Here is a 105,000-nt window from a genome sequence, read left to right on the forward strand (position 1 = left end):
TACGCATACCTCGATGGAGGTTCACCGAAGCTTCGAAGAAAGAGAAACATGGTTGCGACAAACAGCAGCTGTGTGCACAACAAGAATCCGTCTTTATAGCGTCTGCACGTAGCGTCCGGCAAAAAATCAGACGGTATCCGTCAAATTAACGTCCGTTTTTATGGCGGACGCGAAATAGCGTCTGATTTTTGGAATTTACCGTCCGCTGGAGAGACAGACGGAATTTACCGTCCGTTTTTGAGTTTTACCGTCTGCTTTTTAGCGGATGCTAAATTTACGTCCGCTAGGCGGACGCTACAGGGGTCCTGGCGGACGCTACAATCTCGGGTATAACATTATCAAACACGACCCTTGCAAGCACATTTCGACCACATATCTACGAAACTCCAAACCCTAACCCCTCTATTCTCTCCGGCGAACAACGTCCCTTTACTCTCTCCGGTGAAACGCTGCGCCTCCATAGTCGCCGGAGGACCGCCACCGCCACTCCAATTCTTTCGCCGGTGAACCCTAACCTTAACGCCTCTATTATTTCGCACCTCTGCGCCTCTTTTCTGTCACTCGACGCCTGCCGCCTGCCGCTGCTCCTGCCGGAACTTCACTGGCGCCGTGCCGCCGCCTTGAGTCTCCCTTCTACAGAAACATAAGGTATGAACTTGTACCTTAGTTTTGTTAATTTTTAGCTTGAATTCCTTGTTGTTGATTGAGATTTTTGGTATATTTGAGTTGATGTTGTTGTTGTGAAAGATGATTGTTGTTGTTGGTGTTTTCAATTGCATTGTTGATGATGTTGTTAAGGGAATTTGTTGTTGTTGTTGGTGTTTGAATTTGTTATTGTTGTTAAGTGAACTTGTGGTTGATAATTAAATTGATATTATAGTTAGTTGCTGTTTTAATATATTTTTGTGTGACATTGTCAATGTAATATAATGGGTAGTTGAATGTTGGTGAATTGTTTGCTCATTATTTTCCATATAAGTTATGACTCATCTTAGCATTATCTTAGTTATAGCATGTTGGAAAATGCCCAATTTTGAATAACTAGTGGTCCCTATAATAATGAGTATCATCTGATGTTCTGTTTGGCTTGTGGGGTTTGTTGGTTGACACTCAATTTATTCAACTTTAATACAAAACGAAAACATTTAGTTTTGAGGACAGATGATCACTTATCATGGTTATTGAGTCAAAGAAAGTATTGGTCTTGACTTTGTTTTGTATGTTTAGAATAATAGATCTAGTATATGTTTAGTATATTATTATATATATATATATATATATATATATTATATATATATAATATATATATATATATATTAATTATAATATATAATATATATATATATATATATATATATAATATATATATATATATATATATATATATATATGAATGTATTTAGTATATACTTACTTTGCTTTATTTATTAGTCATTTAATATGTTTTTAATTATGTGATTTTCAATATTTTGTACTACGGTTTTATAATTTAATATTTTGTATTAGTCATTATTGATTATAATATGTTATTACTTTCAAGCTTTTGCAGATGTCATCAGGTAACGGATCCGGAGGTGGTCCTCGTGATGGGGGTAGTGGCAGAGAGGGGGGGTGAGCCTTAGCCTGAGCGTGATGGCGAGTTGGAGAGGGACGAGAAAAAGGAGTTGGATCCCAATGGACTTTGGTAAGTTATATTATGAGCGTAATACTTTATTACTTTTAATAGATTTTATTGGTGTTGTTCACTTGGTTTTAATTGCTTTTAATCAGGTTTGAAGACAATGGAGTCATTCGCGACATGACTAAATGCTTCAAGCAACATTTCCATCATCCATGGAGGAACTATTCGCAGGTTGACGACAATACAAAAAACCTTTGGTTCTCTATTTTCAAGGTGAAATCATATTTGTTAAGTTTATAATATGTAAAAAAATTAACTCGTTGTGATTAGTTTTCTTATATATGTAAACTAACTCTTTATATCTAAACCCTTTGTGATTGGTTTCTTATATGCATGTAGGACACATATAAATGGAGGGAGGAGCTTCAATCCCAAGTGAGGTCTACCTACGACAGGAAAACGGCCAAAAGACTGAAAGATAATCACCACTCGATAGTAAAGAAGAAGGGTGGTGTTTGTCCGACATGGTTGTCTCTGAGCATTCACGAGCAGATGATGAAGAATGCTCAAGACAAGGAGTTCAAAGCACGATCGCAGAAGGCTAGCAAGAACCGGCGAGGAGGTGACTTGACTAGCAGCGTACCTCCTTCTCATGTCCAGGGCTCTATTTCCTCAGCAGAGCGCGCCAAGAGATTGGTAAGTGTAACTTGTTTGAATACATTTAATCCAAAAACTTGATTTAATTAATGTTTTTGAACGTGTAGGCCGCACAGCGTGGAGGGGTGCTGCCTTCCGCTGTGGACTTGTTCATGGACACACACATGAGAGATGAGTCTGGAAAGAAGGTGCCGATCAACGACAAAGTCCAAAAAATCAAGGTATTTGAAATAATATAGGATCATACATTTTCATAGAAGTAGGATTATAGGAACATGAAACCCAAAAAAGGCTCGAAATGGCTTAGTTTTTCTCATTTTCATTGGCTAAATGTCTTAAACTTGCTTAGAATCATACAACCAAGTAGTAGAAAGTTTAAATGAGTATTTTAGGACTTGCATGAGGCATTAGAACTTGAAATACGCATAGAGGTAGGATTATAGGAACATGAAACCCAAAAAAAGGCCGAAATGGCTTAATTTCTCTCATTTTCATTGGCTAAGTGTATTAAACTTGCTTAGAATCATACAACCAAGTAGTAGAAAGTTTAAATGAGTATTCTAGGACTTGCATGAGCCATTAGAACTTGAAATAGGCATAGAGGTAGGATTATAGGAACATGAAACCCAAAAAAGGCTCGAAATGGCTTAGTTTCTCTCATTTTCATTGGCTAAGTGTCTTAAAATTGCTTAGAATCATACAAACAAGTAGTAAAAAGTTTAAATGAGTATTTTAGGACTTGCATGAGGCATTAGAACTTGAAATAAGCATAGAGGTAGGATTATAGGAACATGAAACCCAAAAAAGGCTCGAAATGGCTTAGTTTTTCTCATTTTCATTGGCTAAGTGTCTTAAAATTGCTTAGAATCATACAACCAAGTAGTAGAAAGTTTAAATGAGTATTTTAGGACTTGCATGAGCCGTTAGAACTTGAAATAGACATAGAGGTAGGATTATAGGAACATGAAACCCAAAAAGGTGCTCGAAATGCCTTAGTTTCTCTCATTTTTATTGGCTAAGTGTCTTAAACTTGCTTAATCCATTCTTGCAGGAAAGTTATGACAAAACTCTTGCTCAATGTGTAGCAAGAGGTGAAATCAAGGCCCCGAACCAGATTTTCTTTGAAACTGTTGGTGGCAGAAAGAAAGGGTGGGTTCCTGGTTTGGGAACGAGTGCAGACCTCTATTTTGAGAGGTCTTCGAGGGGAGGAGGTAGTTCGTTATCCAGTTGCACTCCTTCCATGTTTTCTCAGTTGTCTGCGAAGTTCGAGGAAGAGAGAGCCGAGATGCAAAGAGAACGTGAGCGGATGCAGAAGGAGAGAGAAGAGGAACGCATCGCCAGGCAAAAGGAGAGAGAGGAGGATCGCAGGGTGTATGATGAGTACCTGGCACAGATGAGGGCGACTATGGAGACATACAGCCAGATGATGAGCCAGTGTGGTGGTTCATTTCCCCCTCCCGGGCCTCGAGACCCCCCCACCGGCGGTGGTGATGCTTGTGCGACTTAGGATCCTACATTAGCTTACACTATCTATCTTGTTTATATTTCGGGACGTGAAAACATATAATTTAGTTAAAACCCTTTACTTATGTTTATGTATGTATGAATTTATATTAGTGAATGTATGAATTTATATTAGTGTATTTATGAATTTATATTTAATGCAAACAGGTCATTAGTGCAGAATTCGGCGCAATAGCGGACAACTTGAGTATATATTTTGTTGGAAAATGATACAGGTTAAGAACTATTCAAATGCAATTAGCATTATAATAATAATAAAAAAAAGGAAATTAGCGTCCGCCTACGGTGTTTACGTCCGCTAAAAGAAACTTAAACCATGCAAGAGTTCGAGAACTTAGCGTCTGCTTATAACATTTAGCGTCCGACAAGCAGACGTTAATTAGCGTCTGTTTTGTTGGCGGACGCTAATTAACGTCTGCTTTTCGGACGCTAACTAGCGTCCGGCTTCGAAAACGGACGCTGATTAGCGTTACCTTGGAATGCAGACGTTACGTTTTAAAAAGCGGTCGCTAAATTTTAGCGTCCGTCTTGCGGATGCTAAACGAGTAATTAGCGACCAGGTGTTTTGCATCAGTAATTAACGAGTAATTTATTTAGCGACCGACGCCGTGTTTTTACCGTCCGATTTGAGCGGACGCTAAAGCCTTACATTCTTGTTGTGGTGGTGGCTTGCGAGCAGCACCACACGCAGAGCTCCGACGAGTAGCAAGAACGCCGGCGAAAAATCAGGCGAATAGAGGGAAATGCGAGGATGGGGATAGAGCGAAATCACGAGGTCTGGGGTTTCTTGGGGAAGCAGAGGGAGTTCGAAGAGAGGGAAATAAGGGTTTGGGTTTTATGTAGGGGTTGCGGGGGTGGTGCGTGTGGGGAGGCGCGGCAGCGAGGGAGATTGAGGGGGAGGGGGTGGCTGGTGGGGCTGGGTTAGGGGGCTGGGGTAGGGGCTGGTGGGTAGGTGTGGGCTGGGAATGGGTTAGGGGTTTTAGGTTAGTTAGGATTTTAGGATTTTTAGGGCTTTTTAGGGATTTTTAGGATAATTAACTCTAATGACTAACGGAGTTAACCGTCGTTAGTTATTAAGGGCATTTTATGTCTTTTTTAAAAAAATTTGGGGTATCTGGTGAAATTTTTTAAAATTCAAGGGTATACGGTGAATTTTGAAAAAGGTTGGGGTATTTGGTGAATAAATTTTTTTGTCAGGGGTATTTGGTAAAAAAATCGTAAAATTTTTTATTTTAATTTTTAATTTTTCGAAGGTAGATAAAATGTATAGAAAATTGGAAAGCTTAAATTAAGTTATATTAAATATTATTAATCATATCGCACTACTTTTTTCCCGAACAAAAAAATATCATATAATAGGCTTAGAATTGCTAAGAGATAAATACATGAATTAATCTAATGTTAAAAGATAATTACAAACAAAACTAAATTATAACAATTAGATGTATGTAAAAACTAACAACTAAATATTTTTTAGGCTTAAAGAAATCGTCCTTAATGTCCTTGAGGTTCTGATGGCATGGATGTAAGGAAGGTAAACTAATTTATTGGCGTATTAGTCGGATGCATACATGCCCTAGTAATTTAGTATTTCAAGTACTAAATGTTAAGTATGGTTAGGGGTGTTCATCGGTCTAAGACCGGACCGAAACCGACTGGACCGAAATTTGGAAAAAATTTGGACCTGTAACGGTCCGGTCCGGTTTTGGACATGTTGGACCAGAATATATATTTTTGTAGAAAAACATCTTTTTTATTTGCTTTAAACATATTTATAAACTAAATACAATTAAAATTTAATAATTTTCGGTTTTTTCACCATATACCCCTGACAAATTTTTTTTTGCACCGTATACCCTTTCAACTTTTGAAATTCATCATATACCCCTCACTTTTCGAAAAATACATCAAGTTACCCTTAATGACTAACGGCGTTAAACTCCGTTAGTCATTAACCTCTAATCACCCTCTAACTCTAATTAATTAACCTAAATCTAACCCTAATACCCTAACCCTAACCCTAACTCTAATCCTAATCCTAATACTCTAACCCTAACCCTAACCTCCAGCCCCACCCCAACCCCACCCCACCCAACCCCAACCCCCACCACTGCAGTCCCCTCCCCACCACCCCCGAAACCCCCCTCCACCCTTCTGCCACCTGCACTGCCCCCCCCCCTTCCGCCACCCGCAGCACTAGAACGACGAGGATGAGGCAGGCGGCGACGACGAGAAAATCGACGGCGAGTAGAACTAGAACGACGAGCGACGAGGACGCGAAGCCAGCCATTTGACTTTGCTCGGCCGTCGCAAACCGCAAGTGGCGACTTTCTCCTCCTCGTCGCTCGTCGTTCTAATCGCCGTCGACTTTTCTCGGCCGTCGCCGCCTGCCTCATCCTCGTCGTTTGAGTGCTGCTGTGCAAGTTTAAATTGCGGCTGCAGGTGGCAGAAGGGTGGAGGGTGGTTTCGGGGATTCAAGGGTTTGCGCGAGTTTGTGCGCGGGTGTGGTGCTGCGGGTGGCGGAAGAGGAGGGGGTGCGACGCTGTAGGTGGCGGAACGATGGAGGAGGGGGTCTCGGGGCTGGTGGGGTGGTGGGGAGGGGACTGTGGTGTGGGGTGGGGAAGGGGGTGGGTGGGGTGGAGGGGATGATGTGGCAGTGGGTAAGGGGTGGGGGTGATGTGGCAGTGGTGTAAGGGGTGGGGTGATGTGGCAGTGGGGGTAATGGGTGGGGTGATGTGGCAGTGAGTGTAAGGGGTGGGGTGATGTGGCAGTGGGGGGTGATGTGGCAGTGGGTTAGTTAAAGTGTATTAGATTAGGGTTAGGATTAGGGTTTAATTTAGGTTAGTTAATTAGGGTTAGAGAGGATTAGGGGTTAATGACTAACGGAAGTCTAACACCGTTAGTCAAAAGGGTAAGTTGATGTATTTTTCGAAATGTGAGGGGTATATGATGAATTTGGAAAGTCGAAAGGGTATACGGTGCAAAAAAAAATTTGTCAGGGGTATATGGTGAAAAAACCGAATAATTTTAATAACAATATTTCTAAAGTTGTTATATAGTAGGTTTTTAACTTTGTAACTTTCTACCTTTAAAACTTTTTTTAATATATATGTTTTTACTAAAAACTCAGAAACTCCGGTCCACCGGTCCAAACTGGAACTTTCATGGTTTGGACCGGACCGAAAACCGGTAATCGGGATTTTCTCTGGACTGCGGACCACATCGAAATTTTCGGTCCGATCCAGTCCAGATTCTGATTCGACCATTGTCTTTGCACAACCCTAATATGGCGGGTCATTAGTCAGCTTGGCGATTAATGGAAAAATTTTCTCTCAAATGCTCTTGGAGCATGAGATGCATGACTAAGGCAGCAGGACAGATGTAGGGAGGGGTGGGAGACTAGTGGGAGATGATGTTTCTACGTCAGTTTTGTAGCATAAATGGGTGGGAAATGCGAGTGCGCTGATGTTGAAAGTGAGACCACGAGATAATATGCATGGGAATCCCAAATCGTAGTTTTGGATTTATTGCTAGATCATGGGGCCTGATAGTTAGCAAAGGTTTGGTATTGGGTCGAGCCAAACATGGCTCGCATTATTTTGGCTCTTCACTTCCGTGGGCAGTCATGTGTGGATAGGGACTATTGGTTGGGATCAAATTTGGGTAGTGGTGGTTATATGATCAAGGACATCATAAGAGGAATCTGTTTTTTGAAGCATTTTCGGAAGCTCGATGTTTTGCCTCACTGGAAAATGTTCACTCGAGACTCATGAATTGGGCAATATCAACTGCTTGGGGCTTGAGGACAAGAGGAATCCATGTAGAGTGTAGCTGTCGCTTTGGCTACCAAGAGGAGGAAACTCCATAGTCCAGATCATCTTTTATGAGATTGTCCGTTGGTGGCTAGGGTGTTGCAAGCGTCTTCTTTGGGCATCCAAGTGCCTCTACATCCATGTTTTTTCCTTGACCAGTGGATGCGTAGTTATTCAAAAACAGTGGTGGATCCAGGAATTGATTCATATGGGTTCAGAGTAGTTGGAATATAAGTTCCAAATCAATGAGTTACGAGTTTTCAAAGAAAAGGGAACCTTCAACAACTATATTTACCAGAGTTTTCATTCTTTATTACGTCATTACAAAAAAAATCCAATTAATTATTTGTAGTATAAAAGACTAACAATTTCTTATAATAAACTATAGAGTTATACAAACTAAGAATCGATTATCAACTATTAAGAAATTTTCATCAAATGAACTTATAATTAAGTGTTAAAAACTAAGTATTCCATAAGCAAAACGATCAACATTCAACAATGCATATACCTCTTGAAGATCATTAGGATGGAAAAACTTAGTGAGCGGGTTATTGAAGTGCTTTCTTAATTCTTATCACTTTAATTTTATTTTCTGAACTTATATTATTTAAAATTATTTTTCTGAGCGGGTTAGATTAATTTTTATTCCCATATATCTAATTGGTTATATATACTAGCTAGGGGATAATGTTTAAGGAAACATATCATATCGGAAAATTTATCCTAATCTTTACTCTCGGCCGGCACCACACGCACATCAAAGAAACTTTTTTGTTTCTTCCTCCATTGTTCTGACATCGAAGGTCCTAGATCTCGTTCTTGGTCTGGAAGCAATCAAATTAAAGCACTCTGAGAATTCACGCTTCATATGATTACTTATTGAGTCATATTAATCTATGATATAAGATCTCGAATATTAATGTTAGAAAAATAGTTTAAGCATCTACCCCTAAACCCATTCTAATTAACAAAAACACACACTTGCTAATAGATTTTTATTCTTTTTACTTTCTTCAAACTATTTTTATGAGTTCCTCTAGAAACAGATGGTACGTACATCTTCCTCAATTAACAACAATCAGGATAATATTAAGGTAAAAATAGGGAAATTTTTGGCATTTTATATTAATATAAACTTGGATGCCACAACTTTTTTAAAAAAATAAAAATAAAGAGGATTCAAATATTTTTTTCATGGCATAATCAAACAGTAAGCCCCAATAATATATGTATGGTGGGATTCCACTAAATTGATTCACATTGGAATTCTAGCACGAACGCACTAACTAGTCTCTATTCCCCTTTGCAATTTGTTCCCCTCTCAAATCTCAATATATAGCTGCAAGCATTGCAACATATTTTGATTACTTTTAAGAAACATATTATTCAACGTTGATCATCATTTAATTATTTGTTTCAAACCTAATTATGCAAGTGTTCCTAGTGGAGATATTATATATTTATATATCTAGCAGCTTCTCGATTCTCCGCATATATGTATGTACATGTAGCACTTTGTAGTATACTAGTTTTTCCATGAAAGCAAAACTGCTGATGTCATCGCAACATGAGCTACTACTAAGTGATTAGTAATAATAATGAATTAATGATACTCCATTATTGTTCAGCACTGACTTGTGAAAATTTCTTTTTTCGATAGATCAAAGAAGTGGTACATATGTATTATGTAACTACACTTTTAATACAGTACCCCGTAAAAAACATGTAACTGTATGATCTTTATATCCCTAGCTTAATAGTGGAGTCAGACTAAGAGATTTGGGGCTTCCTCTTCTTACATGCATGTAGACTTAGGGATGTACGTAATAATACCGAGTTGAGTCAAGTACTACCCTTTTATGTTCACTCATTTAATTGGATCGAGGTGAGCTCTCTATTGAGCTCAAAAATCTGTACAAGCTCAGTTCATTCACGAATTATATACTTTCTCTGTTCTGAAATAAGTGAAACAATTCTCTTTTATGTGAGAGCTTTTAAGAGAAATGTATCACTTATTTCAAAACGGAGGAAGTATTATACATGTTCAACTTCGAATTGTGTTCAACTTAACTTGTTTTATAATTTCATAAACGAGCTTTTGCTCAATTTTTTTGAGTTTATATTGCTCATTATCAGTGGTGGATCAAGTATTTCACCCATGTAGTTTTGGAGTCGATGAGTCATAAAACAAAAAAAGGATCAAATTAAATTGATTAAAAAACAAAATACATCAATTCAAGCTAAGGAATTACAAATTTACAACCGATAACCATGGGAATAACTCTGGATTACATGAAAAAAAGAACGATTCTACGAGTTTTCGTACTTTGAAAGCATTTTAAAGCATAATCGTTTCTAACTCGAGCAAAAAGATCTCTCTCAAAAAATGTAACTAAACTATATATATCATTAATTGTCGTGATTAGGACTAGCAATACTACCTGCTAACTAATATTCATTAATTCACCTAAATCCAATTAATCTCAATTCTCAATGTCAATTCATCAATAATTTCAACTTATTCGAACATTATAGTAATCCAATTTGTAACTAATATAATCCAAGAATTACTAAAAAGCTATGGAAAATGGAAATTAAAAAAATTACTTACCCTCTTAAAGAGTTTCAATCTCACAGTAGACCAGTAAAGGGAGGGGAAAACGTAAAGGAACATTGGAGATCAACCTCAAACCTACGACCTATGTCTCAAAAGACACATACTAATACTCTCACACGAATCACTGACTGAGCCAACCTTTGTCTAGTTGTGATATATCGTCCGGTCTTTTTTTAACTTATACTAGCTTTTTAAAAACGCGATGCGTGGAACGACAATTTTTTCATTGTTATATCTTTTTAATGTCGAGTACCTAGTTTTACATGCACACAATACATGCAGTGACAACTAATTATAATAGATTAAGTAGTTGACTGGTTTTTCAACAAAGGCTATGTTTTGTTCAACTTATTAGAAATTACTTTCAATAAAAATAAGTTCAGATAGGTTATTGATCTAATATTATTGTCCTTGTACATTCTTGGCTTCGTGGTCGTTCATTAACAAAATCAAAATGTACAATGACAGGCCCCCAGCTGAAAGTAACCCAATTCCTGAAGCTGATGTCAAGTGAGTAATTTGCAATCTTTGTACACTGATGTGTTGATGTTTGCTCACTAATGAAAATCAATATGTACAATTACTGTCCCATACCTCATAGTGCTCTAGGTGCCACAATTCAAAGTGATGAAATTCAATATGTTCACTGGATACGAGTCAATGTACAATATTGTTTTATTGAATATTCACTGGTTATGACTCAATGTACAATGTTGTAGCAAGATTAAATAAGGATAAATCACAATGTACACTGATGGTCATTACTTTGATCACTGAAAATCCCCAAAATGTACACTCGTATATCATTGTACACCAAACCATATGCATTTGTACATTAAAAAAATTGTTTCAGCAAATAAATGAGAGAGAAAGAGAGTGAATGAGTGAGTGATGAGAGAGAAAGAGCTGACTCACTTTCAAAAATAGTGTCAAAAGCCAGCCAAATTTTGGCTCCCCTAAAACCATCAAACGACATCGTTTTGGGCAAGGTGTAGGATGCTCATCGTTTTGCTCATCCTACACCTCGGTGCAGGGTCTAATTTGTGTTGTTGAAATGGGTGTGCCACACCATTAATTGAAGGTGTGGCCCGCCTCTTTCAAAAGTTTGTGGAAATTATAAGTTATTCTAATTGTAGTTTTTAAAAATGACAAATATTTTTGATTGATTGATTATGCATTATTATTTTAAAAATTTAAATAAAATTGATGTAATTAGAAAAGTAAAATATTATAGTCGATTAATAGGAGGACACCACGCCTCCCCCTTCACTTATATAATAGAGATTTATTTTTTTATTTTTTTCCAAAAAAATCTCCCAAAATTTTTTAGGTTCAGCTGAAATTATGCCAGCTAGAGCCGTCCCAACTTAAGCTAGAAATATAATATCAACTTCAAAGAATGAAACACACATATACAAGTTACCAAGTGTGAATATGATATAACCAATGTCAAATTTATCCATAATAACAAAAACTATCGGCACTGTCTATTGTAGTAATTAAAAAGAACCAAACTTTTTCAATTGTGGGCGTATAAAAACAATGTTTTAGCCTCACAAATTTTTAAATGTTGTGGTTCAAAGAAGAGTCAGCCTAACAAATTTCCGAAAAAAATAATAAAATCAAAAATAAAGAGATTTTAAGTTTTTGGTGAATTTTCTTACTTCAATGAGATATTTTAATTGCAATGATAAAAGCACATATTTGGATCTAATTTCATAAAAAGACAAAAATATTAAAGGTCAATTTTATATTATAACACATAGGATCTATAGTGATTACGTTATTAAAATCATTGTGATTAATAGGTAAATAGATCAATTGTCCCATTTATCTTATTAGATGTGATATGTTTAATTTGGATGTCTGATTTAGGAAAAAGTATTAATGATAAAGCAATTACAATTAAAAAGGCATAAAGCAAGCTAAAATAGTCGTATAAAATAATCAAAAAAATATACAAGATACAAATATGTACATGCACAATCTCAATTTAATGCATGATCTCAATCACTAATACAAAAGGAATTAAATTTGAATTGACTCTCATGTATTATTCCTTTGTCCCCTAGGTTTGAAAGTACAAACATTGAAGGGATCAATCTTTAGTCTTAAAGAAGTAACTTGTATAAAGATTCAAGGAAAGATAAATACTCTTGTACTTGAATGTATTTGTGAAGTGTTTTTTGGAGAGAGTTTTGATGCTTTTTGAGTGTTGAATGAATAATAAGTTGAAAAAGTCGTTGGGAAATAGTACATAGAGCAGAATTTCAAACCCGATTTATTTTGTTGAGACGGGTTTCAAGTAGCTCAAAAATAATATTTTTCTTCGAAATCTATTTGTTTGCTTTTTCTTTAAAAATTGTACCATTTAGAATTTTATATACCCCTAAAATAAATAATTTAAATATTTTTCATCGACTAATATATTATTCTAGAATCGTCCTTGCAACACCGCCTAGATTTCATGTGAATAAATTTATATATATATATATATATATATATAATCCTATCACAATAAGTTTTCTTCTTCTACCATAGCTAATTTTGGTGTCAGAAGGAAATTGTCAACAGAGCAATTAAAAGAAGCTCTTAGTAGTCTTTTTTTTAAAATCTTTGGTATATAGTTCAGATAGGGGGCTTGAGAAGGATCACAGTTTTAGGATTTAGAGAGAATAATGGAGAAAGAAGAGGATAGAGTCTCAAAAACTAGATAGGAAAGCAAAAGAAAACCTAAAATAAAGATATACAACAACAAAAGTCGGAACAGAGTTAGAATAAAAAACGTTAAATGTCTGGAAGACTTATACATACAAAAAGGTTACTAATTATGTGTATCTTAATTCAATAAGGGAAGAGTGAGAGGACATTAATAAAAACATACTTCTATAAAGCTGGCTATTTCAACAATATTATTACAATTACACCAACAGATAAAATGCAACATAATTGAACTTCAATAATAAAAAAAATATATAAAAAAGAAACAATGTATACTATCCACTATAGAACTGCAATGCACTTTCTCTCGACCGTTGCACTATCTAACATTAACACTCAAACTGTCTTCTGATTTGTTCCTCTTCTATATACTTTTGCATCAATCATATACATACAAGACTAGTATTATGTAAAGAGACTCTACGGGCACGATACACCTGATAATGGTTTCCACGCATACCATTAACGCTGTCGCAATTCGCAAAGCAAAACACCAACAAGCCAAGCAAAGCACTCTTCAGCTCTTTGCATTGCATCATCTTCCAACACGGAAACACCAATCGCGATTTCCATTTAATGATTTCGAGTCTACACTTACCCAAAAATGATCTAACAAAAATAACCAAATCAGAAGGCGAGCAATTTCCTCCCCTCACAACACTTCTTTCTCGTCATTTTTTTCTGTGCAAACTTCTTTCTTGTCATCATTTCTGATTTCACTTAGGGTGATGTTGATCTCGAGATGGTGATCTCCTTTTGTATAATATCTCGTACGTAGAATGTCAATATAATAATAATAACAATAATAATAATAATAATAATAATTACAATTACTACAATTACAATTACAATGGCACGTTAATAAATTAGGTAACATTAATATCTCTTATGATATGACATATATAGCTATACAATTAGATTTGTCTTGAAAAATTTATAAAAAAATATAATTTTCTTGTAGTTTTAACTCACATGAATTCGGGTAATTAACCGTGAAAGTTCAACATCAACTTGAATATCAATAATATCATGCATGTCTTATCTTTTGAAATAAATAGAGTATATATAACAAATAACTATATATAGTATATATTTAGAGGTTACAGAAAGCTCCCTTTCTCTGTAAATATGGGGACTAACGGCCCGTTTGGTAGTTGGTCATAAATGGTGGTAATGGGAATGAATTTGTATGTAAATTTGTGAAAAATATCATTATCCATTACCATGATAATGCTAATTTATCCTAAAGTGTCCACTTTCCTTCTTGAATTTTCATTCTCATCCAATACCACCTTGTAGGGTGGTAATGAGTGGTAATGAAAATTGCTTCCCCTTGGAGACAAAAACACAAGTTTAAGGGTGAGATTGCTTGTCCATGGAGAAAAAATGTCTCCCCATGGAGATTTTAGGGTGCTTCCCTAATAAAATTACACATAAAATTCATTCCCATTACCGCAATTTATTAACGACTACCAAACGGGCCGTAAAGGTATGTGTTGAGTATTCTTCTTCAATTTTTAGTACCATGTTTTTTTACTAAGAAAATATAAAATTATCATTAATAAATTGTTATACAACATCTACACCAATAATTATCTAAGTAAAAGATAGTTCTTAAAAGTTTTGTGAAAATTTTCTTAGTATAAACACTCAACGTCTTTATTGATTTCTCGTGCCTGATGTTGTTGTAAATTGAAATCTGATCTTCATCTCGATGTTTTCAACCAAAAAAAATGCTCTTTAATCCTGTAAACTAGAAAATAAACTATGACTCTAAATTAAAGTGACAGTAGATAAAACTTATTCCCTCCGTCTCATAATATAGTGCTCGTAGTCTTTTTTTAATATCCCCAAATGTTGTACCTATTTTCTTTTATATCAATTTATTTGGAATAAATTATCACATACTTTTCGAAATACCCCTACTTTTCTTTCAATATATGTATTCCTATTTATTTTTTTACACCATTTCAAGAAAAAATTTATTGCTTTTTCTGATTTTTTTTAAAATGAAAAAAGAAAAAAAAGACTAATTCCAAGACAAAAGTACCAAAAAATGCTTCTTCGAAGTATTTTTTGGGAAATCCTAACTCCTAATACTCTCCTAGTATACCTTTTATTTTCCTTAATTCACGTGAAAATAACAAGTGAGCACCATAATATAGTAGGGAGGGAGTATCATATTGATGGAGAATATCCTCACATATAAAATGAACTAAAAATTATAAAACTTTTTGAAAAAAACGATAAATACAATAAATATATATATATAGGGCTTCAAGCCCCTATATACCTAGTTTTATTATAAAACAACCACTTTACATCTTAATTAAAACTACAGATACTCTATTAATCTGACTAAGATAATTATAGTACACAGAGGGGTAGATGAGGGTGTGCAAGGAGCCCAACAGCACATGGCCTCCAAAATTATAAAGGTCCCATAATATATTTATTTGAAAATTTTAGTTCATATTTGAAAAAATCATCCCTTGTTTCCCACCCTTAATAAATTTGTTAATGATTTATCTTTAGATTTTCAACTTTCCATTTTTAGAACTCTAACCTTCCATCTTTACTTTCTATAAATTAGGACCCAATTTTCATGAGTTAAGCATACGTTTGCCCCCTAACGTTTGGGGTTTTTTAACGTTCGCCCACTAACGTTTAAAAGATAAACATTCACCCCTTAACGTTTGCTTAACTCAACCTTAGTTAAAAATGTATTGCTTGACAACTAATTACATTATTTATCCCTCAAAAAAAAATTACATTATTAAAAATAATAATTTTAATTGTTAATTAGTCAAGGAAGGGTTTTGCGTTTTTTCCACCCAAAATGACTGTCATCTTTTCCTCTTCCCATTTTCACACAAACTTTTACCATTAACAAACTTTTACCAAGCAAGAGGAAGAGAGCACACAAAACACACCATTTGCGGCTACAAAGTACGAACGACTACTGAACTAGAGACAAAAGGTACTATTTTTTTTTCAAAATAAATCTTGTTTTTTCTCCTTTCTAATTGACTATTATTAAGAAATCTAGGGTTTGAAAGGTATAATTTTTTTTTCGAAATAATGAAAATTCTGGTAAATTTTGTTATAGTTTGGTTGAATTATGGTTGTTGATAATTGTTGTTGTGTTCTGATTGTTCTTTTATATCGATTCATCATCTTTGATTAGGGTTTTAATTATTTTTTTGATAATGTAGTAAAACAGGTTATATTAAATTGAGGTATTTGTATTTGGCCATGATTCTTCTTAGAACTCATAGTTTATAGACTTATAATATGATTTATCTTGTGTAATTGGTACTGGACAGGGACAATGAGAAGATTTATTGGAATATGTTCATTGAATTTTGGAGTTTCTGTATATTGGAATATGTTCATTGAAGATGTCTGTTTGACTTATCATAACACATGAATCCTTGAGAACTATACCTTGGCATAGACTTAAAGTTGATTAAGTTCTTTAGTCTCTCATAGTTGTTACCTTTCTTTTTCCCTCTCTGCACTGAACTTGTGAAAATGGCATATAGGTATAGCAAGTGATTCCAATTCGGGGTCGTGAGCGGTTTAATGAACAAAGTATTTAGAATGCCATGAAATAGGTACTGCACATAGCCATTGTTTTTGAAATAGGTACTGCACATAGCCATTGAAGATCGTAATTTATAATTATTTTTTTAGGTTTGTATCATGCCTCACTTTTGTGCATAATCCAGATCTTCAATGCCTACATATATATTTTTGAAATAGGTACTGCAAATAGCCATTGAAAATGGTCATATTTTCAAATGCATTGTATATTTGCTTTAATTAATTCCTATTTGTAATTGTGTATATATCCAATGTAACCTAAAAATTGATATGGATGCTTTTATGTGGACGATGTAGATATGGAGAATGTTCCAAACTGCATAATTTTACACCATGGTGGCAAATGGGTGACCACTGAAGAATGGTCTTACGTTGGCGGAAAAATTGAAATCTGTAACGATATGCCAGTTCAATTGACACACCATGATATTGTGAGTTTGGTTTCGAGGTTGGGCTATGATGATGTAATCGGACTTCATTACAATGATCCTTCAATTACAAGGGTTTCGATCATGGATTAGGGTTTTTTGGCGCTGTGGATTGAAAGATTAAAAGCGTATAATGGTGGCTCTTGGATTTTTGATGGATTGATTGTTGTTCTGTGGAGTAGTTATTATTTTAATGGAAGGAAATGAATTTTTTATTTTATTTTTGGATGAAACAACAGTTCATGTAAAGAACTTTTGTGTGTGTGTGTTTGATTAAGGGATGAAATTGAAATGGATGGAAGTGATTTTATTTCGGATGAAATTATAAATGCTCATAAGTACAATTATATTTTATGAGTTATCAAGTATTAAAAAGTTAACTATGGTTAGCAAAATCAAACGTTAAGGGGTGAATGTTTATCTTTTAAACGTTAGTGGACAAACGTTAAAAAACCCCAAACGTTAAGGGGCAAACGTATGCTTAACTCCAATTTTCATGTTAGAACAGGGGTCCCAAAATCTTCAAAACGGCCCTGATAGTACACTTCTAAAAGGTGGTATGCCCTGTGCGATTGATATTCGGGATGATGACAAACCTCGGAACAACAATTGTGCCATATCTATAAATAATGTTTATGTTCGTGCTCGTATTTATTTCCAGGCAATTGATTGTAGGTCCAATGCTGTATGCCTGTATCTACAACTACTTGTTTCTAAACAATTAATTACAGGTTGAAATTTAATATAATAGTCATGCAAGGCATAATAATCTATACCTGAATTAAAAAGATATTGTCTGGTTAAGTTATATATAAGATCATTAAATTATTTTATTATAATAAATGTGCCTTACTAATTAAAACGTACGACACATAACACTATAGCAATAGCATATATAATTAAACGTGAGATATGATGAAGCAAAGCAGGTGAATACTTGTAAAAGATTGGGAAGTGCTTAAGTAGGTGGAATCGAGGAAACTATACACTATACACTATACACTACACTACTACAGGAGGAATTTGATATGGGAAATTAATACGGATAAGAAGGTGCATGCATTATGCAATATGCAATATGCATTGAGGGACATGCATACGTGTCATGGGGATTCACCTCCCACCAACTCTACTTTTCTCGTGTATAAGAAGGCCATTTCTTCATTGGTGCTCTTCAATTCATTCCCTGCTTGACTTGCATTCTCTTACTAATAGAAAGAGGGATATATAGAAAGAGCTAATTAGAGCGTCAAAAAAAGAGAGAAAAACTTCTTAAGCTAGGAAGAAAAGAGATATTATTGGTAGTATAATTACAATATAATGGGAATCAAGTCTATCTCTGACAGCCTAGTAAAGGCAAAAGCATACTTGGCTATAATTTCACTCCAATTTGGGTATTCTGGGATGTATATAGTAACGGCTGTTTGCTTGAAACGTGGGATGAACCATTACATCCTCTCAGTCTACCGTCATGTTTTTGCCACCCTTGCCATTGCACCTTTTGCCCTTATTTTTGAAAGGTTTCCCTCTTTTCCATTTTTCTTCCTTCTCGTCTCTACACAAGTTTATAGTATTTCTTTTTAGTGCGTATGTTGTTCATGTTCAATATCATCTCTTTGATCATACAATTTGTCGTGTATTGTGTTTTCTACAGGAAAACTAGGTCAAAGATGACCCTCTCCGTCTTTCTCAAGATAATGGTGCTCGCTTTTCTTGAGTAAGCCTTTGCACTGCACTGCATTAATTTCATACTACATTTAAAAGTGTATATAATTACTTCAAACAAATAAATAAACTAAAAAGAGATACAACGACGAAGTTTGAAATTTGAATAAAAACTTGGAATTTTTTGCCAACTGCAGCCATGCATGGTCATTTTGCTAATTGCATCTTGCCTTTTCATTTTCAATCTCTTGAATTGTAAGATCAAATAAACCAAACACTTTTATATTACAACTTAAAAAGCGTGAAGGTAGGTTGGATTTGGCCTGTAACTTAAAAATGTTTGGTTTATTCAAGGTTGTAATTGAAGAGATTGAAAGAAAATAAGGGAATATAATTAACAAAGTGGTCATTTTAAAGGGGTGCATTTGCGTCCTTGACACACAGTTCTTAGCCTAAAATCCATTACTAAAGTGTTGTTCCACCAATTAGCTGTTAGCTAAGCAGTAGCAGCGCCACATTTCTTTCCCTCCTAGATAAACCCTGAGCGAGAATATGTGAAAAGACATACCCTAGTAGTATTACATGCAACAAGAAGATGTACTAGAATCTTGCATTACAAAGATTATTATTACGTGATTTAGGGATCGATTTTGCATACAACAATAAACGTCAACCCAATTTGGCATTTAGGAATGAAAATTTTGGCCAACTTCAACAATATAAAATACTTATAACGGATCATCCAACACAGAAAAAAGAAATGTATAACTCTAGCTAGTAGAATTAAGTTTGTCCATCTTAAATTTTTCAATGAAGTTCAGACAATATAGCTTTTAACAATTTAAGGTTAGTCTAGTTAAATCAAGATGAATAAAGTTTGATTTTCAACAAAATACTCAAATCCTGGTAGTCAATATTATTTGAAATTGTAGGCCTGTGCTAGATCAAAATCTGTACTACGTGGGATTGCAGTATACATCAGCAACACTTACTTCTGCCAGTGTCAACATTCTTCCTGCAATTACCTTCATCATGGCAACAATTTTCAGGTACATGACAAACATGAGATTCAACCTACTCGCTCCTATATACAATGTCATAGAATGGAATACTAGTAGTATGTCTTAGTTAAGTACCACTACTAGTCTACTATATTGGAGATATACGATCGATCATGATATAATAATTGATATTTTTGCACTTTTTACTTAGTCCTCATGTCCTGTTCTAGCTACATATATTGTACTACATGCATATGCATATGCTTGATCGACAACTAGCTTGATCGACAACTAGCTATTCCACAAATTGAACCTTATTTCTTTTAGAACAAAAAGTAAAATTAACCACATATCAAAAATAAAGCAGTGATAGTTCATCAAATTGAATACTTCTATCTTTTCTCAAAGCTATTAAGTCAAGCCACATATCAAAAATAAAGCATTGAGATGGAGCACTATGTACTCATTCTGACGTTGATACGCTATTAAAGATATTAACAAGTTCCTTTTGGATGTAATTTTTTAAATGAAGCCCTTGTAAATTAAATCAAATAAGATTTTAATTGACTAAGTTTTGTCTTTAATATAAATAAATTAGTTTGGATTATTCTTGTCAATTTTTCCATAGGAAAAATTGACAGAAATAATCCTAACTATGACCGGTCCGCTCAAAATAATCCGAACTTTGGGTTATTCTAGAATAATCCAAACTATTTAGGGTACCTTCCCAAAATAATCCAAACTTTTATTTTTCTTGCCTTCAATGATCCCTTTTGGGTCTACTATATATAGGATAATTAAAAGTTGAAAAATTGACAAGAATAATTCAAACTATGACCGGTCCGCTCAAAATAATCCGAACTTTGGGTTATTCTAGAATAATCCAAACTATTTAGGGTACCTCCCCAAAATAATCCAAACTTTTATTTTTCTTGCCTTCAATGATCCCTTTTGGGTCTACTATATATAGGATAATTAAAAGTTTGGATTATTTTGAGAACGTACTCCTCATAGTTTAGATTATTCTAGAATAACCCATAGTTGGGATTATTTTGAGAGAAACGGTGATAGTTTGGATTATTCTTGTCAATTTTTCCATTCTTCTAGTTATTTTTTTATCATTATTTACGTCACTTATTAGTTGGTTGATGTCAGTTATTCTTTACCTTTTAAGAAAAATAAAAATTTGTTTGAGTTTAAAGATATAAATCAGTAATATTGAGGGGTGATAAAAAAAAAAGGGACAAAAGATTTATATCTGATATTAGAATATGGCGCATATCTTCGTCTTTTGCATAAAGTATACTTGATACTTGATAGTATATGTCTTTAGTGCGTGTGATGTGGCTTCAACGAAATGACCTTTAGCACCAAAAAAATTTATCAGGAAACATAAATCTCTTTCAATCTGTTTGTGCAAACAAGAAACGACAACAATAAAATAAAATTAAAAAGGCTCTTTCTTTTTCAATCATGACTAAATTATTGTTGTTTCTTTCATGAATGGAGTATACTCCATATACTGATATACCAATATAACTTTAACTTTTGATGGGAAAATAGGTTGCTGTGTTACAAAGAAATGATAAGGACGGAATTACTTGAATCCTTGTCATAGATGCTTGCCTTTTGCTTTAAAGAAAATATATTTGTTTTTGTAACTTTAATCAATTAATAATCAAGGTTTGTAAAAGAAAAGTAATAATGAATAATTTGTCTTAATTTAGTAATGGTAAGTCCAATATTAAAAAGAGAATAAGTTTAATAGTGATTAGGTTAATTTCTTTCGATGACTAGTTTAATATATTCATTGATTAGGTATACTTTATATTAAGATTAGACCGTCTCTTTTAATAATTTTTGAATAATGAATGGGTGTGATGGATGATGGTTAGGCTGGAGAAAGTAGACATAAGGAAGCTACCAAGTCAAGCAAAGATCATAGGAACCATAGTGACGGTATCAGGGGCAATGGTGATGACCATGTATAGAGGGCCAGTTGTGAATCTATTCGGAAACCATGGAGTTGGACACCATCTAGCTAACGCTGCTACTGCTACCCCTTCGACTCAACATTGGGTTGTTGGAACAATTTGCGTTCTCGGCAGTTGCTTGGGATGGGCGGCTTTCTTCATCCTCCAAGTAACTAGCCAGCTAGCTAATTAATAACTCGTTAATACTCTTTATATATTTCTGATCCCTCCCACGAATCATGATCCCCCATAATTAATTAATCTTATTTATTATTGCTCTTGGCAGTCATTTACACTTAACGAGTACCCATCACAACTATCACTCACAGCATGGATATGCTTCATGGGAACACTAGAAGGAGGGGTTGTCTCCTTAGTCATGGTTAGGGACATGAAAGCCTGGCAACTTGGCTGGGACTCCAGACTTCTTGCCTCTGTTTACACGGTACTTATATAAATTGATTAGCATCATACAAGTATATATTTATTTCATTCTCTCATAAGTAGTCATACCTAGTAATAATTACTTGATGATCACACTGACTATATATAAAAATAGGGAGTCATTTGCTCTGGAATTGCATATTATGTGCAAGGAGTAGTCAACCGGGAAAGAGGCCCTGTTTTTGTGACAGTCTTCAGCCCTCTTTGCATGATCATTACTGCTGCTTCAGGATCTCTTATCTTGCATGAGCTTCTCCACTTAGGCAGGTTGGTGAACGTGACACACTTTCCTTTTCAATTGCCTTATTTACTTTTCCGATAATTAAAGATATTAATGGTCCATTGGTAAACCTAACATGAAATTGCACGGTGCAGCATCATAGGAGCATTGATCATAGTCATAGGGTTGTACACAGTGGTATGGGGGAAAAGCAAAGATCTCCGAATTTCTGACGAGAAAGGCAAGGTGCAGGCCGAATTGCCGATCGTCCACGACAGCACCATTAACACCATCGCGGCAGCTACCACCCCTACCAAATCTACTGACATTAATACTCCTGCTTCAGATCAAGCCCGTCAATCTGGAATCTCAATGACCAAGTTCTCCTCGTCACAAGAGGTTGCATAACATTACATCATCTCATGGGGACCCAAAATATACCCCACAAAAACAAATTAAAAAAAAAAATTCCAACTAGACAAACAAAAAATATATGCAATTTGGGTTCTTACTTTATAATAGTAATCTAAATTTTGAGATGAAAGGGGCTACTCTGAGGAAAAAAAACATTTGGTTATCCAAGATGTGCTGGAACTAGAAGAATATTAATTCTTTATTGGCTGCCTGATCTCATCTTGTTGCTTCATTAGTAGATCCCTAACAAATTTGATTTTCATTCCGCAAATGGAGCACTTATTCTAGCTCGCTCCTAATCTGTAAACTTCATCTCTCTTCTTTTTGCTAATCAATAGTATAATATAACCAATGTTCAAAGCGGAATCAAAAATATAGTTCAAAAGATTGCAACATTAACAGCTTTGTTTATCATCGCAACATGCCATATCAACATAGACGTGTTCTGACTACATTGCGCCACCTTACATAACATGTGAGCCAGATTGTAAGATGATTTTAGAGTTTGTTTCGTGAACTACTAGTGTTTTGCTTAAAAATCAAGTACAACCTTATAAATTGATGACTTTACAAAACAATCTCAACAATTCCTTATCTTTTGTCTTCAAAGAATTCATCCATTAAAATCTGAAAATTCTCTTGCCCCCTTTATCCGAAATTCATGGGATTATTGGGAAAGAATTCTAAACGGTTAGGAGGGGAAGAACTTTTCTAGAAAAATGTAGCAGTGAAAAGCAGTCCAGAAGAGAGGGGAAGAGGGTATCAGAGGTATAAGCTTTGGATAAAGTGCAGTCATTTTGGGATGAGCATTGTGCACAGTGCACCCTAATGCATAATCCACGCTTTGGTAAGGAGAGGGTAAAGAGAATGATTAATTTGATCAACCAAACAACAAGTAAGGTAATCAATGAAGTTGATTCCCTTGCCCTTTCTAATAGACCTCCAACCAAACGCCCCCTTAGTACGTACCTGATTAGTATTGAATTGAAAACAAGATCAAAAAAGTTCTTCTATGAAAGAGGCCCACGCTTCCTTTGTTGAAGTAAGAACAAATTGTATGATTCGAGATTTTCTAAGGATCGATTTAGTAAAATCCGCTATTTCATATATTAGAAAAAGAAATGATCCATCATTAGAAAAGATAAAGACACGCTCTCTCACTCAATGGAATTGAGTTTCCACTACTTGATCGAATAGCCCAAAATTCAGTTATTTCAACTACATCAAATGATCTTTCAAATTGGTCAAGACTCTCGAGTTTATGGCCGCTTCTCGACAGTACCGTCCGGTTGTTGCTTCATTGAATTTGCTTCATTAATGTTATAACTCAATTTTTACACATAATTTACACACACACAGAGCCCTTAGAAAAGAGATAAAAAACCGTGTTTTACAGGACAGGGGAACATCTATTCATAATCACATCCTAAACGGAAGTTCCTATTAGGACCTGTGAAGAAAGGAGGGAAAAGGACCCACAGAACTTATATTGTCAAACACCTGCAGAGCCAGTCATAATTAATGTGCACAATTCATTACCAGGACTCTCTATTCATATAGTGCTTGAGCTCCGCAATCCACTACCAGTTCAGACATCGAGTAAACTTCAGGCTAAGTCCTCATCCTTAACTCGTTCCCTCTTCTGCTGACAGATTCTTCTCTTTCAAAGTAAAAACTTGTGATGGTTTGATGGCCTTTTGAGATGGCAACTCTGAGACAAAAAGTAGGGTTTGGGCCCAGCCAGCATATTTGCCATATCTTGTAACAAATGCGTCAGCTACATGGCTGCAGAGCTTTGGTGTCAGACGGACACCTGCAAACTCAGGCATAAGGTATCTTGTAGCAACCTATCCAAACAATCATCATCAGAGAACAGCTCATCCTATTAAAAAAACACAAAGAATTCAAAGAAAATCCAAGGAATGCAAATACCTATTCATTGCTGCTGACTTTTTTTTTTGGCAAAAGCATAACAAAACAAGAGTCACTCTTGTCTTCTATAGCTAGGAAATGAGGTTTAGTGATTTTTTGTCTAATAATTAAATAACGCAGAAGGCACAATAAGCATTTAAAAGTAATTGTATGTCTTAGATTATTGGCTTTATGAATGTTGAAGCCTGTTTGCAGTCCTGTAGACCTTTGATCAGCTCTGTCGAATCTGTCCAGATTAGCAGTTTCCTCAGGCCCAAACTCTTTACACCTTTCAGTCCATTAAGCATTGCATAGGCCTCAGAATTGGTGTGGATCAATAGCACAGAGCTCCCCACTCTCCTCTAACAGGTCTGTCTTGTCAAAGCGAAGTGCCCAACCATATGCTGCTGTCCACTCTGTTTTCCCAGACCCCTCCATTCTTCCAAGCACCATGAACTAACACATGACTAGAATTTGATCCCTCTGGATTCCAGTTCTTGGAGATGGTTTTACTTTCTTTGATAAAACTAGGAGTTTGTTGCACGTTCTTACTTATCTGGAGTTTTTCTTTTCTATTAAGCACTCATTCCATCTGGTTCTCCACTCAGTTGTAAAGTGAATATTTCAGATGGTTTGTGATCACCTCCAGGATCAAACACCGTTTAGTTTCTGAACAACCAAGCAGTGACTGATTTCAGTTGACAGAAATAAACAATCCAATCTGCTTTTCAATATCTGTTATATATGTGGGTAGTATACCTTTAGTGTTGTTTGGTTTGTGCAAAGCCGGCAATAAGATTCCAACATTCTAAAGATATAGTCTAACCACCAAGCATAAACAAGATAAGAAAGATTGGGGACAGGGGTGCTGATGGGCAAGTGTTTACAATTGATTTAGAAGAGACCTCATAGCAATTCATCGAAATGACACCTATACACAACATAGATCTCTACCATCACCTCTTAAACCATCTTCTACCATCACCTCTTAAACCATAAGCCAAATGCCATCTCCACACCACCCCCCCCCCCCCTTCCCTTCCAACACCACCATTGGAGATGGCGTGAAGTTACAAAAGATTTTATTAGTCTCAACAGAGAAAAAAAATTGACATCATCCATCCCAAATTTGGAGTGCGTTCCCAAATTAATGCCATGTTTCATTTATTTATGCATAATCCCAACTTAAAGGATATCCTTCTCATATAATCCCAATATAATGTTGACCAATTTGAGGCAAAAAAATATGTGTCATCCTCTAAGTGGTCATGGCTTGGTGTCCGGAAGGAGAGAGCAAATAGAACAGAGAAGAATTAGAATTTGAATTGGACCCACAAAAAGAAACATAACTAAACCCATAAAAGTGAGAATAGGTTGCTGGGACCGAAACATGGATTTGCTTACCATATGCCTGAGGTCATGACAAATTCAATTTTGTTAAAAAAAAAAAACAAAAATGGTGCTGATCAGAATAAGAAATGTGATATCTGAATGATCATAACAGAAAAGATACACTAATTGGATGCAATATACACAGATTAGTGCATCTGTTTGGCTCTAAGAAAAAGGACATATCTAAGCATGACAATCCTCTAAAAATTTCTTCCAGCACCTATGAGAGCCACGACAGAATGTCTTTCCCCTTATCCCATATCTAGCCTACTACTACCTCTGTTAGTCTGTTTTCTATTAATCTACACAGTTGGACTTTCAGATTTATCAATACTTTGATTGTTGATATCTTTAATTATTAGTAAGCAGATATTACAAAAAGTTGAAACTGTATAGTGAGACGAATTTACCAAGATTCCATATGACTATTTTGCTCCTTGCGTATAAATCACAAGCAACGGTCAAAATGAAATTAATGAAATGAAGTATATATGAATACTGCAAAATTGCCAAGTGTGTAAATTTCAAAATAATGGAGGTCGGGCTATAGAAGCAAATTATACCTACGTTACTCCGACACCCTATTCAACCTCGCGTGTCGTGTGTCGACACCCTTATCGGAAAAGTGTCGCCTACCGGACAACGTGCGACACGCCTGGAAATGGACGTCGATACCCTTATCGGAAAAGTGTCGCCTACCGGACACCCATTTGACAAAAGTAAGAAGAAAAACGCAGAGTAAAGGGTGAAAATATACCTATTTTGTTGAATTCTCTTCAAAATTTGAAATTTAGGGTTTACGAGCTAAATCCTAGATCTGCTAATTGAGGTCGAATTACACGAAATTTTTTCATACTTTGTTAGGGCTATTACTCAGGAGGTTAAACTGCACAGAATGTTATGCACGAGAAGAGATGAAGAGAGAAGAGAGAGCATTGGCGGCGGCGACCGGCTGCCGGCGACAGAGAGGAACGCTCAATTGACAGGCTTGAAGATGAAGCGACGTGTTTTTTTTCTGTGATGAATAATTAAGAGACATTCGATATTTTTGTTATGGGCCTCTGTGCCACATCTTGATAAACTTTGTATAGCACATTGACACCTCATCTGGCCCAAGTGGCTTTTACTTTAAAGCAAAAGTACATACTTTAAAGCAAAAGTGTATATTGTTTAATATAAAAACAAAAAGAGTATAATAGATAAATTTTACTATTTGTAATATGTGATATCTTTTTCTTACCTATTTCGTGTCCCTTTTTTTACTATAAATTATTTACTCAAATATACTGTTTTGCTTAATTTTATACTAATACATCACTATTCATACATAGCTTAACAAATTCAATTAATAAAAAAGCTAATCATATATGTATGTGTAGAAATCATTATCAAAGTATTTACAAAATCACACTATCAAAGTATTTACAAAGTTTTGTCAAGGGAAAAAATATTCATAGTTAATTTTTTTAGCCTCTCATATTATTTTTTTAGAATAATTGAATGGAGTATCTTGCATATATATTTTTCTCTCTTCTCTTTCTTATTTGGTGTTACCAACCGTCCAACCCTCCCTTTCCATATACTCCCTCCGTTTCCTAAAGATCTTCCCTCTTTCCGTTTAAGGGTGTTTCCAAAAGATCTTCCCTCTTTTGCTTTATTCCTTATTTGGCAAAATAAATTTCCCTATTTACCCTCTCATGTCACTATCATATGGTCCACCATTACATTATTAATTCAATTTTACTCCCTTTCTCTCTCCTACTTTAACCCCTTTTTATTTGTTTATTTATCTTAAGTCCTTTCTCTCTCCTACTTTACTCACACTATACCCCACACAACTTGATTTTCCTTGGTATCTGTAGGAACAGTAAGTGGGAAGATCTTTAGGAAACGGAGGGAGTATAATAGAAAATTGAAAAATTTAAGAAACTTGATAAATTTATAATTTTTTATGTATTATAAATATGTCCTTATTTGTTAGACATTTATCATTAACAATAAAAAATAATCAAATCAACTGTTGAATAATTTAAAGAAACTTGATAAAAAAAATCATTCTTAATATATTATAAATAATTAAATAAAAAATTAATAATTTTTACTTTTGTGTAATTCATTATATTAGTGCTTAAAATTTTGCTTTCGCAAAAGTGCAAGGTGGAACAAAGAAAAAGGAAGTATAGGTAAAGATAATGATCGCAAAAACTATAATAGTCGATTCTATTGAATATGATTAGAGACTCAAAAGGACAAAGATAAAAACCTATAATATATAGATCACCTATAAGTAAAACAATATGTTAAGTTGATGACAACAACAATTATAATGATCGACAATACTGAATACAATCATAGTGATAAAGACAAAACTCACGATCTTGATAGGTTACCTATAGGTAGAATAAGTCAACTAGTGAAGAACTATGATCTAGAATGAATACGTATAATGACTTTAGTTATTGATTGACTAGAATAACTGTAATTTTTAAGAAAATAGAACAAATATGATATGTATGTTAAGCTAATAATCGCAATAATTATAATGATCAACAGCAGTAAATAACTATAATGTCAACTAAATACCTATAATGACATTATTTATTGATGGATTAGATTAACTTTAATATATGAGAAATTAGAACTATTATGATCTATATGCGAAACTAATGATCATAATGGCTATAATAATCAACTATATTGAATGTGACCGTAGTGATAAAGATAAAAACTCACGATCTATAGTTTACCTATGAGTATAACAAGTGAAGAACTATGATATTGACTTATCTTATATGACTTCAGTTATTCATGGATTAGATCAACTATACCTATAGGAAATCATAACGATTATGATCAATATTTTAAGTTTATGATCACAACAACTATAATGATCGATAATATTTAATATGATCTAATAAAGACAAAAACTCACTATATATAGGTTACCTATAAACTTAATACTTATATGACTTCAGTTATTGATAGATTAGATTAACTATATGTTTATATCTATAGGAAACAATAACAAGTATGAGCTATATTTTAAGTTCATGATCACGAAAACTATAATGATCGATAATATTTAATATGATCATAGTGATAAAGACAAAAACTCACTATATATAAGTTACCTAAGTGTATAACAAGTAAAGAACTATGATCTTGACCTAATACTTATATGACTTCAGTTATTGATGGATTAGATTAACTATATGTCTATATCTATAGGAAACCATAACGATTATGATCTATATTTCAAGTTCATGATCACGACAACTATAATGATCGATAATATTTAATATGATCATAGTGATAGAGACAAAAACTCACTATATATAAGTTACCTATAAGTATAACAAGTAAAGAACTATGATCTTGACTTAATACTTATGTGACTTCAATTATTGATGAATTAGATTAACTATATCTATAGGAAATCATAACGATTATGATCTATATTTTAAGTTAATGATCACGACAATTATAATGATCAATATTATTTAATATGATCATAGTAAAAGACAAAAACTCACTATATATAAAAGGTAAGAAATTCACTAGTTGATATGGTAATTAAAAATAGATCCAAACTAAAAAAAATTGATCATGTCACATTTTTTAAGAGAGATGTCAAGTTTTTTATAAGGGAGATGTCACAATTTTTATAAAAAGTGTCACGTAGGCCTTAGCTAGTAACACAAAGTAAACTAAGAACCTTCTAGTTTCTTACTTTCTTTTACTTTGGAGATGTGCACGTGTATGTCATCATCATTCATAAGCAATCAATTCCCTTCTTCTAGTGGCAACTTCATATTTCATGACCTTTGCAATTCCCAACTCAATTCGCATTTCTCAATTATCAAAGCATTATACTCTACAGCCCCTTCATCTTCTTCGCATCATTCCCCAACTCCAAAAATGGGTATAAATACTACTTCTTCACTAAATTACTCACACAATCTGGCATCTGCTCCATCCTTAACCTCTTCCACAAAAATAAACAATGTTTAATACAAACAACAATGAAAGCAGAGAATTAGGCAGACGAATCAACTATATTATCACACCTCTATGGAAGTATACACATTATAAAAGACAGTATAGATGGAGGTGGAAACAAAATGTGGACTTGCACATTTTGCAACAAATCAGTCAAAAGCTCATATTCAAAGTTGAAGGCTCATTTGCTTCGTGTTCGAGGGAAAGGGGTTGGTATTTGTGAAAAGGTCACTGATGATATTTTTGAAAATATAAGGCCTGAAAAGGACCAAGCTGAGCTGAATAAGCTAACTGCAGCTACTCAGAGCAAAGGTCAATGTATGTTTCTCTTCCTCAGATTCTGATTTGAAGCAACAAAAAAAAAAAAAAAAAGGTAATCAACCTGGAAATGCTATTATAAACGCCTTTAAAGCAAAAGATAGGGATGATCTTGATAAACTATGTGCTAGAAAGTTTTATTCAGCTGCTATCCCATTTAATTTTGGGGAAAACCCTTACTTTAGGAATTTTTGCACGAGTTTGGCGAATAGCAAACTTGATGGGTATCTTCCCCCCCCCCCTTATAATCGACTTAGAACTACCTTACTTGCCCAAGAGAAAGCCCACCTTAGGAAGTTGTTGCAACCTACAAGGGATAGTTGCATAAAGAAGGGGCTTTCTCTATGCTCTCATGGTTGGTCTGATGGGGTTAATAGACCTACTATCAATGTTATGGTTGCATCTGGTACATCAGCTATATTTAGCTATATTTGTTGGGTCTGTTAATGCATCTGGAAAACGTAAGGATGTTGCGTTCGTGGCAGAGGTGTTTATACACGCCATCAAAGAAGTAGGACCTGAAAATGTTGTCCAAGTTATTACAGACAATGGAGCTAACTTCAAAGCAGCAGGTATGATTTGCTTCTTTTTTTTCCCTACAGTCCATTTATTTGATTGTATATGTTTTATGTATTCAATTGAAATCTAAAATATATATATCGTTACTAGGTTCTATTGTTGAATCCAAATATCCTCATATATTTTGGACACCATGTGTGGTGCATTGTGTCAATTTGGCCTTTTGTGAACCAACTGAAAAATCTGCCCATTATGATCAATGTATATGGCTACAGAAACTGTGCACACATGTGCATGATATCCAAAAGTTTGTGAACACACATGACATGGTGAAAGCAATATTCAAAAGGCACACTAAGTTACAACTTCTATCTGTTGCTGAAACTAGGTTTGCAAGTCATTATGTTGTTGCTGAAAGAATGAAAGCTGTGAAAGATGCACTTGAACAAATGGTAATGGATCCAGCTTTTAGGGTTTTGTTTAGATCACCCAAAAATCCTATTGATATAAAGGCTCGTGAATGTAAGGAAAGAATTTTAAGTGACACTTGGTGGGATAAGTTGGATTACTTTTTGAAATTTGTTGTGCCTATTTATGAAATGATCAGAATTGGAGATAGAGATGCACCTGTTTTGCATCTTATTTATGACATGTGGGACTCTATGATAGGAGTCAAAGTTCAAATTTTTGAACATGAAGGGAAAGATATCCAATCTGATTCCTCTCCTTTTTTTTATGTAATTCAAAAAGTTTTAGTTTCTAGATGGAACAAAAGCAACACGCCTAACACTCTCTTGTTCCGAAATTTTATACTGCAAATTGGCTTAAGGGTAATAGGGCAAGATTTCCTAGGATTTCCTAGGATTGCACCTAATGAAGATGAAGAAGTCTCAAAAAATAGAAATGAGTGTTTGCGGCGTTTGTTTCCCGATCCTGATAGTTTCAAGCATTCTCGATTAGAGTATGGGGCTTTTTCTAGTAAGGCCTATCCTTTTAATCAACCACACATTATTGCTGCGAGGGATGATGAAGAACCTATTATTTGGTGGGCTTATTATGGTTCTTGAACTCCACATTTGCCTCTTGCCTTCAAATTACTTTCACAACCAGCATCCTCTTCATGTTGTGAAAGAAATTGGAGTACTATGACAACATCCAAACTGTTAAAAGGAATAGGTTGACTTCGGAAAGGGCTAGGGATTTAGTCTTTTGCCAGATCAATTTACGTCAAGTGGCAAGAAGGGAGGAGAGTTATAAATCTGGCCCTACTCGATATTGGGATATCGGTAATTCTATTCACATATATAATTATAGTATATTGTTTTTAGATTTTGATGTTATTAACATAATTATTTTTAATGTTGTTTTCTGTAGGGGGAGATAAGTTTGACGTCGATGCCGATGTTTGTGAGATAGCAGATTTGTCTATTAACGAACAAGATATGTAGAGGGCACTACTTGGTGTCGAAGTTGGAGAGGAAGATGAAGATTGAGGATTTTAAGCTATGGAGACTTGAAGTTGGAGCAATTTATGTTTTTTTTTAAGTTTAGTTTTTTAAGTTTAGATTGAAGACTTTTTGCTATGGAGACTTTGAGAGTTTGAGTAATGGATATGGTGGATGTTAAGAAATATTTTGATTGGATGTCATTTAGGCATTTACAAGTTTGGATTCTATAATTTTCTAAATATATTAGTATTGATTTTATTTTTATTAAAATAAAGTGTCGGAAATTTTTTTCCGACACTTTCAATCATTGACGTGTCTAGAATATTGGTAAGACACTCTATTGACCGTGTCGGAGTGTCAGCCAAATTTTTTTAGTAGGGTGTCGGATCCTCCGATCCCTACTTGGATACGACACCCGTATCCGTGTCGGAGTAACATGGAATTATACTACATATCAATCCAAATTACCTTTCACCACGGCAGCACGACTATTGAAGCCGGGTATCCAAGCTCATGTTGCTTAGATGTAAAAATGAAACTTTGGTAGAAAGGTCTTCCAAAGCAAGAGAAACCTCTCATGTAAAATGCAACTTCACAATTAGGCTAGTTATTTCTTTTCAGCTTCTCGATATTTCCCTTTTCCTGATCCTTCTTTTCCTCTTATTTTACTCATCTAGAGAAGTATCATAGAGAAAACGAAAAGTTCATACTCCTTTACATACCACAGACTGATATATCATGAATCAAACTGCTAGAAGCAGCTCAAAAAAGTAAGATCATTTGTCAAGGAAATAATTTGATAGACCAAAGCTAGTATCCATTACAATGCATATCATCGCCCCAATACCTCTCATTCCACCCTATCTACTCTTCAATAGTTCAGCTTCATTGTTTTATAGGCTTATAAGGTACTTGTTACATACCATTAAGTCCTCATTCCCCGGTCTTATCTTATAAAGCATTGAAATCAAAGGTCACCTTACTTGTTTGTAGAAAGGTTGTGGGGCAAAGGACGCATTCCTTCTTTGCCTAGATAATAGATTAAGCCCTCACTAAGCTCATTTTGGTGCCTTAGGGCATCCCTCATCTCTGCCTTTTTGGTACTCAAGAACGGCCGCTACCTTGTGTTACTAGATTCTACCTCTTTTCACTCAACTACCAGTGTTAGGATTCTTAACACTCCAATATGGGTATGAACACTTTTTGCATTGGTTTAATTACTCAGATTAGCAATGAAAAATCTACATCTTGCATCATTTTTATCTTGTGAGTAAGTTTCATTAGAGACAAGAGTGTGCCACACATTGCAACCTCAAGAAGATGGATCATTACACAATAGAGGGTTAGATGTATGCAACCTTGTAATGTACAGCAAAGAGGCTCTTTCCATTATACTCTGACATAGAAAAGCAGTGACTATTTTTGCTAATTTGCAAGAAGTAACAAGCAAGTGGCATATAGACCATCATAGCCTAAAGCATAAATTTTGTCTAATAGTCTCTTCCACGTTTTGTGAAAAAAGAGGCCAGAATAACTGCAGAATTTATAGCTTTATTTACCTGCCAAACATGTGTGTCAACCGGAACGGCATGATGTTGGTCCAAAGAGAAAAGAGCTACACATGATGCCACTTTTGGACCCACACCGGGCAAAGTAGAGAGAGCAGTTATAACCTCTTCAAGATCCAATCCACGCAAAGAAGAAAGCCACTGAGCACCACCACCAGGTTTCGATTGCAATGCTTTTATTGTGCCAACTATGTATTTTGCTCTTCTCATGAAAATTAATGATAATTAGGGGGGGTGTTAAATTACATATGATGATATGAATAATTTATGCAAAATAATAAATGCAGGGTGATGAGAAACAAACCTATAGCCAAAGCCAGCCTCCCTAAGGTCCCCTTCAGAGACCATGGCCAACCGGTCTAGCGACGGGAAGCGGAAAAATTGAAAGCCCTCAAGGGTCCCCAGATAATGACCTAAGGAAGAAATGTGATCAACCATTCGAGTGATCCTCTGAATGTTATTATTAGACGAACACAAGAACTGAATGAGACACTCCAGAGGATCCTGCCTAAGCACGCGGACACCAGCAAAACGGGGTGCTAATTCAGCAAACCTGGGATCGGAGACTGCAAAATCCTCCCACAAATCAGTCAAACAGATATCCGTATTGAGAAAATCAAATAAAGCCGACTTAGCATCCTCCTCCTCCTCCTCCGCGTGAAAACGGTAAGCGACGTCACCATTTTCAAGGTGCTTCAAAGAAACCAAATGGGACTTCACAACGCCAGTGTACTGGAGATTCCCTGTTTTCTTCCACCTGAATGTCTGACCAGTAGGGAATGTCAGTGACAACGACAGCTCTGCTTTCCCCAAATTCAGGGGTACCCATTCCAAATTTTGATATTCGAGGGTGAGGGTTTGCGACAGAGATCTCCTCCTTGTGTTTCTCTTCTTAGAGGAGGTAAAGAGGTCGCCGCCTTTGGGTTTCAAAAACTTGCGTGGAGTTGGAGGTGTCGAGGGAGCCGTGAATTGGGCGGAAACTGAAAGTGCTATTTTTCGCTTCATCTTTATTATTCGCTTTCTCCGCAAAACCCTAATAATGGCCTAATCGTATTTATTTCTCTCTATATCTTTAAAAAAAACACTCCATATTCCACGGCAATAGAGAATTCTTCATTTCACTTTTTACTATTAAGTTGTCAATTTATAATCTCTATTCTATAAGGCAACATATGGGGGACACCAAAAAATAGAAAAAGAAAAAAAAATAGAGAATAACTAACTGTTTTATTTGAAAAAAAAAGGGGGGAAAATTAGGACATTTAAAATATCAGTTTTTTGATAAAATAAAATGTAAAGACAATTATTCAACACAATTAGTTTTATTTTCTACTTCATTTGTTATCGCACGTTATCGCACGCATTGCGTGCATGTAAGACTAGTATTAATAAATAAAACTCATTTTATGTTATGATCAAAGTTATTGAATAAATTACCTATAATTACAAAAATTCTAATATTTTCCATAATTTATATAAAGTACAATATAATTTTTTGATTTTCTATATATATTTTGAATGCTAATACCTAATTTGATAAAAATGACATAAAATAATAACATACAACATGAAAAGAAAATGTTGAAAAACAACTTATTGCTAATTTTTTTTAAAAAAAAAAAAAGATCATTAAATTGTTGCAAAAATAATATAAAACTTTAGTAAATGTATTAGTTTATGTCATACGTCACCATAAGGTTTTAGCCTAAGAGGTAGTTTCGATTTTCTCTCTCCTTGAAAAGTTAGTTTTTTTAATGAGGTCAACAAAAATTGGAATTTTTTCCTTGAATAATACAAAAGTGGGTTTTAATTTCCAAAATATGCCCAAAAAAATTAAAATTCCCTGCGTACCGTCCACGTAGGACGGCACGCGAGAAAATTGTTTTTTTTTGTTTTAACCCACGGAAACCGCTACTCAGAGTAGCGGTGTATAAATATAAACCGCTACTCAGAGTAGCCGTGTATAAATATAAACCGCTACTTAGAGTAGCGGTTTATAAATATAAACCACTACTCTGAGTAGCGGTTTACCTGCGCAAAATATGGTAAGCAGATATCAGTTTTCATAATAAACCGCTACTCCGAGTAGCGGTTTTACCTAAGTTGAAAAAAATAAATTTCTCGGCACTTGTAACCCGCTACTGCAAGTAGCGGTTTTACTATAAAAAAAAATCTCGCGTGCCGTCCTACGTGGACGGTACGCAAGGAATTTTAATTTTTTTGGACATATTTTGGGAATTAAAACCCACTTTTGCATTATCCAAGAAAAAAATTCAGAAAAATTGTTAGGAAACCCTCATTGCGAGGGAACAGATAGAATGTAAAACTCAAGAATTACAATAATTAATTTCGAAACTAGGCTGAACTAAATGGCATAATCAGTTGTCCAGTCAACTGGTCTATTGACTTCACGGTAGATGTGTTGTATGTGATATTATTGGAATTTTTTACAGGAGATAATTGATATCGGCTATAATATTTTAAATTGCCATGGACCTGAGAAAAAGACCTTAGATTGCATAAATAATCACTTAGTTGTCTTGTTCGATGTGAGTATCATGAATATCATGTTGTAGAGTTAGAAGAAGACCTTTTTGAAATGCAGTCACTTCGACAAAGAAAACGGGATAAATAACGAGATTATAAGTGCATGCCTTGATGATTGCTAATTATAACCCCTACAACAACTAAGTTATTTGTAACGGAACCGCCAAAGTTTAGTTTTGAAGTGCGATGAAGGCGGTGGGGTATAGGCCACTATAATGGATGATGAAGAATGATATGGATTAGGTTGGAGATGATGGTGTGGGGAAAATAATGGGTATATGCGAATTCACAATGAGAAACTTGTTTATAAGAGAACCATTCTTTACAAAGAAATTTAGCTTTATGGAGGATATAAAATTTATTGAAAGTTGTGGAATAAATTATACACAATTTCTTTCTTTCCATATACATTGTAGACAAAATATGTGCTTACTAATTCTAATATTAGATAGCACAAGAAGAAGTGTTATTCCCTTAAAACAGTAATGTAACCAATCTTTAGTATCTGGTAAGTCCCACATGGTACGCTTTACGGTACATTAATTTGAGAGATGGTTTATGGATTCATTTTTGAGCAAGACAAAAGGGAAAGGAGTTGGTTGGAATAATCTTTGTTTTATGCATGTTATTTTTTACTACCAAACTATTATGACAGATTTGCCATAAAAAATTTGCAATTTAGGGAGAATTTCTAATTTCTAAATCCAACGATGTGGCCGTTTTTTAACCGTAGGATCAATGTTGTGGGAAAGCCAAGTTGCAAATATGACTTATAAACTCTATAAGATGTATAGCCCCACATAGGTGTATCAGTAAATTGAGTCATTGGCAAGGCTATGTCTTTTACTTTACTAGCCTTCATATGCACGCGATGCGTGCGTTAATTTCAAAATTTGTTATTCTATTAGATACTCCATTCGTACTTTATTTATGATTAAACTTAAATGTGAAAAATTCAACAGTTAGATGAATTTAGATATATTAATTCGCTAATGTAAAAAACATAAAAAGGTTGTGAGTGATTGTTAACATTAATTTTTTGTGAATGAATATTGAACAGAAAGAACAAAAATAATGAGTTGGTTTAACTGAATTAGAGAGTATCAAAGGTAGTGAATGTTCATACTTTTCATGTGCACGCTATGTATGCCATCTTTTTTTATAAGGTATAATTATTTTTGCCCATTTAATTTTTGATTGAAGTATTTGATGCATATACCATTTTAAACTTGTTTTAAATGGCAAGTTGGAATGAGAATTTTAAAATGATTTGCTTTTGTAATTTTTTTCATTTCATTAATTAGATCATTAAGGGTGTCTTAGTCACTTCAAAAGAGGACACCACACCTCCTCTCTTGGCTTATATAATAGAGATCAAGCAAATGAGTTGGCAAGAAATGCCAATTTGACCATATCAAACTCGTTAGAAGGGGGTGAAGTGATATATAGTTAGACTAAGGTTCACTTAAAGGGGGGGTTTTTGGAGCAAGTCTAATAGATTAGAATTAGTTAGCCAATTCTCAACCAAAACGAAATGTTCTAGCCATCCCCCAATTTTCTAACAAATGTCTTTCCTAAGAATCTCGCGTAGAGGGAGGATTTAATTTTGCATTTGAGAATCTTTGATTATTAGTTTACACTCAAATAAAGTATAATGGATTAAGTATTTTTTGGCGAATAAGTTGAACCTATAGGTTGTTATGATATGTAAGAATTTTCCATCATAATACAACAATGAATGCTTTGTTTAAAATAATGGTTATACTTAGCCCAAGACCACCAATACGTTTTGGTTTATAGATCTTATTCCAACTTTTGATATTTGAGGGTGAGGGTTTGCGACAAAGATCTTCTTAAAGGAGGTAAAGAGGTAGCCACCTTTGGGATTCAAAAACTTGCGTGGTGTCAGTGGTCGGTTGGTGGTGTTAATTGGTTGTGGTGGTCGCAAGGTGGCTCACTGATGTTCCGCACTGGTGGTGGTGGCTCACTGGTGTTCCCCACTCCCTTTAATCCCCACTATTCCATTTAATTAATCCCCTACTTAAATTTTTGCCTAGGTAACCACAATTTTCAAAAGCGTAACATGTAAAAAAAATGGAGAAAATAGTTAGTTTTTATATAATGTAGTTAATTTTCGTATGATATAATGAATTCTATTTCCTAATATAATAAGTTTTATCTCTATTATATAAGGCAACACATGGGGGACACCAAAAAACAGAAAAAAAAGAGAATAACTAACTATTTAGGGGAAAGTAGGACATTTAAACTAAGAGAACGTATTGGGTCAGACTCGTCCGACCATAATCTTTGGTCGGACGACTTTCAGGTGGTTCCAATTTTTTTTCAGTTAGTCTTAATTTTTTTCAAGTAGTCTTCATTTTTTTCAGGTAGTCTTCATTTTTTTTCAGTTAGTCCATTATTTCTTTCAGTTGGCCCATTATTTCTTTCAGTTGGTCCATTTTTTGTTTCAGTTGATCCATTATTTGTTTCAGTTGGTATACATATTACGAAACAAAGTCCAACTGAAACAAAACAAAGTCCGACTGAAAGAAAACAAAGTCCAACTGAAAAAAAACAAAGTCCAACTGAAAGAAAACAAAGTCCAACTGAAAAAAACAAAGTCCAACTGAAAGAAAACAAAGTCCAACTGAAACAAAACAAAGTCCAACTGAAAAAAAAACAAAACACTAACCTCTGCTTTCTCTCACTTTCTCCTTCTTCTTCATTCCTCTTAGCTGATTTTTTTCTTCTTTGTTAGATCAATAAAGCATAATATGAACATACCTGATTCAGCCATGGGTGCCAAGCACACTGTACAACACTGCCAGTTGGGGGAGATTTCAATCTTTGATACTAATTCAAGTTTTTCCCTATTATAAAAGCATAACAACCCTCCCGTTGGGCTATCTCTCTCTAGAGATGTATCATAAATGCGATATTTGTTTGAGCATAGTGATTTGGCAATTCCTCGCACATCAAAGCTTCTAGAAAGTAGATGACGACTATCAGTTGAAAGTTTCAACCCAGTAATATCATCTGAATGTACCCTTGAATATGAGATTGGATCCATGAAATGAAATGAGAGAGAAAGAGAGGAGAAGAAGTTAAAAAATCAACCCGTCCGACGGAAAGTGTTGGGTCAGACGGTCTGACCCAATACTTTCACTTAAACTAAACATCAGTTTTTTGAGAAAATAAAATACAAAGACAGTTTTCTATCCAATTAATTTTATTTTCAACTTCATTTGTTATCACACATTATCACACGCATTGCGTGCATGTAAGACTAGTTCGAATAATAGGGAAGCCCTTTGTTTGTTTAACCTCGGCCAAAGTCAGAAACTCAGAATCAGACAAGGAGGTCGCAAGCAAGTGAGCAGGACACGATTCTCGCCTTTTTTAACATTCTCTCTCCTTCCTAATCCTTCCCTTCGTCAATCAGTTTACTATATCCATCACAGACCCCACAGTTCTCCCTTCCTACTTTCAGTATCAGTATCAGTATTTGCTGCTGCAATGCCAACTTCTCCATCAGGTACTCCCATCTTTTCCCACTCAATTGCTCGATTGGCCGATTTTACGTTGCCCTAATTTTTTCAATTTCGCGCAGACGCTGGGCACAAAAGGCGGAGAGCGAGAGGGCCGAAGATCACGAAACGGCACCGTGGCGGCGACGAGGAAGAAGAAGACGAGGAAGAAGAGAACGAGGTTGCGGTGGAGGCAGATGAAGACGAGGACCTCCACCCTAACCCTAAGAATGTCCAAGTCCCCAGAACTAGGGCTGTCTCTGAACTCGAGGTGATTTCTGGCAGCGGCACCCGGATTTCGGACTTCCCCGCAGCTGTGAAGTATGACGTGAACCGGCCACATTCGTCCATTTTGGCCATTGCTGCTGCTGAAAGAGAGAGTGAAAACAAGGGACAGGGGCAGGGCGGGGGCGGGGGCGTTGTTTTAGAAAATATATCATACGGGCAGCTTCAGGTGTTGTCCGCTGTGCCAGCAGAGTGTCCCGCTCTGGTAGGTCCGGGTTCATTAGATCAGGAGAGTCCAATTGTGATTTCTCCTCCTCCCATTATGGAGGGTAGGGGTGTGGTTAAGAGGTTTTGGAACAGGCTCCATGTTCTTCCGTTTCACGCAGGTTTTCCTCTCTGACTCATTGTATTTGTTTTCTCATATACTTTAATTCCCTTTTGTTGGTATGCATAGATTAAAATTGTTATGCTAAATGTATTAATTATCAAGCTATCTATTGCTCGCTGCATATGTAATCTGTATCACTATATGGGTCTTGAGATGGTGTTAAACTATCAATTGCTGGTTGACTTGAGCCAAAACATGTCTAGCTTTTTAAGAAACAACTTTGGAAAGTGTATCAACTTTAAATAACTTCAGGTTTTTCTAATCGTGCCTCCACTTTGACTGTCGGGGGGTTTAATATTGGTAGCGAAACCCCCTTCTGCCTATATGATAGAGGAATAGAGAGAGGAAATGGATACTGGAAATTTCATTGTAGGGTACTGTATTTCTAGCTAACTTCAGGTCATGCTTGGCTATCTATGATTTTGGTTCAAGTGTTTATTAAAATTTAACTTCAGTCTTTTATCATAAAAAAAAGTTAAAAATTTCAACTGCAGTCCTTGCTGAATAGACTGAACATTCTGACTTTTGGCTTCTTCATGTGCAGAGTGGTTTCAATCAACAACAGTGCACAGGTTGGAAAGGCAAGTGGTGCCACATTTTTTTTCTGGCAAGTCCACTGAATATACTGCTGAGAAATACCTGGATTGTCGTAATCTAATAGTTGCCAAATACATGGAGAACTTGGAGAAGAGGTTATCGATTGGTGATTGCCAAGAATTGGATGTTGGTGTTGATAATGAAGATCTCAGTCGTATCTTCCGTTTCCTTGATCATTGGGGAATCATTAACTATTGTGCTCCACTGCCTCCTCATGAATCTTGGAGTATTGAGTCATATCTGAGAGAGGATCCAAATGGTGAAGTTCATGTGCCATCAGCTATGTTGAAGTCCATTGATAGTCTGATCAAGTTTGACCTTCCAAAATATAGGTTGAAGTCTTGCAATTTCTCCTTATCATTATCATCAAACTCCCATGATCTTGCAGACTTAGACAGTAGAATACGGGAAATGTTGTCAGAAAATCACTGTAACTTTTGTTCTCGGCCCCTGTTAGTTGTGTATTATCAATCAGTGAAGGAGGTAATCTTTTATTCATGTTCATTTGGCGATTACATTTATTTATTGCCATGCTCCCTTTCATTTCTTATTTATAGGCATTCTTTTTGAAAATCTATGCTACTTTGTCTTATTAGTTGAAAGATGCATACGTATAGATACCTTTATTTCTGAGATTGGGGGGGGGGGGGTTCTTTGTAAATACTTCCACTTTCTGGAACATAACCCTAGTGTGTTGGTTGGCCAGAATGAAATGAGAGATATTGTGTTGTTTGAACTTTGTTAAAATGAGTTCTTATTAAAGATATCTGTCAGTAACTTAGAGTGTTCTGTGTAAGTTTTTAGTTTATTTCTGCTGCCAGTATAGTTGATTATAGAGGTCTTCCTTCTGATGACAAGGAAATTATTTATTCTAAATTTACTTCATGGGGCTAATTGTAAACGAGAATATGAAATATAAAAGGGAAAGGAAGAAGATTGATCTAGGCTTCTATTTTAAGGTCCTATTTGATTGAACTTAAATGGAAGGATAGGATTCAAGAAAAAGAGAGACAAAAGCTCTAATGAGAAATCTTTCTATTATTGATGTTGTTTGGTTGGCTATGGGAAATTATATATATTCCTATGTTGGTGTTTGGTTAATTTAAAAAATAATACCCCTATTTCAACCTTTCTTCCCCACTTTCATTTCCTCTTCTCACACTAAGGGTGCATCCTATAAGCTTATATGCCCTTAATGTAACCTTTTGAACTTATTGTGTTGATGTGGGTAGCCCTTATTTCCAAACTTACCTCTTAGCCCTAAATTTAACTTATCCGAACTTTTGTTATTTATGTCTCTAATTGTGCCAGCTGCCCTCATATTACTAGTGTGTGAAAAGGCATGCCTAACCCTTATATCCAGTGATGTATAAAAAGGTGCGCCTAGGCACTGAAGACCTTGGTGCTCCTACCTAAATGTTAAAAGAAGGTTTGTCATGGTGATTTTGAATGGAAGTAAATTAAAGGCGGCAACGCGACGAGGTGTGAAGTTGCAATGGTTGAAATCAGTATCAGTCAATGAGATGTTGAATTGGAGGCCTTACTATTTAAAGTTACTAATTGATGTGTTTTTTCTTGAGGAGCTGGAGGCGAGTAAGATGGTATGGTTGAAGGACCTGTATCGGCGACTTTAAGTGACTTTCGGGATATGGCTTTTATGTTCACCATGAATGATAATAGCCAAATTCTTTCCTCCTTTTCTTTGTTCCCCTTTCAATTTTTATCCTTTTCTTTTTTTCCCTTTCCAGTCTATGTTTTAGATTTTGGATGTTAGTAATTGTCTTTCGGGGCGGGATAATAGGGGTATATGAGTGGAATTTTGGTCTCTCTTGTTTCAATCTTTTGACTTCCGTACCCATTTTCTTTTTACTTTAGATATTCCTATCATTTAAGTTTTCTTTTGGGCGGGGCCAAGAATCATCCCTTTTTCTTTTACATTTTGGCGTACTCCTATGGGAAAGTTTTCTAGTGCGTTGTAGATTCTTATCCAGTACTTGTATCATTTGATGATGCCAAATACAGCCCCTCTAAGAGGTATCTTCTCTTATGAAACTCGAAAAAGAACCATCCCTCTATTCCTTATGAATTGCATTATTCTAACGTTATTCCAGTACGAAGTTGGATTCAATTCCGGGAACGGGAAGTGCTACCTATGGTGAATCGGGTATGATAGGTTCTATTTCTTTACCTTAGTTTTTTTTAATGAAATCATGAAATTGAAGTCATGAAATGAAAGCAAAAAACTCATTTGAGAGCAATATTCTTTTCTGTTTCTCTAGTCTACCATTCTATCATAGGAACACACGCTTTGTTTTTTTTTTGAAAACGAAAAAAGTACGAAGAAAAAAAAGAAAAGGTGCACCCTTACTTTACTAAGGGGGAAAATGGGGCCTATATTCCAAGAATATAGCTAGTCTAATGTCAAAGAGATAAAGATGGGTGTATTAAATAAAAGAAATACAACGAAAATGCTTTCTGTATCCACGCACGGTCTCCCTCCATCCCCTGTTTTTCTTTTCCTTTTTCCACCATTGGAATAGATGGAATCTTGAAAGTTTCAAGGTACCACCTACAAAAAATTAAAAAATGAAACATAGCCATAGTTTTGGAAGTGTGAGGCAGTATAAAACCCACTACTTTTAAGATTTATTATCGTTAATATGTCGTAAATTGCAAATCTAGGGTTCTCAATCTATCCTCTAAATCTAGTTTTACCTTTATTTTCTCGGGTCGCTTAAATTCCCAAATTGTTTAGTGACCTTCGACAATTTGGATGTTTGGCATGTGTTTCCGTATATCCGATTTAGGTTGCCGGTTGGAGCTCTGATCCATGACCTGGGTAACATCGGTCTATGCTTTATATGAGGGGAAGTCTTTGAGAGAAGACTATCCTAATCTAGTGTTTACCTTTATTCTTAATTTTTTTTTTCCAGGTTCCTTGTTAACTTTGTGCTCCTTAGGCTTCTCAATTATCTTATGCTACATTTAGGCGTCATACATTTGGCGGTTGAATTTGATCACCAAGTCTTTGGTCTAGAGCCTTTTGTGTTTGATTCAAACAAATGTCAAGGAAGAGGTGGTAGCCTTATCATGTTGCGTGGTGAAGATGAGGTTGTAGTTATCCTAGGTAAAATGGTTGGTTTAGGTTACAGCAGTTTTTTTTTTTTTATAAATTTGTTTGAGATTTGTGATTAGTTTTAATAAGATTAAGGCTTTGACGTTATTGTTGTTGTTGATCGACATTTGTGATTGATGGTGGACTGGTGGGTTAACAGGATTGAGGATGATGACTATGGCAGGATTATGATTTCGGATTTTGATAGGGTTACATTTACGATGTCTTGAAATTGCTAAACGATGATGGTGTTACTGAGATTGGTGTGGTGACTCGTGCATTCTGTTGGTGGAGGGTCAAGAGTGGTGGGTGCTTTCTTAATAAAATAAGGGATTTTAAGGGGGGGGGGGGTCAATGTAGAAGGGTTGGCTTGATCTCTTTAACGGCAAAAGGGTTGGGGAAAACTAAGGTAATCTGAACCAAACAAGCAGATTGGAACCAAGGCTCTTTACTGCTATTTTGTCTATATTTCCTTCCCTTTTCCATACTCCGCACACGGCTCCCAAAGCTTTTCTCTATGGAGGCTTTTGATACCTCAAGTTTAATTCATTACCAATGGTTCAATATTTATTATTTCAAGGGGGCATTTGAGATGGTTTAGAACATTTGCAAACATTTTACTTCAAGAAAAAGGCTTTTCTTTCAAGGAGGCAAAGAGAACAGAAAGCATTGTCTTAACTCATATAGACTTTGATGATGCTTTTTTAGCTTCAGTTTCGTCTCCTAGATTTATGATTTAGTTTCAAACTCTCACTTAAGTTCCTTAATTTCCACATGTATAGTTTGCTACCACAATTTGGTCCACTAGTCAAGTACATTAGTTCTCCAAACCTTTTTTTTTCCAAGAAACTATCCCATGTCCAAAATAAAGTTGACTATTTTACCCGAGTCCATCACCCTTTTGTGTCATAACGAGCAAGTCATTGGTAAATATACTCATGCATGCCATTTGGCTCCTCTCTAGGGTCATTTTCTTGGAAGTTGGCTCTGGTACAATGAACGGTGATTAAACAAGCCAAAAAGATGAATCAGCTAAAGGCCACAGTGACCTACAATTTTTCGTCATCTATTAAGAAAAAATTCATAATCCAGACCATCTCTTGTAGCTAAGCACCATATAAATCATTTACTTCACTGTGGCCCCCAGCCATATAATCTCCGCTTAGGACGCTGAATCTATCTGGACACAACAAGGATCTTTGACAAGGACAAGTGATGTGAATGGATAATTGATAGACTAGATGTATAGAGCTACCCGAGTCCAGGCTCCATCCATGAAATCTCTTGGATACTTTCTCTGACAAGTGTTACTTGCAGCATATTTGTACAGTGGCTTTGGGAACATAGTATGTTTATCAGCTTGTTGAACTACTCTGCTGGTAGAGAACTAGAAAGCAGGGTAATACTTAGTGGTTTATTTGTTGTTGACTTTCCTGTTATGCAAACTGTGTTATGAAAGAGGCCTCTATCATTTATTGTCATATTGTAGTTAGTGATGTCATTTATTGTCATATTGTAGTTAGTGATGTAAGGATCAAATAGTAAGACAACAGAGGCATAGTGCAACGAAAAGGCCATGTTACATGACTACATGAGAGGAAAGTTAGAGTAACTCTATCATAGATGTCTCTGTGTGTGTGTGTGTGTGTGTGTTGGGGGGGGGATCATTTGTGATAGAAAGAGGCATCATGCGTCGCAAGGTGCCGAAACCTTTTATATTATCTGTTAGATGTCTAATTACCCTTCTACGCGAGTAAGAGAACATAAAGGTTATCTTTCTTTATTAGTATGAACTTTTGTCCATCGGATGTGCTTCATCCACTTTTGTGCCTAGTAGTTTCCTATTTCCATTTTGGTGCTATTAGTGTTCACCTTGGTGACCCACAATTAACTTTGTTATTGTCCCCATTGAACCAATTCTTTTAGGATTCTTATAAGCAATATCTTATATGTCATTTTCTATTTATGTTATCACATCTGAACTCACAAATATGTTGAGTTGGGTTCATGCCATGTCGACAAAATGGGTCAAATCTAAGGTGCTTATCAAACTGGTTGAAGAAGTAAACCATAATTTTACTTTATTCTACCTATATGACTCGTTCAATCCATTTGCTTTTCAAATTATCTTTCTTTTTTGCTTTTTTTATGGAGAGAATAAGTTGACCATAAACAAATAGTTGTATTCACTTTTTTTGGTTTATGTTTACTGTACATCTTTATTATCTCTTATGTAATAGAATAATATTCATGATCTCGAATAATTTCTTTGGGATGTTTATACTTCAATGGGTTAAAAAATCAATAATTAGGAGAGAGTTCTTTACATCCATTGGGAGTTTGAACATGTTAAAATGAAATTAGGTAAATAACTGCACCAAAGTGAAATTACATGGCATAATGGTGGAATTTTTTCTAAAACATAAAGTCATCATAATTAAATTAGTGATTGCACATGACACCAGATGACGAGAGTCAATATTCGTCAGACCTTGGGCATGAAAGTGGAAATCTTTTCTTATATATATATTTCATCCCCTATTTGTTAGTTGCAACGCTTTGACCTTCACACTTGCCTAATATTGTTAACTATCTATTAGTGAAAATTATAGAAAGTTGATAGTGTGTTAATATACATTGAGATAAATTCGACATGCTACATTTTAAAGTTTGTTTCATATATTGTTCAAAGATAATAGAGTCAAACTAAATATATGAATAGTGCAAAACTCGAAGCGTTGTGACTAATAAAAACAAAGGTAGTGTGTTTTATATATTATCTTCTTTAATACCCACTGGATGTAAGAAAGCTCTCATGTAAAGGTGGCTTGACCTTGCTGTTTTTAGTTGCCTGCAAATTTCTTGACCTTATGTCTTTTGTCAACAGGCTGATACATTGCTGTGTTCAGATTGTTATTATGAAGGGAGACTTGTTATTGGTCATTCAAGTATGGATTTCACTAAGGTAGATCCCACAAAAGAGTATGGTGATCAAGACGGAGGCAGTTGGACGGATCAGGAAACACTTCTACTCCTTGAGGCGCTTGAAAGTTTTAATGATAGCTGGAATGACATTGCCGAGCATGTTGGAACTAAGTCAAAAGCACAATGCATACTTCACTTTCTTCGTTTGCCAGTGGAAGATGGTTTACTAGAAAAAGTAGAAGTTCCAAGCTCATATGGTAACACTAATGGGCTGTCCGAGGACACTAACAACAGTTTATATCTGAATGAAAATTTTATCCCATCAGGTCCTTCCCCCTTTCCCCATTTACTCATATATTGTGAATTGATGCATCTATGGAGTTTTGTTTCACAGCATTTTTCTCTGTTCTGCTTTGTTTTTCTTATGCTAACAGATACACACCCATCTCTGATTTTTCCAGGACCCCATGATCATAATTCTGATTCAGAAATCAAGTTTCCATTTGTGAATTCTGAAAATCCTGTCATGACTCTGGTATGTGCGTACTGTTTGTTTTGCTTGTTTTTGTAGTGAATTTTATTGTATAGCAGTTCAAACATGTTCTTTCTTTTCTGTCTATCCTTCATCCTTCTGTATTTTGTTGCATGTATATGCTTAGGGAGAAAAAAGGAAAACAAATGTCAATATACTTTCTAGTAGTAGCAATTGCGAATAATCAAATACAGGGGTGGGCGTTCTAGTGCATATATAAAACATCCCTACACTTAATGAGCATGAGCTGGGAGTATCAGTTGCATCATTATGCAGTAGGTGCTGCATGATTAAACAAGATCCATGGATGTCTAGTTACAAAAAATTGCTGTGTTTTGAGGATGGCATTTCTTCAAGAACAATGTCAGTTACAACAATACATAGATTTTGATACTATGCTAAAAAAGCTGGTCAAAATTCAACATTTCCTCGTTCTTGCTGAATTGGTGAAAACGAAGCAATGGAAGAACTCCATTGTGCATAATTTCTAAATTCACTTTGCTTGCAATCTCTTGCATCGTCTTCTGGAGATAAGTAAAGTGGTAGCATTCATTAGTCTCAAATTTTACCCTTAATGAAGAAATAGAACCTGCTTGGTATTCCTTGATCATCAGCCCTGTTGAAAAGGTGTTAGTTTCTGGGACATTCAAAATGCTGTATCTTGCATGAATCCTATTGAGGAAGGAAGCCAAAACTTGTTTAGAATATCAAATCAGGCAAACAGCCAAACATCCAAGGGATTGGGAAAATAATGCTCTTATATGCTTGGCTGTCAAAGTTCTTCTAGCTTTAAAGATGGAGGGTCATTGATGGGGTCAGTGATCCTTTTGATAAGATTGATCGCAATGGTTTGTTAATTTTTTTACACTGCTTTAGCTATCTCTATAAGATGGTTCCGAGTTTCCAATCGCATATAGGCTTTACATACTTGAAGCATTGACATTGACATTGACAGACATCCTAATCCTCTATTCTTCATATTTATTATCTCATTCTGTGCTCCAATAATTTTTTGTTTTACATGTATGTTTATTGTTTGCCTCACTTTATTTTGGTTTTCTGTACATTTTAGTAATTACGCTTCCATGGCTCCAGCGGTTTTGACACGTAGTGCTTGTTTTCCAGGTTGCATTTTTGGCTTCTGCTGTAGGTCCAAGAGTTGCGGCTGCTTGTGCTCATGCTTCTTTGGCAGCCCTTTCTGAGGATGATGGATCACTGCATGGTAATAGGTGGGTTGTTCATTTTTCTTCTTTTTCACCCACTTAGTTGTCATGTGCATGGATAGAGGGTTTTTCTTAAGTATCTCTTCTATCGAATATAATGGACAAACATGGAGTAAGTTTGTTTTTGAAGTACCAACATAATCCAAAAAGGTAAATAGACAATAACAGATAAAAAAGGATCCACCAAATATTAGACTTCTTTTTGATATACATCAGGAACAGTCTCAGGTAGACAGTTTATATGGGGCGTAGGCCTCCCAAGAGGTAATGGAGGCATGCAAAGGTTTCCTTGGGCCGCACGGAGATTGGCCCTCGAGTGCAAAGGAGCTTGACTGCAAGACCCACACGTCGAGTTGGCACGAAAGTCGGCTTGGTGATCCGACGGTGCTGAGTGGAAGGGACATCGCTCAACGGATAAAAGTTACCCTAGGGATAACATGCTGATCTTCCCCAAGAGTTCACATCGATGTTCCAATGGTTGGCTGTTTACCCATTAAAAGCGGTACGTGAGTTGGGTTCAGAACGTCGTGAGATAATTCTGTCCATATCCGGTGTGGGTGTTGGAGCATTGAGAGGACCTTTGCCTAGTAAGAGAGGACCGGAAGGACGCACCTGTGGTGTACTGGTTATCGTGCCAACGGTACTTACTGTAAGTGGTTTGTCGGGAAATATACGTACCCATTTTTTTCCACCGCAACGTGCATTTCGTGTCACTGCCCGTTGCCCTTAGACGTGCTCCAAGCGGGTTCAAGTGCCTGAAGAGCATATCTTCCGAAACAAATTGTTTCCCTCGATAAGGCATTCCCTTCATTCTTCTTAGTTCTTTTGGGGTTATAGTTGATGGTTATTTTGTAATTCCATCTCTACTACACGTGAGAGTTTCTTCTCATCCGGTTCCTTGCGAATGAAATTCAAAAATTTAATTTTATATAATTAATGCAATGTTCTTTCAAGGGGGGGTGGGGAAGAAGAATATGGATTACTTGAACCTTTTGATGCATAAGATGGAGAGCTGTGAGCAGGGCCCCATTGAGACCTTTTACAAGGTCGAATGGAGGGGGCCAAGATAAGATCTGTAGTTCCCGAGAGGAACTTTACTCAAGCTTTCTTTTTGATCTGAAAAATAATTGATCACTTGTCTCCATTACTTTGTAAACCCTTGATGTCTTTAACTCTTAACATGGATTAGCTGTCTGCTGTGCTAAGTAGACTAGAACAAATTGTCTAAGATTGTCGCTTGATCTTGACGGATGATACCTCTTCATTTGCATCTTGATCTTTACTGATGTGAATTATGAGAACTAGAGAAGTATGACCTTCTTTAATTGGCATCATAAGCCTTTTCCCATGATCTGAGAGTATCTTGTACTTCAGTCCTGTTTTTTTTAATGTTCGGTCTAGTTTGATTTACACCTAGTTTGATTTACCATAAATTTACAGTAGCTGGTACTGGTTTTACAAAAAGTATATGGCTTATAATTTTTAATTTGAGGAACTTTTAATTTTTTTCAGCTAACTTATGTGTTTGGGTTTTAAGGATTTTGGCACCTGATGTATTTAACCTTTGTAAAGATTAGATATGATGCGGAATTTGATGGATTGATTATATTGAGTGAATGAATGAACGTGTATGAATAACAATGGATGCGTGACTAATGATTTGTAGCCAGATAGGACTTGAGAGTACTTTGATAAAGCAAAGCACCACAAGTTAAATTAAGAGTTTGAAGCATAAATGCTAAGCCACCAACTTCAAGGATTTCTGTTTAAACACTCGAATAATGTAAAAGCTCACTATATTATTGAAGAAAATGAATGACAACATTAACTAAGCTATTTATACTACTAACTACTAATCTTACTATAGTTAGGATAAATCTCTAAGTTATACTCCTAATATAACTTTTAAATAAATAAGATAACTACTAATAACAACAAGACAAGGACAAAGGAGTCCTAAAATCTACTTCAATTGGAATAGTAAAAACTTGTAAGCCAAACCTAATTAGAACTATACTAAGATATGAAGAGTCCTAATAGAACTCAACTAGACATGATCACCCGCCACCTAGCGTGCTTGCTCTCCAAGGTTAGTTCACCATGCACACTACCACCTTTGTAGCAAAGAATCCTCGGAATGAGCCATGCACACCTTCTAACTCAAAGTGAGGAATTTTTGAACCGAGGGCCACCAATTGAAAGTTGATCATCATCTACTCCTGTATCACTACCAAAAGTGTGCTTTGCCTATGAGAGACGCGCACCTTCTCCTTGAACCTCCTTCTGCCTTGCTCTTTGCGCCTTCATGTGCCTCATGCCTTCTAAAACTAAGGATTTACATAAATTCACCCATTGTTATTGCCCTATATTACTCCATTGTGCTTCTTTTCTTCCCTCTTGTTTTCCCTGTAAATGAAGTCTAGTTAATTAATTAATGCGATACATGCATGGTAGAACGTTTAGAAGTTTTCTAGTGCTATATTTTTACACAAACTTTTATGTTTGTTGTGACACTAATAGTCTTGTAGATCACTTTCTTCTTTTAGTATTTCACATGCTTACTTTTAAGAATCCCACCCAACAGGGGCAGACCTAGGATTTATGACTTGGAGGGAGGGTGGGGGATAATTGGCACAACAGACTAACAACAAATCCTATAAACGCACAATTGACAATAAGGTTGATAAGTAAGATTGACCAATAATTTTTGATGCAAAGCGACAAAGACAGATTGAGATATGATAATGACAAATCCAACATATATATGGTTGCATGGTCATTCATAATGTTAACTCAATTTCATAATTATTACTTGTTACCTTCAAGAAATAGTTTTTTCTCAAAATAATATAAGAGTTTGATGAAAATAAAAGGGGGCTGCAATGAAACCAAGAAGAGGAAATAAAATAAGTACTACAAAGAAAGATAAAGCAAGAGAACGTTGGGAAGCAAAAATGATCAAACATTTAAAACGAAAAGAAAAAAGAGAAAATATTTAAAAAAGAAAGCAAAGAGAAAAGAACAAAAAATGCAAAATGAACACAAGGGGTTCACAGACACGGACGCCCTCTAAATCTTAGGGCCATAAACCAAATTTTTTTCTTTTGTTGAATTTGTTGATCTTCACATTGAAAGCCGACATTTTTGGTGTCAAATATAGCGAAATTTCAATCCCTAATTACTCGACTGTGATACCAATTTTATTATGACAAATTTCAGCCGACACACAAAGAAAAATGAGAATAGTCAACATACAAATTTACGTGGTTTACTAACAATTTGTTAGCTACATCTAGGGGATAAATTGATCTTTTTTATATCTTTGAGGAAAGAGTGCAAAATACGGTATCCTTCTAATTTACCTAAATTGAGTAGATCAAAAATAGGACCAAAAACAGAAAACGAAACAGACCCCCATGTCGGGTTGTTCGAAGCGATATATTACAAATTCAAGGTATTCGAAAAGTGACTGTTTTTCTGTAGGTTTGCTTTTGCCAGTTTATTTAAGTGTTGTATATAGTTCGAAAATGCGATTTCGATCACGCTAACGATCATGGTGATGGGGGAATGGGGATGATGCATCTGTCATATTGCCAAATATAGGCTTAGACCATGGGGTATCTCTAGATTTGAAATCCTTTATGCCACGGGTAATACGATACGATGTGGCCTTGTTTTGACAGCATGAGTTGTATATTCCTTTGAAATAAGTGAAACACTTCTATGCTTTTGTAGTTGATCTCTTATAGTTTTATAGATCAATGTGCTATTTCTTTCTCGGAAAAATTGATATTCCAACTATGGCCTAACATTTTTAGAAGATTTGAACTATCATTTAACTTGTATAGGTCCCGACTTTGGGGGAGTATGACTTTAGGTGGGGATTGCAAGTTACCTTGTTTTTTTTTAAAGAAAAAAAAAGCCACATTGTAAGAACTCTGTTGCACCAATGACCAATCTACCTATCTCATCTCTTCCCTTTATGAACTTAATGCAAATCAACTTAACGTAAGTTTCACTCAAACCAACCATTATCATGCTCCAATCCTCTCACCTCACTTCCTCTCTCTCCTCCATTTCCAAACCCATCAAGTTCTCTCTCCCCTATTATGCCTTTTCATCTTCAATTCTCTCTCCTCCTCCAAACTTGAATCTTTAAAGGTCTGAAATCTTCTTCCTTCTTTCTGGGCCAATGAACAAGAAGAAGAAGATAGCTTGAATGATACTTTTTTCTGGGCGTCTCGATGATTTAGCCTTTGATAGTTCAAATTACCAGAAAACTCCAAGATTGGTGAAGTGTTCCATGTTTGCTGCTGTTTGTGGATTGACTTATTTGCTCAGCTATTCTCAATGATTTGTTCCTTCTTGTTTTGTTTCTCTTGCACTATTTGTTGTTTATGGGGTTGGTTATTGGTTTTTGTGTGCGTTTGTGTTTATGGGTTTCTTCTGTTTATGTTAATTTAGGTAGCAAGAATAGGAATAGCCATGTTGAACCCCGTGACTGGGAGCAGCTCCATTGGAAGTTTTACTGGTAGGGAGAGTGAAGAGAGTGCAAGGAGGAAGAGATTGCATGGTAGGACTGTAGGGGAGGGTGAAGGGAGTGCAAGGATTCCAAGAGTGGAAAGGGAGAGATGCTATATATATATATATTTTTTTTTTTTTGGAAATTCAAAGTTATTATTGATAACCAAAAAAAGGGTGATACAAACACCAATGCAACAAACTAAAGGGAATAAACAGCATCAGTATCCAACTTACCCCATCTTCTAGGAAGGGTTGATAAGTTAGACTCTTCATGTGCTACCCTATAGTAACAACCTTGCCAAATAAAAACAACCACAATAAAAAGCCACCTATCTATACAAGAGATTTTTCAGATCATCCTTAACTCTACAAGCTACACTAAATAAAATTGAATCAAATGTTTACTCAGGTAGTTTGTGAATGCCTTCAAACACTTGCTGATTTCGTTGAATCCAAATATGGTAGATCCCATACAACTTATAGTGCTTGCTTCTTCTTCTACAATATTCAGCTGCTATATTGATCTCTTCCATGAAGGATTGTGACCTTCTTGAGATTCCAAGAATACTCAAGAAATTCCCCAAATTGTAGTAGAGTAGACACAATTGAAGAAAGATGATCGACATCTTCCTGTGCATTGTTACGTAACAACCAAGTGGTATCATTCACCATATTCCAATGAGCTAGCGTGAATTTCGTGGCTAGTCTATTGAGAACTGCCAGCCATGTGATAAAAAGGCTTTTGGGAGAGGTTTTGTTATTGCAAATTAGCCGCTTCCAACTAATCTGAGCAGTGTAGCATTTGTTGATGGAAAACTTTCCATCTTTTTCATATATGCGGCTTGATGCCATTCTCAAAGAAATTTTTACAGTTCATGATTTTCTTTAGTACGCAGGACATACCAGCATGGACTTTCATAGTCCAAATATTAGCTCTTTTAATATAGTAAGAGTGGATCCATTGAATCCAAAGTTTGTCTTGTGTAAGAGCAATAGCCCACAAGTGTTTGGCTATGGTTGCTTTATTCCAGATTTTTACAGATTTGTGAAGTTCAAGCCACCTCCAGTCTTAGGAAAACAAATCTGCTCCATGAAACAAGAGCTTTCGTTGAGGCTGGTCTTTGCCGGTCCACAAGTAGGTTCTACACAACCCTTGTATCTCTTTCATAATCTTCTTTGGAAGAATGAAGATCTGAAGATTTGCATACTCAGAATGATAGACTTGACTAGTTGGCCTCGCATATGAGAGTCCTTGGAGCCTAAGTTTTAGTCCTTGCCATGATTTTTTCAATCAGTGGCTTACAAGTGGAATAAGATAGATATCGGAAAAGGAATTCACCCACAGGAATGTGGATCGTATTTGAAATAGTCTCAATAAAAACACCCCCCATATAAATGTTACTTATCTGAAGATTAGCCTCCAATCCTCAAGCTTGGGAGAAAAGATTAGAAGTTTTAAGAATTTCTTGAATAGAAGACAAATCACCTCTACAAAACATCAACAAGTCATCAACAAACATCATATGCGATATATAGAATCTAGCACACTTAGGATGGTAATGGAATTTTGTGTTTTCTTTAAGATTCCTTAAGCATCTAGACAAATATTCCATACCAATTGCAAAAAGAAAAGGGGACAAGGGATCCCCTGTCTAGCCCCTTTTTAGCATGAAAAGGAGTGCAAGGTTTGCCATTGAGAAGAATAGAATAAGACACAGTGGGGAAAACCCACTTCAAGAAGCATGCCCTTTAGAAAAAACCATCCAATTGAGTCATACGCTTTCTTGATATCCACCTTGATTGTACACCTAGGAGAAATTCCTTTCCTAGTGTATCCCTTGATGAGATCAGTTGCCACAAGAATGTTGTCCGTGATATTTCTTCTAGGTATAAAACCAGCTGGAGCGGTATCAACAACTTCACCAATAACATCTTGCATTCGATGAGTAATCAGCTTAGCAATGATGTTATAGACCACTGTACAACAAGCAATGGGTCTAAAATCACTAGCATAAGTGGGGTTTGCAACTTTAGGTACGAGAGTAAGAGAAGCAATGTTCACCTTAGAGCTGAGATGACCAGTGTCAAAAAAAATCTGATACAGCAGCATATATGTCGGGTTTTATTACATGGCAAGTTTCTATGAAAAATTTGGCATTAAAACCATGGGCCTTGGTACCATCAATGCTAAATAAAGCATTATCAATTTCTTGCAAAGTGAGAGGAATAATCAAGTTTCTCCTGAAAGCTAAGGGTAGGACCCTTTCTGATGATAGTGAGATCAATTCCTGGAAGTGCTCATTATTACTCTTACCCATCAGATTATTATCCAATTTAGTCCCTGTAGTTGAGTACAAAACATCAATAGAACTCCTGACTTGTCTTTCTTTCATTGTAGCAAAGAACACTTTGCTGTTAGAATCCCCAGCCCACAGCCATTGTATTTTTGATTTTTGTTTAAGAATACTTTCTTCAATATGAAGCCATTTCCTGAGAGAGTCAATACATTGTTGCTCCTGAGTATGCAAGGTTGCATGCTATCCCTCTGAAACTGAGTTTGAATCATATCCAACTTCTTTCTGGCATCCCCAATCTTCTCAGTTACATTTGCAAATGAGTAGTTTGAAGATGTTTGACCACCCGGCTAATTGTTTTCAATTTGTACCAAATATCAATCACATCATTTGCAACTCTGTTATGTCTCAGCAACTTTATCATGAAATTGAGGGTGGTCAATTAAATGATTAAAAAATCTGAATGGCCTGCCACAGTTGTATGAGTGTGATTAGGAAACCACTCAGCATTGTACAGACATCTCAATACGACTCTTGTCTCTTATTTGACCAGTTATAAGAGTCACCAATCCCTTTTACTTCAAGTAAATCAGTGTGATCAATCAAGTGTCGAAAATCCAAAGTTTCAGCATTAGAAACTGGAACTCCATTAAGTCTATCATCACTTTCAAGCAGTGAGTTGAAATCTCCCATGATTATCCACTCTAAATTGATAGTAGCAGGCTAGCAGCCACTGCGTATATTGTGTTCCAAAGAGGTTTCCTGGTTTCAATACTATGCAAGCCATAAACAGCAGTAAAATACATTTTTTGTTGAGTATGTTTATCAGTAATCAAGCTATGAACAAGTTGATCAGAGGTAAAAACAAGTTTAACATTAATCATTGTACTGTTCCAAGCAAGCCATATCGTACTCCTAGGACTATGACTGTAATTATCGCCCCACTGCCAACATCTCCCTAACTTCTTCTGCACCTTATCTTTAATAGATAATCTAACTCTAGTTTTAGTTAAAGCAAGAATAGTAAACTTGCTAAGTGCAATAAAAGAAGGTACCTCCTTTATTTTGAGAGGGTCATTACTCGTTAAGACCTCTCACATTCCATGATCATGCATAAATCATGACAAATAAGGGTTTTCACCCGCATTATGTTCAGTATTCTGTTCCTCTTCATCTTCTTGTTCTTCATCATTTTCTTCACAGGTTACAGTGATTCTTTCCCCCCTATTCCTCCTTGTCACCATCTTCCGTTGATGAATAGGTTGAATAGGTGTATTAACAGCACTAGATTGGTTAGATCCAGGTCTTTCTTCAATTGGTTGTGGCTGCTCATGTTGCTGTGCTTGCTTAGGCTGCTTAGGCTGCTTAGGCTGCTGTAAAACCTATACTGGGTGTTCAGTGGTAACCACCTATGAAGCATGGGTACTCCTTCGGGACATCGAATCTCGTACCGGGGGTGGGTACGGCTAGGATTCGTTCCCAAAACGAATGGGGTGGGGTGGGTACGTGGGTTTAGTTTGGGTACGGATGGGCTGAATCCAGGTACGTGGTGGGTACGAATTCAGAGGGAGAGAGACGTACCCAGCTACCTTTGCCCGACAACCATCATTTCTCCGACAGCCTCTTTTTTCGCTCCTTCCAAGTTCTTTGTCGCTGCTCCAGTTCTCCTTGCGTGTTTTGTTTGCTACTCAATTTGTTTTCTGAAGAAGGCAGTAATGCGTAAAGCACGTGAAGAAGGCATAGTGGAGTACAGGTGTACACCACCTATAAAAAATTAGATGTAGTGCTTATTGTATAACTTAATTACAAGACTTTTTTAGTTACTTTTTTAATGTTATTTGCCTACATCAACCTCATATCGTCATAAACTTCTTTTTTACTTATATTCTGGGAAGGGAGGAAGCTTATTTTTGTTTATATTTTTATATGTATGTCATATAATATTTTTGTGCAAAAATTAAATAAATATTATTTTTATTAAAAATTTAAGGCAATATTTTTCATTAGATGTATTTTTTTTTTTTTTTTTTGCCGAATCCAAGCCGTACCCGTTTTTGGAAATTTTGATTTTGCCGTTTTCCGTCCCCGTATCTGTATCCGTATCGGTGCTACCTAGGTAACCACCACTGTATTCTGTGGTTGTTTTGGAACCCATTTTTGCACAACTTTAGGCTTGGTCACCTGCTGTTGCTGTTGACCTCTCCTGACACCACAGTCATGTCCAACCATCTGACATTTTTTACAAAAAGGAGACCACCAGTCATATGTCGAATAGATGCTCCATTAGCATCTTCAAAAGTGATTGTATGTTGCTTGTCCTTAGTAACATCTATTTCTATAAGGATTCGAGCAAAAGAGATTCTCAACTGTTTTGAGGTGCATTCATGCATATAAAGGGACACCTAAGAGACTACCAATCCTACTTAGAGAGTTAGGACTCCAGCAATTGAGAGGTAGATTAGATAGTTTGACCCATATTGGAATGATTTTCAGCACTTCATCCTGAAAACTAAAATTTGCTGTCCAAGGTTTAACAATCATAGGTCTTTTATAGAAGTTATGAGGACCAGCATGTAAAACTTCATTTCTATCAGCAATCGACACAAATTTCACCACAAAGAATCCTTCATCATGTAAGAAAATTTGTGGTTTAGAAACAAAATTCCATTCCTGTTCAATAAATCGTGTTAATGCACCTATAGTTGGTGTATTACCAACAATATATATTACCAATGAAGTAGCGCACACTTCTGAAACTTTATCGGTCTCAGTTTTATCCAAACAAGCCACATCAATGCCATTTTTGATTATCGGAGCTACAAATTTCAGCGAGTTACCTTAGAATTGAGTCTACTACTTTTAAATAGTGTATTCCAAGGGTTCTTTGTATTCGCAATGTCATCTTGTTCAGTCGCTTTGAGAAGCCTCTTTTGCCACATTTCTAGGATCATCCGGATGAGGTGTGACAATCGCTGAGTGAATCGCATTAATAGCTGATTGCAATTCAGGCGAAATAGGTCCAACACTAGGATGAGGTTGTATCCTTTGACACAGTTTCCGAAACCATGGAAACTTGATCTGAAGGAGTCTTCTTCTTCCTTGCCATGATGATTGAGTTGACACAGTTTTATATATTTTGAAATAGAATAAAATCAGTTTACCTATTGAACAGGTTGTAAGTCATTTAAGTCCAACCAAAGTCACCCCCCCCAAATTTAGGACCTATACAGCTTAATTGATAGTTCGAATCGGGCCATAGTTGGGAGTTGGGACCCCTAGCGTCAATTTTTCCTTCTCTTTTTTAATGTTTGGAGGGTGTTTAGGTTTAGTTTGTCATGTCATATGAGCTCTTCAATAGCAATTCTAATTGTTATTTTTCATATTGAAGAATGGATTCAGATGATGGCCCTGTGGAAATGAGAAACTCAAATCAGCAGAAAGGTAAGGTTAAATTTTGTCAGTCTTTTATACTACCTCTGTTCTTTTTAGTAGCTGTACCATATTCCTTTTGGGGGTATTTTAAATCAATTGTACCATTTCCTTTTCGGGAAAGTTTTTCTCTGGATACGTGGATTTGATTTATTTAATATCATCATATCTTTATACAACCTCCCTAAATATGCGTGCCATTTGTTTGGTTACCTCTATTGAAAAACAGAGGCAGTAGCATTTATCTAATTATCTTGCATATTTAGAATAATATTTGGCTAAACAAGGTTCTTGTAATCCAGACAATGTAAATGCAGAAGCTTCTATATTATCTACTGAAAAAGTCAAATTTGCTGCAAAAGCTGGTCTCACTGCTGCAGCAGTGAAGGCAAAACTGTTTGCAGACCATGAAGAGCGAGAGATTCAGAGGCTATCTGCTAGTATTATAAATCATCAGGTATTAGTGTCATATTTTTTTTCCAAGTCGAATATGTACCGTGTTATTTCATGAATTAAATTATGCAATGATGTAGTCTGATGCCTGGATGTTGGTGATTATGGATTAAATGCTGTATATTATTATTGGATGACTTAAAGATGTGAAGCCTAGTTATTTGTCCAGATCCAGCTTGTCTGCTCTCTAGCCCATCTAAAAGAGGTGGGTAGCTATTCAAAAGCTTGTCTGCTCTCTTGTCATGATGTATTCTCTTGGTTAGATTTTTATGCTCCATGACTTCTACACTTTGACATTTCTAGAACCGAGTTCACGAGATTTCAGTCTTTCTTCAATAATGAGGTGTTTTACTAGGTGGAGGTGATGACAAAATAGAACAAAGGGTGACACTCTTATATAAGCTAAGACTGGATCAAGTAAAAAAGTTAAAGTGTCATTATTACCATTCGATCATGGGGAATATGCTGATACTATTTTATCAAGGAAACTCAAGGCTAGGTACCACTTACCAGCACGTAGATGCTGAGGTTGCCATCGACTTATCGTCTGAAAACTATATGCAGAATAACCTTGTGACTTTACGTATAAGTTCTGGTTCTAGATTTCAGACAATCTGTTGGGGGTGTTTGATTCATGAAACTTAAGGTATGGGTTTGGAATGGTTATAATCATAGATTCATAGCTAGTGTTTGTTTCAAAAACTTGCAATGTCTGAACCCATACCTCAAGCCTTTAAGGTATGGGGTCTAGAAGGCTGTGAAGGGGCCCAAGGAAAGGGGGTGGGGGGTCTTGGCTGCCACCAAACCCTCAGGAGTAGATAATTTATGCTACGGTTGTTTATTTTACCTATGTACCCTGTCCCTGAAGCATCAAAAACTTGTTAAATGGAAAGCTATGGTATAACAAAGAGACCCATAATAGAAACCATGAGACCAAACATTGTGAAGAAGATTAAAATGGTTACATTTGATATGATTGCCTGATGAATCATTTTTCGTGTTTATATCATATAACATCACTCCTTTCATGTAATTTGGGGAATCTATTATGATAGATAGCTGTTATGACACCGGTAATACGATGTTGGTACTTGGTAGGATCTCTTTCCTTATTATGATTCAACCTCAACTGCTTCCTATTGCATGATTAACTTTGTGATAATAATGGTGGATTTTCATCTTAACCTTGTACATCTTTGTACTAATTAATTCAACATCGTCTCCTGCCCTTTTCGTCTCGAAGGACGGGGTACTGTCATAACTCTATCCAACAGTTTCAACCTCTATTCCTTGGTGCTTAAAGGCATTAGATGTCAAGTAGGTAAGATCTTCATGTATAGGATGGAGAAAAATGGGAAGTGTATAAATCCATGAAAGCTACTTTTTTCTGAATAAGGTGGTCCTGCCTTAATGAAACAATTATGTAAGGTTTATCATAATTTACATTGTACCTAAATACAATAAAATTCAAAATGAGGGTTTCTCAATACTACTTCCCTATTTAGTAGGATAGCTTCCTGTTTTTTTTTTTAAAAAAAGTAGGGTAGCTTCATACTATACTGCATTACTGCCACTACTGATTTTCTTGAGAGCAACAACCAAGCTGAAAACTTTGAGCTGAAACTTTGGTTGTGTTTTACCTATGTTTTAGATCAAGGAACTGTTTTGGCTCCAGGGAACAACTGGACTTGATACCAAGAGTTCATTCACCAAACATAAAAATAAAGAATTCTTTAACTACCTTATAGTTTATATTTAGAGTTGTGTGATATTTCGTTTCCCTCTCTTTCGAGAGATAAGAAAGACGAAAGAGTTGAGCTTGAAGTGCTATTGGGCTTTGCCTGTAAATTGGCTCAAAAGGCCAAGGAAGTATACTGCTCAAAAGTATTTCTGCCTCTAAAATCTCTTTCTGAATCATATGTAAGGCGTTGGGATCACAAATTTTGATAAGCATGGCATTTAATTTCCTCTGTTAAACTTATAAGCACGGAATATATATGCTGGTGATTGACCATCCCAAAAATAATAATTTAGTGAGACTTCTTAATATTTAGGCTGGAATCTGGATTATCTTACAGATGAAAGTAGCATTGGATGTATTTTATGAGTGCATGTGTTCAACTATTGGCTCCTTAGATTTATATTGGAGACATCTACTGGTGATGGAGTTGATGACTTTAATGATAATGATGATTGTGTATTGATGATAAACTTTTCCAACAAGCATTATATGTATTTAACCTATGATCAAGAAGTGGGATTAATCTAAAAAAGTTATATAAGATAAACTACTTTAACTATGATTTTGTTATTACTAATCCAGATCAACGTATTGAAAATTCCCACTAAACAATTATTCTTTGGGATGGTTTCGTACACTCCCATAAGGAATCTTCGGTGGACTACACAGAATTGCTTAAAGTAGGTCTCTCTTTTTCCCCTCTCATCTTATGGGCTTGGTGAACAACAATGGCTCTTTTTTTCCAACATATTAATAGGGTTTTCACCACATTGAAATGTCAATTCTTTGTGGTCCCTGGAGTCTTGGTGTTGAGATCTTTGAATTGAAGTCTTTGATGTCATAGACTGGTTTTTGTAAATTTAAAGAAGTTTGTCAGTAAACAAGTAGAGACTTTTTAAGTCTTTTGGGGAATTGGGTAATTGAGAAGGTAACACATTTGCAATATTAAGCATGCAGCAACAAGAAGCAGGTATGTCATCGGATTTCTACGGAAACATTACTGTTTAAGTTCCTGCAAACAGGCTTTTGATTAGCTTATTAGGGCTTTGGTTGAGAAATACACATTTTTCAAATTGCTTTTATTTTTATGCCAAGATGTAACCCAAGATTTTGTGCTGAAGCAGTTGAAGAGATTGGAACTGAAGCTGAAGCAATTTGCTGAAGTGGAGACCTTATTGATGAAGGAATGTGAACAAGTGGAGAAAGCAAGGCAGAGGTTGGCTGGGGAGAGGGCTCGTGCTTTAGCAACTAGGTTTGTACCCAGTGGGGTCGCTTCATCAGTGAATTTGCCTGGTGTTACTCAAGTTAATAACAATACTAGCAACAGCAGACCACCAATTATATCAGCATCACCTTCACAGCCTAGTGTTTCTGGTTATGCCAATAATCAAATGACTCATTCACAAATGTCATTCTTGCCACGGCAGCAATTCTCTTTTGGGCCTCGCCTCCCGCTTTCAGCCATACAGCCTTCTTCATCTGGGCTACCTTCAAGTGTCATGTTTGGTGCTCAAGGAGGTAGCCAATCTTCTCTGAGTCATGCAATGTTGAGAGCCGTACCAGGGACAAGCTCAAGCATGGGTTAAAAGTATGAGATACTATAATTGATTTGGTGATTTGCCAGAGAACTTAAATGGGAAAACATAGGATTATAGTGCTGTGATTGTGATGCCTGTGAAGATGTATTTTGTTGGGGCCACATCTTTCAAGTATTCTGCAGTTGCTGGGAATATTTGTGGTTGGAACTTTCAGCTACAATCCAGGTGTGCATTCTTTTCTTGTTTGTCTTCCTCAGCAATCTTCATCTTTCTGCCATCTTTTTCGTCGTTTAACTTTTCCTCTTTATAGTTGAGGTTTGTAGAGTTGCTGATTAGAAAGTGGATGTTTTACCGGATTGCTGTATAGTTTTCATATTTTCAGTTATCTATTATCTGAGGGATCAAGGTGAATAGCTGAATGCCATTGTTGCTAACTTGCTCCCACCCGAGGCTGTAATTTTGCAAGTACATATGGTTTAATTGCTAAAATTGTTGTATTTTGTCTAACAATAGATGGATGACGAGTAGTACTACTTTAATATCTCGATTCTTTTTCTTTTTCTTTGGCAGCTAATATCTCAGTTCATGCCTGTGAAGTTGTTTAGTAAGTTGTTCTTTTTCTAAGGGCAACGGAACTTTTTTAATTTCGGTCTTGTCAGGGCTTTTCAGATAGTTGCCCTAGAATCTTGAGGGCTGAGACCGATCTCCGGAATCTCTAGAGAATATTGCAATCATATGTGTGCATTATAGTTTGTTGGTATATTTTTTTTTTTGAGGGGATAGTTTGTTGGTATATGTTGTAGGAGGTTTAGGTAGTTAGTAAGAAGTTTGTGAGAATAGCTAAAAGTTATTAGTGAGTTTGTTGTAATAGGCCTGTTAAGTTCTTCTATAAATAGTTGTAGTTGTTCGAAGATGATTTTTTACCTAATTTGTTTTCCAAAGAGTTTATTTCTTCGCACCTTTGAGGATGTGTATTCGGAAAATTGAAAATTCATTTTACTCTGAGAATGAAGTCCATCAGTTGAAATCCCACAATAGTAACTCAACCTTAATGATCAGACATGCTTTTTTTGGCCTAAATTTTTTCTTTTCAAATTGCTTATATACCTCTCTTCATAAGGCTGTGTATTCAGAAAATCGATAAATATATCTTTGTTTTTCCCTAACAATGAATGTCCCAAATCGAAATGTCATAATAGTATCTAACTTTTTACCCTCTATGCGGTCATGTGTTCAGTACATAGAAAAATAGAGTTTTATTTTATCCGGAAAATAAGTGTTCTAAATTAATCTTCATAGACGTTATAAATTGAATACTTGATGTTTGGTTATAATTTTGGCCTATTTACCTTAAAGTGTTTTTTTTTTATATATTCATAAGATCATGCACTAAAAAAGAAATCAAAGAATTGAGTTTCATTTACCTCGAAAATAGCCCTAAATAAAATTCCCATGATAATTACTCTATGACTTGATATTCAGATATGATTTTTGGCCTAATTTTTTTTCTTCTAAAGTGCATATTTTACATCCTCTAGTAGGACGCCGTTTGGAAAATCGCAAAATTGAGTTTCATGTTACCTGAAAAATGAGCGCTATAAAATCGAATTATCATGATAATGACCCTATAACTTGATAATTGGACATGACTTTAGACCTAATGTTTATTTCCATAATGCTTTTTTTTTTTAGTATCCATAAGGCGGTGTATTCATAAAAACGAAAAATTGAGTTTCATTTACTCCGGAAATCAATGCTCTAAATTGAATTCTCATGATGATGACCATATAAATTGATGCTTGGGCATGTTTTTTGGTCTAATTTATTTTAATATATTTTTTATTTTTTATTTATTTTACCTCGAAAATGAACGCTCTAAATCGAAATCTCATGATGATGTCCCCATAACTTGATTGCTCGGGCATGAGCTTTGACCTAATTTTTAAAAGTGTATATTTATTCATCCTCAATTAGGATATGTATTCAGAAAATTAGAAAAATAGAGTTTTAAATTACCCAGAAAGGAGTGCCTAAATTGAAATTTGATAATAATGACCCTATAGCTTGATTCTCCGCATGGTTTTTGATCTAGTTTTTTGAAGTGTATTTTTTTACTCCTTTATTGGGATGTGTATACAGAAAATTGAAAATAAAGGTTTTTTTTTTCTCGAAAAGGAGAGCACTAAATCAAAATCTCATAATAATGACCCCATAACTTGATGCTTAAAAAAGATTTTAGTCTATTCTTTCATCAAAATGCTTATTTTTCACCCTCTATAAGGTCTTATATTTCGTAAATAAAAAACTAGTGCTCATTTTCCTCCGATAATGAGCGTCCTTTTTAGAAATACCATAATAATCATCCCATCTAACTTTGCGAAAAGAGCGCATATAAAGACGAAGGGATGATGCACACCCAAATACTTTTCAGTTTTCATGTTACATTTAGGAAAAATTGTTGAATTTTTAACAAAGAAAGTAACAAAAATGTCGTGGTATCATGTCTATTAAACTTATAATTTAGCCACTAAATAGAATTGTCTAAATACAATAGTATCCTAATATTTGTCCAAAATTTAACCAAGTAGGATCAAAATATCCTACAAATATTGAGATTCCATTGGACCATGATCGACAGCAAGTATTCAAGTTGTAGGATCTTATGATCCAGATTGAATAACAGTTGTCTGTGATGCAAAACTATGTGGCAATAAGACGTATCTTGTAAGCTGGACCACCTGGGACTCAATTCTAAGTTGTGCTGGCATATGTTTACCAAAACAGCATCTCAAGTTTGTTCATACACATAATTTGGATTTTAGGAGTTGAACGGCACTTATTGATCTTGAATCAGAAATGCGTCAAAATTCAAAAACATTCAAATTGCAGAACACGTGCATTGTCTACTCGTCTGCAACCTCAATAAGTGTTGGCTCGTAATCATTAGGAGCCTCAAATCCATGTAGGTTAATCACAGTAGCAGCGACATTAGCAAGACCACCGGTAGGTACGTCATTCCGGAATCGAACACCAGGTGAAAGGCCAGGACCTCCAATTGCAATAGGCACCTGAGATAGACAGCAGGTGAAGTGAGAACTAAAAACATTCCCTATTCGTCAGTCTTGAGAATTCATGCCACCATAAACAAGCCAGTCACAAAAGGGTGAGGCCACTATATCCACAAAACATTGATGATAAAACAGTCAATAGGCAACAAATTACGCAAGTTGAATAGTACACACAAAACCCAATATCAGACCGTACTCTAGGTGCTTTTATCCCATTGTCAACTGTAGCTGAAAGCATTGCCAAATACAACCCTCCCTGACCAAAAAAAATTTAGAGCCAAAACTTTTATAGTCCACCAGACCATCATACCATTTTTAAAGGGTGTCTATGTTTACATACCGGTTGTAATGTGTGAGATGTAAGAATCTGAACATTCCCACTCTTGTCAAGAGAAGGCTGCCCTTTCTTGTCTCTCTTTACCATTTCTTCAGCGTTTCCATGATCAGCAGTAACAACATATATTCCACCAACTTGCTCGATTGCATCAAGGATCATCTGCAATAAATTGATTCAATCAGCAAGACTATGCCTCTTATAACACTGACAGATTATATTTGACAACAGAAAAAAAATATAATGAGACGAGCCAAGAGATCAATAAGAGCAAGAGCCTCTTAAATTTTCTTTTGACAGATGGTTTATACAGTGGAAATGGCAATGAATTTATATGTGACTTGTAAGCGAAGTCCGCCCACCCATATTTATTTTCCTTTATTAAATTTCCTTTATTATCCACTAACACTTAGGACTATGAGGTCTCTATTCATCCCCAAGCCACGTTTATATACTTGTATGCTTATGTCACAACATACATATTACCCTCAACCTCCTATCCACCTTTAAGTATTATTTTAAACTTAAACCCTCGAAATTCATGACCCATGATCTCCATTCATCCTGAGCCAATGCATACACTTATTTTCCATAGTCACATCACACAGAGTACCCCTAAACTTCCTCCTATCTCCCTGCTCGCTATCAAATACCTCAAGGCTCAAGCATTATCCTAACTTCAAAAATGAGCAACTGTAAGAACTAAGAAGCCACAGGCCAAATTCAGCCAGTAACATTAGCATAGCCACAGTAGTCAAGAGACATTTCACACTTCCAAGTGCTCTAAGGATCTACTGTGAACATCCAAGTGCAACCATTTGACACCGAAGAGAGGGGAATGATCCAAATGAGAAAAGGCCTTGAGGATGTGAGATCCCAGTTTTTGAAAAAAGACGAGATAAAAAGAGAGAAAGAAGATGACAGAGGAAGCAACTGGCTTGGGAAAGGGAGAAATAAAGTACTATCAGTGTCTACACGAACTACAGCACTGGGGATACAGAAGTGGATGGGATTCACAGCAAAGTTTCTTATGTGTTGCAGCACAGAAGGAGATAGAAGGAGTTAGTAGATCCAAAAGGATTTGTAAATCCTGGTCTGGAAACGAATTCCCAAATGGTTAACAATCCTTCAAACTTGGCACTAGTATATCTTTATTGAAAAATGAAATGAGAAAGAAGATTTGAGTATGGCACTTTTGAATAAGATTTAAGAAATTTCATCTCTATTTTAATTCAAAAACCTGACAGTTTCACTGTGACATGGAAAGTAGTTGTATTATTTAAAGCGACAAAAACACCTTCCAAAGAAAAAACGATAAAATTACTATTTTCGTTTAAAAGCAGAGGTTAAGGGAAGGGGCGGAGGAAGGATAGAAACACCTTGAAGCATCATATCCATCACCAAAAAATGCAATAAGAAAAAGTACTAGTCATCCCTCAGCAAAGTTGGTGCAAAATGGGAGAAGAAAAGAGGACTGCAGTCTACATGTCCAAAAGATTACATTCACCTAAAATCCAATTAGGGACAAGCAGTTGACTATTTAGACCACACATAGCCCATTCTAAACATAAAATATGACAGTACATAACCCAATCTCCACAAGGCTATGTCCCCAAGAGGCCATGATCAAATAAAAGAACAAATTCATGTTCTGACTAAGACTGTGCAGAAGTTGAAACTGGAAGTGATGGAAACTGATTTTCTTGGACTAAGACAGCGGAAAAAAGATCATACCTTGACAGCTTCATCAGCAGCCTTGCAAGCAACAACTGTAGCTTCTACGTCACCAGTATGGCCGACCATATCCCCATTAGGTATGTTTACACGAATCTGAATACATTATGGTCAACTTTTTAAGAATCTCTACAAGTGAAAACCTCCTCTAAGAATCCTACAGAGAAGGAATTTAATACCTGGTGGAATTTGCCACTCAGAATGGCGTCCCTTGCCTTTTCACCAATCTCCAAAGCCTTCATTAAAGGTTGGACATTAAAGCTAATGCCACTGTCACTAGGAATCTCCACATACTCCTCCATTTCAGGTTTAAAATATCCTGACCGATTCCCATTCCAGAAAAAGGTGACATGTCCAAACTTGACAGTTTCACTGTGACATGGAAAGTAGTAGTATTATTTAAAGCAACAAACACCACTAGTGTGCATACTCGCATTGTTCTATACTACTATGCAGAACTCAACCCGAAATCCCACGGCCTCCGACAAAATCAGAACACAAAAAGGCATTCCAAGCAACTAACGTGGCTAATCTTAGTTGCAGTAGTTTTTAGACACTAAAAAAAAGAGCAGTTGATACTCTTTAGAGAATCTCTGACAAAAATATTGCACCTCCATCAGAAATATCATCTGAAATTTCCTGAAAAGATAGCAGCAAGTTGTAGTTTCCATGAAAGGTAGTTTATAGTATTGAATTTGTTGATGTTGGCGAGGGAGACAACCACAAGAGGATGGCTGGGTTGAGCATCATTAGGTATAGTAGAGTTGGCCATGCCCGAAAAAAATTTGCCTTGTAGTATGCAGAACTTACCCCGAACTCCCAAGGCCTCCAACAAAATCAGAACACGATAAGCCATTCAAAGCAACTAACGTGACTAAACTTAAACTGTAGTAGGATTTAGGAAGGATTATCGAGTTTCAGACACTAAAAAGAGATCAGTTGATACTCTTTAGAGTGTCTCTCTGACAAAAATATTGCAACTCCATCAAGAATATCATCTGAGATTTCCTGAAAGAAGATCTACTACAGTCATACTAAAGTAAAGAAAACCAATAAGACTGTGTATAAGCAAAGATAATTTCCTCGCATTGGAACAACTTAACAGCCCTCAACCCCCTAAAAATCATGAGCATTGCGACAAGCTAATCTGATACTAAACCTCATGCAAACACCTACATTCAATATCAATCAGGCGTTCTTGTCTAGGTTGGACAAAGAATAGGTAAGGTCATTTTGACAGGCCATACTGCTGAAGTAAAATGACATAAAAAGCAGAAAGGCTAAGAATATAAAATTTATCTTCCATCATAAAAGAAAACTTATTTCTGGAAGACTTGAAGTCTTACAACCATGCCAAATTCATTTCTAGACCAACATGAGTACATAACATAGTGAAAGTATAGGATACAGCTAGGAACTCCAGTAATTGGAAAAAAAAAAATCAAAAGGTATGCAACATCGAAAGTCATTAATATCACCTGCAAGCAAATGTCCGTACACCATTGTAAACCAGATATTCCCCTGATGTTCTCTCAATTTCTGGAGGAGAAACAAGGTAATGATTGGGAAGCTTCAATTCACCATCATACTGAAGCATACCAGCATAACGGATTTTAGGATATCGAACTCTGTCAAACTTATCAAAATTTTCATATTCGAGTGCTTTTGCAAGCATGACCATACGATCGGCTCGAAAGTTAATTGTTACAACAGCATCTCCATCAACTATTGGACCAACAGCCTTTCCATTCTCATCCACAATAACAAAAGGTGGTATGTACTGGTCGTTAGCCTTAGTATCCTCCCTCAGTTTCTTGACAGCCTCAACTGCATCCCTGAACTTGTATGGAGCTTCACCAAGCACTTGTGCATCCCATCCTCGTTTCACAACCTCCCAATCATTCTGCAAAACAAAGGGGCAAGAGATAGAACAATTATTTGGAATATCGACCAACTTGAACAAAACCCCATAAGTGGATAAGAACGTAAAAATCAAGTCAAAGTAAAACAGGAAGTACAAAATTAATATCACCAACACCAATATCAAGCAAGCACACCCATGCAAACTGGTAGATCGAAAAAGAGGTGTAGTGGGTACAACTACACCCCAATATATATAAAAATATATTTTCTCTTATATTTCTATTCTTTGTCATGTCGGTTGAAGAAGACCGGCAGCTGTTGAGAGTGCTTTTGTTGTTGACACACCCCACATTTCTGAACATACCGAGCCACATCACGCCGCATTCCCACCCAATGCCAATCGGTGGCCATTCTCAAATAAGTTTTCAGATCACCCACGTGGCCCCCCATCGGAGAGTCATGATACTCACGAAGGTGTGAATGAAAGACAATGTTTTCGGAATAACATAACGCCCTTTGCACAGTAACTTGTTATCACTGTGAACCCCACATGTTCCTTCACCTGAGAAAGAACCTCTTCCTTAGTACGATGCAGCAAATCATCCTTGTCAATTTCAGCCTCCTGCCAATTCACCCCTGAGAAGTAATGAAGGGCCCGAGCTCCATATCCCCAGTTCTCTTCCTAGAAAGTGCATATTGAATTTCAAAATCAAATCCAATTAACTTGCTCACCCACTCTTGGAAATCTACTCCAAGTTCTCTGTGCTGTGAAATGTAACGTAGACTTTGTTGATCGATGGGGATAACAAAGTGCCTTCCCAACAAGTAGTGTTTCCACTTTTGCACAGCTAGGCATATCGCCATATGCTCCTTTCGTAAATGGATTTAAGTTGAGAACGAGGACCCAGATTCCTACTAACAAAAGCTATGGGCCTCCCTTCTTGCATCAACACTGCCCCAACTCCGTAACCCGAAGCATCGGTTTCCACCACAAAAATTTTATGAAAATTTGGCATAGCCAAGACTGGAGGTTGTGTCATGGCTGCCTTCAGTTGCTCAAAGGTTGTCGTGGCCATGGGAGAGCAATTGATCAGTCAATAGTTGTGCAATGAGAGCATAATTCACAATGAATTTGCGGTAATATCCTGTGAGACCAAGAAACCCCCTTAGTTCACGAATATTCTTCGGCTCATCCCAAATAGGCTACCTCATTTTTCCAGAACTCACATTTTTTAAAATTGGCAACCGAGTGTGCTGTGCTAGAGTGGTCAACACCACGCAAAGATGTTGTTCATGTTCTTTTCCTGTTTTGCTGTACACCAATATGTCGTCAAAAAAAACTAGCACAAATTTATGCAAAAAAGGACGAAACACATCGTTCGTCAACGATTGGAACGTCGCCGGGGAATTCCAAACGGCATTACCAAAAACTCATAGTGCCATGGGTTCTAAAATCGGTTTGGTGGGTGTCTTCGGGGAGAACCAATATTTCTAGGAGTTCATCTAGGAGTTCATCAATCACCGGTATTGGATACTTGTCCGGAACCGTCTCCTTGTTGAGCTCCCGGTAATCCACACAAACACGCCACGAGCCATCTTTTTTTCCACTAATGGCTCGAGAAAGGGCTGCTCGAAAGCATGATAATTTTTGCTGCCAACATCTTCTTAATCAACTTCTCAATTTCATCTTAATTGAGGGTACCGGTATGGACGTACACTAACCGGGTTACTACCTTCCTAGCACAATAGCATGCTCATGTCCTCGGGCGGGTGGTAAACTGTTTGCAAAGAGATCCTTCATTCAACGGTCGGAACTGCCGGAGAATGAAGAGTTTCAAATCTTCCCATAGTCGGATCGGTCGCCTCTTATTTTCCCACTGCCACCACCGTAGTGCATCTCCCTCCATCGCTACCACTATTGCATCCAACATCTCTTCCTCCTTCAACCCATAAAACCCAAAGTAACGCTCAGCTCTAAGGATCCACCTAAGGGTGCTGATCGAGTTGAGCAGCTGGCGAGTAGCTCGTGATCGACTCGGTCAACACTCGACTCAAATTTGTTCGACTCGAGTTCGTGATCGACTCGAGACCTTAACGAGTCGAGTTCAGCAAGCTCCAACTCGACTCGATATGCTCGTGAGAAACTCGTTAAAATTTTTTTATAGAAATTGTTGAAATGAGAATGAAAAAAATATATACTTAAAAAGAAAGTAAGGTAAATAAGTTGGAAAGGGGGGGAGAAACAATGCATAAAACTTATCCCACATTGGTAGAAAGACAAAACATCAAAGCCTATTTAACTTTATAAAATGATGGTGGCCTAAACAAGGTTGAAAACTAAACACCAAAGCTTCTTTTCTTTATAAAAGGGAATGATGAAACTTGAGAGTTTGGGTTGAGCTTGATGGGTTTGTGTTGGGTTAAGCATAATGAGCCCAAGTCGAGTTGAGCTTAACGAGCTCGAGTCGAGCATAAATAATTTTTATCGAGCACGAGTTGAGCTAGGAAATTTTGTGCTCGATGAGTTTCTAGTCGAGTCGAGCACGAGTCGGTCGATTTTCGAGTCGAGCACGAGTCGGTCGATTTTCGAGTCGAGCACGAGTCGGTCGATTTTCGAGTCGAGTCGAGCAAACCCCAACTCGCGATCGACTCGCCCGATTAGCACCCCTAGATCCACCTGTCTGGGTCAGATCCATCGAAGAGAGGCATATCTAACTTCCTATAACGCCAATTACCACCCCCGGTCCATTTCCACGATGAGGCCCACCACCGCAATTTACCAGGTATCCTCCATCTCCTCCATGAAAAACACCAAGCCCTCCCTCTCTTGCTGAGAAGGTTGGAGTGTTGTTCATGGCCTCATCTTCTCGGTTCACACTGTTAGGGTTTTGTAATCCTTGGAGATTCACCATCGCCACCCTAATATCTTTTTGAAATTTAGCCTGATCGGATCTCAGTTGGTTGACCTCCAACTGTTGATTCTCCCTAGATCGACCCACTAGCCCTTCCACCCGATTAGCTAAAGCCTCCATGTCTTCCCCAATCTTCTTCGGAACCTCCGATTGACCCTCCAACAACTGGTCAGTCAATGATTGCCGAAAAGATGAAATAGCAGCTGTGATAGCTTTCTCTACCGCCTTATCAACCTTCTCAGATATGGAATTTTCCAGGTTAGCTAGCTTCTCCTCAGCCAGATCTAATCGTTGCATGGTGTTTGTTGGTGCCATGATCTTGCTGTGATACCAAGTGTGATGCACCTGCTACCCTGCAATACAAGCTCTCAACAATGGAATAGCAGATAAGCAGAAATAAGGCAGAAGAGTAGGTGTTGATTGATAAGCAAAATAGATACAGCTGGAGAGACCCAAAGCTCTCCTAATGAAAGTAACTTTCTCCAATTTCTCAATACCTCTCTCTTCCCTTCTTTCTTCTATTTATTATGACTCCCCACTCACACTCATGCAACCAACTCTAACATCGGCTAGCCACTCACACAATTCTGTTACTTTCTCTCTCTCTATAATATGCCCTTTCTTGTTGCGCCTAGAATACGTGTACTTGACAGGTAGCCTATCTTGGTGTGTCACATATTGCTATATCTATTGCTCTCATCGAGAGAGGCAAGAAAGAAATGGTGGCAATAGAGGAAATTAGAGATCTATTACTTGGATTCTTTGTTTTACCTCAAGCACTCATTTGTCGTGCCAGATCTTAAAACACTCTGAAATAACACTTAATCCAAAAAAAATCTGATATAGTGGTGAGAAATTATGGTAAAAAAATTGCTCTATAATTAAGACATTCTATTCAAGGCGAACATTTGCTAAAAAAGGGGGGGACTGTTTTGAGGTTACAGTCCTTTGAATGTTAGTAAATAACAGAATTGTCTTCTAGGGTCAAGATAGTGTGAATGGAAATGCATATTGATACTGACAATAAAACAATGAGGTTGATTGCATAGCTTAAATGTTTTAGGAAATTTTTCCATTGAGTACCATAAGATCTCGTCTCTTAGGAGTTTTAAAATAATAATACTCCGTTTTATTTTAGTTGTCAAATTTACCTTTTCTGGATGTCTCAAAATAGGTGTCGAGTTTCCAATAACAATAAACAAAAGCATTATATATTCCACTAAACTCAAATTCTAGTGGTCAAAGTATTATAAAAGGTGGAAAACAGCACGATAAATGATGTAATCTTTGATATTTTTTATTCCCTAAACATGACAATTATTATGGGATAGAGGAAGTAGAGTTAAAATAATTATTCATGAATCAACAGCAAATCTTCAGATCTAGCAACTAGGGTTAGCGTTGTGTTCGACTGTAATTTGACGGATCCGATTCATATTTCATACTTAAGCCAAGTCTAGGTAGCGGAGTGTATGATATAAATGGAGAAAATTACTCGAAGCTTTAAAGAATCGTATCACATAGATCCAAAATTCAAAATTACAGTAAAATATTATGAAAAGGATCAAGCATATCGTGAAACATCTATCTAAAAGAATATTTTGCATTTCAGAAAGAGTACTGACCTCATAACGATCCATAGTAACATACATGCGGCCACCACCAGATGCGACCTGGGCATCGATACCTCTCTCCCTTAACTGCACAAGATCGTTTTCAAGAGTTTCCAGAAAGCCTACGCTTGAACCATCCAAAACATCACGGCCATCAGTGAGAATATGAACACGGATTTTCTTGGCACCATGAACAGCAGAGCCTTTCAACAACAGCTGCAGAAAGAAGCATTTGTTAGGTCATACGAATAATTACTTTCACAAGTTATAGAAACAATTAAATGTGCAAAAAGAATCTTAGCGACATAGTACATAGTCCAACCCAAGAACCTTCATAAAGATGATACCTGTAACTGATCAAGGCGAGAATGTACACCTCCATCACTGAGCAACCCAATGAGGTGCATGGTACCTGTTTGAAAACTCTCCTTGATATAGTTAAAGCCTTCACCCTCAAATATTTTTCCTGAGGCAAGAGCAAGATCAACAAGCTTAGCCCTACAAAAAAAAAAAATCAAGCAATTAGATTTTGCAGTATATGAATATGCTTGAGTATGCAGTGATTAGATACTGAGTTGATACATAAACAAATAAAGCAGCAAAGATCAGGAAAATTAATCAGCTTAGGCTACAGAAACATAAGTTTTTGCTCAAATCTCATACGGGACTCCCCCGGCCTACATACACACATACACAAGCTCTCCAAGACTCCAACTCCTTCACTTTGACAGGTTTTATACAACTCAAAAAACAATTAAACTTAAGAAAAAAAATCCATAACTAAAGAGTGTTCATGTATAGAGCATATAGTTTCCTTCCTATGAGTGGAAGGAAAAACAATAACAGCACAGATACAAAAACAAAAACAAAAACAAAACAAAGAAACAAAATCACAATAACACTTTCCTCACTATCTTTACTTTATTGAACGAATCAGGCTACTCACATCTTATCCCCACCAGAACACATATTGAGAAGCATAGATCGTTGACTTTCTTAGTCTTTTACCTCACTTAACAGGTTATACTCTTATAAAATAAATACTTATCTTACAGCACCTAGATTCAGTTTGCTCGAGCTCTATTAGGCTGTACAGAATACATTTTCAATGAAAATTGGTTTTCCTCCCTATCAAACATTCTCTTAATCAAATAACGGCCCGTTTGGTAGTCGTTAGTAAATTGCGGTAATGGGAATGAAATTTAAGTGTAATTTTATTAGGGAAGCACCCCTAAAATCTCCATGGGGAGGTATTTTTCTCCATGGGAAAGCAATCTCACCCATAAACTTGTGTTTTTGTCTCCAAGAGGAAACAATTTTCATTACCACTCATTACCACCTACAAGGTGGTATTGGATGGGAATGAAAATTCAAGAAGGAAAGTGGACACTTGAGGATAAATTAGCATTACCATGGGAATGGACAATGATATTTCTCACAATTTACACACAAATTCATTCCCGTTACCACCATTTATGACCAACTACCAAACGGGCCGTAAGTGAATAGAATGTCAAGTGAGTATATATATTTATTCTCCAGTCAATGATCACTTTCACTTCAAACCTACCTTTACAGTCAGTAAGAGGGGCACATAGTGCTTCAAACTGGCCAATATAATTATGAAATTATTGGTTCTTTGACGATGACAAGAGTTACAAAGAAGCTACTTAAACAGGGGGAGCATCAGGCACAAATCAATAACCATGTAAGACCATACACGACAAGCAGCATCACAAGCATGAAGAAGAGTTAGAGAGAGAGCAAAACGTCACCCTTGAGCAAATATTCGTCCAGCACCCAAAGCATTGTGGCCAACTTCACTATTGCCCATGTCATCTTCTGATGGAAGCCCAACAGCTGTACCATGAGCCTTAATCAACCTCCACTTCTCTGGGGCACCCTGGAGACGAGCAAAGAAGATATGGTATTAGAGAAAAGGCTGATTTATAACACTAGCATATTTTTCACAATAAGTAATATATTATATTAAATTTTTTTAAAAAAAAAGTATAAAAAAGCCAATTTTTTTGTAAGGTGAAGTCCCTTGATAGGAGGGGGAGAACTGGGGGAACCCCCTTGCAAGGGGTGAAATTTGATACCAAAATTTCTACAACTGGTAGATGGTGGACTAGTGTCTACCATTGTAATGGTAGACACGGGCCAACACGCAACCCGAAAAACATAAAACGTGTGAAACTAATGTACATAAACTGCTCTTCAATGAACATGTGAAACTAATGTATCTCAACTATTCTACAATGAACATTGATTTCGACGATTCTCCTTTGTTGACCTTTATCTTTATGTTTTTTAGTCTGTTTATTGCATATATTTCTTTATTCATTGTGTTTTCTTTGTCTCTTCATTAGGCTAGTGGTTGTTCATCAGATATTTCTTCTTATGTTCATCTTTTTTTTTTCCATTGCAGATTTAGATGTTCATTGAGTCTCGTATGTTGTTCTTTTGTTCTTTTGCTTAATTTGTTTATTGAGGATGTTGTTTGTTCATCGTATCGAATGATGCGCATCATTAAATGGTAAACTCGTGTCTATCATCTAATTTGCGAAATCTCTAGAATCGAAGGTCATGCCAATACCTCTAGGCTATCACATGCTCCTAGAAGGAAAAAAAATTATATCAATATTACTATCTTTCCATGTTAATATTTGCTAAGAATTGGGCAAAGCTCTGAAAGAGCATTTCAAAAAGCACACATCTACTTAGGTAGAAATCTCTATAAGTGTTGAAACTTTATGTATTGATGAGTTGTGGTAAAAACAAAACACAGAAACATGAGAAGCAATCAGCCAATAGTACTATAGTAGCAAAGTCTAATGAAAACCCTAATCAGAACGGCAGAGAATCTAGGAAGCAGAGCGACAGCTAAAGTAAAGTAGGTAGCTATAAAACAGGGAGACAGTGAATCGATATTCTGATGCAACTAAAATCGGGTCATCAATAGAAGTAGAAGATACGATAACATATCAAAGGAATAGCCACAGATAATACTCTACACCGTATAAAGCAATATGATCGACAAATAAATAAACCTGCTTAAGGGAATCCATGGTGGGAGTTTCGGCAACATGGATACAATTATATTTATCAGGATCGGCTTCGCCCCACCCATCGAGAACCACCACGGCCACTATCTTATCCTTGGGCAGCTTGGGGTGATCTGGCAATTTCCATGAGAACTCTGAACTTCCCATTTCTCCGAGACCTAACTTGACTTCTCAATCACTGAGATAGTGAGATCCACCCAAACCCAAAACAACACAACACGAAAATGAATCGAACAAAACGAAAGCCTATCAGAAATCCCAGTGAATGGCCGAGAAAACAAATTCGATTGCAAGTACCTGACTATTATTACTGATCAGAACGATCTCCACATTGATTTCAATTATCTCCACATTTCACCAAATCCAAATAAAAAGAACACCAAATCACCAATAAACGTCGAGAAAATAAAGAAGCGCATTTAACAAAAAAAAACGCAAAATTTTACCAATTTCCCAGCAGAAATACCAGATAACAGCAAAAATAACCCTATTTTCACTCAATAATGAAAGCTACGTCAGATAAAGAAGGTGATGGGGATTTGAACCTATTCAACACCTCAATCTTAACCACTAGGCCAAGACATTATTGGTAAGTACAACTATTAACGGTCCGTTTGATAGTCGTTAATAAATTGCGGTAATGGGAATGAATTCTAAGTGTAAATTTATTAGGGAAGCACCCTTAAAATCTCCATAGGGAGACATTTTTTCTCCATGGACAAGCAATCTCACCCCTAAACTTATGTTTTTGTCTCCAAGGGGAAGCAATTTTCATTACCACTCATTACCACCCTACAAGGTGGTATTGGATGAGAATGAAAATTCAAGAAGGAAAGTGGATACTTTAGGATGAATTAGCATTACCATGGTAATGGACAATAATATTTTTCACAAATTTACACACAAATTCATTCTCATTACCACCATTTATGATCAACTACCAAACGGGCCGTTCATGTTATTAATATGTTTTATGTTTGCTAGCGGTAATTGTAGCTTCATGGGAGAATTAATGACCGTATTTTTAATGTACGGCTAGTACATCTGAGAATTCTTAATTGTCTAGTTGTAAATAGTCCCGAACAAAATATTATCCCGGACCTACACCGAGGTATTGACGGAGATTTCAATATAGCACAGAACATAATGACAATATGATACGGCGAGATAGAAAAAAAGACAGTGAAGGGGTCACCCACTTACCTACTCATAACGGCCAAAGCGAGCCCCTTCGTTTCAAATTACATTGTTGATTTTGTTGTTGTAAAATAAGATTTTTCAACATCATTTTATTTACATATTTCCTCTGTTCTTTTTCTATTGCAATATAGTTTTATATATTTGGACCACTCCACGTATAATAAAAAAATAATAATTGACAATATTGTCTTTATGTTAATAAATTCATCATTAATTACTCATCAAATTGCCTCATAAAATCGCGTTTACTTTATTAAATATTTACTTGTCCCCTACACTTGCGACATATAAATTTTATATTTTTTATATTAAACTAAATATTGTAGCTAAGTCTATTATTAAATAGTATTCTGATAATTGGTATGAATAACATAGTTAACATAATTTTAACATGAATAACACCCCAATGATACCTGAAGAAAGTAGAGGGTATTTATTTAATAAATGCATGACATAAAAATTATAGAAAACATAAATGTCAGCCACAACTTCAACTTTTAATGGCACATAAATACTAACGCATATAGAATGGAAGATGGAAAAGTGAAAAAAAGATCATAGTGACGGTATCATAAATATAATTAATTAAATATAAAACTAACATCTATTAATAATCGAAAATACTGTTTAAGGGAAAAATATACTTTTTCATCCATCATGACCATATCAAGACTTATTAAACCTTCTCCTTTTTTATGATCTGTGACCTCAAATAGTCTAGAAACGAGAACCTTGATTTTCCAATTAGTTTAGTAGAATCAAGTTCATGGAGAAAAGAATAAGATCTGACATATAGATATATGTTGAAAAAAAAAACATAAATAATTATGTATACAATAAATATTCTATGAATAAAATAATTAATGAATTGCATAATACATTTGCAATGTCGTTGACAAACTTTCATTTGATTCATATAATGCCACCATGGTATACTACATGTTCAAGATTATAAATATGTATTTTTATTTTTATATAACTCAATTTTTAAAAGTATGATGGCGTCAGAATAAACTTTATCATCTAGAAATCAATGCACAGGAACTCAAAGTCTACTTGAGGACCAAAAGAGGCGTCATTAGTTTGATTTTAAGAAATCTCGAAAATAACACTCACGCGCATATCCCGGTTCACTAACTTGGAGTATTTAAAAAAATATGTTTAATTTCTCATAAAATAGCACGTTGAACCACATATGAGCCAAAGGGCCCTAAACAGTGAAATCCAAAGTCTTCCAAAGATCTCATGTTGTCTTTTTCGGATGACTTTAAATAATCACGAAAAATGCCTCACAGGCGTGTACCGAGGTCACCAAACATAGAGATTTTAAAGAATTGTTGAAATATTTAGAAAAATGGCGTCAGAATGAACTTCTACTGTCTAGATTCCAATGCACAGGAAACCTAGGTCTACTTGCATCCTTAATTTGATTTTAAGAAATCTCGAAAATAACACTCACACGTGTATCCTGGTTCACTAACTTGGAGCATTTTAAAAAATATGTTTGATTTCTCCTAAAATGGCACGTTAGAGCACATATGACCCAAAGGGCCCTAAATAGTGAAATCCAAAGTATTCCAATGACCTCATGTTGCCTTTTTCGGATGGATTTAAGTAATCACGAAAAATGTCTCACAAGCGTGTACTGGGGGTCACCAAACATAGAGATTTTAAAGAATTATTGAAATCTTTAAAAAAAATGACGTCGAAATTAACTTCTATCATCTAGAAATCAATGCACATTAACCCTAAGTCTACTTGGGGACCAGAAGAGGCGTCCTCAGTTTGTTTTTAATAAATCTCCGAAATAACACTCATGCGTGTACCCCGATTCACTAACTTTGAGGCTTTTTAAAAATATGTTTAATTTCTCATAAAATGACATTGTAAAGCTCATTTGAGCCAAAGGGCCCCAAATAGTGAAAGACAAAGTCTTCCAAAGGTTCCGTTTAGCCTTTTAAGAATGGTTTTAAATAATCACGAAAAATGTCACACAGACGTGTATCGGGGTCACCGAACATAGAGATTTTAAATCACTGTTGAAATCTTTAGAAAAATGGCATCAGAATGAACTTCTATTGTCTAGAAAGCAATGTACAGGAATTCTAAGTCTACTTAAGGACCAGAAGAGGCGTCCATAGTTTGATTTTCAACAATCTCCGAAATGACACTCATGCATGTACACCAAATAACTCTAAGGATTTATAAAAATATTTTTGATTTCTCATAAAATAGCACTGTAAAGCTCATTTGACCCAAAGGGTCCCAAATAGTAAAAGTCAAAGTCATCCAAAGGTTTCGTGTTGCCTTTTTAGGATGGTTTTAAATAATCATGACAAATGCATCACATGCGTGTACCGGGGGTCACCGACCATAGCGATTTTAGAGAATTGTTGAAATTTTTAGAAAAATGGCATCATAATGAACTTCGACCGTCTAGAAATCGATGCAAACGAGCCCTAAGTCTATTTGGGGACCAAAAGAGGCTTTACAGTGCCATTTCATGAGAAATCAAACATATTTTCAAAAATTCTCCGAGTTAGTAAACCGGGGGATACGCCTGAGTGTTATTTAGGAGATTTCATAAAATCAAACTAAGGATGCATCTTCTGGTCCCAGAGTAGACTTATGGTTCCAGTGAATTGATTTTTAGACAGTCGAAATTCCTTCCGATGCCATTTTTCTAAAGATTTCAACAATTCATTAAAATATCTATGTTCGGTGACCCCCGGTACACGCCTGTGAGGCATTTTTCATGATTCTTAAAACTATCCTAAAAAGGCAACACGAAACCTTTAGAAGACTTTATCTTTCACTATTTGGGGCCCTTTCGGTAAGATGTGCTTTACAGTGACATTTTATGAGAAATCAAACATATTTTCAACAATTATCCGAGTTAGTGAATCGGGGTACACGCCTGAGTGTTATTTCGGAGATTTCATAAAATCAAACTAAGGATGCATCTTCTGGTCCCTGAGTATACTTAGAGTTCCTATGAATTGATTTATAGACGTTTGAAGTTCCTTCCAATGTCATTTTTTTAAAGATTTCAACAATTCTTTAAAATCTCTATGTTCGGTGACCCCTAGTACACGCCTTTGAGGCATTTTTCATGTTTTCTTAAAATTATCTTAAAAAGGCAACACGAAACCTTTGGCATACTTTGGCTTTCACTATTTGGGTCATTTCGGTTAAATGTGCTTTACAATGCCATTTTATGAAAAACCAAACATATTTTCAAAAATTCTCCAAGTTTAATTGTGAACCGGGGTACACGCCTGAGTGTTATTTCGGAGATTTTATAAAAGCAAACTAAGAATGCATCTTCTGGTCCCTGAGTAGACTTAGAGTTCCTGTGCATTGATTTTTAGACGGTCGAAGTTCCTTCCGATGCCATTTTTCTAAAGATTTCAACAATGCTTTGAAATCTCTATGTTCGGTGACCCCCAGTACACGCCTGTGAGGCATTTTTCATGAGTGCTTAAAACTATCCTAAAAAGGCAACACGAAACCTTTGGAAGACTTTGGCTTTCACTATTTGGGGCCCTTTCGGTCAAATGTGTTGTATAGTACTATTTTATGAGAAATCTAACATATTTTCAAAAATTCTCCGAGTTTGTGAACCGAGGTACACGCTTGAGTGTTAGTTCGGAGATTTCATAAAATCAAACTAAGAATGCATCTTCTGGCCCCTGAGTAGACTTAGGGTTCTTATGCATTGATTTTTAGACGATCGAAGTTTCTTCTGATGCCATTTTTCTAAAGATTTCAACAATTCTTTAAAATCTCTATGTTCGGTGACCCCAATACATGTCTGTGAGGCATTTTTCATGATTGCTTAAAACTATCCTAAAAAGACAACACAAAACCTTTGGAAGACTTTGGCTTTCACTGTTTTGGGTCATTTAAGTCAAATGTGCTTTAAAGTACCATTTTATGAGAAATCAAACATATTTTCAAAATTCTCCGAGTTAGTGAACGTACACGCATGAGTGTTATTTCGGAGATTTCATAAAATCAAACTAAGGATGCATCTTCTTGTCCCAGAGTAGACTTAGGGTTTCCAGTGCATTGATTTTTAGACGGTCGAAGTTCCTTCTGATGCCATTTTTCTAAAGATTTCAAAATTCTTTAAATTCTCTGTGTTCGGTGACCCTCGGTACACGCCTGTGAGGTATTTTTCGTGATCGCTTAAAACTAACCTAAAAAGGCAACACAAAACCTTTGGATGACTTTCGCTTTTACTATTTGAGGCCCTTTCGGTCAAATGTGCTTTACAGTGTCATTTTTTGAAAAATCAAACATATTTTCAAAAATTCTCCGAGTTTGTGAACCGGGGTACACGCCTGTGTTTTTTCGGAGCTTTCATTAAATAAAACTAAGGATGCATCTTCTGGACCCTGAGTAGACTTAGGGTTCCTGTGCATTGATCTTTAGACGGTCGAAGTTCCTTCCAATGCCAGTTTTCTAAAGATTTCAAAATTTCTTTAAAGTCTCTATGTTCGGTGACCCCTAGTACACGCCTATGAGACATTTTTCATGATTGCATAAAACTATCCTAAAAAGGCAACACGAAACCTTTGGAAGACTTTTGCTTTCACTATTTGGGGCCCTTTCGGTAAAATGTGCTTTACAATGCCATTTTATGAGAAATCAAACATATTTTAAAAAATTCTCCAAGTTTGTGTACCGGGGTACACGCTTGAGTGTTATTTCGGAGATTTCATAAAATCAAACTAAGCATGTATCTTCTCGTCCCCGAGTAGACTTAGGGTTCATATGCATTTATTTTAGACGGTCGAAGTTTCTTCTGATGCCATTTTTCTAAAGAGCTCAACATTTCTTTAAAATCTCTTTGTTTGGTGACTCCCAGTACACGCCTGTGAGGCATTTTTCATGATTGCTTAAACCTCTCTAAGAAGGCAACACGAAACCTTTGGAAGACTTTGGCTTTCACTATTTGGGGCGCTATCGATCAAATGTGATTTACAGTGCCATTTGATGAGAAATCAAACTTATTTCGAAAAATTCTCCAAGTTTGTATACTGGGGTACAAGCCTGAGTGTTAATTCGGAAATTTCATAAAATCAAACTAAGAATGCATCTTCTATTCCATCAGTAGACTTAGGGTTCCTATGCATTGATTTTTAGATGGTCGAACTTCCTTCCGATGCCATTTTTCTAAAGATTTCAACAATTTTTGAAAATCTCTATGTTCGGTGGCCCTTGTTACACGCCTGTGAGGCATTTTTCATGATTGGTTCAAACTATCCTAAAAAGGCAACACGAAACCTTTGGAAGACTTTGGCTTTTGCTATTTGGGGTCATTTCAGTAAAATGTGCTTTACAGTGACATTTTATGAGAAATCAAACACATTTTTAAAAATTCTCCGAGTTAGTGAACCGGGGTACACGCCTGAGTGTTATTTCGGAGATTTCATTAAATCAGACTAAGGATGCATCTTCTGGTCCCTGAGTATACTTAGAGTACCTGTGCATTGATTTTTAGACGGTCGACGTTTCTTCCAGATGCCATTTTTGTAAAGATTTCAACAATTCTTTAAAATCTCTATGTTCGGTGACCCCCAGTACACGTTTGTGAGGCATTATTCATGATTGCTTAAAACTATCATAAAAAGGCAACACGAAACCTTTGGAAAACTTTGGCTTTCACTATTTGGGGCCCTTCTGGTCAAATGTGCTTTACAGTGCCATTTCATGAGAAATCAAACATATTTTCGAAAATTCTCCGAGTTTGTGAACTGGGGTACACGTTTGAGTGTTATTTCGAAGGTTTCATTAAATCAAACTAAGGATGCATCTTCTAGTCCCTGAGTAGACTTAGAGTTGCTGTGCATTGATTTTTAGAAAGTCGAAGTTCATTCAAATGCCAGTTATCTAAAGATTTCAATAAATCTTTAAAATCTCTATGTTCGCTGACCCCCCAGTACACGCTTGTGATGCATTTTTCATGATTGCTTAAAACTATCCTAAAAAGGCAACACGAAACCTTTGGAAGACTTTGGCTTTCACTATTTCGGGCCCTTTCGGTAAAATGTTTTTACAGTGCCATTTTATGAGAAATCAAACATGTTTTCAAAAATTTTCCGAGTTAGTGAACCGGGGTACACACCTGAGTCTTATTTCGGAGATTTCATAAAATCAAACTAAGGATGCATCTTCTGGTCCTTGAGTAGACTTAGGATTCCTCTGTATTAATTTTTAGAGAGTAGAAGTATATTTCGATGCCATTTTTCTAATGATTTCAACAATTCTTTAAAATCTCTATGTTCGGTGACCCCTGGTACTCGCCTGTGAGACATTTTTCATGATTACTTAATACTATCCTAAATAGGCAACACGAAACCTTTGGAAAACTTTGGCTTTCACTATTTGGGGCCCTTTTGGTCAAATGTGCTTTATAGTGCCATTTTATGAGAAATCAAACGTATTTTCAAAAATTCTCGGAGTTTGTGAAGCAAGGTAAGTGTTATTTCGGGGATTTCATTAAATTAAATTAAGGATGCATCTTCTGTTCCCTGAGTAGACTTAGGGTTCCTATGCATTGATATTTAGACGGTCGAATTTGCTTCAGATGCCATTTTTTTAAAAGATTTCAACAATTCTTTAAAATCTCTATGTTCGGTGACCCCCGGTACACGCCTGTCAGGCATTTTTCATGATTGCTAAAAACTATCCTAAAAAGGTAACACGAAACCTTTAGATAACTTTGGCTTTCACTATTTGGGGCCCTTTCGGTCAAATGTGCTTTACAATGCTATTTTATGAGAAATCAAACATATTTTCAAAAATTCTCCGAGTTAGTGAACCGGGTTACACGCCTGAGTTTTATTTTGGAGATTTCATTAAATCAAATTAAGGATGCATCTTCTGGTCCCTGAGTAGACTTAGGGTTCCTCTTCATTGATTTTTAGACAGTAGAAGTTCCTTTCGATGCCATTTTTTTAAAGATTTCAACAATTCTTTAAAATATCAATGTTTGGTGACCCCCGGTACACGTCTGTGAGACATTTTTATGATTGTTTAAAACTACCCTAAAAAGGCGACACGAAACCTTTGGAAGACTTTGGCTTTCACTATTTTGGGCCCTTTCAGTCAAATGTGCTTTACAGTGCCATTTTATGAGAAATCAAACATATTTTCAAAAATTCTTAGAGTTAGTGAACCGGGGTATACGCCTGAGTGTTATTTCGGAGATTTCATAAAATCAAACTAAGGATGCATCTTCTGGTTTCTGAGTAGACTTAGGGTTCCTGTGCATTGATTTTTAGACGGTCGAAGTTCCTTCCGATGTCATTTTTCTAAATATTTCAACAATTCTTTAAAATCTCTATGTTCGGTGACCCCCGGTACACGCATGTAAGGCATTTTTCATGATTGCTTAAAACTATCCTAAAAAGGCAACACGAAACCTTTGGAAGACTTTGGCTTTCACTATTTTTGGCCCTTTTTGTCAAATGTGCTTTACAATGCCATTTTATGAGAAATCAAACATATTTTCAAAAATTCTCCGAGTTAGTGAACCGGGGTACACGTCTGAGTGTTCTTTCGGAGATTTCATAAAATCAAACTAAAGATACATCTTATGGTCCCTGAGTATACTTAGGGTTCCTGTGCATTGATTTTTCGACGGTCGAAGTTCCTTCTGATACCATGTTTCTGAAGATTTCAACAATTTTTTAAAATCTCTATATATGTTCGGTACTGTGAAATATTTTTCATGATTACATAAAACTATCATAAAAAGACAACACGAAACCTTTGGAAGACTTTGGCCTTCACTATTTGGGGTCGTTTTAGTCAAATGTGCTTTACAGTGTCATTTTATGAGAAATTAAGCATATTTTCAAAAATTATCCGAGTTTGTGAACCAGGGTACACGCGTGAGTGTTATTTCGGAGATTTAATAAAATCAAACTAAGAATGCATCTTCTGGTCCCTGAGTAGACTTAGCGTTCCTGTGCATTGATTTTTAGTCGGTCGAAGCTCATTGTGATGCAATTTTTCTAAAGATTTCAACAATTCTTTAAAATCTCAATGTTCGGTGACCCCCGGTACACGCCTGTCAGGCATTTTTCATGATTGCTTATAACTATCATAAAAAGGCAACACGAAACCTTAGGAAAACTTTGGCTTTCACTATTTTAGGCCCTTTCAGCCTAATGTGTTTTACTGTGCCATTTTATGAGAAATCAAACATATTTAAAAAATTCTCCGAGTTCATGAACCGGAATACACGCCAGAGTGTTATTTCGGAGATTTCATTAAATCAAACTAAGGATGCATCTTTTAATCTCTGAGTAGACTTAGGGTTCCTGTTCATTGATTTTTGACGGTCGAAGTTCCATCCGATGACATTTTTCTAATGATTTCAACAATTCTTTAAATTTCTTTATGTTCGGTGACCCCCGGTTTACGCTTGTGGCTCATTTTAGTGATTGCTTAAAACTAACCTAAAAAGACAACACAAAACCTTTGGAAGACTTTGGCTTTCACTATTTGAGGCCCTTTCGGTCAAATGTGCTTTAAAGTGCCATTTTATGAGAAATCAACAATATTTTCAAAAGTTCTCCGAGTTAGTGAACCGGGGTACACGCCTGACTGTTGTTTCGGTGATTTCACTAAATCAACTAAGGATGCATCTTCTGGTCCCTGAGTAAACTTAGGGTTCCTGTGCAATTATTTTTGACGGTCGAATTGAAGTTATGCCATTTTTTTAAAGATTTTAACAATTCTTTAAATTCTCTATGTTCGCTGACCCTCGGTAAACGCCTATGAGGCATTTTTCGTGATTGTATAAAACTAATCTAAAAAGGCAACACGAAACCTTTGGAAGACTTTGGCTTTCACTATTTGGGGCCCTTTCTATCAAATGTGCTTTACAGTACCATTTTATGAGAAATCAAACATATTTTCAAAAATTATCCGATTTACTCAATCGAGGTACATGCCTGAGTGTTATTTCGGAGATTTCATTAAATCAAACTAAGGATGCATCTTCTGGTCCCTGAGTAGACTTAAGGTTATGTACATTGATTTTTAGACGGTGGAAGTTCCTTCCGATTCTATTTTTCTAAAGATTTCAACAATTCTTTAAAATCTCTATGTTCTGTGACCCCAGTACACGTCTTTGAGGCGTTTTTCATGATTACTTAAAACTATCCTAAAAAGGCAACACGAAACCTTTGGAAGACTTTGGCTTTCACTATTTAGGGCCATTTCGGTCAAATGTGTTGTACAGTGCCATTTTATGAGAAATCAAACATATTTTCAAAAATTCTCCAAGTTTGTGAACCGGGATACACGCCTGAGTGTTATTTCGGATATTTCATTAAACCAAACTAAGGATGCATCTTTTGGTCCCTGAATAGACTTAGGGTTCCTGTGCATTGATTTTTATATAGTCGAAGTTCATTCCGATGCCATTTTTTTTTAAAGATTTCAACAATTCTTTAAATTCTCTATGTTCGGTGACCCACGGTACACGCCTTTGAGGCATTTTTCGTGATTGCTTAAAACAAACCTAAAAAGGCAACATGAAACCTTTGGAAGACTTTGCCTTTTACTATTTGGGGCCCTTTTGGTCAAATGTGCTTTATAGTGCCTTTTTATGAGAAATTAAACATATTTTCAAATATTCTCCGAGTTAATGAACCGGTGTACACGGCTTAGTGTTATTTCGGAGATTTCATTAAATTAAATTAAGTATGCATCTTCTGGTCCCTTAGTAGTCTTAGGGTTCTTGCGCATTGATTTTTGACGATTGAATATTCCACCCGATGCCATTTTTTTAAAGATATCAACAATTCTTTAAATTCTCTATGTTCGGTGACCACCGGTACACGCCTGTGAGGCATTTTTTGTGATTGCTTAAAACTAACCTAAAAAGGCAATACGAAACCTTTGGAAGACTTTGGCTTTCACTATTTGGTGCCCTTTCGGTTAAATGTGCTTTAAAGTGCCATTTTATGAGAAATCAAACATATTTTCAAAAATTTCCGAGTTAGTGAACCGGGGTACACGCCTGAGTGTTATTCCGTAGATTTCATTAAATCAAACTAAGGATGCAGCTTCTGGTCGTTGAGTAGTATTAGGGTTCTTGTGCATTGATTTTTAGACGGTCGAAGTTCCTTCTGATGCCATTTTTCTAAAGATTGCAACAATTCTTTAAAATCTCTATGTTCGGTGACCCCGGTACACGCTTGTGAGGCATTTTTCTTGCTTGCTTAAAACTATCCTAAAAAGGCAACACGAAACCTTTGGAAGACTTTGGCTTTCACACTTTCGGCCCTTTTGGGTCAAATGTGTTGTACAGTGCCATTTTATGAGAAATAACACATATTTTAAAAAATTCTCCGAGTTAGTGAACCAAGATACATGCGTGAGTGTTATTTCGGAGATTTCATAAAATCAAACTAAGGATGCATCTTCTGGTCTCTTAGTAAACTTAAGGTTCCTGTGCATTGATTTTTGAGGGTCGAAGTTCTTTCCGATGCCATTTTTTCTAAAGATTTCAACCATTCTTTAAATTCTCTATGTTCGGTGACCCCCGGTACACGCCTGTGAGACATTTTTCGTGATTGCTTAAAACTAACCTAAAAAGGCAACAAGAAACCTTTGGAAAACTTTGACTTTCACTATTTGAGGTCTTTCCGGTCAAATGTGTTTTACAGTGCCATTTTATGAGAAATCAAACATATTTTCAAAAATTCTCCGAGTTAGTGAACCGGGGTACATGCATGAGTGTTATTTCAGAGATTTCATTAAATCAAACTAAGGATGTATCTTCTGGTCCCTGAGTAGACTTAAGGTTCATGTGCATTGATTTTTAGACGGTCTAACTTCCTTCCTATGCCATTTTTCTAGAGATTTCAACAATTCTTTAAAATCTCTATGTTCGGTGACCCTCAGTACACGCCTTTGAGGCATTTTTCATGATTACTTAAAACTATCCTAAAAAGGCAATACGAAACCTTTGGAAGACTATGGCTTTCACTCTTCCGGGCCCTTTCGGTTAAATGTGTTGTACAGTGCCCATTTTATGAGAAATCAAACATATTTTCAAAAATTCTCCATGTTTGTGAACCGGGATACACGCCTGAGTGTTATTTTGGAGATTTCATTAAATCAAACTAAGGATGCATCTTCTGGTCCCTGAGTAGACTTAGGGTTCCTGTGCATTGATTTTTAGACAGTCGAAGTTCCTTCAGATGCCATTTTTCTGAAGATTTTAACAATTCTTTAAAATCTCTATATGTTCGGTGACCCCCGGTACACGCCTGTGAGGCATTTTTCATGATTGCTTAAAACTATCCTAAAAAGGCAACACAAAACCTTTGGAAGACTTTGGCTTTCACTATTTGGGGTCCTTTCGGTAAAATGTGCGTTACAGTGCCATTTTATGAGAAATCAAACATATTTTCAAATATTCTCCGAGTTAGTGAACCGGGGTACACGCCTGAGTGTTATTTTGGAGATTTAGTAAAATCAAACTAAGGATGCATCTTCTGGTCCCTGAGTAGACTTAGGGTTACTCTGCATTGATTTTTAGACAGTAGAAGTTCATTTCGATGCCATTTTTCTAATGATTTCAACAACTCTTTAAAATCTCTATGTTCGTGTTGACTGTTTAGGATGGTTTTAAGTAATCACGAAAAATGCCTCACAGGCGTGTACTGGGGGTCACCGAACATAGAGATTTCGGTTTTTTCACCAAATACCCCTAATAAAACAATTTATTCACCAAATACCCCTAACAAAATAATTTATTCACCAAATACCTCAACTTTTTTCAAAATTCCCCAGATAACCCTAACTTTTTCAAAAATTCACCAGATACCCCAAAAGTTGACGGACGTTAGTCACCGTTAGTGTTTATTTACCAGTTTGCCCTAAGTCAAACTAATTAGCCTTGAGTCAAACTAATTAACCCTAAGTCAACCTAATTAACCCTAAGTCAACCTAATTAACCCTAACTAACTCTAACCCACCCACCCACCTCCCCTCCCCCACCCCACCTCTTCCCCCCACCACACCCACCACCCCCGCAGCACCCCATGCCCCTTTCCCCACCCCCCGAAGCCCCTCCCTTTCCCCTGCAAATGCCGCAGCACCCTCTCCCCCTTTTCCCACCCCCGCAGCACCCTCCCCTTCCCCTACAACTGCCGCAGCACCCCCTCCCCCTTTCTCCACCCCTGCAGCCCCCTCCCCTTCTCCTGCAACCGCCACACAACCCCCCTCTCCTCCCCTTCTCCAGAAAACGCCGCCAAACCCCCTCCCCTTCCTCCGCAAATGCTGGCAACCCTCTCTGAAATGGAAAAAAAAACCCGACTGCGCGAAGGGACGGGGAGTGGAGGGGGGTTGCGCGACTGACGGGGAAGGGGAGGGGGCGGCGCGATTCGCGGGGAAGGGGAGTGGGGCGGCGCGATTGGCGGGGAAGGTGAGGGGGGGATGGGTTGTGGGGCTGGGGTTGTTAGGGGGTGGTGGGTTAGGGGAGAGAGAGAGGGGGTTAGGTTAGTTAGGTTTTTAGGTTTTTTTTAGGTTAATTAGAGTTTTTTAGGATTTTGTAGGGTTAATTAACACTAATGGCTAACGGAGTTAACCGCCGCTAGTCATTAAGGGCATTATTTGTCATTTTTTTTAAATTTGAGGTATCTGGTGATTTTTTTTTAAAGTTAGGGGTATCTGGTGAATTTTGAAAAAAGTTGGGGTATTTGGTGAATAAATTTTTTTGTCAGGGGTATTTGGTGAAAAAACCGTAGAGATTTCAAGGAACTGTTGAAATCTTTAGAAAAATGGCATTGGAATGTATTCGACCATTTAGAAATCAAAGAACAGGAACCATAAGTCTACACGGGGACCACGAGAAGTATCCTTAGTTTGATTTTGTGAAATCTCCGAAATAACACTCATGCTTGTATCCCGGTTCGCTAGCTCGAAGTATTTTTGAAAATATGTTTGATTTCTCAGAAAATGGCACTGTAAAGCACATTTGACCGAAAGGGCCCCAAATAGTGAAAGCCAAAGTCTTCCAAAGGTTTTGTATTGCATTTTTAGGATGGTTTTAAGTAATCACGAAAAATGCTTCAGACGCGTGTACCAAGGGTCACCGAACATAGAGATTTTAAAGAATCGTTGAAATCTTTAGAAAAATGACGTCAGAATGAACTTCTATTACCTAGAAATCAATGGGTAGGAACCCTAAGTCAACTCGGGGTCCAGAAGAGGCGTCCTTAGTTTGATTTTAAGAAATCCCCGAAATAACACTCAAGCGTGTACCCTGGTTCACGAACTCGAAGTCTTTTGAAAATTTGTTTGATTTTCTCAGAATATGGCACTGTAAAGCACATTCGACCCAAAGCGCCGCAAATAGTGAAAGCCAAGTCTTCCAAAGGTTTCGGTTGCTTTTTTATGACGGTTTTAAGTAATCACGAAAAATGCCTCACAGGCGAGTACCGGGGGTCACCGAACATAGAGAATTTAAAGAATTGTTGAAATCTTTAAAAAAATGGCATCGGAAGAAATTTCGACCGTCTAAAAATCAATGCACAGGAACCCTAAGTCTATTCAGGGACCAGAAGATGCATCCTTAGTTTGATTTAATGAAATCTCCGAAATAACACTTAGGCGTGTACCCCGGTTCATTAACTCGGAGAATTTTTGAAATAGTTTGATTTCTCAGAAAATGACACTGTAAAGCACATTTAACCGAAAGATCCCCATGTCTCAGAGTTGTGTACCCCGGTCTATGATCTTTTGACATTTTTGGATGGAAAAACGTTAATTCATGAATCTTTTTTTCTAAAACTTGACTCTTTGAGACGACACATGGGTTATTAGAATAACATTCCTTGATTTAACAATACTTTTTTTACCCTATTTCTAGTATTTTTTGTGTGTTAAACAAACGTTTATTTTACATGTGTTGGTATCGTGTATCAGGGTCTTCAAAATCGGGAATACCTTGACCTTTTGGAATCAATGTCATTTGTTTATCTAATATGTATATGCGAGACTTTTGACTAATTTATGGTGAATAAAGGTGTCGGTAAAACTCTTAATTGACCAAATTGACTCCTAATGATCAAATGATGAAACTGTCACATAGACGTATACCCGGGTATTGAGAACAAATTGTCTGATGAAATTTTTTTCGAATTAGTTATTTTTATTTAATTGGGAATGTGATTTTTAATGTTTCCAAAATAAAAAAAGTTACTTAGGATGAGTAACGAGTTATTGCTACTATCCACATTGATTCCATCTTACAAAAATATGAATAATATTCTCGGTTGGCATCCTAATAACTATAATGTTATGTTTTCTGTCTTATATATGCCCGTTTGCATAGCATATATGATTTGTAACGGTATCCAAACACAATAGAGTTCATTTCACAAGTTTCTTTTGAATTCGTGAAAAATGTCTCAAAGTCGTGTATCCCGGTCTATGATCTTTTGACTTTGGACGGAAAAACGTTAATTCATGATTTTTTTCCCTAAAACTTCATACTCTTTGAGACGACACATGGGTTATTGGAATAACATATAGATTTTAGGGTTTAGGGTTTAGCGTGCATTAAGAAGTTCGAAATTTAATGTTTCAGTGTCCTTGTCTGTAATTTATAGTGTTTGATTTGATATGTAGTGTTGTTCGACATATAGAATGATACCCTTTTTGTCTTATAATATAGTTTTTGTTCCTATTTTAGGAGTTAAATTTTAAAATTTTTGACCACATATTTTCATCAATGTATATAAAAAAACATAATCATGTAGGTCTTGTTGGATTCGCCTCAATGTTAATTCATAATATCAACTTTTTATATTTTTTACTAATACAAAATAGAAGATATTGTAGGTCAAAGTTACTCTTGGAGATTGTGCAAAAGAAACTGGAATTATATTTTGGGACAGAGGGAGTACTTTATATTAATGGATTTCTATCTGTTGTAATGTAATTTACACTTCCTCCGTTTTATATTACATGCAACACTTTGAGAATTGAATGCTATCAATAATTGATTGTTTGAGCAAGTTAATTGAAAAAAAAAGGAAAATTAAACCAAGAATACAAACATAAATTGTCGTAATAGAAAACAAAAGGAGGGAAAAAAGAAAAAAAATGAGATGCAACTCGTCTGATTTGTCGACTCCTCACGCAACTATCACCGTGTCTTCACTTCTCATACCTACTTTATGACTCTTCACTTTCCTTTCTCCGAGAACCTTAATATATTCTCCTTCTTTCTTTACACAGTAGACTCTCCCTCCTCTCCATTTCATCTCTCTCAGTAGTTTTTCGTTCAAGATGTTGCTAATAAGTGTTTTAAGAAGAACGTTAAAAACGCGATTTCTCATTCTCGAACTTGCTTTCTGTCTTCTCAATCTCCTCATCACCAAACTTACACTTTCTCTCTCCTCTCTAGTCACTTTCATTCTATGTCAGACGTTTCCAACAAGGTATTTTATCGTCATTTTCATTTGTTATCGTTTTAGCTACCTATATGCTAAACATATAGATTTCAAAGAATTGTTGAAATCTTTAGAAAAATGGCGTCGGAATGAACTTGTACCATCTAGAATTCAATGCACAGGAACAATTAGTTTACATGGGGACCAGAAGAGGCATCCTTTTTTTGATTTTAAGAAATCTCCGAAATAACACTAAGGCGTGTACCCCGGTTCACTAATTTTGAGGATTTTCGAAAATATGTTTGATTTATCACAAAATAGGACTGTAAAGCACATTCGACCGCACGGCCCCCAATAGTGGAACCGAAAACCTTCCAAAGGTTATGTTTTTCCTTTTTAAGAATGGTTTAAAATAATCATTAAAATTGCCTCAGAATCGTGAATTGGGGGTCACTGAAAATAGAGATTTTAAAGATTTGTTGAAAATCTTTAGAAAAATGGCGTCGGAATGAACTTCTACCGTATAGAAATAAACGCTTAATAAGCTTGAGTCTACTTGGAGACTAGAAGTGGTGTCCTTAATATGATTTTAAGAAATCTCTAACATAACACTGAGGCGTGTTCCACGGTTCACTAACTCGGAGGATTTTTATAAATATGATTGATTTCTCAGAAAATGACACTATAAAACACATTTGATCCAAAGGGCCCCAAATAGTGAAGGCCAGAGTCTTCCAAAGGTATTTCGTGTTCCCTTTTTAGGATTCATTTTCGAATTAGTCGTTATTTTTATTTAATTGGTAATGTGAAAAAAAATAATTTACTTAGAGCCTGTTCTCACCAGCTTATTTTCAGTTCAGTTCAGTTCAGTCCAGCTTAGCTCCATTCTTTTATAACCATTTTGTTAAAATATTATTATTGTGTTAGTCTAATTTATTTTACTAATTCTTCTTCTTCTTCTTCTTAGGGCCTGTTCTCCCCAGCTTATTTTCAGTTCAGTTCAGTTAAGCTCCAATCAGTTAGTTCAGTTCAGTTCGGTTCAGTTCAGTTCAGTTCAAGTCAATTAAGTTCAGTTCAGCTCCATTCTTTTAACCATTTTGTTAAATATTATTATTATGTCAGTATATTTTATTTTACTAATTACTCTATTATTATTATTATTATTATTATATTATTTATATATAGTATTATTATTATTATTATTATTATTATTATTATTATTATTATTATTATTATTATTATTATTATTATTATTATTATTATTTATTTTTATACTCCCTCCGTTTCCTAAAGATCTTCCCACTTTCCGTTTAAGGGTGTTTCCAAAAGATCTTCCCACTTTTGCTTTATTCCTTATTTGGCAAAACAAATTTCCCTATTTACCCTCTCATGTGACTATCATATGGTCCACCATTACATTATAATTCAATTTTACTCCCTTTCTCTCTCCTACTTTAACCCCTTTTTATTTGTTTATTTATCTTAACCCCTTTCTCTCTCCTACTTTACTCACACCATGCCCCACACAACTTGATAATTCCTTGGTATCTGTAGGAACAGTAAGTGGGAAGATCTTCAGGAAACGGAGGGAGTATCATTACTATTAAGTATTATTATTGTTGTTGTTGTTGTTGTTGTTGTTGTTTCTATATATTATTGTTGTTTATTATAGCTTTACTCATTATTTACTATTATTTTTTAGGAGGAACATGGTTTAGGTCAAAGCACAAATAAACCCACGTTTTTAGCCCATAAACCAATCAAATCGCGTCAAGACGGTTTATGATGTAATTTTCGCGGTCCAACCCAATCATTATTTTTATTACTAAAATATATTATTAAATCTAATTATTAAAATAGTAATATTAATTTATTACTTCTTAGATATTATTGTTATTATATATCATCATCAAGTATTAATATATTAATACAGATAATATAAAATAATAATTATTATCATTATTATCATTAATTAATTATTATTATTAATATATGATTATTAATATTATAATTTATAACTATCATTTAAAAATATTCAAGATACTATTATTATTATTACTTATCATTATAATTATAATTTAATATTCATATTATTATCATTTAAATATTATTTATATATTTATTACATTCAATTTAATTTAATTCAATTCAATTCAATTCAGTTCAGTTCAGTTCAGTTCAGCTCCAATCAATTCAGTCCAGTTCAGCTCCAATCAGTTCAGTTCAGTTGTTTTATGTCGAAGAGAACAAGCCCTTATTATTATTACTATTATTATTATTATTATTATTATTATTATTATTATTATTATTATTATTATTATTATTATTATTACTATTTTTATTATTATTATTTTCATTATTATAATTATTTTTTTTATATTATTATTATTAAGTAATATTATTATTATTTCTATATATTATTTTGTTTATTATAACTTTACTCATTATATACTATTATTATTAGGAGGAATATGGTTTATGTCAAAAGCACAAATAAACTCACGTTTTTTAGCCCATAAACCAATCAAATCGCGTCAAAACGGGTTATGATGCAATTTTGCGCGGTCCGACCCAATCATTATTTTTATTACTAAATATTATTATATTATTCAAACTAATTATTAAATTAGTAATATTAATTTACTTCTTAGATGTTATTATTATTAATAATCATCATCAAGTATTAATATATTAATACAAATAATATAAATAATTTTTATTAATTTTTATTTTCATTAATTATGATTATTATTAATAATAATTTATGATTATTAATATTATTTATTTATAACTATCATTTAAAAATATCCAAAAATACTATTATTATTCATTATTATTACTTATCATTATAATAATTATTTAATAATCATATTATTATTGTTTAAATATTAATTATATATTTATTACATTCAATCTAATTCAATTCAGTTTAATTCAATTCAATTCAGTTCAGTTCAACTCAGTTCATTTCAACTCAGTTCAGTTCAGCCCAGTTCAGTTCAGTTCAACTGTTTTATGCCGAAGAGAATAGACCCTTAGGGCCTGTTCTATTCAGCTTAAAATAGCTAAACTGAACTGAACTGAACTTATTGGAGCTGAACTGAACTGAACTTATTGGAGCTGAACTGAACTGAACTGAACTGAATTGAATTGAATTAAACTAAATTGAATTAAATTAAATGTAATAAATATATAAATAATATTTTAAACAATAATAATATGAATATTAAATAATAATTATAATGATAAGTAATAATAATGAATAATAATAATAATAGTATTTTGGATATTTTAAAATGATAGTTATAAATAAATAATATTAATAATTATAAATTAATAATAATAATAATAATTAATGATAATAATGATAATTAATAATAATTATTTTATATTATTTGTATTAATATATTAATACTTGATGATGATATATATAACAATAATATCTAATAAGTAAATTAATATTACTATTTTAATAATTAGATTTTATAATATAAAAATATTTAGTAATAAAAATAATGATTGGGTTGGACCGTGAAAATTATATCATAAAACGTCTTGACGCAATTTGATTGGTTTATGGGCTAACAAAAGTGGGTTTATTTGTGCTTTGACCTAAAATATGTTCCTCCTAATAATAATAGTAATAATAATGAGTAAAGCTATAATAAACAAAATAATATATAGAAACAACAACAATAATAATACTTAATAGTAATGATATATATTTAAATAATAATAATGATTATAATAATAATAATAGTAATAATAATAATAATATAATAATAATAATAATAAGAATAATAATAAGAGTAATTAGTAAAATAAATTATACCAACATAATAATAATATTTAACAAAATGGTTATAAAAGAATGGAGCTGAGCTGAACTGAACTGAACTGAACTTATTGGAGCTGAACTGAACTGAACTTATTGGAGCTGAACTGAACTGAACTTATTGGAGCTGAACTGAACTGAAAATAAGCTGGGGAGAACAGGCCCTTAGGATGACTAACGGGCTATTGAGACTATCCACATTGATTGCATTTTATGACTATGAATAATATTCTCGGTTGGAATCCTAATAACTATAATGTTAAGTTTTCCGTCTTATATGTCCATTTCCATAGCAATATGAATTCTAACCGTATCCAAACACAATAGAGTTCATTTCACAAGTTTCTTTGAATTCGTGAAAAATGTCTCAGAGTCGTGTATCCAGTTTATGATCTTGACATTTTTGGACGGAAAAATGTTAATTCATTAATCTTTTTCCCTAAAACTCCAGACTCTTTGAGACACACATGGGTTCTTGGAATAACATATAGATTTTAGGGTTTAGGGTTTCACCTTCTAAAAGGATGTGCATTAAGAAGTTCGAAATTTAAAGTTTAATTTTTTTCTTAAAATGGGTGCTCTAAATCGAAATTCAGTTATAATAATTCCCATAACTTGATGCTGTTCGGAAATGAATTTTGAGCAATTTTTTTTCCATAATGGTTGTATTTTCAAGCTCTATAAGGTCATGCATTCATAAATCCAAAATCTAAATATTCATTCTTTTCTAAAATGGGTGCCTAAATCGAAATTCCGTAATGATGACCCCATAAATTAATGCTCGAAATTTTTTTTTTTACCATTTTTTTTAATCTTGTACAAGGTCATGCATTTAGAAAATATATAGAGAGAGTTTCATTTTGCCGAAAATGAGAGCCTTAAATCGAAATCCTGCAATAATGACCACATAACTGTGATCTGCATCTAAATTTCTTATTGAAGATTCCTTTTATGCTTTTATGTGGAATTATAGGACATAGTGAAAAAAAGTGGAATATGGACGATGATGAGCCTGAGTGGAGCATGGGTTGGGGTAAATTTTTGCTAGCAATCCCTCGATGTAGGTTTAAGAAACTAATTTAACTTATTTTAATACCACTTTGACTTAGCTTTGGTACCAAAGTTTGTGAGATGCTATTTTATAATCTCATTTTGAATTACCTTTTTCCACAATCTATAAATTAATAATTATGGGATATCATATAGGCTCATAGCTAATAAAAACTCAGCAAATATTTCCAAGTACTCAAGTAGGATGATATCATAACAACATCATCTCTTCTAATGTAATGATGTCATGAGATTTATTGAGAGAGCAATGTAATGATGTCATGAGATTTATGGGGAAGTGGAAAGATCCACAATCTTCTGCTCTCCAATTTTTTATAAAGTCCAATAAGGCTGCAACATCATTTTCATTTTTCACTATCTCTCTCCTCTATTATCAATCTCTATCTAAAATATAATGAGAGAGTTTCATCAGCTCTACCTCTTCATCTCTCCGCCGCTGAGTTGCAACGTCGCTTCAGATTTTATGGTCTCAGGTATTTCATTTATATATGCTGAATTTTCTTCTTTCTTTCCATCAACTATTGCAAGAACAGTAACCTTTGTGTTGTTCTTCTTCAGTTATTATTGTCATATGTTTCAAAGATTGGCTAAATTAAATAGGACTAAGTTTCACTTCTACTCTGTGATGTTCATGATATTGTTTGAGTCACTCAAAAATGTAAAAAATTGAAAGAAATTTACCTAAATAAAAATTTACTATGGTCTTAAGATATATGGATTTCAGAATTTGGAAAGAAGGGAAAAAAGGGTTTTTCATAATAATTCTCTGAAACAGAGGAACTAGTAGAGAGGGAGAAGAAGGGCATATGTTTTGTCTGGACTGAGTTCACATTCATGGCAGAGAGCAACTGCAAGAGGTGATACCACACGTAGCACCAGTCTTCTCAATCTACCCTCTGTCAGGCGACCTTGGTCGAATCATAGTATTGCTGTTTCACATATATGTAAGTAATATTATATTATATATGCTGATATATCATGTTTTATGATCCTGGTTTATTATAAATTTTAGTACTTAAAATAGGAGATTGCATGATTTAAGAGTTTATCTATATTGTAGCATCTGAAGCAGTAGAAATTGAACATGTGATCAGCAGAGATTCCTTCTTGTATTAAAGTTAAGTTTGATCATTTGTTTCTTTTATCTCCTTGAGTTTCTCTTTGGGTGCCCTTGGAGCGTGGACTCTTTGAAAAGCGATAACAATAGGTTCTTGGGCTTAAATTCTATTCTGTTTACTGATGCTCTAGGCTCACAAATCATGAAGTTCAGTCATAGATTCTCTTGTATATGAGTATGACTTCTAGGTTAAGTTCTTTTCATGGCTGATATGAATTACTCGCTCTTAGACGATGGTGCTTGGTAGTTTACCGGCTTCACCTCCTGTGAGGCCTCCTCGATCGCTCTTCTGAACGTCCAAGTCGTAGGTAATTTGCAGCCTAAGCTGATTCGAGGTTACTCATTATAAACTACAATCTACATATATCCTGTTTTTGTTATTAAATTTATCCTTTAGATCTTAGTTATGTTTAGAGCAGGTGGGGAGAGGAAGAATAGGAAGTGGAGGATGGTTTTGGATTGTTGAATTGTGGAAAATGGTGTGGTATACCTTGCACATTGTAAATGAGTAAAATAATAATGGGAGAGAAAGGGGAAAATAGTTTTTGAGGAAAATTTTGGGTGGGAACGGTATAGGTGGGTTATTGGTTTTTTCTTTGGTTGGGTTAGAATTCTTGGTGTTCTGTACATAAAGAGAAAATGTCATGTGTTTTCTTTGGGAAGAAGAGAGGGTATAGCCTTGCAAATGTAATACACAGTGGGTTTTTTCTTTGGTTGGGTTAGAATTCTTGGTGTTCTGTTAAAATTCTTGTCAAAGTGAATGAAATATTCACTCTTGATTATTCTTTCCACATATTCTAGTTGATTACATGTATAAAAATTAACTGTTACTTTTTTAAAGGAAGAATCATAGGAGAATGTATTAATGCCAGCTTGTATTACTTCTAGTATCAGTCTATATATAAATGAATTTTAGCCTAGATAGAAGGTATCACACTCTCGAAACAGTTGGATATGGTGCTTTTCCATGGGTGACTAGAATTTAAGTCTGATAATATGATAGTCTATATCTTGATGATGAATTAGTTTGATGTTATGTCTAATTTTAGTGATGAACTCAAGCCTTGTATCTTGTGTAGGCTATCCACAAATGTGGATGAACTTATAGAAATGATTCATGTAGTATGGTTGTTGTATCCTTGATTTTTTTATTTCTCCCTTCGTCCCATGACACCTTGCATATTCGACCTTTTTGTAAACAGTAAATATAACTAATGCATTTAATCTTGTTAGGAGGATGTTAGAATAAAGGAAATAGAGAAAGTTGATTGGATTAATATTTACTTCCTAACATTTTCCATTTATGGAAGTTTCTATTATTTGCAATGTCTACATTTTTGCATTATATTCTTTCTTTCTTCTTTCTAGCATATGTTTATTTTAATCTCTCTATATCTTTCTCCTGTGCTTGGTCCTTGTGTACATTTCAATGTTGCGAGTATTAAAAAACGGAGGAGGAAGTACTTATTTACTAGTAGAAGATAATTGAATGGGCACATTCGAAAAGTCATCCTTGTCTATTGTCATATCTGGATCCCACAATTTCGTGATCAAAGGTTTTTGATCAAAGAATTGAAATGCTCCCGTCGTCACCTTAATACAAGATTCAACAGATTCAAAACACACAATAAACACACCTCTACCCACCATTGCTATTTTAGTAAAAATGTATGTATACCAAATACTGTTCATTAAAGGCTCCATGCATGTAGTTATGGTGATGAAGGTGACTAGTGTCGAAAAAAAGCCAACAGTACTATGGAGCTGTAAAAATAAAAGGAAACTTACGAGTTTTATGTAGACAGAAAGTCAAGATCAGGGGAGAAGGGGTTTTAATTAGGGTGAGAAGTGAGGAGGAGTTAGAGTTATACCTGTGTGAACTACAATGCACATCTACCCCTCTTAATGCCAGATCATAGTGTACATTCGGTTATCTGTGCGATTCATTATTCATGCTTTCATCATGCCAGATAATAAATTACATTTAGCTTTCCTTCATGATATATGCAGTTGGGTTTTGGGCTTCAGGTTTAAGTTTGTTTCATTAGAATACCCTTTGTATTTTTAGGTATTCAGCTACCTTTTTCCCATGCTTATTGTTAGAGTTAGAAATGAGCTGTTTTTATCATTATTATTTTTCTCAATTTTATCCTGTTGATTGCAGTACGTAAGTTTTTTTTGTTGGTTTTCCCTCGTTGTACCTAAAGCTCCATGCCCAACTAGACAACTACATACTCATATGCTTCAAAGTACAATAACTACTTTGCCTTTCTGGATTTTTATCCTCTTATTTTATGAGCATCTGAACCAACTTTTCCAATCATGGACTCGCCAACAGTAGGATAGTGTTAGTGTTAAGATCCCAAAAGTTGATTTGGAGCTAGCTAGCTTGCTAGCGTCACAACTATTGAAGGTTTGGTGACTAAAATTTGTGAAAGTGAGTATTATTCTATTGTCAATGCTGGCTTTTATTGCAATTTTCTACACCATTGTATATAGCAATGCTAATCTAGGCACCGCAGAAGTGCTTTATTATGTTCTGAATTGTCGTTGGTGCATTGTACTTGTTGTGTTAAAGCCTTCGCTTGAACCTTGATTTGTTGTAGATTAGTCAAGATTATAGTTAATTATAACACACTTCACCATGTTGATCCTCCAACTCGACAATGACTTCGCATTGCATCAAGAATCACTTGACTTGGCAATAGCTTTGTTTTGTATACTACCGCTCAATCCATATGAAGTGTTTCTAGCCACTAATCCACTTGGTGAAATGATAACCTTGAATGTAAATTAATATTAATAAGTATTCTAAAATCCAATCTACATAATTGTTTGACCAAATGTCTCTCACCGTAGATGATATTGTATGAAGTAATTATAGTAAGTTACAAGTTACATTTTGAGAAATGCATGCATTGGACAAGATGAGAATCTGGTTATCTACATGTAGCGAGAGCAATGGGTTGGACTTGGACCAAATTATGTATAATCCAATTCTGTCTTACAAGAAATCGGATTTTGAATTCCATTCCTACTCCGAAAATCGGGATCTAAGTCCGACTTAAATTCGGGCTTCTGAAATTTTTGGTGGTTCATCTAAAACTCTGCCCTCTATAATCCCATTTTTTATGATATGTTAATCTTTAATTTTTCCACTTGAGAAGTTTACATTATAAGGGTTTTTAGGTATGTTTAAAATGTTTTAGAAGTTGAAAATTTACATTCTAAAACTATTGAACTAATTATTTTTTTCGGGTTTTTCTCTTGTTTGCTTTCACTTTTTCATCCCATTTTTGATTTTTATTAAATCGTATTTTGCTAGGGAAGGTAGTTAATACTCCTATCTTGAAAAACAATGTTTAGCCATTGTACTAATTTTGTTCTCTATGTTTTTTGTGGGTGTGTAATAGATGCATTATCAAATCTTTGAAATGTTTGTTTTTTGTTCTCATTTCGGTTTTTTAAGACTATATAACTAGTCTTGGATCTAAATTTTGTTAGAAAAATAAACATTATCCATTATGCTCAGTTTCCATGCTACAATGTGTATGGTTAAGTCCACTAGCTTCTAGAATCTTAGTTGGTTTATGTATTCAATAAAAAAATTGCCTTTAAAAGGAGAGGTTTTATTATTTGAAAATTAGAATATATGGACATTAATGAGTAAAGAAATAGGTTTTGCTTGACATCTAATATTTTCTTCGAATATTGTTATCCCAAATGGACATTAATTGCCTTTAGGTATTATATAGAAGAAAAATTTTCATTCCTAAATATAACCATACACATGGTATTAGGTATCAAATTCTGAACTTGTACCACCTTGGTTTCATTTTTGATTCCAAACTCATACCACTATATGAAGTAAACACCTCATTAGAAGGTTAAAATTATAGAATTACTAGCGTTAAATAAGAAAAAAAAAACAATTACTAACATTATGCACATGTCTAGGTTATTAAAGTTAACTTCAAACAATATCATGCGTGTGATTGTTAGGTTTTTTACATGAAATCATTATTCGTATAGTTATGCTTAGATAAGTTAATGTCGGGGAAACGTTGATGTTCACTTCAAGAAATCATTTATATATTAAAATATCACTTTTTAAATAATGGTATGTTTGCTAAGCTTTTAATCTGATTTTTTTTGTGAACTTGATTATAGTATTAGTAATATATTACAGAATTGTAGATAAAATTTATGTAAATAGTCTCCAATTAAAGTAAAATTCAGTATTTTACATGAGCTAAGTGTACCCTTTCGTTTAGCGATAGATTGAATTAACATTCTAATTAGTGTTTAAAACTATAACATAAGTGAAGTTTACTTTAAACACAAGTATATGGCATGTTACTCCTAATTTTCTGACTTTTGCTTGTGGTGTCACCTTATGGGTCCATCATCATCAACTAGAATCTACTCTACTCCGTTGCATATGAAAAAGAAAGTATTGTAGTGTTATGTACCAAATTGCGGCAAATTGCAAAAACAATATTGTTGTTTAAAAAAATAATTTCATTTATATTTTTTCTTTGAGAAAACTAAATTATATATGTATGCCTAATTACAATAAACTAGTAAAGCCTTCAGTATTAAGCTTTTGGTTAGGTTTCACTATTGCAAATCTGACCTTTTTGTTTCAAAGCAATATAATTTTATGTTAATTAGGTGTTAATTATTACTCAATTAATGTTTCAGGTACCTAATCCATTGTCAAAACGAGAATTTAGCTTGTATTTGTATTGCGTTCACCTTTAGAGGTACGTACTGGTACTAGATATAACTATTATTATTAGTTGACATGTTCACAATATTTAATTATC

At 35.5% G+C, this 105,000-nt stretch overlaps 4 protein-coding genes and 1 long non-coding RNA gene across 13 annotated transcripts; 3 read left to right on the forward strand and 2 right to left on the reverse strand.

Annotated features, from left to right (window-relative positions):
- The first annotated feature begins 15,755 nt into the window (after nucleotides 1–15,755).
- LOC125499498 (uncharacterized) lies at nucleotides 15,756–17,341 on the forward strand. Its single transcript, XR_007276371.2, has 2 exons — nucleotides 15,756–15,935; nucleotides 16,859–17,341. It is a non-coding gene; the product is annotated as an uncharacterized LOC125499498 (long non-coding RNA).
- An 823-nt stretch (nucleotides 17,342–18,164) lies between these two features.
- LOC104886639 (WAT1-related protein At4g08300) lies at nucleotides 18,165–22,925 on the forward strand. Its single transcript, XM_010671408.4, has 7 exons — nucleotides 18,165–18,509; nucleotides 18,644–18,706; nucleotides 19,587–19,703; nucleotides 21,551–21,797; nucleotides 21,915–22,073; nucleotides 22,188–22,339; nucleotides 22,448–22,925. Exons 1-7 carry the CDS (start codon nucleotides 18,310–18,312, stop codon nucleotides 22,698–22,700), a joined length of 1,191 nt encoding a protein of 396 aa, XP_010669710.1. The 5' UTR covers nucleotides 18,165–18,309; the 3' UTR covers nucleotides 22,701–22,925.
- Nucleotides 22,926–24,002: 1,077 nt separating this feature from the next.
- On the reverse strand, nucleotides 24,003–34,928 carry LOC104906652 (N-glycosylase/DNA lyase OGG1). Of its 7 annotated transcripts, XR_007272736.2 has the most exons (5): nucleotides 34,166–34,927; nucleotides 33,853–34,063; nucleotides 29,740–29,994; nucleotides 24,639–25,286; nucleotides 24,416–24,553 (listed from the first exon to the last, which is right to left on the reverse strand). XR_007272736.2 is itself a non-coding variant. In XM_010667200.4 (3 exons), exons 1-3 carry the CDS (start codon nucleotides 34,864–34,866, stop codon nucleotides 24,332–24,334), a joined length of 1,134 nt encoding a protein of 377 aa, XP_010665502.3. In that variant the 5' UTR covers nucleotides 34,867–34,916; the 3' UTR covers nucleotides 24,003–24,331. The 7 variants fall into 7 exon arrangements, 2 of the variants coding, with proteins under 2 accessions (XP_010665502.3, XP_048497007.1); XR_007272653.2 differs by lacking the exon at nucleotides 24,639–25,286; XR_007272777.2 differs by lacking the exon at nucleotides 24,639–25,286 and having other exon boundaries at nucleotides 24,416–24,588.
- Nucleotides 34,929–39,731: 4,803 nt separating this feature from the next.
- Nucleotides 39,732–63,469, forward strand: LOC104893862 (SWI/SNF complex subunit SWI3C). Of its 2 annotated transcripts, none has more exons than XM_010683216.4 (9): nucleotides 39,732–39,946; nucleotides 40,022–40,549; nucleotides 41,096–41,631; nucleotides 47,151–47,514; nucleotides 47,623–47,723; nucleotides 48,846–48,949; nucleotides 59,150–59,202; nucleotides 59,493–59,647; nucleotides 62,509–63,469. In XM_010683216.4, exons 1-9 carry the CDS (start codon nucleotides 39,928–39,930, stop codon nucleotides 62,968–62,970), a joined length of 2,322 nt encoding a protein of 773 aa, XP_010681518.2. In that variant the 5' UTR covers nucleotides 39,732–39,927; the 3' UTR covers nucleotides 62,971–63,469. The 2 variants fall into 2 exon arrangements, with proteins under 2 accessions (XP_010681518.2, XP_048495497.1); XM_048639540.2 differs by having other exon boundaries at nucleotides 39,733–39,946; nucleotides 47,650–47,723.
- A 1,932-nt stretch (nucleotides 63,470–65,401) lies between these two features.
- On the reverse strand, nucleotides 65,402–77,988 carry LOC104882799 (2,3-bisphosphoglycerate-independent phosphoglycerate mutase). Of its 2 annotated transcripts, XM_019248139.3 has the most exons (10): nucleotides 77,812–77,988; nucleotides 77,500–77,692; nucleotides 76,222–76,349; nucleotides 74,794–74,944; nucleotides 74,459–74,662; nucleotides 69,537–69,961; nucleotides 68,238–68,430; nucleotides 68,059–68,154; nucleotides 66,331–66,486; nucleotides 65,402–65,990 (listed from the first exon to the last, which is right to left on the reverse strand). In XM_019248139.3, exons 2-10 carry the CDS (start codon nucleotides 77,659–77,661, stop codon nucleotides 65,826–65,828), a joined length of 1,680 nt encoding a protein of 559 aa, XP_019103684.1. In that variant the 5' UTR covers nucleotides 77,662–77,692; nucleotides 77,812–77,988; the 3' UTR covers nucleotides 65,402–65,825. The 2 variants fall into 2 exon arrangements, with proteins under 2 accessions (XP_019103684.1, XP_010672020.1); XM_010673718.4 differs by having other exon boundaries at nucleotides 77,500–77,988.
- Nucleotides 77,989–105,000: the final 27,012 nt, after the last annotated feature.

The sequence above is a fragment of the Beta vulgaris genome, chromosome 1 (assembly GCF_026745355.1).
Source record: "Beta vulgaris subsp. vulgaris cultivar EL10 chromosome 1, EL10.2, whole genome shotgun sequence".
Classification (NCBI taxonomy): domain Eukaryota; kingdom Viridiplantae; phylum Streptophyta; class Magnoliopsida; order Caryophyllales; family Amaranthaceae; genus Beta; species Beta vulgaris.

Excerpts from the sequence above, each read along its gene's own strand:
- LOC104886639 (XM_010671408.4), top strand. The coding sequence starts at position 18,310 with ATGGGAATCAAGTCTATCTCTGACAGCCTAGTAAAGGCAAAAGCATAC. Across the intron at positions 21,798-21,914 it reads CGGCTTTCTTCATCCTCCAA|TCATTTACACTTAACGAGTA; the intron begins GTAACTAGCCAG and ends TGCTCTTGGCAG. Across the intron at positions 22,074-22,187 it reads TTCTTGCCTCTGTTTACACG|GGAGTCATTTGCTCTGGAAT; the intron begins GTACTTATATAA and ends ATATAAAAATAG.
- LOC104906652 (XM_010667200.4), bottom strand. The coding sequence starts at position 34,866 with ATGAAGCGAAAAATAGCACTTTCAGTTTCCGCCCAATTCACGGCTCCC. Across the intron at positions 34,064-34,165 it reads GAGGCTGGCTTTGGCTATAG|AGCAAAATACATAGTTGGCA; the intron begins GTTTGTTTCTCA and ends TTTCATGAGAAG. Across the intron at positions 24,554-33,852 it reads TTGACACACATGTTTGGCAG|GTTGCTACAAGATACCTTAT; the intron begins GTAAATAAAGCT and ends TTGTTTGGATAG.
- LOC104893862 (XM_010683216.4), top strand. Across the intron at positions 47,515-47,622 it reads TGAAAATTTTATCCCATCAG|ATACACACCCATCTCTGATT; the intron begins GTCCTTCCCCCT and ends TTATGCTAACAG. Across the intron at positions 59,203-59,492 it reads AAACTCAAATCAGCAGAAAG|ACAATGTAAATGCAGAAGCT; the intron begins GTAAGGTTAAAT and ends CTTGTAATCCAG.
- LOC104882799 (XM_019248139.3), bottom strand. The coding sequence starts at position 77,661 with ATGGGAAGTTCAGAGTTCTCATGGAAATTGCCAGATCACCCCAAGCTG. Across the intron at positions 68,155-68,237 it reads TGAGTGGCAAATTCCACCAG|ATTCGTGTAAACATACCTAA; the intron begins GTATTAAATTCC and ends TAATGTATTCAG. Across the intron at positions 66,487-68,058 it reads CTGCTGATGAAGCTGTCAAG|ATGATCCTTGATGCAATCGA; the intron begins GTATGATCTTTT and ends AATTTATTGCAG.